The sequence below is a fragment of the Amphiprion ocellaris genome, chromosome 24 (assembly GCF_022539595.1).
Source record: "Amphiprion ocellaris isolate individual 3 ecotype Okinawa chromosome 24, ASM2253959v1, whole genome shotgun sequence".
Classification (NCBI taxonomy): Eukaryota; Metazoa; Chordata; class Actinopteri; family Pomacentridae; genus Amphiprion; species Amphiprion ocellaris.
The window spans coordinates 16,555,991-16,686,326 of record NC_072789.1 but is presented as its reverse complement, the minus strand read 5'-3'; the positions used below and the strand labels follow the sequence as shown (position 1 = coordinate 16,686,326).

Sequence of the window (130,336 nt, the reverse complement as noted above, 5' to 3'; positions counted from 1 at the left end):
CGGCTCATTGGGGCCACAGTTCAGTAAAGTTGGAAAGATATTCACAGATTCAGACTTCCAGCATCAATACCTCATTAGATATGTGTTGTGAAAACATAAACGATGCCTCTTTCCCATCATTATAAGGTAGACAATGTGCCACAAGCCCAGTTTTATCAACAGTAGCTGTCTTTCAAGCTGCAGGAAGAACATTGGTGTCAACAGGAGTCAGCTGAAGGCTGCAGTGATTTTGGTGACACTACAGAGTACAAGATTTAGGTTATTGAATATTTGTGTCTCTCTTTGCTGTTGCAGTGGTTTTGCAGACAGTTCCTGTGCATTCGTCACATAGCCGGCTGCACATAGACATCAATGTTATTTGTGCAGCTTAAAGACAGCTACTGTTGATAAAACTGGGCTTGTAGCACATTGTGTACCTTATAACGACAGGAAAGAGGCATCAGTCATGTTTTGATAACCTATATCTAATGAGTTATTGATGCCAGAAGTCCGAATCTGTGAATATCTTTCCAACTTTACCGAACCCGGGGCCACTACCACCTAAGGAGTGATATATTTAATTTTGAAAAACGCATTTAGCCATACTTAAAGCTTTAAGTGCTTTATTAACACGAAACTAAGAGTTTTGTATTGTTTTATGATCACAAGGTTCTATCTGAACAGAAGTGGCATCATTTTAAACTGTGAAAGCACACCAATGAAATAAAATGTAATGAGCAACCAGTGTACAATACTGTATCCCACAAAAACATAAACAACTGAATGCAGAATACTGGACAAAGAAATTCTCTACAGACATTTTTTTTTCATCTAAATATAAATTTTATCTTAACACAGTTAATGTATTAACTTATTTATGTGTGTATGCATGTATTTATTTAGTACTGTTAGCATATCAGAGTTCTGAGTGAGTTTCTCTTTAGACAGGTGATAGTATGTGTTTTTCTGGGATACGTGCTTTCTATATATTTTCTTTAGCTCAAGAATGTTAAACAGAATGAAACCATATGTTGAAATGTTTACTTTAGCTATCATCCATCACAGGTTGACCTGTGGGTTAACCTACAGGGACTAGAGACCTTCTGGCTCCCTCTTTCTCTCTTTCTCCTTCTCACGCGATGTATCTTAATGTATGCCAGATGTTGAAACCTATAAAGATCTAGTCATTGTAACCCTCTTCATTCATTCACCGCATGATGCTTGAATCACGAGCTCGTCCGTATTAAATGTACTCTTAATTTGATCTACCTGTGTCATCTCTTCATTGATGAACATCCACCTTCAGATCAACATCATTTCAACAGGCAAAGGCCATTTATTGATTACATATAGACTATTAAATAAATGTTTATTTAAAACTAAAAAGCATTAAAAAAATACTAAACAACTTAGGCATTTATTGAGTCACTAAAATACTGTAGAGTCTAGGACCACATCAGCATGATTATAAGCATCCTCTGGTAAATTAACAACCAGATACTGATGTCTCTCACCATATGGACTTCAGGAGATGATTAGATGATGATAAACTGTGACCTGCTGGTTGGGTTCTCTCTGTTCTCATGTTTCTTACATGTTGGTCTCCTGATGCTGCCTTACTTCAGCCAGTCCATGAACAACAGAAAACACAGCTTGTCTTGTTATCATTGCCAGGGGTTCCTCTCTTCCCACTCATGTCGGTACATTTGCAGACGTTTTTGCTTCTGTGGACGTGGTGGAGTTTCAGGTGTAAACATTTTTAAATACGTGGCTGCAGCGTGATCTGCTGGACCTGGCATCAGGTCCTCGCTACATAGGTCCTATGAAGTTTAAATTGGCTGCCCTTCGTATTTCCTGTTTTATTTTGTTCCTTATGCAGTTTTGATGAGTGTGTGACAGACGTGTACGAGGCGTTTATGAAAATACAGAACAATTAGCGTCCTGTATTGATTCAATACGGGACGCTACAATTAATTGTCAAATAAAGGAAGATTCCGTATTTTAAGGGACGGGTGGCAACCCTAATGTAGGCTAACATACAGGCTAACATGTAGGCTAACATGTAGGCTAGCATACAGGCTAACAAGGCTTATATGATCACAGAACTGGAGTTTTGTCCAGTAAAACTATTTCTTGATATTTTAGTGAACTCAGAGTTCTTGCTGTGATCCACCTGGTTCTGTTTTTAATGTCTCTGTGGATGATGTTCATGTTATTAGCATCACTTCTTCAAAACATTTGTTCTGTTTGATGAGGAGCCAATCTGCTACCAAACAAGCAGCTCTGAAACCTTGTTCTGAACATCTTACCCCTCTGCAGCAGGACCTGGTTCTCCTTTAAAGTCAAGAGGATCTTCCTTGGACCAGTCGCTCTTGAAGGACACACAGCTGGATGGAGGTCCAGGTCCAGGTCCAGGTCCATGTCCAGGTCCAGAGGACTCTGGTCTCTGATGGATTCTGGTCAATAGAGAGGAAGATCACCAGGAAGACAAATCGTGTGGCAGAGTTTCAGAGTGATTTAATGATGGAACATATTTGGAACAATGACAGAACATTTGACACAACAGTCAGTAGTTTGATGTCACAGCTTACTTCTCTGCAGCAGGAGGTTGATGATCTTCGAATTCAATGAGGCGATCATTAGACCAGTCACTCTTGAAGGACACACAGCTGGATGCAGGTCCAGGTCCAGGTCCATGTCCAGGTCCAGGTCCAGGTGGATTCCTGTGAATAATGATGCAGCAGTGATGTGATGCTGAGCTCTGACATGCACCAGAGTCCTGGACAGTTAGAGATGCTGGTCTCACCTCTGAGCTTTGCTCTGGTTCTCCTGTTCCCCACACAGAGAGCTTTTAGAGGGAGGGACTCCCTCCTCTCTGTCCTCACACTCATCCATGCTGCTCAACTCACAGCAGCTCACACACACTTTCTACCTTCACCTGCACAGGAAACAAACATCATTGATCCACTCAAATCCTCCTGGAAAAGATCAGCTGCTGCACTTCTACTATCAGTCCAGCAGATGGAGTCATGGAGCTGCAGAGACTCACCCACAAACCCAAAGTCAAAAAGACACCATGCAGTTTGGATTGAGAACAAACAAAGAAACATCAGCAGCTCATCAAACTGACTCAAGTCAATCAATAATCTCATAGAAATATTGACTGATTGCAGTCAATCAATAACCTAATAATCATATTGATCCATGTTTAAACAGCAGTCATCCAAAGTTTGTGCTGAAATAAGAAGTGAACATGTAGAAACATCACAGAGCAGAAACAAACAGCAACATTACTGAAGTTAAAGCAGCAAACAAAGCAAACTTACACTTTATTCAAAGCGCTGAAGAAGAAGAAGAAAGTTTCCAGTCCACTCCTGGACGCTCAGACAGGTGATCTGTTTCCTGGAACCAGTCAGGACTCCACCTATGAGGAAGCAGCAGGCAGACTTTCACAATAAGAGCACATTTTACAGGCTGATTCCCACTCATTTCATGTGACGGATTATTTCAACATTCAACCTTTTTCATGTCTCTCAACATCCAACACAACTTCTACAAACCCTGTGGTTCATGAAAGCAGAAACTCCCATCAGGCTGTAAATCCCTGACAGTTAACTTTCCCTAGAATGGAATCACTGGGACAGAACCAACATCAGCAGAGATCACACTAATGCACATTTCCCTCAACAGTGCAGAAAGAGACATGTCTGCTCTCAATCTAATTTAATGCTACATTGAAGAAACATCTGAATATTTCTAGCATTTGGTTTCTTCAAAGTGTATCAGGTGAACTTTATTTCAGTTTAAATCTTTTCCCCTCTGCTGGACAGATCAGATCACAGGTTGTGATTGACAGCTAATAAGAACAACTCATGTTTAGAACTGCCTGACAAATACAAATTATATTTACTGATAAAACAAATTGATTTCAGCATCAGTTTGATAACTCCTGGTGGTTGGGAACACCCCAACATGTCTGAAGATTTGGTTTTAAGGAATAAAGTTTGATTTAATGTTTTAATTGTTTTTGAGTTAAAATACAACAAATGATTCAGTCAGTTTTATGTTCTATAGATATATAAAAGATAAAAAACAGTTTAAAGTGTCTTTTACTCACATTCAGATGGAGAAAAGAAGCTGCGACACGAAGACGGTAAAAGCAGAACTAACTTGAGGAACAGAAAGTGGCCGTGACGTCACTGTTGTCAGGGCAACGAAGCAGGAAACCCGATGGATCAGTTTGTGGTGAGTTAAAATGCAATTTTGTGAAAATGTGTGTTTGGGAACATTTTCCATTTCTTTCTAATTCTATAAATATGAAGCTTTTAGGACAAAATCCAGAAGGAAGAATAAAGAAGAATCAATCCCAGAACTGATGAGTCCATTTCAACACTAAATGTCCTGAGAAGCTGTTTTCCAGGAACTACAGTCAGAGAGGGAATCTACACTCTACATGTCACCTGAGGAATCCAAACCTTCTCTGGCTTCATCTTCTTCTTTGTCTGCTGCTGTGGACTTTAATCCACTCCTCATTTCAATGTGGAAGCTCAATAGTTTAGTGTTCTGCTCTCCTTTAGTCTCTTCTTGGATTTTATCACATTTTCTGATTTTTTCTGGGTCTTTGCTTTAAACCACTTCCTGTCGTTTTTCCACATTCATGAAAATGTCCTTTAGATGAGATGAATCCAATGAAACTTTGAAGAATTTCACACATTCTTTCCCATCTCATTGCTTCATTCATATTTTTGACTCTCATAATTACACACAGTTTGGTAAATGTCACACTTTGAGCCTCTAGACCCACAACATCACTTTGTAAATTCTGTTTTTCAGGATCATTGTCTTGATTTAAATTCATGCCTCACTGTGAGGAGCATCATCACACCTACAACCCCTGGGAAAAATGAAGGAATTATCAGTCTTGGAGGACGTTCATTCAGTTGTTTAAATTAGTAGAAAAAAAGCCGATCACAGACATGCCAGAAGGCATTTTGTGTTTTCCATCATGTGTTTATCATCTGGACCTCTGATCTGACTGGAGGCTGAACTCCATGAGAAAGTTGAAGAGCTGGATCCTCTGTTGTGCAGTGGTCTCAGATGTTCTTCATGTAATCAGAGAGTTCTCTGTTCAAATCCTGCTGGTTCCCTCAACTTCTAATGAAATAGAAATGTTCAAACCAACAGTTTTTGTTGTTCGTCTCCCGGGGTCCGTTTCACAAAGCAGGTTTAGTGAAAACTCTGAGTCTGTTAACCCTGAAATGAGGGAAACTCAAGGTTTTCCGTTTTCCAAAGGGAGGTAACTCAAACCAGAGACAGAGGGGTAACTCTAGCCTGTTTCACAAAGGGAGGTAACTTAAGCTCTCGGTCAGTTACCATAGTAACAGACTCTCTGACTCTAACCTGGTCGGGACCAGGTTTATCTCAGTAAACCTTGAGTTTCTCTCTGTCTCCGCCCTCTTTCAGTCACACGCTGTTTTGCTTCCTCATTCATTCATTCATTCATCAGGTGAGTTTTGGCGAAGTCTAGTTCTGCCGTCTATAAATGTCATGTCCTTTTATTAACGATCCAGTGGATGAAGGAGCAGCATTACTGCACAGAGAATTAAATATTCATAGATGTTCTCGCATTTCCTGACAGTTATCTTTTTGAATGGTACCGTTTCACGTCACAGTCCATAATCTACATACAACCTAATCCATCCTTACATTTACAACATCACCAACCTCAGTCATTCTCTCACATCCCAGCAGATGTTGTGTGTTGCACTGCGGTTCTTTGCAAATGGAAGTTTTTTATATAATCTGGGAGATGCAGAACACTTCAGTAAGACAACTGTATGCAGGACGGTCAGAAAAGTGTGTCTGGCCCTGAAACGACTTTTACCATCTTTGTGGTTTTCCCTGGAAATAAACCTGTCAGAGCCATCAAGGAGGAGTTCCACAGGATTGCAGGTGAATGATGTAGAGATCTGTTAACTTAATTTAAATCATATTCTGTTAATGACATTGTGCTGCAACCTCAGACTGGGATTAGTAATTTTAATTTCTTTTAGGATTTCTCAGTGTGATTAGCTGCATAGATGGAACACACATCCCCATCACAGCTCCCTCACATAATGAAGCTGATTATGTGAACAGGAAGTCCATTCACAGCATAAATGTGCAGGTAGGTTACAGGTAGATTGACTATGGTTTCAAAATGTTAAAGACTGCATCATAGTTCAACATCAGTCATTCTCTGAACTGTCAAGATCATATGTGATGCTGCATACATCATTTCTAATGTGGAGGCCAAGTGGCCTGGATCTGTTCATGACTGGAGGATTTATCATGAGTCTAACCTGAGCAACAGACTGCAACGTGGTAAACAGCCTAAAGATTTTCACAATATAATTCACTTGTCTCCCTCCTTTAATATACTCTAATGTATCCACTATACATTACAGGAGAGTTTGATGGCCTTCTGCTGGGTGACAGGGGTTACCATGCCAACCCAGGCTGATGACCTCATACCCTGACCCTGAACCAGGCCCCCAACAGAACTTCAACCAGGCTCACTGCAGGATGAGAGCCTGGGTGGAGATGACCATAGACCTGCTGAAAGCCTGTTTCCAGTGTCTACATCACCTCAGGGTGACTCCTGAGAGGCCTGTGATATTATTGTGGCATGTGTTGTTCTTCATAATATTAGCACTATTAGAGGAGAGCAACACTCTGCCCTACAAACTGAAGACCCAGATGATGACCTCATCCACCTGCCAGCTATCCAGGACAGCAGAGCAGTCAGAGACACCATATGCAATAATCACTGCAGAGTTTAAGTCACCATCATCACCACCACAGCAGTCAAATAAAGACATGATACACATTTCATTTGATCTTCTTTATTTCCTACAAATAAAAGAGCTGGTTTAGTTCATGTTCCAGTAGTTAACATAATTCACCTGTGACCTGCACCCACCTCTAACTTGTGCTCCAGTATTTCAATTTCCAGATCTGCCTTCTTAATCTGGTGGTCCAAGTATTGCATTTCTTTATCTGTTTTTTGGATTTTTCTCAGCAAGTGGATTTTGTAAATCTGTTTTACTGATAACTGGGAATACATAGAGGACATTAAATTATACAGTTGCACATGAATTCCACAGAATGAACCTCTGGTGTTTACTGAACATCCATCTCACTGTGTCAATCTGTGCAGTGGAAGTTGAGGAAGCATCCTGCTGCTGTCCAGCCATGTTCTGTTAAAAAGGATGAGAATGTGCAATACTTCAGTGTAGGCTAAATGTCACACTCTATATTCCACCAGAATGTTCAGAAATGTGAATGGGAAGAGAACTATCAGTAACATACCTCTAGATGCCTTTCTGGATCCCCCTCTGTAAAGGCAACAGACACAGTTTCATCCTCTTCATCCTAGATGAGTGATATGTTTCAGTGGACTTAAACTACCATCTGGCTAAATCTTTGGAGTATTGTCTACTTACAGTTAGAAGGTCTGTTGTGGTGTGAAGGGGCTCCACCAGGCAGATAACACCATCTATATATATATATATATATATATATATATATAAATAAAAAAATAAAATAAATATTGTTGGCTGAGCAGAAGTCTGTGTTAGTTTAAATAGGGTTAATTATTTAACAGAACATGATATGGATGCAGACATTTAGGCTATGTGTGGGATAAAACCACTGCACAGTCAAACAGCCACCTAATATTTAGGCTACTTTACAATGTAAAACATGATCAAAATGAGGACGCTCCATGAGATTATGCCGACTTCTTACCTGTTTGAACAATGTTTTTATATTTCATCTTAAGCTGCTGCTACATGCGCTTCTCCCCTGCAGGATTGCACCTAAATGAATGAACTTAATAGTCTACTATTCAAACAGTTTTCCTGTAATATTATTGTGATTTAAACTTACACATTGAACCAGGCAGCAATGTTCTCCCACACCGTCTCCCTCTCTTTTGCAGTTGCAGGTGTTGCACTTCTTTCTAAAAACGTGTTCGAAGTCGCCATATGAACGCATTAAGATGTCCAGTTCAAGTGGTGTAAAAAACGTAGCTCTCCGCTTCCCTGTTGCCATGGTGACTCGTTGACTCAGGGTTCCATTGATGCTGTCTTTTTATAGTTGTGGTGCACGCGCTTAACTCCGGGTGAAACTACTCCGAGTTGATTAAACCAACTCAAATCAGCCGTTGTGAAACCGAAAACTCAGAGTTTTCTATCTCAGAGTAGATCAACTCAGAGTTCAGGGTTAAACTCAGAGTTTGTTGAACCTGCTTCGTGAAACAGACCCCTGATGAATTCCAAACAGAGGACAGAAAAGCCAACAATCCAGAGTTGCCTTTGGACTCCCAATGAGCTCCAGTCAATCAGTGAATGAACCAACTGGCAGATAGTTTGAAAGCATCAAATGTGACAAGAATCACAGAGACACAACAGCTGAGTCATTTCTGGTGCTTTATTCAACCAAATACAAACTAAAGTAGGTTTATTCTGTGTTGTCTCTGCACTCCTTCATGTTGGAGTTGACATCAAATAATGATTCCAGACTTTAAAAGCTTCAAGTTTTAATCTGAGGCTTCAACAGATGCTGCTGCTGGTTTTAAATTCAATTAGTTCAAGATTCTCTCTGAGTGACTTTTTCTTGTGATGTTTGCTGCTGCGTCATTTTAAAAGCAGATGATCCATGTAGACGACATATTTAGTCCCAGTATCATCAGGACCTTTACAATACTGGAGCCAAAGTGTCCTGTTTTACAAATGAAGAGCAAACGATGATATTAGAGAAACACAAAGATTATAAACTCCAAACACAGACTGACAGTAACACAGCTGCAGCATTCAATATTTTGGAGCTGATTTCTTGGGGCACGTTGATCCAGAGCCTCGACTGTCCTCTTCAGTTTTCAGCCCTGGAACAGAACAAAGACCTTCAGCTGGTGTGTTCACAATAAGAGGACACAATCTGGTTCATTTTTGTTGATTTTTTTTAAATGCAGAATAAATTGACTTCAATGAAATATCACGATTTTGAGCTTAGATTTGAATAATTCTACTGATGGAACTGAACATCACAGATGACAAGTTCAAGTCCCATAAGAAGGCTGAAAATCCAACAATTCCTTCTGTTTTTACAGGTTGTGACTCTGGTAAATGGTGTCATTTTTTAAAGACAACAGCTGGTGGGTTTTGGGCTTCAAAGATTGAACCTAAGTGCTTTTCTTAAACAAACTACTGAGCTGCTGCACAGTGAAATCTTTGAGTGGAGCTCAGGATGAAACCATTAGAGCTGTTTTACATATTTTTCTGTTCAGCTAATATCATTTCCTCTGGACAATGTTTGTGGTGTTAGAAGTGAACGTTTGCAGGGAGTTTTCAGTTCTGATGCTTAAATCCAGAAATACATTCTCCAAAATCCGTACCAATTACGGTGATAGCATCACCTGATGCATGACACAAAGTGCCTCCATCCTCCCTCCATACTTCCTCCATCCTCAACCCAGATGATGATGATGCTTACTCTGTCTGGCACAATAAGAGTCAAACATCCATCAGTTCCTCCTCAGTCTCTGACAGAGTTTCAGTTTATGTGGACGTTCCTGCTGGAACTCTGTCCTTCTACAGAGTCTCCTCTGACTCTCTGATCCACCTCCACACCTTCAACACCACATTCACTCAACCTCTCTATCCTGGATTCTGGTTCTGGTCCAGGTCTGGTTCCTCAGTGTTTCTGTGCTGAGTTGAGTCTCCAGAGTCTCCTCCTGGTAGAGAAACAGTGTTGAACAGATAGTTGAGTCTCTCCATGACTCTGTCCCTCAGAAACATGTTTCCACATTCATGGATTAAATGTGTTTCATTGTGAAATCCTTCTAAATGATTCCTTGTAAACTTGTTCCTCTTCAAAGATGGAAGTTGTGATTATTCCAGGAGCCAAATGTGGTGTTTGCGTCTTTTTCCAGTCAAATGTTGAGAGTGAAAATCAGGATGTGGTGTTTCCTCTGATGCTCACTTGAACTAAAAGCATTTGAGCTGCACAAAGTGTGAAATGAGAGAGGAAGCAGTGAATCTACAAACTGCTGACAGACTTTCACACATTATTGTCCAGTGAAAATCAGGTTTTTGTGCAGCCAGACTTGATCCTGATTTGAGTGTTTCAGTCCTGTTCTAGTGATGAAATGAGAACTTCCTTCATCTTGTGTGTGATGGAGAAGAATAAAGGGCTGTGGCTAAAAATCCTGACTCTGAGTTCTTCATTACAAACATACATTATATCAGCTGTTTATTATTCATCTGCTTTCTCCAACATGAACTTTATTAAAAACAAACACACCTCACAGATGACAGCTTAGGATCCTGTGTAAAGATGAAGGTGACGTCATGCAGCCCTGATGTCCAGACGCTGTGAACTGAGGTCCAGGAGCAGAAATCACATCACAATGAAATAGTCCTTTTATTATTCAGGTTAACAGCTGACTGTACGCACCAGTAAAAGGATGACGGCTCACAGAAGAGGACGGCATTTTTGGTTTGCTACCGGTGGATAATTTAAGTTCAGTGTTTTTTTTATAAATTCAAGAAGGACTCGATTAGACAGTGAGTATTTTACTTGAAAGTAACCTTCAACCCAATGTCTTTTTTTTGAAGTTCAAAATGTTTTTGTTGCATGTAGAAATGTCATTTTGTTTTCTCTGCAGGAGTTCAGTGAATTCATACATGCAACACATAGTTTGTTTATATATAGCATAAAGGCAAAAAAAACAAACAAAAAAAGCCCGTTACATGCAGTGTTATTTCACTTTAAATGCCAAAAGGGTTTTGTTGCTCCCAGTGTGTTCTTTTCTGTGGGAAACGGGTCCAAATGGCTCTTTGAGTGGTAAAGGTTCCAACCCCTGCTCTAGACCCACATCATCACTTTGTAAATTCTGTTTTTAAGCATCGTTTTAATGTCTTTACAACTGAGAACCTGCCTCACTAATTCACTTTCATGCTATTTTAATGTGAAATATTCAACGTTTTCCTCCATTTATCTGATATCTTCTAGATGAAATCAGCCAACAGTGTCTAAAATCACTGATTGTAGCTGCTTCACTGTTTACTTGTGTGTTTTCTCTCCATATCTTCAGAATAATTCCTCCTCTGATTCTTCAGGCTGTTTCCAGTCAAGCAGCAGCAGCGTCCTCTGCAGGTTGGACAGATAAAAGCTTCCAGCATCTATCTGCTATTCCCAGGTTCTCCCATCCAGGAACTAGCCAGGCCCCACCCTGCTGACTTCTAGCAAACATTCCAGGAACAAAAAGGGATGTGAGCAGTTTTCTGAGAGTCCCATGTTGAGCAGCAGTGGAGGCTGGATGTGAGGAAGTGGAGGTGGATCAGCTGATGCTGCTTTGTTGGCTTTACATTCAGATCCTGCAGTTCCTGTTATTTACTCATGTGGAACATTTACAACAAGCACACTAACACTGTCAAACATTTGAGGGAGAAAAGAACCCAGTGAGTCTTTCTGCACTCAACTTTATCTGACAAGAAAACAAGCAGAAAAGATAGAAATAGAAACGGCAGAGGAAATCTCTGAGAGAGATTTGTGTAAAAGGCTGTAAAAAGCAGCTTTGTATCCTAAAGAATCCTCAAATAGGCTCATTTCCAGTCTGATGAGGTCAACACTCAGACTGTGGAGCTTTAATTTGAAGGGACTGAACAGGAAAACAGTGAGACTTTTGACTTCTTTCAAAGCTGTTTCACTGGAATCATGTTTTAATATGAGTCATTTTAAATACAGACACGTGAAATGAAAGAAAATACTCATTAAATCAATACTGACCATGTAATGTTGAATGAACTGATCCATCATCTAATGTTTTATCTGAATAAGAATTTACAATAATATAAAATACAACTGTATTCATTAAATCCAGACATTTAAAATGGAAATAAACACATTTTTAATCAATTAAACCTTTAATTCATTGAACTAAGAAAACCGTCCTTTAATATCTTCCCTTAAAATGAGCAACATTTTTTAAAATATAGCTGCAAAGTAAACGTTTCACACTAAAGATGAATCACTGATGAACATTTAATGGCATTAACTCAATTATTATGAGGAAACAGAAATCCATTTCTAATATTTCTATCAAATATGTTTATGTCTATAAAATATACTGGACATGAATAAAAATGTCTGCATAGTGAAATATATGAAGTCCATCTGCATTTATACATCATATTGATGTTTAAATAACAGGAACTGCAGCCAACGTTCAGTCAAGTTAGTGGAATTACGGATAAACAACGTTTCCAGTGTTCAGCATCATGGAGATATGAGATCCCAGAATCAGCCATCAGGGTGAGACTCTGGCAGAATAACAGCTAAATGAGGAAACACACTGTGATATGATAACCTGAGATTTATAACCAAGTTATGCTAAAACCCAATGAATGTGATTAAACTAACTTCAATACTTATTTTTATAATCTTTGTTTAAAAGTAACTAAATCAAAAGAGTAACTCACTGAAGGGTGATGGATGTGGTTCTTATTTTTATAATCTTTGTTTAAAGGCAACTGAATCACAAGCGTATCTCACTGAAAGGTGATGTTTTTGATTATTATCTGAAACTGATGCTTTATAAAAATGAAATGCTTTTAAGGATTTTGATGTTTTAAGGGATTTAATTTCCATAAGAAACTGGGGTATAAGAAGTCAAGAGCTAAAGTGAACTAGGGTTAAATGTTCACTGTAAATGTTATTTAACTGGAAATAGACTTTGGGGATTTTTGTAAGTCTGTGCACATTGTTCAAAAGATTGCACAATGGGATGTCAGTGATAGATGCTGACATCAGCTTCTCCATTTCCTGATCAGAGACCTGCTCTGAGTTGCAGTTAGGAGAGATTGGATGGACTGCTTAGACCGTCCAAAACACATAGTTTTAGTTCCTCAAAAACACAGAGACGTCTTATGATCGATGAGGTGGAGGAGGAGGGAGAACATGAGGTCATTGCTCATGTTAATTAAGAATGATGTCACTGCATATATAAAACCTGAAGAGAGTTCAGTATGGAGTAAAATACACCTGATAAAGAAGCAAGGTGGGAGTTGTTGCATGGTAGAAACATGGAACAAGTGTCCAACAGCGCCACCTAGTGGAATTTCACCCCCAGGAATTCTATTAGAGGGAACCATCGTTCTAACACCAACAAAAAGGTCACACAGGTAAGAACACCTGAGACTGACGTGATTCCAAAGTAAAGTTTACAAAATAGAATTTATTAAACAGTTAAAATGTACAATCTTTCAGTTAAAATCTCTTAGTGGTGATGCCAATCAATAGTCCATTAGTCAGTGGCACAATATTGCACAATCCTCCAGGGTCCCTTTAAGGCTTAGTTCAGTTTACTAGCAGAATATAGACACTAGACACAGAGCCGAGGGTTTAGCAGGCAGAGATGACTAACTGAAGGGGGAGGACAAGAATCCTGATGCTACACACCACACATGAAGAAAACAAAACACCCAAGTGCTCTACTGTACAGGAAGTGAAGGGACCACCACCACAGGGGATCAGTCAGCCACTAGCCACACTGGCCCAACAGCTCCTGTCCAGAGAGAAGAGGCAAACTGTTAGTCACAGCAAAGGGGCAATAATATATAGATATCAAAAGAACTGCCCCGACACCACAGTATGCTGGACTCTGGAGGTCATCACCAAGGTTGATTGTACTTTCATATGTCACTTACACACTCCATCAACACAATAAACCAGAAAAAAAAGAGACAAAGTCTGCAAAACCCCCAAAATAACTGGATAATTAAACACAAGATCACTAGAAGATAATAATGAATGAAAATAATAAATGATCCCAAAGTCTGTAAATAATATAATAATAATAATAATAAACTAGCTATTAATAGGTCAGCTGATGAGGATGAATCTGGTGCAGCTTTAAATCCTACACTGCATTTAATTCCCTTTACAGAGACAGAACCACATATGGTGCAGCAAACACTCAAATCTCATCCAGAAGAATTTACTCCAGGTGTTCCAGACAGCAGGCACGCGCACACACAAAGATTGATTTAAAAACAACAACACAATAACAGTAGAACAACTAGAGACGAGCAGAGATGTTGCCGTGGTGAACCACAGACAGAACAGCAGCAGCAGCGACCCGCTTCACAGATGGAATCACCCGGAAATGACGACACAGCTTCTCAGGCAACAGGTGAGGCAGCCGCAGAAGAACGCAGCTTGATAACTGCCAGCAGCAATCAGAAACCAGTCATATTTCATGTGCAGCCCACAAAAGCGCATAAAAACGCCAGACAGCAGCGAGCCAGCCTCCCTCAGGAATCCAACGCAGCGCGTGGATTATTACACGCGGCTCCGAGGCCACGCGCGCCCGAATCCCAACCTTCAGCAGGATACAGAGCGACTCTGCTAGAAAGCGCAGCAGACACGCCACTAATATCACCCAGAGATGCAGCGACCGTGTCGGAACAAACCTGGCAAAGTGAACGGAGGAAGCTGGACAGCCAGCATCTCAAGACAGCCACGTGGATCCACACATCCACGCCAACCCACGCTGCCGATGCGACACTCAGGTTCCAGGAAGAGGGAAGAGGAGGCACCTGTGAGACCCGCAGCCCTCTCCCAGATATACTTTGGCACGGCAAGGTGCAATAGAATAATTGCTCCCAGCTGAACGGCATCCAATGGGCAGCAGGGAGCAACTGAGAGCGACCCCACTATTCACCTGATCCAATGCACACAAACAGCATGAGTGGAGACGGACTGGGCGTCCTACCACAAGAGGAAAGCTGCCGTTAACAGACGGGACTGCTAGATTCATTGAAGCACTCAAAAGGCTACTCAGTTCAATGAATTATCAGAGGAAGCAGGATAGACGTCTGGATGAAGGCAGTGAGCAGCTAGAGGTGAATTTCCTCCCAGACAGCTTCATTTTTCCTCAGATCCCACCTGGGTTAGACTCCTCTGATCTGCAGGAACCTGACCCGTTAGATGGAGAGCTGCTCCAGTGATTCTCTGACCATTAATTAGAATTCATTTAGGAGATAACTGTCACAGGATGAGACACACGACAGACCACTCTAAATAACCCACATCTGAACTTTTCCCTCTGATATCGATGCATTTGTTCCTCATCACTGCTCAGAAAGACGTTTTAAAAGATGCGTCTCACTCACTGAACAAATCTACCACAATCCTGACTGGCTTTGACTAAAAGAAGAACACAGAACAGAGAAACAAAGACCAGTTCTACTGGATGTTTTAAAGAACAGAAAGAACATTTCATCACTTCTTTTACTGCATGTGGCTCTGGAGACACTGGTGAAGATACGACCACGAATATGTATAAAATGACCAAAATATGAGATAAAACTACCACAAATATGCATAAAATGACCAAAATATGAGATAAAACTACCACAAATATGTATGAAATGACCAAAATATGAGATAAAACTACCACAAATATGTATAAAATGACCAAAATATGAGCTAAAACTACCACGAATATGTATAAAATGACCAAAATATGAGATAAAACTACCACAAATATGTATAAAATGACCAAAATATGAGCTAAAACTACCACAAATATGTATAAAATGACCAAAAAAAGAGATAAAACTACCACAAATATGTATAAAATGACCAAAATATGAGCTAAAACTACCACAAATATGTATAAAATGACCAAAATATGAGACAAAACTACCACAAATATGTATAAAATGACCAAAATATGAGCTAAACCTACCACAAATATGTATAAAATGACCAAAATATGAGATAAAACTACCACAAATATGTATAAAATGACCAAAATATGAGATAAAACTACCACAAATATGTATAAAATGACAAAAATATGAGATAAAACTACCACAAATATGTATAAAATGATCAAAATATGAGATAAAACTACCACAAATATGTATAAAATGACCACAATATGAGACAAAACTACCACAAATACAGAAAAAAAACCAAAATATGAGATAAAACTACGACAAATATGTATAAAATGACCAAAATATGAGATAAAACTACCACAAATATAGAAAAAAATACCAAAATATGAGATAAAACTACCACAAGTATGTATAAAATGACCAAAATATGAGACAAAACTACGACAAATATGAATAAAATGACCAAAATATGAGACAAAACTACCACAAATATAGAAAAAAATACCAAAATATGAGATAAAACTTCCACAAGTATGTATAAAATGACCAAAATATGAGACAAAACTACCACAAATATGTATAAAATGACCAAAATATGAGCTAAAACTACCACAAATATGTATAAAATGACCAAAAAAGATAAAACTACGACAAATATGAATAAAATGACCAAAATGAGACAAAACTACCACAAATATAGAAAAAAAATACCAAAATATGAGATAAAATTACGACAAATATCTATAAAATGACCAAAATATGAGATAAAACTACCACAAGTATGTATAAAATGACCAAAATATGAGACAAAACTACGACAAATATGAATAAAATGACCAAAATATGAGATAAAACTACCACAAATATAGAAAAAACCAAAATATGAGATAAAACTACCACAAGTATGTATAAAATGACCAAAATATGAGACAAAACTACCACAAATATGTATAAAATGACCAAAATATGAGCTAAAACTACCACAAATATGTATAAAATGACCAAAATATGAGATAAAACTATGACAAATATGAATAAAATGACCAAAATATGAGACAAAACTTCCACAAATATAGAAAAAAATACCAAAATATGAGATAAAACTGCCACAAGTATGTATAAAATGACCAAAATATGAGACAAAACTACCACAAATATGTATAAAATGACCAAAATATGAGCTAAAACTACCACAAGTATGTATAAAATGACCAAAATATGAGACAAAACTACCACAAATATGTATAAAATGACCAAAATATGAGCTAAAACTACCAAACATATTGGTAATATTGGTTGATTGCTGGATAATGTATCAGTATTGTTATTGATTATTTATCGGATGCAGGGACAGAGATTTGTGTCTGAGTCTCTGCTGCCATCTAGTGGTCGATCAACATCATGACTTTTCCCAGATTGAATCCACAGAGTCCTGACTTGTTAGTTGGATGAGAGAGACTTCCAGCTAGATGGATCTCTGAGCAGCAACACTTTCCTGAAATCTTCAAACGGTCCCTCATAGTTTGTTTCATCTGAAGTTTAGTCTCCAAAAAATGAAGTCTAGGACTTTTAAAAGAAAGGAGAGTAATTTTCTCTTCCTTTGTGGATGTATGGATCATGACTACTCTGCAACAACGTCAATGAACCAGCCGTCAACATGAACAGCAAAAGAAGCAGCACCAGCTACACCAGACAAGCTGCAAGCCTGGAAAACTATAAATCAGAGGAAGAAAAAGAAAAAGAAGAGCCAGGAGACATTGCTGCTAGTAAGAAAATACTAGAAGCTGTCAATATGCTCACAGACAGGTTTGATATCCAGGAAAAACACATGGAAGAGCTGAGCATCAAAATTCCCCCTGGCTTTTCCCCCTGGAATTTCCCCACCTGGACTCTGTTGTTCTCTGGATTGTCACCTGCCCTGTTTCTAGTCTCCAGCCTGCCATAGCCTCACCTGGACTCTTGTCAACCCCCATCCCTGGATAACTGCTGGTCCTCTCTGTCCCCAGCTGTCTGTCTGTCTGTCTGTCTGTCTGTCTGTCTGTCTGTCTGTCTGTCTGTCTGTCTGTCTGTCTGTCTGTCTGTCTGTCTGTCTGTCTGTCTGTCAGTTTTGTTCTCCTACCAGCTTCTGGATTCCCTGAACCTGCCGACTTTGCTCCCCTTAGTTCTGTTTCGCCCTGGTTTTGTAAGTACATTGTTTTGTGGTCTGGTTTAGTTTATCCCTGTTTGGTTTTTGTAGTTCAGCAGTGGGTTTTTGTAGGTTTAGTAATGTAGTTTATTCTAATATTAGATTTGGTTTAGTTTTTGTCCTGGTTGTTTTCTCTTTTCTGTATTGGTTTATTTTTTGTTTGGTTTCAATAAAGATCTGTTTCTGTTGCCACCTGTCCCTCATATCTGCACCTGGGTTCTCCAACCACCCCGTAACAAAAATCAGTAGAGGAGGAGGTTTGAATGTCATTGATTTAGAAACAATGAATGGTTCAATGAAATGAAGGTGGTTCCAGACTTTTATAAAACATGAACATTATCTGTGCTTTACTTTACCGCCTCATCTTTTTCTAATGCTGGAGGAATTCATTTTCTGTTAAGATGTGATTTTGATCCCTTGAGATTCCCCTTTAAATGATCAGATTTCCACATGCAGCTCTAAATTTTTAGACATTAAATGTAAGAACAACATTTTGAGATTATTAGTAACAGAAGAATGTTTTCCTCTTCCTGTTAAAGGAAAAATTTTATCTCCAACACTTTCAAAGACTGACACTATCAAAGTCAGAACCAGATATTTGTCTTTTCCTTTATTATCTAACATGAAAGAAGTTCATTTCTAAACTCTTTATGATGTTTATCCATGTAGAGAATGTTTCAGAATGAGATTTAATCTGGATAATAACACATGCACATTTAGTCCAGAAGATACTGAAACTCCAGAACATCTTTTCTCCACCTGAACTATTGTGAGGAGGTTTTGGGACAGAATGCATGAATGTTTGCTAACAAAGAATGTTAAAGCTGTCTTTGAATACAATTCTATTAAGTTTGCTCTCTTTATGCAAAACAAAGATTTGGAATTCATGTGTAATAATAGAACAATAATTGATACATTTTATAGACACAAATGTAGATTTTTTTAAGGTTGATCCGAATTTTATTGCTTTTAAAAAATGATTTGAAACTTTTCTTTTACTCCTTAAGAAAAATATGTTAATTTATTTTAAACTATCTTATTTTATATTATTTTATTATTTTTCTTTCTTTCTTTCTTTTCTTGTTCTTGCTGCTTGGACTAGTTGAATTGTACGACATAATCGGTGCCTATTTGTTGTATATTTGTTGGTAAACAATGCTATAATAAAGCAAGACTTGAGTTCTGGTGTTCTTCTAAAACGTCATCAGTCAGAGACCAAGTACTGATCCAGTTCAAAGTAGCATCTGATCAAGAACAGATGAAATACCTGGATGTGTTCTGGCTCCGCCCACATTATGGAGGATCATCAGACCAGACTAGTGTGGACTTGGAGCCAAATAACCCACAATGCATTTAGACCAGCAGCAAAGACCCAGGAGGAAACTTTCAGAGGAAACACAAGTATTTTGGGAATACTACTGTTATTGTGACACAAAATGTAGTTTTCAGATGATTTCAGGTGAGAAAGTCGTTCTAAAAACATCAAATCTGTGGTGAGTTTATCCAGATGAACCTGATTAAAAATGAGCTCCAACGGTTCCAGAGATGTGAGCGTCCAGGTTAGACAGCTATGATGGACGGTCAGCCTCACTGTAGAGCTCCTTATCTGGACCAGACTTTAGAATCTGCTGCTCTGATGGTTCTATAGCAGTTAAACAGGATATTAGTAGTTTATGTTGATCTAACCGTCACACTTTGGAATCACACTTTATTTTTTATTGTTCAGAGAAAAATCAGTTTGACAGAAGTTAAAGTTCATAACTTTATATTGTTCACGTTTTACTCGGTCACTGACTGTAATAATAATAGAATAACAAAATACAGAATATCATTTATTTTCAAGTTTTGTTTCTGAGTCTTTTCACTACTAAAAATATGTAGTTTTTGTTCTAGTCTTTATAGTTCTGTATATTTTTATATTTTTAGGGCTTAATTTATTTAAATACAATTAAAAATAGTGACAGAAAGATAAGAACAAAAATAAAAACATTAGTTTTACTGCTTTACAAAAGATATTTTTTCTATTTTCATTTTTACAATTCATTGTTGCCATGGAAGAGGATAAACCTTGTCTGAAGAAGAAAAAGCTGTGATTATTCAAGATGGAAAACTAAATTACACTTAACAACAAATAAGCAAACAAACATGAAGATCAAAGTGTGTTATTAGTAATTTATTGAATAAAATAGAAAGTTATAATAGTTTAAAACCCACAGGTAGACCAAAGAAAATAGGAGAAAGACGTATTAAAAAAATCATTGATCTTGTTCAGGAAAAATCAACCACTGCAATGAAAATAAAAACTAAGTTAGACATTGATTACAGCACAAGGTCTATTCAAAGAATTTAGACCATCGAAGGGTTAAAATACACCAAAATGTGCAGAAAACCTCCTTTAATGGCCAAGAATAACATTTATAGAATTGAATAGGTTAAAAAATGTTTAATTTCCAGGGTTAAATGTAATCTGGATAGTCCTGGTGGGTTTAAATTCTACTGGCATCATATCGATGCTGAAACCATTTTTTATCCAGAGATAGCTGGAGTTATGGAAGCTTTTTATGGAAAAAATAAAATCTGTTTAGAATTTGTTGATGAAATGACAAATTCAGAATCTTATATAAAACTTGTGAAAAAAACACTGAACCACTTATTTATTGTAAAAATGAAAAATGGATCAATCAATAAGACAACACATCATGCCACAAATCACAGAAGATCACAGAATACTGTGGAAAGAGTGATATAGATGTGATGAACTGGCTGCCAAGTCCTCAGACCTTAATCCCATCAGAAAGTTATGGAGATTTATGGCAAGAAAAGTTCATAATGATGGAAAACATTTCAATAACAAGGATGATCTGAAAAATTAATTATTAAAGCATGGGACAGAATTGATGAGAAATTGCTGCTTTCTCTGATTCAGAGCCTAAAAGGTGCAGAAGTGACTTTGCATTATGGGAGACGATAAATTATTAAGTTCTGATCTTTTTGTTGCCATTTTTAATTATATTTAATCAAATTTGGCCTTCAAAGTAAATATAAAGGACTATATAGACTCTCAAACAAAAAATACATATTTTTAGTTGCGAAAAGACTCAAAAACAGTAAATTTGAAAATATATGATGTTCTATATTTAAATTTATACCTGTTCTTGTTTTTCTGTTCCATGTTGAGTAGAATAAAGCAGATGAATAATAAACAGCTGATATAATGTATGTTTGTAATGAAGAACTCAGAGTCAGGATTTTTAGCCACAGCCCTTTATTCTTCTCCATCACACACAAGATGAAGGAAGTTCTCATTTCATCACTAGAACAGGACTGAAACACTCAAATCAGGATCAAGTCTGGCTGCACAAAAACCTGATTTTCACTGGACAATAATGTGTGAAAGTTTGTCAGCAGTTTGTAGATTCACTTTACAAGGAATCATTTAGAAGGATTTCACAAAGAAACACATTTAATCCATGAATGTGGAAACATGTTTCTGAGGGACAGAGTCATGGAGAGACTCAACTATCTGTTCAACACTGTTTCTCTACCAGGAGGAGACTCTGGAGACTCAACTCAGCACAGAAACACTGAGGAACAAGACCTGGACCAGAACCTAAATCCAGGATAGAGAGGTTGAGTGAATGTGGTGTTGAAGGTGTGGAGGTGGATCAGAGAGTCAGAGGAGACTCTGTAGAAGGACAGAGTTCCAGCAGGAACGTCCACATAAACTGAAACTCTGTGAGAGACTGAGGAGGAACTGATGGATGTTTGACTCTTATTGTGATAGACATAGTAACCATGAAGATCAGAGCACTCCAGACTCCAGGACTGATCATTAGATCCAAACTCACAGTCATTACTGCTACCTTTCCTTCTGATTCTTCTGTAACTCACTGATACATAAACCTCTCCTCTCCACTCCACCTCCCAGTAACAGCGACCAGTCAGACCAGTTGTACACAGCAGCTGCCACCAGTATTTAAACCTGTCTGGATGATCAGGATACGACTGATCCTCCTCCACAAATGTCACCTTCCTGTTGTTGTCAGACAGTTTCAGTTTTCTGTTTACTGTGTTTGTGTCGACTGTGAGTTGACAGGAATCTGATGGAGAGAACAAACACAACACAGCTGCAGTTATTGATGGATCATGTGATCAGTATTAAACCTTTGATGATGACCTCAGAGATGTGACACTTTGAAGATGCTTGAATGTGCTGCTTTGTTTCCATCAATCCATTAAAACACACTTACACTTCCTCAGACCTGGTGTCAACCATCGGACTCCAGCAGGCGTCACCCTGAAAGGAGGAGGACGGTCAGAGCAGCAGCGACTCTTTCAGCAGCACACATGGACGTTACATGGCTCTCACACTGTTCCACTGATAAAGGACCAGTCCAACATGGAGACACAGACACCTGAATGCAGCATCTCTAAAGTCCTGTCCTGTGCTCGTCGTGTTCCAGCTCAGTTTACACTCATTATTCAGCTTTACTCATTTATGCTTCCTCTTTTCATGGAGCTAGGCTAACAATTTACCCTGCTTCCTGTCTTTGAGCTAAGCTAGGCTAACAGTTTACCCTGCTTCCTGTCTTTGAGCTAAGCTATGCTAACAGTTTACCCTGCTTCCTGTCTTTGAGCTAAGCTAGGCTAACAGTTTACCCTGCTTCCTGTCTTTGAGCTAAGCTAGGCTAACAGTTTACCCTGCTTCCTGTCTTTGAGCTAAGCTATGCTAACAGTTTACCCTGCTTCCTGTCTTTGTGCTAAGCTAGGCTAACAGTTTACCCTGCCTCCTGTCTTTGTGCTAAGCTAGGCTAACAGTTTACCCTGCTTCCTGTCTTTGAGCTAAGCTAGGCTAACAGTTTACCCTGCTTTCTGTCTTTGAGCTAAGCTATGCTAATAGTTTACCCTGCTTCCTGTCTTTGAGCTAAGCTAGGCTAACGGTTTACCCTGCTTCCTGTCTTTGAGCTAAGCTAGGCTAACAGTTTACCCTGCTTCCTGTCTTTGAGCTAAGCTAGGCTAACGGTTTACCCTGCTTCCTGTCTTTGAGCTAAGCTAGGCTAACAGTTTACCCTGCTTCCTGTCATTGAGCTAAGCTAGGTTAACAGTTACCCTGCTTCCTGTCTTTGAGCTAAGCTATGCTAACAGTTTACCCTGCTTCCTGTCTTTGAGCTAAGCTAGGCTAACAGTTTACCCTGCTTCCTGTCTTTGAGCTAAGCTAGGGTAACAGTTTACCCTGCTTCCTGTCTTTGAGCTAAGCTAGGCTAACGGTTTACCCTGCTTCCTGTCTTTGAGCTAAGCTAGGCTAACAGGTTCCCCTTCTCATCAGTCATGGTGCGTAGCTGAGCTAACAGTGTTCTTCTGCTTTTAATCTTCATTGTGAGCGAGGCTGATAATTTCCTGAGAGTTTCTGTCTGTCTGTCTGTCTGTCTGTACCTGAGAGTGTCTGTCTGTCTGTACCTGACAGTTTCCAGACTACAGTCTGGATCCTCCACTTTAGCTCTCAGCATCTTCTCTCCTGAGTCTCCTGGATGGTTGTAGCTCAGGTCCAGCTCTCTCAGATTTGAGGTCTTGAAGCTCAGAGCTGAGGCCAGAGAAGCACAGCCTTCCTCTGTGACCAGACAGCCTGACAGCCTGCACACACAAAACAACACAAACCTGACGCACAACACTTGGATGGATGTTTCTCACGCTTTCTTTTCTTCTTTGTCTTTCAGCTACATTTTGCTGCACATTTCATGCGTCTCAAGCAAATCAACAATCTCAACAATGATTAGTGGGATTTAATCATGGAAAAAATAAACCCTGACAAAGTCCTGCACAAGTTCAGTAAAAGCTCATTTGATGAATCCCATCAGCAGAAATGATTCTACTCAGGTTAGCTGTTTATCCACTGATAGAAATCACATCAGTTTCAAAGTGTGAGTCCTGACCTGAGAGCTTCCAGTTTACAGTGTGGACTCTCCAGTCCAGCAGAAAGACTCTCCACTCCTGAATCCTGCAGGTTGTTGTTAGTCAGGTCCAGCTCTGTCACACTGGAGGACTGGGAGCTGAGGACTGAGGACAGAGCTCCACAGCTTCTCTCTGACAGATTACAGTTACTCAGTCTGAAGAGACAAAGACAAGAAAAGAAGTAATACATTAAGTCCAGTATTTTCTGTCCTGTTGAAAAGAGCAGTGAATTTAACAACAAATACATCCCACTATGTCCAGAATACAGCAGTGCTGAGGACAGTCCTCTGCAACATTATTTAAATACGGAAATAATCCAAGTGTAGCACATTACAGTCATCAGATTAGCTCTTTGGTTCCATTTTCTCCTCCTGGTAGGATTCAGAACCACATTCCTAACTAAACTGTCCTCACTCCCAGACAATAAGAGCTCTGTCCTAACCTTGGTGAATTTAAACTCCTCTGTTAGACTGGATACTGGCATCTGAAGTATCCCTTTTCCATACAAAGCTACACTGCTTAAGCACCTGGGAACACCCAACCATTTCCTAATAGAAGAACTAACTAGCTGTTCCATTGTCTCTGCAATGGATAATGGAACTTCATAAATGGACATTGGCCTCATTAATCTAGGATATAAGCCAAACTGCAAGCACCACAACCTCAGTTTTCCTGGGATCCCTGATTTATCTATTCTATCCAGCCCTTCTGAAACATCCTTTTTAAATTGCACAACTTGTTTCTTATCATGGATGTCCACATTATACCACCTTCCTAAGCTCTTGACTGACTTCTCCCTAATAGTAGGAATTTCCTCACCATCTATGGAAAACTTCTTATCACTTAATTTCCCTCTATATATCAAAATACTCCTCGATTTACTCGGCTTGATCCTCATACTAGCGCATTTCAGATTCCTAGTTATTCTATCTAACAACCTCTTTCTTCATGACACTGTTGTAGTTATCAGTTTCATATCATCCATATAAGCTGTAACCGGTGGAAGATGCATTCCATTCTGCCGTCTCTCTCCACCTACGACCCACTTGGAAGCCCTAATAATTAACTCCATAGCCATTGTGAAAGCTAACGGCAAAACTTTACATCCTGCCATAATACCAACCTCCAATCTTTGCCAGCCTGTTGGAAAATCTCCTGTACTTGCACATAATCTGGTGTCCTGGAAATAGGCTTTCACCAGGTTACCAACCATCTCTGGCACTTTAAAGTAGTGAAAGGAACTCCAAATAAGGCTATGCGGCACCTAACCGAACACATTAGCCAGATCTAAAAACACAACATTCAAATCTTTCCTCTCCCTCTTAGCTGTCTGAATCTGATGTCAAATCATGCTATTCTATTCCAAGCATCCACAAAATTCCAGGATCCCTGCCTTCTGCACTGTAGAATCCATCAGACCATTCCTCACTAAGTAACTAACCAACCTCTGTGCTCCAATACTGAAGAAAATCTTTCCCTCTACATTTAGGAGAGAAATCATCCCAAACTGGCTGAGGTCTGATGACTCCTTCTCCATAGGGATGAAAACACCTCCTGCCCTACGCCATGCTCTTGGGATACTTTGTTTCTCCCAGACTATTCTCAGATGTCTCCACAGTATCCTTTAGATGCCAGGTGAACTCTTGTAGACCCTGTAGGGGACTCCATTAGGCCCTGGGGCTGACAAAGCCTTCGCAGGCCTGACCACCTCCACAACTTCTCTCCATCTCAGGAGGCTAACATCCATCTCCTGACCCATTTCGCCCAATGGTGGCATGTCAGATGGAAGACCTATGTTCCTATTCTCCTCTGAATCTGAATACGTCAACCTCAAATACTCTTCAACCTCTGACTGTGCTGCCTTAAGCTGCCCTCCTTCTTCCTGATTGAACATGCCCTTCACAAACTTAAAAGGGTTCCTAAAAAATGATAACATTCATTGCACATTCATTCTTCTTTCTCTTCTCCCCAAGGTGTCCTGCCCTTCTGAGTACTGCTAACCTGCTTCTTGGTTCCTCCTGCAACACATTAATTTCCTCCCTTTCTTCTTCTGATGCCTTCCTCCACTGCTTCCTTAACTGCCTCCTTTCCTTTACCAGTCTGTCTATTTCTCTTTGGCACCTAGACCTTCCTACCTGCACCCTCTCACCTCTGCTTTCAGCAATCACCCCAAATCTCTCTTGACCATAAGAGTAGATTAAGATGGTTTGAACTGAGGATCTCTTTAATCTCAGTGGAGACAGAAGGCAAAACTGCTTCAGTGGCTTTTTGGGCTCCAGTGCTGAAAAGGAATTGGACCTGAACCTCAAATGAGAATGTAAACAACAGTCCAACTGTCCACCAGCTGAACTGCACTGAGTTCATTCATTGAATAACATGAACATTCTACAGTTTCATTTATCAAACGCTTTTGTCTAAATCGATGAACATCTGAGAGGAGAAACAACACAAGCCAGGATCGAGTCAGGAGAAAACAGCCTGGAGAAGAGCCATAAAACAAGTTCAAGTGTGAACATGAGATGTTTGTTCTGGTGTTTTGTTTTGATCAACATCTGTCTGAAACATTCTATTTGTAAAACAGTGGAAACTAAAACAGAACCTGGAACCAAGACTTCACAGGTTCTTACAGGTTCTGCTTCTGTGGTGCAGGTTCCAGGTTGTTCAGTTCCTGTAGTGGAAGAGGCCTCATTAAGAGAAACTAGTGCTAAAGGTCAGTAACACAACTGATCTGAGTCATACAAATACAGAAAACCTCCCACCTCAGCTGTTCTGCTCATCATGAATAAAAACACATTTTAAATGGTCATCAGTTGAACAGGTTGATGAGTCCTGACCTGAGAGCTTCCAATTTACAGTGTGGACTCTCCAGTCCAGCAGAAAGACTCTCCACTCCTGAATCCTGCAGGTTGTTGTTAGTCAGGTCCAGCTCTGTCACACTGGAGGACTGGGAGCTGAGGACTGAGGACAGAGCTCCACAGCTTCTCTCTGACAGATTACAGCCACTCAGTCTGAAGAGACAAAAAGCAGATTATACTCATGAAACAGCAGCAAAATGAAAAAGTATCTTCAGTCTCCAACTACTTACACAACTTTCTTGGAGGCTTTGACCACTGGCAGCAGCCTCAGAAGAACCTCCTCTGAAGCAGAGTATTTCTTCAGGTCAAACACATCCAGAAGTTCTCCTGATGACAGTAAGATGAAGACCAGAGCTGACCACTGAGCAGGAGACAGTTCATCTGTGGACAGACGTCCTGATCTCAAGGACTGTTGGACCTCTTCCACTAGAGAAACATCCTTCAGTTCATTCAGACAGTGGAACAGATTGATGCTTCTCTCTACAGACACATCCTCACTGATCTTCTCCTTGATGTACTTGACTGTTTTCTGATTGGTCTGTGAGCTGCTTGTTGTCTGTGTCAGCAGGCCTGGTAGGAGATTCTGATTGGTCGGCAGTGACAGACCCAGGAGGAAGCGCAGGAACAAGTCCAGGTGTCCGTTTGGACTCTGTAAGGCCTCGTCCACAGCTCTCTGGTGGAGACGTTTTAGTTCAGGTTTCTTCAGAAATACTTTCAGCTTCTTGAAGGTTGTTTGTTGTTCTTCCAGCAGGTTGATTCCAGAGTTGATGAAGGTCAGATGGACATGAAGAGCAGCCAGAAACTCCTGAACACTCAGATGGACGAAGCTGAACATCTTGTCTTCCTGTTTCCGTCTTCGCTCTGCTTTGAAGATCTCTGTGAACACTCCTGAGTACACTGAGGCTTCACTCACATCGATGCCACTTTCTCTCAGATCTTTCTCATAGAAGATCAGGTTGCCCTTTTGCAGCTGTTCAAAAGCCAGTTTAGCTAATGACTTAATGTACTGAATGCACTTCTCTGGACCGTACTTCTCTTTTGTGTGATCAATCTGAAATCTTAGAAACTCTATGTACATCTCAGTCAGGGTTCTGGGCAGATCTCCTCCCTCTCTGGTTTCCAGCAGCTCCTCCAGAACTGTAGCAGTGATCCAGCAGAACACTGGGATGTGGCACATGATGTGGAGGCTTTGTGATGTCTTCATGTGGGAGATGATGATGCTGCTGGTCTGCTCCTTGAATCTCTTCCTGAAGTACTCCTCCTTCTGTGGGTTGGTGAACCCTCTGACCTCTGTTGTAGTGTTCACAAGGTTTTGAGGGATCTGATTGGCTGCTGCAGGTCGTGTGGTTATCCAGAGGCGAGCTGAGCGTAACAGGTTTCCACTGATCAGTTCCCTCAGTAGGACTTCTATTTTAGTTGACTTTGTTACATCCAGGGAGCGAATGTTGTTGACCTCAAAGTCCAGATGAAGGCGACTCTCGTCCAGTCCATCAAACACAAACAGCAGTTTGAATCTGCTCTTCTTGTAGCTGCTGTTTCCTGATGACTGCAGAGCTGTAAAGATGTAATTCAGAGCCTCCACTGTGATGTCTTTAGTTTCAGGGATACAGAAATGAATGAGCTCTGCCAAACCAAACTCTTTTCCCTGCAGTGAATTCAGGGCACGGAAAGTGAACGGGAAAATAAGATGCACATCTTGATTGGTTCTTTCTTCGGCCCAGTCCAACACAAACTTGTGCACGAGGAATGTTTTTCCAATCCCTGCGATCCCATTGGTCAGCACTGTTCTGATGGGTATGTCTTTTCCAGAAGGATGCTTGAAAATGTCTCTGGGTTGGATCTGTGTCTCTGTGTCTGATGGCTTCCACACCTTGTCAATCTGTAGGACCTCATGCTGTGTGTTGACGTGCACGTCCCGGCCAGCTGTGATGTACAGCTCTGTGTAGATATCAACCAGACGCTCCTCATCTACTGCCCACCCCTCTGTTGTAACCTTAAACGTGTCCTGGAAGTTTGACTGAAGCTTCTGTTGGTAATATCTGATGGAACGTGGTTCTGGTACCGGAACAGTCTCATCTGTGTCAAACATGAAGGGAACAGTGTGAGGTGTGTGTCTACAGAAACCTCTGTTGTTGTTGTTGGAAAAACACAAGCAACAAAGCAACTAAAAAGAGATTGGACTTTTAATTAGCCACCTATAACATCTGATGGTAATAAAAAGTTGGGCAAATGCGTGTGTGAGATTTTTCTAAACTTATTCCTGGGAGTTTCATCCTAAACTCTACACATAATGCAGCAACTTACCCTGATCATTTGGAGGAAAGTGACAGAAAAAACTGACTGAAAGGGCAACTCAGCTAAAGGGCTACCCAGATGTTAACTATGGAGGCAGTCAGAAGGTAGGTGGGTTACCTGAAGTCCAGATTAAGCTGTTCTTAGATTTCCTATTAGGGAAAGACCCTTTAGACAATAGAACCTAAAAACAGAGTGCTGGACCAGCAGCCCTGTTCTGGGCTCACTGGGGCCTTTATCAAAGTACATTACCAGTCAAAACTTTTAAAACGCCCCAATTTTTCCAGTTTTTCATTGAAATTCAAGTAGTTCAAGTCCAATGAATAGCTTGAAATTGTACAAAGGTAAGTGGTGAACTGCCAGAGGTTAAAAAAAAAGGTAAGGTTACCCAAAACTGAAAAATAATGTACATTTCAGAATTACACAAAAAGGCCTTTTTCAGGGATCAGAAATGGTTTAACAACTTAAAGCTGTTCTGCAGCAATGGAGGTTGATCAAGCCTTGAAAGTTGGTGCTACCAAATCCTACAGGTGTCCCAACTTTTCTAGATTACTTCCAACCCCCTCTGTCTGCATAAAGTAGTGTTGGAACACACTGTGGAACCCTCCAGAGCATTATTTGAACAGTATTGTACTGCAGAAAATAGCGTGTTGCTATAAAAAAAGGAGAGGAAAAGCAATTAACAATAGAAGAGAGACAGACCATCATAACACTTAAAATGTAGGTCTTTCCTATAGAGAAACTGAAGACAGTCAAGGTGTCAGTGAGTACAGTTTTCTTCACCATCAAAGGCTCTCAGAAATTAGCTTAAAATGAACACCAGTTTAGAAAGTTGGATTTGAGGATCACCAGCCATAAAACTGACCGTTATGCTACAGCTACACTACAACCTGCTGCCTCATGCAACTCCATAGTCAACCACTGTTCTGTGTTGTACAAAACAACCTGCTGGAACTCAGCTTCCATTTCAGGCATGAGGAACTGCTGCCATCTTTCTTTACAGACCAAAGAATCCATCAGTTTTACCTTCAGTGTGAGGAAGAGGAGGCTGAGTCTGAGAGGAGGAAGGTTCTCTGTTCTCTGAAGTCTCCCCAACATCACTGACATGAACTGACAGACAGACAGAGATCACATGTTATATTCTCCACTGCTTACTGCTTTCATTTATTTCAGTTACAACAGACTTAGAACTGACTTCATGTTGACATTTATTGATGAGTTTATGGTGTTGATTAACTCTGGTTTTCTGACACCAAACTGCTCCTTCAAAGTAAAACCTGATGTTCCTCTGACATTAGTCTGGCATATCCAGACCATTCTGAAGAACAGAGTGTTCTGGCTTCACCTCATTATCATTCTGCTATAGAGGGAAGAAGGGCTGTCTTTTTAAAGCAGCCACAGTCATCCAGGGTGGAGCTAAGCCCAGGATGCAGCAACAGTGTCCCCTTAAAACAGTCAGCCAACATGGCTGCCTTATTGCTCCATCCAAACCCTCTGAAGACTTGACATTTCCAGTGTGGTAGGTCACTGGGAGGTTGTTGATGGTTTAAAAGTATAACATAATGTTACATAGTACTACATACTAACATGCCAGATGGTACGCACAGAAAAAGATGTAGTACGTCCCAGTACATATTATGTAAATGTAGTATGTCAGAAATACCCAGATGTCCGACCACATTCAAACTGATTTTATAGAATGCAAACTAACATGTTTTTCTGGCCATTCTGACCCACATTCTGTGAACAGTCATAGTACTTAACAGTGTGTCATGGAAATAGAAATAAGTTTGAGCTGCTGAGAGCTCACAGTCAGATGACACCACATTACTACAGACTGGGATAGTCAGAGTTTAAGGCACCATATTATGAAGTAGTATGTTCTAATTGGATGCACACTGCAGGACACATTGAATACTTTGTGAGGACAACTGTAGCATGTATTTAAATTTAAAGGTTTGTGATTTGGAATGCAGCTGCTTCAACAACATTGTTCTGCCCTTACTGAGAGCTGATTGGTCAGCTTCCCTCTGGTTGTAAACTGCAGGATCACTCCCAGCTAAACAGCATGAATGAAGAATCTTCAGAAACTGTCTGATCGACTCATAATGTGGTGAGGACAGGTGGGACATGCTTTGCTTCCACAGAAGGTCAGCTCATACAGAACTAATTTTGGTGTTCTATCAAAGTTTAAACAGCAGGGGGCAGCATTCAGTCAGTAGGTTGATCAGTAGATTTTACAGAGGAACTGACCTTACATGTGGACTCAGGAAAAACTGACAGAACCTGAACTCTATCAAACTGTAGCAGCACCATCATGCATCTTTCTGACTGTAATGATATCATGTTGTTCTTGTCTTGTGACTGACCTTCTGGTCCTGAGCTGCTGGCAGGAAACCTCTGCAGCAGATCATTCCTGGAGATCTTCTCTAAAACCACCCTGGTCACCTGCACAGCTCTCTGAAGTCCATAAGTCTCCACCATCACATCCACAGTTTTACACCTGTCTAGTGTCTGTAGTCGGCTCTTTGTGATGGCTGGGAGGCCTTGAACATTGTTGGGTTTCTGCAGGAACCACTGGAATTTAGACAGCTGATCATCATCCAGATCATCCAGGATGTTCAAGAGCACCTCTGATGTCATCGTGTCTCCCTGATAAAGTCAAAGAATATGTCAGCAGTTAATGAACAGTTGTGTTGTTGGTGTGGTGGAGGTTGTTGTGTAGCAGCAGGACTGCAGTTAATCCTACAGGATCACTGACAGCAACACTGAGGGGAACCAGCAGGGGGCGCTCACTGCTGTCTGTTAAATATTACTCATGGAAGTCACTCTGCAGTCACTGGACCACAACACAAAGATGATCCCACATTATTACACTTTGACCAACAGAGGCTCCAAATAAACATGAACTCTGATCCTTCACAGAACAAGTCCAGGATCAGAGTCAGACTGGAGTCCAGGATCAGAGCCTCATATCAGGGTTTTATACTTTTATACTGAGTCTGTTCAGAGTCCAGACCAAACACTGACTGCTACTAAACAGCTCATTGCTGCAAGAAATGTCTCTCATGGACTAGTAGAATGAAAAACTTAGCTGGGAGATTTCTAGCCAGGATATAGATCAATAATATCCGGCCTCATTGCCAGTAAATCACCAGGTTCTGATGGATTCCCACCAGAATGCTACAAACTGATGACACAACCTTTGGTTCTATTGCTTCAAACCTGTTTTAATCCTGTTCTGACAGGAGGCTCCCCTCCCTCTAGGAAGGAGGCCTTCATCTCTGGAAGACTAAAAGAAGGAAAAGATCAGCTGGAGTGTAAATCATATCAGCCAATCAGTGTTTTCAACATCCATTATAAACTGTATGCATCAATTCTGTCTGAGAGGTTGGAAAAAATCCTCCTGTTTCTGATAGACGAGGATCAAACTGGGTTTATAGCAAACAGGCAGACGCAGCACAATATTGGTAAAGTCTCCACATCACTGACTCTAGAAACAAAGGCAGAAAGAGTGAAATCCTCTCAGCTGAGATGTTAAGAAGGCGTCCCACTCTGTTGGCTGGAATTTCTCTACCAAGTAAAGGCTGGATTTGGGTTCACTAGTAAATTTATACAACCATTAAAACAATCCACTCATCTCCCACCACCAGGATCTAAATAAAGGGGAATTTGTCCAACTCTAGAGCCCTGCAAAGAGGATGCAGACAGAGCTGCCCACTTAGTCCTGCCCTCTTTAACCCTTTAGAGAACCTCTGGACCAAACCATCAGACAGCAAATGTTATTATTTTATTGAGGTCAGCCTGAGGCACACCTGAGCAATAATCCTGCTGTCTAATCAGCATCTGGATCTGCCTGAAATGTATGTGGATCCATGAGAGACATTTACTGCAGTAATGAGCTGTTTAGTAGCAGTCAGTGTTTGGTCTGGACTCTGAACAGACTCAGTATAAAAGTATAAAACCCTGATATGAGGCTCTGATCCTGGACCAGATAGAAAATCATTAACCTGAAGAAAGACATTCTGGTGGCAGATATTGTTCAGAAAACAAAATGAGTTGACAGTAAAGCTGAAGTTCCCTCCATAAACTCAGATCCTGCTTGGTAGTCCAGACCTCAGAGCTGATTCATGGTTCAGCCTCCATTTTACTCCGAACTAAAATAGAAACTTAACACTTTTGTTTTCGCTCCCATTTTTCATGAGTTGAGCTCAAAGATCTCAGACTTTTTCTATGAACATAAAAGGTCTGTTTCTCTCCAATATTGTCCACAGATGTGTCTAAATGTGTGTCAGTGAGAACTTCTCCTCTGTCCAGATAATCCATCCTCCTCACAGGTGTGGCAGATCCAGATGCTGATTAGACAGCAGGATTATTGCTCAGGTGTGCCTCAGACTGGCCTCAATAAAAGGACACTGTGAAATGTGCACTTTAACTGTACTGGGGGGTCAGAAAACCAGTCAGTATCTGGTGGGACCATTAGCCTCCCAGTGCAACACATCTGCTTGGCATAGAGCTGATCAGGTGATCAGCTGATTGTGGAAAAGCTGGTGTGGTGGGGGGGCAGCGATCGCCTGAAACGGACCAAAAACACCATGAAGTGGTCGAGACACCATGGAGGAAATAAAATAGTGGAAATAAAGTACATTAATGTGTACAGTACCGTTACACACTGGTAATAGTACTGTTTAATGCATGTAATAGTACTACTACATGCAGAGTATAAGGATTCAAAATACTGTACTATTATACTATTATACTGCAGTATAAATATACACACAAACTGTATGCATCTGTTAAAATGTAATGAAAATACTCTCATTATTCATGTACTCTGTATATCCACTAGCAGTCAACAGTTTGGACCTTGAAGATTAACACTGAAGACATCCAAACTATAAAAGAACACATATGGAACTATGTTGTAAACAGAAAAGTGTTAATATTCAGTATTAATCTACAATGTAGAAAATAACACAAATAAATAAAAAGCATTGAATGAGAAGGAGTGTAAGAGTACTGATATACATGTACTCTGTGTACTGATATACATGTACTCTGTGTACTGATATACATGTACTCTGTGTACTGATATACATGTACTCTGTGTACTGACATACATGTACTAATAACACACAGCAGCTCACACACACTTTCTACCTTCACCTGCACAGGAAACAAACATCATTGATCCACTCAAATCCTCCTGGAAAAGATCAGCTGCTGCACTTCTACTATCAGTCCAGCAGATGGAGTCATGGAGCTGCAGAGACTCACCCACAAACCCAAAGTCAAAAAGACACCGTGCAGTTTGGATTGAGAACAAACAAAGAAACATCAGCAGCTCATCAAACTGACTCAAGTCAATCAATAATCTCATAGAAATATTGACTGATTGCAGTCAATCAATAACCTAATAATCATATTGATCCATGTTTAAACAGCAGTCATCCAAAGTTCGTGCTGAAATAAGAAGTGAACATGTAGAAACATCACAGAGCAGAAACAAACAGCAACATTACTGAAGTTAAAGCAGCAAACAAAGCAAACTTACACTTTATTCAAAGCGCTGAAGAAGAAGAAGAAAGTTTCCAGTCCACTCCTGGACGCTCAGACAGGTGATCTGTTTCCTGGAAACAGTCAGGACTCCACCTATGAGGAAGCAGCAGGCAGACTTTCACAATAAGAGCACATTTTACAGGCTGATTCCCACTCATTTCATGTGACGGATTATTTCAACATTCAACCTTTTTCCTGTTAAAGACCAACAAATGCACTGAGTCTAATTAAAACCTGACTGAAGGAGCAGCAGAGTCACAAACTGCAGCTTCTGATCAACACACTGCTTCCTCCAGCAGCCACAAACTGACCGTCCACCACTTTCACTCTGATTTCTAACCACTGATTCAGGATCTGGAATGTTGGACAAGCAGATGGAATCAGTTCTGATTATGGGGGAGTTGGAATATGAAGAAAAACTAAGGAGTCATTTAAAGTTTCATCTCTGAGCCTCAAACCCCCAGTCAGAGCAGGTTTTCATGTTTGAAAACTACATTCTACATGAGACAAACTGAGACAAAACTACAATTAGTCAAACTGAGAGACAAAACTATTAAAATGAGACACACATTTACAGAAATAAAGCTGAAAATGACAAAAAAAAAATAGACATATAAAACACATACTGACAGTAAAGACAGAAATTATGACTCAAAATGGTAAAAAATTACTCAAATTCAGACCATAAAAATGATAGAAATCAGACAAATTGTGATCCAAAACTAAAAAACCTAGACAAATTAAGACACAAAATTACAAAAATAAGAGAAATTATGACTCAAACTGACACAAAGGTGACACAAAATGGCAAAAATGAGAGAAATTAAAGCAGAAAAACTACAAAAATTAGGCAAACTAAGGCCAAAACTATAGAAAAAGACTGAAAATGACAGAAATTGAAAGAATGAGAACATAAAATGACACAAAGGAGACATAGAATGGTAAAAATGAGACAAATTAAGGCACAAAATGAAAAGAAATTAGACAAATTAAGACAAAATGATAAAAAAAAAATTAAGACACAAAACAACATAAATGGGACACAAAACAAAAAAAGTGAGAAATTACAGCACAAAATGCCAAAAACGCGAGAAATCAAGACAGAAAAACCACAACTCTGAACACAACCTGGACCAGGTTAGCTCCACAGCATCAGTTACCATGGAGATATAGCTCCACAGCATCAGTTACCATGGACATATAGCTCCACAGCATCAGTTACCATGGAGATATAGCTCCACAGCATCAGTTACCATGGAGATATAGCTCCACAGCATCAGTTACCATGGAGATGTAGCTCCACAGCATCAGTTACCATGGAGATATAGCTCCACAGCATCAGTTACCATGGAGATATAGCTCCACAGCATCAGTTACCATGGAGATATAGCTCCACAGCATCAGTTACCATGGAGATATAGCTCCACAGCATCAGTTACCATGGAGATATAGCTCCACAGCATCAGTTACCATGGAGATATCGCTCCACAGCATCAGTTACCATGGAGATCTAGCTCCACAGCATCAGTTACCATGGAGATCTAGTCAGGTACAAAGAGACACACCTTCATGATCCTGAAAACTCCGAGTTTGGACTCTACATACCTGCTGAGCCACTAATCTGGCTTCATAGTGCAGAACTCTGGGCTAACTGTGAACAGGAGACCCACCCCTACAGCTATGCTAACTCCAGCTAAAGCTAACTAGCTGTTTCACCCCGAGGCTTCATGCAGTTAGTGGTGGGGTACATATGCAGTCAGAACCAGAGGGAACTAGCTGCCAAGCCTAACAGGAGACAGGTAGAATCCAAAGAGACGTCACCAAACCCCAGACAACGGACACAACAACAAGACAAACAGCTGAACTACTGGAAACACAAACCAGGGACTAAACGGACAACTTTTTAGTCCCATGAAGGAGCGAACATGGAGCTGTGGAGCCTCATTTCTGCTGCTGGAACTAAACTAACAGCAGCTGGAAACAGGGGTCCATCTACTTTTTGACATGTTTCAGATGAAGTTCTAGTCATTTTATTCAGATTTGTAGTCATTTTTTGACCATTTTAACTCTTCATGAACTAATTTTAAGTAAATTTGAACAGTTTAAGTCATTTTTTACACAAATTTTATGTAATTTTGGACAAACTTTGAGAATTTTGGACATATTTTAACTAGTTTTAACTAATTTGAGCTATTTTAAACAAATCTTGAATTATTTTGAGTAATTTTGGATGAATTTTAAACTAATTTCAGGTGACATTCAGTCAGTTTAAAGTCATTTTGGACAAATTTTGAGTAATTTTAGGCAATTTCTTACACATTCCAGATCACGTTCAGACAATTCTAAATATTTTTTGACAAATATCTCTGAAGAACTTTCTAATGTGCTGCTTTATAAAGACACGAAGCACGGAAACTAAAACTGTGTCTTAAAACAATAAAGCAGGACCTTCATTAGTGGATCACTGGAACCAAAATGAGCCGAAACTCAACATTTCTTCTGTATTTTTATGAAACCAATCAGTTTTCAGTTTTTAATGTCTTTTTTAGGATGTGTTTAGTATTCTGGCTGTGACTGAACTAAAAGAAATTCCACTTGAAGACCTCAGAGGGATTCTTAATGCAGTATTTCACAAATGCATGGGGAGTCCCAAAACTTTTCTCCACCTCTGTTTGGTCCACAATATGTTCTAGTTCTATGTGTGTTGTTGAAAAATCACATGTTCAAAGCATTTTCATCCTACAACTGTTGCACTGAAGTTCTGCTGATAAGAACAACTCATGTTTAGAACTGAGAACAAATACAAATGATATTTACTGATAAAACACATTGATTTCAGCATCAGTTTGATAACTGCTGCTGGTTGGAAACACCCCAACATGTCTGAAGATTTGGTTTTAGGGAATAAAGATTGATTTAATGTTTTAATTGTGTCACAACAACGTTGTTTTTGAGTTAAAATACGACGAATGATTCAATCAGTTTTATGTTCTATAGATATAGAAAAGATAAAAACCAGTTTAAAGTGTCTTTTACTCACATTCAGACGGAGAAAACAAGCTGCAACATGAAGACGGTAAAAGACGGAACTAACTTGAGGAACAGGAAGTGGCCGTGACGTCACTGTTGTCAGGGCAACGAAGCAGGAAACATTTCTACATGATCTGACAACAGCACTTCACAGAGGGAACTAGCTGCCAAACCTAACAGGAGACGCTACTCCAATCCAAAGAGACGTCACCAAACCCCAGACAACGGACACAACTACAAGACAAACAGCTGAACTACTGGAAACACAAACCAGGGACTAAACACACCTCTCACAAGCACAATCAACATCATGCACACACCTGACATTTCCTCTCATTCACTGATTGGCTGAAGGATCCAAAAGCAGAAACCCTGCCAGCTAAAGCAGATCAAGCAGTTTTCTAACAAGCGATCCGTCTGGAACATGAAGCAGAGCAAGAAAACAACACAAAACACATCACACACAACATCAGCTCCAGCTGGATCAGTGCTCTGCTCTGATTTTGGGGGAGTTTAATGACTGGAATGATCCATGAACCAGATCCGGGGCTCTTCAGAAAACACTGGGGGCTACAGCTTGGGATGTCCGGCTCTAATGACGCCACTGAGTCCAAACAACAAACTGAGTCTCACTAAACAGCACATTTCAGTCACCAGTTTGGTGTTGAGGATAAAACAGGATCACATGAAATGTCCAGTCCTCAGTCTGATGGGACGTCTGTGTCCTCTGGAAGAAAACTTCTCTCTGTCTGCACACTTGCTTTGAAAGACACTGAGCCTCATATTTGTGTTTGTTGGTGATGAAGGAGGAACCTCAGAGACTGCAATCAATCAAAGTTCTACTTACTCAGCTTCTTCCCACCAGTACAGATCTCTGCTGTCTGGGTTTGAGCAGAAACATAGAAAATCCTGGGCTGCTTCTCCGTCACTGGTCCTCTGTGTCTGCAGGCTGCCGTCACTCTGAAACACATCAGAGAATCTGTTTGAGGTGTGGATCAGAGAATCATTGACAGAGTAACAGAGCTATAAAACATACCAGGAACAGACTGTTGTCAGGTCATGCAGATAAGAAACAGGAACAAAGGTCAGAACACGACGACTGATGGAAAGACAGCTGGTATAGATGCAGATGCATGATGGAGGAACAGGAAACAGGGATGTTCCAGTACCACAACTGCTACATAAAGTTAAGTATATTGACATCAAACAGTGAATATCCAGATTCAAATTCAGATTCCTTATTGTCATTGCATAATACAACGAAATTCAAAACACCAGTAAAACGGGTCTCAAAAAATATATTCCTGCAACTAAGAACTGCTTTACAGAGTGCTGAGTCAGAATATAATCTGTGTGTCAGTGGGTCAAAATCACTATAAAGTACCTTTTGGTGTCCTCATCAGCATCACTAAGTTATCATTAACACATTACAAAAAAATGAAAAGCTTGGCTGTTATTACAAATGTTCATACAATGACACACAAATCAGTACAAGGACAAGTTTCTGAAAATTTCTTTTGCAATTTTATACCATTTTCTACGGTTGTGTATCTGCTTTTGCTACGTTCCACATGCTAATCTGCTAACTTCTAGCAGTGTAATAAGACATTAAATGACAAAACCAAAATACTTTTTAAATGATCTTATTGTTATTTCCAAGCTCTTGGGTAAATGTCATTTTGGCTTTTTTCACTTTTTATAATTCTATTTAATACTTTGTCCATGTCCCTAAAATTGCCGTCCACCCTGTGATGTCAGTGTCCACTCTGTCATTTTTCTGTTTTATGAAAATAAACAAGTTAGTTAAACCTTTTCACATTTTCCTTATAAACCAATCACTGCCAAATAATACTGTTTGAAACACGGGTCAGATTGCTGTTTTTCGAGATTTTATTTTGAAAAGAAAACAGAATTCTCACAGATTCTTTGAAACACAAACTATTTGCAGTTATTTCATTATTTTCAAAAGACTTTTTTATCAGCTGAAATGTATTATTGAGAAAAGGACAAAAGAGCTTTCTGAAAATGTACATAATATAATCACTGTGTTATAAAACTGGATTTATTTGCTTTTGACTTTGTCCTCGACAGATTGGACATATTTTATGATTTGCTCATATCTTATCTGCCTGCAGTAAATTCATAAAAACTGTGGGACCTTGATGAACATGCATTTCCAACAGTCTAAGGTCAACTTTAATCAAGGGATTGAAACTGAGTGAAACATTTTGACTTTTTGGGGCAGAAACCATCATGATGCCTTAAAATCACTTTGTGCTGATACTGACCTCAGTGGTTTTACAGATTCTTCTTTGTGTCACAGTCACACTTTGATGCTGTCTCATGTGGAGACGCTCAATCACATGTTTTTAATCTATTACACAGTGAATAATAAGCTCAAGCTTGACTTGAAACTCTATCACAAATTAAATGACGTCTGCAAGAAAAACTGCAACTTACCAGAAACTGTTCAGCCCTAAGAACAATAAACCAATAAGTTTATCCATCAGAGCTGCTGATGTGATGCAGCAGCATCCAGGACCCTCTACCTCCACTGGATATGAATGAATGAGCATTTAATGAGTTCATTAAAGATATCTCTTGGCCTTGGACATAACAGCAGCTTCCTGTTGCAGCTAATGAGCCAGAAATCCTGCATTACAACACAACAACATGAGCAGCAGCTGAGCTTCAACCTCCAGCCTCTGAGGAGCTGCACAGACGTCCTGGACCTGAGGCCTCCTCTGCAACAAGAAAGTCCAAACTTCTTCCTTCTGGCTTTAAGCTGATTGATCACAGAACATGTTCTTCAGTTTGTCAATGCAACAATCCCTAGAAACAAGCCAGAAGCCTTCACGAAGCCTCATATCTGTCCAGGACATTAAAGCAGCGTTCATGCTCAGAAAACTATCTGTCCTCCTCCATGCAGCAGCACCTGCTACCTGAGAGGAAGTTCCTGCTACACTGTTAGAAACAAAGCACAAAGTCGCCACCTGCTGGAGCAGCTGGTGTCCTGCAGCTTCTTCACCTCAGAAAGACTCTGACAGCGTTCATTCTTTCCACTCTGACAGCTCACACTTCTTCACACAGGAACATGGACATTGATGTGACATAAAGCTGAGCTGAATCTCTACATGTGTTTGATCATTTCTTTGAAAAGACGTTTAAAATGAGTCCCTCACACTGAACACAGTTACAACATTTACACACAGATTACCTGTTCACAGCAACAGGCTGGTCGTCTTTAAAGGAGAGAAGAATATAGTTTGACTTGAATCCCCTAAAGGACACACAGCTGGATTCAGGCCCAGGTCCAGGTCCAGGTCCAGGTCCAGGTCCAGAACCAGGTCCAGGTCCAGGTCCAGGTCCATGTGCAGGTCCAGGTCCAGGTCCATGTTCAGGTCCATGTCCAGGTCTGAGTCTCTGATGGATCCTGATAGAAGTTCATAAAGTCTCACATGTTTAATAAAGGCTCTACATGAAACACACATGATATATTTGTAGACAGTTTAATACTGAAGTCAACTAGAGACAGACCAATTATCAGTTTGACCAGGTGTCAGATCTGATATTCAGCATTTTTCCAATTATCTGTATTGTTCTTCTATAAAAACGGTTCCTGATCAGATCAATGTGTTTAAAATACTTTGTCTCTGCTGCAGCTGCCTCTATCTGTAGTCACTCTGTGATCTCCAGCAGCATCTCACCAAACACCATCTGATCAGTTAAACATCACAACTAACAGCCAATCAGCACTGAAGAATAAATGATAAAAAGTTCCCTTCTGATGAAACATGTCATTATGGTTTTAGGGATTAAAGGATTAACTGCTTGGTCTATAAATGTTCAGATGATCAGTGTTTCTGAATGTAAAAGATGATTTACTGTCAAAGATGAGGAAAGAATGCAGAAAATAATCACATTTAAGACGTTTAATGAGCTGCATATGACGTTTTTTCGGACCAAAGGCTTTACTATGATGTTTTTTGAGCGACATACTATTATTATTTGGCCAATAAATAATCCAGTGTTAAAAATCAGACTGTTTCCATGGTGATGTGGATGATGATTCAGTAATCTCACGTTAAGTCTGACTCTGATGGATGAAAGACACTTTTAGTTTCATTCTTTCAGCTGCTGAAATGATTCTTGAAGCGATCAAAGAAGAAATGTAAAATGATTATTTGAATCGATAAATAGACTCATTTCCAATCTTATGAGGTCAACACTCAGACTGTGAAGATTTAATTTGAAGGGACTGATCAGGAAAACAGTGTGACTTTTATTCATTTCAAGGCTGTTTTACTGTAATCATGTTTTAATATGAGTCATTTTAAATAAAGACACATGAAAGAAAATATTCATTAAATCAATACAGGCAATGTAATTTGAATGAACTGATCCATCATCTAGTGTTTAATCTAAGGATTCACAATAATATAAAATACAACTGTATTAATTCAATCCAGATATTTAACATGGAAATAAGCACAAAATTGAATTAAAGATTTAATTAGTAAAACAAACAACAAAACAAACTTCAATTTGTTTAACTTGGAAAACCATATTTTAGTGTCTTACCTTGAAATCACCAACATTCTTAAAAATATAACGGCAAAGTAAAGATTTCTCACTAAAGATGAATCACTGATGAACATTTAATGGCATTAACTCAGTTAATATGAGGAAACAGAAATCCATGTTCTAATATTTCTATCAAATATGTTTATGTCTATAAAATGTACTGGACATGAATAAAAATGTCTGCATAGTGAAATATATGAAGTCCATCTGCATTTATACATCATATTGATGTTTAAATAACGGGAACTGCAGCCCACGTTCAGTCAAGTTAGTGGAATTATGGATAAACAACGTTTCCAGGCAACTCTTACAAAATAAAAGCCGTGATTTGTTTTACGGAAAAACTACATGTTTTTGTAAATGTAAACAAACTGTAATAAGCGTTAGCTAGCTGCTCCACTTGTTCTGAATAGTTTTGTTCTCGTCTTTGTCAAACCCAAAGGAAAAATTAATCCATATTGTGGCTATTTATGAACCGACAACGGCATCCCTGGAGAGACCGGAAGTGTTAGCCGAGCTAGCGGAAATGCTAACGAGGGTCTGCTCTGGCACGAATTATTACCGCAATACATGTAGCTTTTAAAATAGCTTCTGTCCCAGACCCAGAGCTGTATCTCCGTTTCAGTGTGAGCTCTAATGTTTCTCTGTGTCTGACTTCCTCTAATAAAATCCTCCTGTTCACTGGGAGCTGCAGCTACAACCTCAGCCTCATGTAGATCAGATCAGAGCAGGGGGCGCTGCTGACCTCTGGTGGACACAGGCGGTAACGACACTATTATTATTAAATGCAAAGCTGGAGACATTACAGATGAGCAGCACTTCCTGTTTTGCTTCAAGCGTTTCCTTTTCTGTGGGAATCGGGTCCAAATGGCTCTTTGAGTGGTAAAGGTTGCCGACCTCTGGTCTGGACCTTTATTTTCTTCTAATAGATCTGTAATGTTCTGTCTTCTGTTATTCAAGAAGTCATGCATGAACATTTGTGCTGCTAGCTTCTACGAGCAGCAAGCTATTTATTTTAACCGTCAACAACGTAGTCTCAGCTCCACAACAAAGCATTCTTGTTCGTCTATCTAACTCATAACACACTTAAGGCTATACTGCCAACTAGTGGTCACTTGATAGTACTGCTATCATTACATCTCCCTTCCAAAGTTTTAACAATACATATTTTATAACAATGTTTTAACTCATTCATTTTACTTTGTTTTACATCTTCATGTTTTTCCTTTTTTTTTTTTTTTTTAACAAATAAACACTTTTACCAAAATGCATAACAAATAACAAGGTACCCTTTTTTCATAACAAACATTAAGCATTTTCAATAAGTCTGTCAGGTGGTTTTCTAGCTCTTGTCGACCTCCTAACAGGTTCAGTCATTCGAGAAGTTGCTTGAGGTTCTGTTGGGTGTGCAACTGGTGTATCTTTTTGTTCTTCAGGTTCTTCCTCAGCAGAATGTTTGTCAGTGTCCTCTTGAGTCTTTAACAGACTCCTCCTATTTCTCCTCACTGTCCGTCCATCCTCGGTTTCCACAATGTAAGACCTAGGTCCAACTTCACTGAGCACAGTTGCTTTTCTGCCCCAGCAGTCAGGTCCTTCGATCCTCACAGTGTCCTTTTCACAAAGAGGTTCAAGATATTTTGTAGCTCTGTCATAAGCCATTTTCTGTTTGAGTTTGAGCCTCTTCTTGTTATCCATCCAGATGTTGTTATCATGTCCTTGTTGTACTTGTGGAAGTGTAGTGCGGAGTTTACGACACATGAGTAGCTCAGCAGGTGATGCTCCACACTCCAGAGGTGCAGCTCTGTAACTTAGCAAAGCAAGGTGAGGATCAGTCTTACCATCTTTGGCTTTCTTCAGCAGTCTCTTAACGATTTGTACTCCCTTTTCAGCCTGACCATTTGCTTGTGGGTACAAAGGGCTCGATGTGATGTGCTTGAATCCATATTGCCTTGCAAATTCCTTAAACTCTTCACAGGCATATTGTGGACCGTTGTCACTCACAACACTCTGTGGGATTCCGTGTCTTGCAAAGAATCCTTTCATGTGCACAATAACAGACTGTGCAGAGGTGCTGGAGAGTTGGGCAATCTCAGGATAGTTAGAGTAATAGTCTATAACAAGAAGATAGTCTTTGCCATGCAGATGAAATAAATCTGTGCCCACCTTTTGCCAGGGTGCTGAGGGAAGGTCGGCTACCAGCATTGGCTCTTTGACTTGTTTGTAGTGATGTTTCTGGCAGATTTGGCATTTTTGAATCATTTCCTCAATGTCCTTGTTAATGCCTGGCCAGTAGATGGCTTCTCGCGCTCTTCTCTTGCATTTCTCTACTCCCAGGTGTCCTTCATGAAGACGTTGAAGCATGTCTTTGTGCATAGTTTGTGGAATAACAATCCTGTCCTTTCTCAGCAGGATGCTATTAGACATACATAACTCTGCCCGCACAGGAAAAAACTGTGGGCAGACTCCTTTTGACCAGCCATTGCTTATACACTGTGTCACTTTGTTCAGTACAGGGTCCATTGCTGTCTCTTTGACAATCTTTTGCAGCATATTGTCTGTTGCTGGCAGTGAGGCTGTGATCATGTTGATGTGAGCCTCAGCCTCCTCTGTTGTGATGCACTTAGTCTCACTGACAGGTGCTGGTGCTCGGGAAAGTGTGTCAGCTAGCACTATGTATTTTCCCGGCGTGTATATCAGATCAAAATCATAGCGCTGCAATGTCATCATCATACGCTGGATTCTGGGCGACATGTCGTTGAGATTCTTTTTTCTAATTGAAATGAGTGGTTTATGATCAGTCTCTGCTATGAACGTGGGCAGTCCATAAACATAAGTGTGAAACTTACCACACCCAAACACTAGGCCCAGTGACTCCTTCTCAATCTGAGCATAGCGTTTCTCAGTCTCTGACATTGATCTAGATGCATAGGCTACAGGTTGCCATGTTTCTTTGTTCATTTGCAGCAATACGGCACCTAGCCCGTCTTTTGATGCATCAGTGGAAACTTTGGTCGGTTTTGTTGGATCAAAGTAGGTAAGGACTGGCTCAGCTGTCACAGTTCTCTTTAGTTCTTTCCACTCCTTCTCATGTCTTGTTGTCCACTCGAAAGCTATGTTGTGATGCAGCAACTCTCTCAGGCACTTTGTCTTTGAGGAGAGGTTGGGAATGAACTTGCCCAGAAAGTTTATCATTCCCATGGCTCGCAGAACTCCTTTTTTATCAATTGGAGCTGGCATGTCCAGTATGGCTTGCACTTTGGTTTCATCTGGGACTACTCCGTCTGCTGTGAGCTTGTCTCCCAGGAACGTCATTTCTGTAACTCCAAAAAGACATTTCTCTCTCTTTAGTTTGAGTCCGTACTTTTTCACTCTTCGTAACAGTTTCTCTAGTCTCTCATCATGTTGTTGTTTTGTGTTTCCCCAGACTATTAAGTCATCAATGTAAACACGTGTTCCTTCCAGACCTTCTATGATCGACTCCATGGCTCTGTGAAAGATCTCGGGCGCTGACTTGATGCCAAATGGGAGCCTCAGAAAACAGTAACGTCCAAATGGTGTGTTAAAGGTGGTGTACCTGCTGCTTTCTGGGTCCAATTTCAGCTGCCAAAATCCGTGCGAGGCATCTAGTTTGCTGAAGAACTTTGCGCCTGCCATGTCACTCAGGATCTCTTCACGCTTGGGAATTTGATAATGTTCTCTTTTTATGTTTTCATTTAGATCTTTAGGATCTAGGCAGACACGTAACTCAGGGGAATTTCTCTTTTTAACACATGTGATGGAATTAACCCAGTCTGTGGGCTCTACCACTCTCTCAATGACTCCCATCTGTGTCATTCTGTTTAGTTCCTTTTTTAATCCGGCTTTGAGAGGTGCTGGTACTCTTCTTGGGGCATGCACTACAGGTTTAGCATCATCCTTGAGCTGTATTTTGTAAGTGTAAGGCAGTGTACCATGTCCTTTAAAGACAGACGTGTATTTGTTTAATATACTTGTACTACCTTCACTTTGTGACAGTCTTTTGTTCAATTTGTCCATATTGACGTTGTCACTGTTGATTTGGTAGATTCTTTTCACCAGCCCAAGGTCCTCAGATGCCTTGTCTCCCAGGATTGACTCATGTCCACTTGGCACTATTGTGAACATTATGTTGTGTTGTTTTCCTTTTGCTGTCACAATCAGCCTGCAAACTCCCATAGTTTTTATTGGCTGGTTGTTGTACGCTTTTAATGACATAGCCTTGCCTGCGACTCTTTTTGGTTTCTCTGCAAGTGCTTTCACATCATTTTCATTGATTAGGTTTGCTTTGGCTCCGGTGTCAATTTTGAAGGTTATTATTGTCCCATTGACTATCAGAGGTGCAGTCCATTTATCTTCTTTTACTGCACATATAACATGTTCAGTGTCTCTTGTGTTTTGGGGCTGCTTGAAGTTGTCCTCTCCAGACACCATTTTGATGAAAAATGTCTCACTTAAATCATCACTATCATCTGTGTCTTCCTGCACTGTGTGTACGTTCTTTCTAGTGTGGCACATTTTCGCATAGTGATTTTGCTTTTTACACTTTGCACATGTTCTCCCAAATGCAGGGCACTGTTTCGGCTTGTGCATTTCGCCACACTTTTTGCAGCTAAACTGTGTTTGATCATTGTCTCTGCTTTTGTCTTTATGCTTAAACTTGAATCGTGACTTTCCTTTCATTGCCACTGTTTTCACAGACTCATTTTCTTCTTCACATGGCGTTGCTTTGAATGTAAGAGCGTGTTGCTTTGCTAGCTCATTAGCTTGGCACGTTTTTATTGCACTGTCCAATGTGAGGTCCGCATCTCTCAACAGCTTTTCTCTAAGTTTCTTTTCATTCGTCCCAAATACAATCTGATCCCTTATCATTGAGTTTTTGAGATCACCAAAGTTACAGGACTGAGCTTTTATTTTGAGATCGGTGAGAAAATTATCAAACGACTCACCAGGCTGTTGGAGCCTCGACCGAAACACGTATCGTTCATAAGTTTCATTTTTCTTGGCAAGACAGTGTTCATCAAATTTCTGTAGGACCTTTTCAAACTTGTCTTTGTCCTCGGGTGCTTCATATACAAACGTGTTGAAAACTTCAATAGCCTCCGCTCCGGCGATGGTTAGCAAAAGGGCTATTTTTCTTGCTTCCGCCCTACTATCCACTCCTATGGCGGCAAGGTAGAGCAGGAACTGTTGCTTGAAAGTCCGCCAGTTAGCATCCACATTACCCGTCATTTTCAGCGGAGTTGGTGGCTTTACGGCGTCCATCTTGCTTCAGTTTCTTTTTCTTTCTCGACCCGCGACCTGGTACCATGTAATGTTCTGTCTTCTGTTATTCAAGAAGTCATGCATGAACATTTGTGCTGCTAGCTTCTACGAGCAGCAAGCTATTTATTTTAACCGTCAACAACGTAGTCTCAGCTCCACAACAAAGCATTCTTGTTCGTCTATCTAACTCATAACACACTTAAGGCTATACTGCCAACTAGTGGTCACTTGATAGTACTGCTATCATTACAAGATCAAGTCTACTTTGACTCTCTGAACCCTCTTGGAGGTCAGAGGATCAACAGGCTGATTCTGAGTTTGGCCTCCCAGAGAAGGAAGTGGTCTGAGACTTACTCCAGGACCTGGACTTTGTGCAGATGTGTGATGAGGACCAGCAGCAGCTGGTCTCTGAGCTGACAGTGACTGAGGTCCAGCTCAGTCAGTCCTTCACAGGAGTCCAGCATCTGGACCAGACCTCCACAGACCCTCTGGTCCAGTGTGGTGTGACTGAGGTCCAGCTCTCCACCCAGAGCTCCACACAGGGACTCGGCCCGTCTCACTGTGTCCCTCTCAGAGTGGACAGGAATCAGGGACAGCAGCTGGAGGAGGACACTTTTACTGACTCTGAACAGGACAAACAGAGCAACAACCAACCTGACAAATCACGTTGTAATGCTTATGCTTCATCTGATCGTATGAACGCGATCATGTGAAATGTGAAAAAGGTAAAGTTTCCATCACTACATGTTGACTTTGACTAACAACTAGAACTGGAAGACTGATGAGGACTGCAGATGTGAACTGAGGTGTAATTTGTGTGAGAAAACTTCTCCACTTGGCCTGATTGTGTTTTTTGCTTCTGTGTTTGTAAAGTTCAAATGGAAAATCAGCCACTTACCAGGAGAATCCTCCTCTGCTTGATGAAGTAAAAAAACATCCAGAACAGTGGATTTCTGCCCTCTGGTGGCCAAAGCACAAAACTAGAACATCATGTTTTATCAAAAGCAACACAACTTATAGATATGCAGCACTTCCACCAAGTGATTCAAAATACAATAGAAATTATTGTAGTTGGGATTTTCCCGTGTGAGATAAAACTGAATAAGTCGGTTGAAATTAATGAAAGGAAACAGAGAAACTTTATTTACAGCATAAAGGCCTTTGTTTTTATTTACAAGATGAGTCAGGATTATGGTTTCATAACTATGATTGTAAAAAGTTTGGACTGAATCATTACCAAAGATGAGGTCATGATAAACTAAAAGATAACGGTGGAACATCCCCAGAAACAGATGAAGGACTGAAAACCTGGAACTGAGGCTCCAAGTGGGCAGATATCAGTTGGAGTTCGCCAGGAGACTGAGTGTTTTTTTTTTTTTTTTTAATATATATTTTTATTGAACATTTTGTGCAAAGCAGAGCATTACAAAAACATAAACATTAAATAAATAAAATGAAAATTGGTGAATCCGCAGCGATTTTAACATTCTTTTGGCCAAGCCATTGACAGTAAGCCGGATCGCAGTCTTTGTGCAGAGGAGAAGTCCAAGTAGTCTAAGAAAGGGTCCCAGGTCTTGTAAAATGCATATGGCTTATTCATCAACAGAGTGGAGAAAGCCTCCATTGGTATTATGGCAATAACCGTTTGGAGCCACTGATGATGGGAGGGGGCTTCATCCGAAAACCATTGCATCATTATGCACTTTCGAGCGCAATGTAGCAGTATATGCAACAGCTTTCGCTTACCAAATCGCATAGGCAGTTCGTCCTCCAGACCAAGGAGACAAGTTTGAGCACTCAAGTTCAAATGGAACTTAAAAATTGTACAGAGCTTATCAATAATTGATTCCCAGAACTGCAAAATAGGTGGGCAATCCCACAAACAGTGGAAAAGGGTACCAACAGCGGAATGACATTTGTTACATATTTCAGATAATGAAGAATACATTTTATGCCTTTTCTCAGGAGTTATAAAGAGCCTATGCAGAATCTTAAATTGTCTCTCCCAGATGGAATTGGAGACAAGAGCCTTAAAAGGCCGGTTACAAAGTTCATCCCAGGATTCAGCTGTAATAGGTCCCAAATCCGTTTCCCACCGCTTTTTAACTTTATCTGCATTGTCCTTATTGAGTTTAGATAGGATATTCTAAACTGATTTTGAAAAAGATTTAAGTTTTGTGGTTTTTAGGATCAGAGATTCCATCTGGGAGATAGACATTTGGCCATCACATTCCTTTAGCCTACCAAGAATGAAATGTTTCACCTGCATATATCTGAAAACATCTCCACTACTAATACCGTATTTGTCTTTCACTTGTTGAAATGACAAAATTGCATCTCCGTCGACCAAGTCACCAACTGTTTTAATTCCCCGAAACCACTCAGAAAACCCTGCATTAAGGCCCGGGATAAAATCAGGATTTTGGTGGATTGGGGTGAGTAAAGAAAAATGTTTTTTATAACCTTCTAAACTTCTCACTTTATGGCAGATACTTAGCATATTTTTCAATAATAAATTGTCCTTTGCGAGAAGTGAGGATTTCGGAGGGGAAATGTAAAGTAGATTCCACAAGGGGATATCGTTTAAGGAAGCGGATTCAGCACTTAAATAGATTGAACCCTGATCCGATCTGTACCATTCTAAAAGAAATTTAAATTGAGCAGACCAGAGGTAAAGTGGTAGCGACGGAGCTGCAAGACCACCCATACGTATTGGGAGAGAGAGGTAGCTGTATCTTAACCTGGGTCTTTTTCTGTTCCAAATAAATGAGACTATAGAACTATTTAATTTTGCTAAAACTCTTGAAGAAAGAACAAGGGGCAACATCTGGAATAAATATAAGAGGCGTGGTAGGATGTTCATTTTGACAAGGTGTATACGACCCAGCAGGGATAGTGGTAGACTGCACCATCTGTCCAAGTCCCGGTTAACAGCTTGAATAAGAGGAGTGTAATTAAGATTGTATAAGTCCTTTAAATTAGGAGAGATCTTAAAACCTAAATAGGTGAATCCATTCGGAGACCAACGAAAAGGCCGAGAAATACTAGGGGAGGCTTTGTATGAACTAGAAAGAGGCATAGCCTCGCTCTTAGAAAAATAAATTTTATAACCCGAGAAGCTGCTATATTGGGTGATTAGATTGATCAATTTTGGAATAGACCTGGATGGTGAGTTCAAAAAAATTAGGACATCGTCAGCATAGAGAGATATCCTACGCTGACAATTATTTAAAAGAAGCCCTTCAATACAGGGGTCCATCCTAATAGCAGCAGCTAGGGGTTCCATAGCTAGGGCAAACAACAAGGGGCTTAAAGGGCATCCCTGCCTACTTCCACGTTCAATGCTGAAATTATTGGATTTATGGCCATTAGTGATCACTGCCGAGAGAGGTGATGCGTACAAGATTCGTATCCAATTAATGAACCCATCAGTCATACCAAACTTTTGGAGAGTAAAAAATAGATAAGGCCACTCGAGCCTATCAAAGGCCTTCTCTGCATCAAGAGAAATAATCATAGAATCAGAATTGAACGCGGAAGAGTGCTGGATGAGGTTAAGTAGACGTCTTACGTTGTGTGTAGAGTATCGACCTCGGATGAATCCCGTTTGGTCATTATGAATAATGCTGGGCAAGATTGTTTCCAAGCGTGAGGCCAGTGTCTTTGCAAGAATTTTCAAATCAATGTTTAAGACTGATATGGGTCTATAAGAAGAACACTCCTCTGGGGGTTTATCCTTCTTCAGAACCAGGGAAATATTGGCCTCTAATAGGGAAGGAGGCAGAGCCCCACTTGCAAACGAAGAATCAACCATTTCAGACAGAGGAGAGAGTAGGATTTGACTGAATTTCTTGTAAAATTCCCCATTGAATCCGTCCGGCCCTGGGGCCTTGTTATTTGGTAGTCGCTGAATGATTTTTAGAATTTCACTACGTGTGATCGGTTTAGACAATTCCTCTTTCTGAATTTCCGTAATTTGAGGCAAATCAAGGTTCTGAAAAAAGGAAGACATATCTTGATAATTGGATGATTTAAATTGAGAAGTGTATAATTGCTTATAAAATGTCTTAAATGTATCATTAATCACTATATTATCGCAGTTGAGTATACCTAATGCATCCTTAATGCAAGGAATATTGCGGGATGATCCCTTATTTTTAAGAATATTAGCAAGGTAGCGATTAGGTTTGTTCGCAAATTCATATAGCCTCTGTTTCATAAAAAATATAGATTTCTCGGCCTTTTTTGTCAGCAACCCTTCCAAGGCTGTCTTAGTCACATGGATCTCACCTCTTAGCTGTTCAGAAGGAGAGAGGTTGTGTTTTATTTGTAATTCATGTAATTTCAGTTCTAGTTTTCTTTGTTCCATTTGAGTCCTCTTTTTGAGCCCAGCAGAATATGATATAACCAGACCACGTGTATAGGCTTTTAAAGTGTCCCAGAGTAATCCAGGGGATACATCTGGGGTTTTATTATCTTGTATAAAATTATTCAAATGGTCATTCAGGAACTTTTCAAATTTTGGATCATGAATCAGGAAGTTATTAAATCTCCAATTATAATTTCGAAAATTTGCGTTAAGATTATCTAATTCAACAAAAACCGGTGCGTGGTCTGATATAATTATATCACCAATTCTACAATTAACAATGTTGCCTAGTGACACCTTGGGGGTAAATACAAAGTCAATTCTAGAACTTGTTTTATGTACCCCTGAAAAAAACGTGAATTCCTTGTCTTTAGGGTGTAGCACACGCCATGTATCAACCAATTCAAGCTCTGCACAAGTGTCTAAGAGCGCCTTGGCCCTTTTAGATGTAGGAACCTGAGTTGCAAGAGATTTATCCATAGATGATGAGAAGTAGCAGTTAAAATCACCCGCTATGACCGTATTGTCACAGATCCAATCGGAAAAAGAGGAGAAAGCAAGTGTGATGAGGTCAAGTGATTGAACAGGGGGAAAATAAACATTTAAAAATGAAATGGGTTTACTATGCAATGTGCCCTTGAGTAATAAATATCTACCAGATTTATCACAAACAGATTGTGTATTTGTCAGAGGCAGATGTTTGTGTATCAGAATGGCTACGCCACGACTCCTACTTGTGAAAGACGAGTAAAACACTTGTCCCACCCAGTCGCGTTTCAACTTTAGATGCTCATCAGATGTCAAATGTGTCTCTTGTAACAGGGCTACATGTATATTTTCCTTTTTCAGGTAGTTAAGGATTTTCTTACGTTTTATGGGACTATGAATACCCCCCACATTCCAGCTACACACTTTTAGAGACGTACTAGGATTAGCCATTATAATTTAAAGCAAGTACTAAACCATGCCACAGAAATAAGGATATTCTCAAAATAACAAACCAGGATGCACCAGTTTGGAAAAGTATGAAAAATAAAATATGCTCTGCTTTGCTGAGGGAAGAACAAAAACTATTTACAAAAAACAAAAACACAAAAAAGGAGAAACACAGAAGGGTCAGACGATGGTCGAAAACACCCAATAAGGGGTGCAAGCTAACCTTCCCAACTAAATAGGGAAGGATGCTGGACCAGGCTGTCATTAAATGGAACGAACTACAGCCAGACCTGCAGCTACCTTAGAAAAAAAAAACATGTCAGAGAAAGCTACATTCTGAATTATATGCACACATATTTGCAGGAGATATATAGACACGGATTAACAAAAAATAATGTCCAAAGTCTTACCATGTATACAGCGCATTATCAACTAGAATATCCTGTTCATGTTGTAAATACCACATCTGATGCTTAGGGTGAGCGAGAAGCGGGGGATGAAAATGATCCAGCACCGGGCAATGTATCCAGGAATCCCACGGCGTCCTCCGGATGCTTGAAGATTTTTTCTTCTCCATTGTGCTTAATTCTGAGGAAAGCTGGGTAGAGCAGCGCAAATGGGATGCCTTTCTCTCTGAGACGATTCTTGACTGGGAGGAATGCCTGACGTTTCCTGGACACCGCTGCAGAAAAATCCTCAAATATCATGATCTTAGCGCCCTTGTAATTCAAAGTTTGTTTTTTCCTGGCCTCTTGCATGATCCGGGCTTTGTCCTGGAAGTTGTGAAGTTTGACGATGAAAACTCGTGGCCTCTGTCCCGGGAGGGAGCGATAGCGGGGGGATATGCGATGGCAGCGGTCGACCTTAACTATACCCCCTTTAAAGTCTACGCCAACTAGCTGGGGGAGCCAGGATTTCGTAAAGGAGACAGGGTCGGTACCTTCGCTGTGCTCGGGGAGACCAACAATCCGAATGTTGCAGCGCCGGTTCCTGTTCTCCATGTCGTCAATCTTTTCGAGTGCTGAGTCCATTTTGACTTTCATGTCGGCAAGTTGCACGTCTTGAATGGTGATCGTATCTTCCAGGCTTGATATTCGCTCCTCAGCGGTCGTGAGGCGTGTGTCTAATACAACTATGTCAGAAGAGCATGCCTGTAGTTTCTGAAGAACAGGGTCAACCTTTTTGTCAAAAGATGTCTCCACCGCTTTTAAAACCTCCGCAGTAATCCTCGCCACTAAATTGTCGACATCCCAAGGTTCAGCCGAGAGAATAGAGGGCGGCGTGGCAGCCGCCATTGCGCTTACCCCTTCGGCCTCGGTAGTCGTGGTATGCGTAGACGAGCCAATTTCTCCCGTTTTTGACTGTTTTGCAACAACAGATGTGATTTTCTTTTGTGTCGGCATTCTTGCATGCGTAGATACACTGGTTTAGTCGTGAATTCTTGTAGCAATATAGCTGAATCGGATATCGAGCTGCAGGAGCTGTAGCGAGAAGCTGTTACTCCGCCATTAGCGTCACGTGACCCCCCAGGAGACTGAGTGTTGATGAAGACTTGAAGATTTTCTGGCTCAATTGAAGAATGAACCATTAGAAATCTCATGTGGATGAACTGAGTCAATAAATCAAACTGGACAAAATCTGTCCAAGAGGAAGCAGATGTTTGACAGCAGCAGCTGGTAGAAAATCTGTTTTATTGGTAAAGAGCTGCAGGACCTGATGAAGGAAACAACTAAAGTCTGACAAAACTGAACAACAAGATCTTCATGTGTGGAACAAAGCAGAGTTCTGGGAGTCTGATGGACTGATGAGAATAAAGTGGACTGTTTGGGCAGAACATCTGGAGGCAGAAGGACCAGAAGAACAGCATCAATAGTCCTGTTGGTGGCTTTGAAGCTGCTAAACTAGAGCATGTGAGCAGCAGCATGGATTCTCTCAAACACCAGGATGGTTACAAGAACAATGTGAGGAAACTGAAGCTCACTGGACTTTCAGCAGGACCAGCATCCAAAGCAAACGTCCACCAAAGCCTGCTCCAGGATTCCTTCCTGGAAAGTCCTGGAGGTTCGTCTCAGTCCTGGATTTAATCCCAGTTAAAATCTTTGGAGAGATTTAAAGAAAGCAGCAGCTCAGAAAACAAAGAATATCAGTGATCTGGAAGCTTCTGAACACGAGGAACCAACTGAAGGTGAAGAAGAGAGAAACTAGAACAAACATTTACTGGAGCTCAGAAAGGTCAAAGGATGTTGACATTAAATATGAACTCTGAGCTCAACAAGCTGCTTCTGGACCTTTGAGGACTAAACTGGATTCATCTTCAGAGCTGGTTGTCTCCTCAACATGATGGGATCAAAAACCACTAAAATGTGCTTCATGAAACTCTCTCTGGGCACCAAGGCTTCAGCTGACATGTTTCCAGGACACTTTGTTCTCATCAGCTCAATGTGTTGCAGGTAGAGAAGCTCAACAACTTTGACTGCAGCAGGAAATAGAAAGTCAAATGAAATATGATCCTGCAGTGACAGAAACATCCTGAAACTTACTGCACACTCTGCAACCTGACATCAACCTCCAACGTTTCATGTCAACATTAACTGCAGTTCTCCATCATTCACAGTGTGGAGCTGCAACACTAAACTACACAGTGACAACAACACACTTTACACTGGTTCCCAGTCCACCTCCCAGTAACATGGTCCAGTCAGAGTCTCTACACACCAGCTGCTGCTGCTTCAACCTCTGGATCATCAGGACACACTTCATCCTCTCAGCACAAACACCGTCCTGATCAGCATCACTCCCAGCTGCAGAGAGAAGAAAGAACAGAGGAGATCAATGAGTTTGATCAGCAGATCATCAGGACTTCAGCTGTGTTCAGAGCAGCAGCTTCATGTTAATGTGTTGAAGTGAACACACTGAGCTTCAAGCTCACACACCTGCACACACTGTCAGCATCAGGTGTGTTTCTCTGCACATTTCACAGTGGAAACAAACTGCTGACAGTCATCAAGCTTCATTACTGCACAAACCTCTTCACTCATGGATTTACTGCTGCTCCATTTAAACCAACAGTCTCTGAGTGTCCATCAACATCTCATCTGGCCCTCAAACATCAGCTGACAAACCAACGTGGAGGCTGTCAGTCAACACATTTGGAAGAATCAGACACAAGGACACAGATCCAGATGTGACTGCTGGACCTGAGCAGAGCTTCTGCTCTGTAGAAGCACCTCATGGTTCCTACATGAGATGATGCTGCTGTGAAATAAGAGCTGCTGGTTTGCAGGCTTCAGTCTCACTGATCTTAGAGCTGTGACAAACATCAGACTGATCAGCTGATCACTGTTTAAATGAGATGACAAACAGTGAGATCAGATCTGATGGACACTTTGATGAAGGAGGACCACTGTCTCTGCACATCTGGAAGGCTGTCAGCTGGAATCAGCTTGATTTCCTAAACACATCAACACAACAACAACAGTCGGCTTCACATCCACTCAAACACACCATGACAACAAGCTTGTGGCTCCTCTGATTGGCTGACTGCTGTCTCTGTGTTTCTGTCACTGTTCTGCTCTCAGAGCTTGACTGAGAAGCTGCAGGTTTACAGGAGACTCTGGATCTTTGCTTTGATACTGACTGTGTTTAGTAGAAAACTGCTGAAAGCAGCAGAGACTGATGGAACCTTCTACTGACCTCAGAGTCTTCAGGCTGCAGTCTGGATTCTCCACAAGATCTAACAGATGTTTCACTCCTGAATCCTGCAGTTTGTTTCCTCTCAGGTCCAGATGTTCCAGATGGGAGGGGTTGGACTTCAGAGCTGAGACCAGAGAATCACAGCTGATCTCTGACAAACTACAGACCTCCAATCTGCGTAAAGAATAAAAGATGTAGATAAAATCATTGATGATCCATCAGATGTGTTCAGGTTCTGAATGTGCAGATCAACATTACTTTGTCCTCATCAATCAGCTTTTCTCTAAAAGCAGCAGAGTGACTTTGTCCTTCTGTTATTGTGGATCATCATCATGTCAGCCTTCTACACACATCATCCACATGTCAGCACAACATTCATCCACCTATTCATGTCCACACATCAATAACATGCTGCATCATCAACAGGATCAGGATCAGTCAAAGAAAACTCAACACAAACCAAAGAAATATTTCTACTTCACTCACTAAACTTTGTCACTTCAAACTGATCTGAGTTCAGAAGATCTTCTGGATCCAGATGTGACTCTTCAGCACAAATTACAAACATTTATTTACTTTCACTGCTAAGACTCAACATTTTCTACACTTTCTGCTCCAAACAATCGTCTCTTGTCACAACACACTAAAGAAAACAGAAAATATGAACCAGAGCAGATTTACAGCTTCATGGATGGAAGTTCTGTTGAACATAAATGAGCTTCAGTTGTCATTAAACACATCAGATCTACAACAGTAAAAGACAGACAGTGAACTGACCTCAGATCCTTCAGGATGCAGCCTGGATTCTCCAGAAAACCACTCAGATGTTTCACTCCTGAATCCTGCAGCTTGTTCCAGCTCAGGTTGAGATGTTCCAGATGGGAGGGGTTGGACTTCAGAGCTGAGACCAGAGAATCACAGCTGATCTCTGACAACCTGCAGCCCTCCAATCTGAATAAAGAATAAAAGATGTGAGTTGAGGAGACAAAGTTCCTGATTGAAATCATTCAGAGTTTCATCATGAGTTCAGAGCTGAAGAAGCTTCAGAACGTCCAAGTTTAGAAAATGGAAACTCCAAACAGCTGAAGCCAACAGGATGCAGCTTCAAACAGTCCAACAGAAGCAGTGAAGAAGAGCTTCATTAATATTAATGACAACATGCTGCTGCTTCAATAAAGACGGAGTGACTTCAGCTCTGAAACTCTGCAGCTCCACCACTGGCTCCATCCACACAAACTCATGCTGAGCAACAAACACCAGGAAAAACACTCGGACATTTATTTCACTTTCTGCTCAGAGTCACACAAACACACAAGAAGGAAACGTGGACAAAATGAGGCTCCAGACCCTAAAATATCTTCATGTTCTGGAACCATGGAGACGTTTCAATCAGGACTCTACATTCAGATGATTTCATTATTGATCCATCTGTCATTGATAGTGGAAAGTGTCCATCACAGTTTTCAGAGGACCAGGTGACGTCTTCAAACTCTTTTCTCAAACACAAACATCTTCATTTTCAAATGACACAAAGCAGAGAAAAGAAGAAAATCAGCAGAAACTGAAGCAGAAAATGTTCCCATTGTTCCTGATAAATGACTTCAACTGTTCATCAACTGTCACAACTTTTGCTGCCAATTGAGGTATCTTGGATTTGAACATTTCACTTTCTAAAACATCACATGGCTTCATCCAAGAGTAACATGAAAACAACAATTTTATAATTCGTTCATGTATTTATACCAGAACATTTGGACACATCAGTGGTTCAGCTGATCTTCTCTGTATTTGACATGAAACTGAATTCTCATCAGCTTCTCTCACACCTGCACACTCTGAATCTGGAATAATTTTATGGAAATACAGTTGAAACCAGAAGTTTACATACATTGTATAAAAAGACACATTGTCACACTGTCTGACAAAATCAAAATTTTTTATTTATTTTATTTTTTTTTTTCACCATTTCAGCTTAGTGGAACTGAGTCAGGTTTGTAGGCAGCCTTGCTCGCACATGCATTTTTTGCATCAAACTTTCAGTCTGATGTGCACCAATGAACAAAACATCAGAAACATTTCCATCATGGTTTCACTCATTTATCCAGTAAAACATCAAACTGGTTCTACTTTGTTCACTATCAACACTTTATCTTTTCTACCACATTAAACTGAATATTTGTGGTTTTAAAATGTTGCTGGAACAAAACCAGACATTTCAAGACGTCACCTTCAACTCTGACAAACTGGGATCAACATTTTTCAGTTTTTAACATCTGATGAACTAAACTACTGAAATAACTGACAGCTCCATCAATAATAAAAACAACTGTTAGTTGCTGCTGTCAGTTTGAATTGAAGAGAAACATGAGGTCAGATATGAGCTGAAGTTGTTCTGAAATGTGCAGCTCAACATTTCTCTGCCACAGTCAAAGGACGAAAGCAGAGAAGAAGAAAACAGACGTTACCATGAAGATCCTCAGTGAGGATCAGTAGAACATCAGCCTGATGGCTGCAGTTTAGAGTCACCTCAACTTTACATCACATTCATCTCAGCACACAAAGAAAACATGATGTCTGACCTCAGATCCTTCAGGATGCAGTCTGGACTCTCCAGAAAGCCACACAGATGTTTCACTCCTGAATCTTGCAGGTTGTTCTCACTCAGGTCCAGATGTTCCAGATGGGAGGGGTTGGACTTCAGAGCTGAGACCAGAGAATCACAGCTGATCTCTGACAAACTGCAGCTCTCCAATCTGAATAAAGAATAAAAGATGCAGATAAAATCATTGATGATCCATCAGATGTGTTCAGGTTCTGAATGTGCAGCTCAACATTACTTTGTCCTCATCAATCAGCTTTTCTCTAAAAGCAGCAGAGTGACTTTGTCCTTCTGTTATTGTGGATCATCATCATGTCAGCCTTCTACACACATCATCCACATGTCAGCACAACATTCATCCACCTATTCATGTCCACACATCAATAACATTTGCTGACCTCAGTCCACTCTCTCATTACAGGATCAACATCAAATCTCTACATTCTTTCATTTATTCCATCACCTTCTTCTTCTGTGGAAATCAGCTTCATAGCTTTGTCTCATTCAAATCTTCCACTGAAAATTTACGAACCACAAACCAGGATTTCATTTGAATATATTGAAAACAGTGAGTGAACTGACCTGAGAGTCTCCAGTTTACAGTTTGGACTCTGCAGTCCATCAGAAAGATGCTTCACTCCTGAATCCTGCAGGTTCTGGTTCCAGCTCAGGTCCAGTTCTATCAGATGGGAGGGGTTGGACTTCAGAGCTGAGGCCACGACTTCACAGTGACTCTCTGAGAGTTCACAGTGAGAAAGTCTGTAATGATACATAAATGACAAAACATATTAACATGAAATCAAACATTTTATATTTCGTTCGTGAGTTTGATAGCAGAACATTTGGACACATCAGTGGTTCAGCTGATCTTCTCTGTATTTGACATGAAACTGAATTCTCATCAGCTTCTCTCACACCTGCACACTCTGAATCTGGAATAATTTTATAGAAATATAAATAATCTAAATGTTGAATCTGCAGATGGAGGACAGAAGATGGACTTCCATTCAGGCTTCCATACTGTCCACACTCTGTCAGTGTGATCTGATCCATGTCTGACTCCACAAAGTTCTCAGGAGAACATCTGGATCAGAAGAACATTTTCTGTCCACTGTTTTTACTGGGACTTTACAGTTCCAACTGAAAGATGATGATGTCTCTGCTGTGGATCTGCTGCTGTCAGCTTCACCTCCATCACTCAACATTTACAGTCTGCTGTCAAACGCTACACAAATCAAACTGATCACTGGACAACATCACACCTGAACATCATTAATATGAACATCAGGAAATATTCTCATGTGACGACAGACGACTGAGTCAACTTTTCTCCTCAATATTCTTCTCCAGATTCTGAGAAACTTGTTCAGCAGAAACACAAAGAACAAACCAATATAGCTGAATTATTTCCACCATAACGTCTCACAAACATGTCATCAGGGTTTGTAGCTTTAAAACACAACTCTGACCTTTGAGTGAATCAGATCTCTGGAAACAGTCTGACTTCTACCATTCTGCTCTGATAACCTGAGTTTCTTTCTGTGAGAAACTGAAGATGAGTAAAGACATAAACACTGGACAATAAAATGCATCAGTCTTTGTATGATCAGTACTTTATGGAGTCTCATGTCCAAGTTAACAAGTTTTAGATAGAAACTGTTGGACAAGTGACTGAATCACTTCACTGATCTCTGGATTATTCTCCACCTGAGAAACCAAATCATTGTTTCAGCATCAATATTATCTCATCATTGTCACGTGTGACCAAAGCAGCTGCTTCAGGTAAACTTAGATACTAGTTTAAATTAGAGGAATTATCTGTTTAACTATCTAGTGCTGCAAAACAACTTCTAAATCTTTTAGATGAATGAAACCTTATACAAAAAGAATAAATAAAGAGCAACTCAAGAAAAATACTGAAAATCCATTCAAGTTGTTCTCCCAGACTTTAGAAAATGATTCAGATCATATTTTTAACTCCACAGAGGAGTGAATAAAATCTGCTTTCAGAAGATCCTCATGTCATAATAACTTGAGTGTTTTCACTGAAAACTGTCTGAACCTCCAACATGTTGTGATAAAGTGATGCTGTGATAAAACCTGGACAAGAACATCTACAGTTCTTCATGTGTTTCAGTAGATCTGCATGTTTCCTCCATCAGTCAAAGGAAGAAACACAAAAGAAAAAACTATCAGATGAACAATTATTAGAATGAAACAGAAAACAGTTCTTAATTTAACTACTTTAAATACAATCAACTAAAATAAATCTACATTTTCACAGCATTAGAAACATCTCAAGAACATCTGAGACTAAACACAGATGACATGTGATGTTTGAAATAAACAAGTGGAACACTGAGAATAATGAGAATGTTCTGGTGAGAACATCTGAAGAACTGAACTACTGATCTACACTGACTGATCATGTTCATCACATCTGGACTCACCGAGCCTTTCTGCAGTTCCTCACAGCTGGAATCAGTCTACACTGTCCCTCCCTTGTTGTTCTGTACTTCTTCAGGTCCAACTCATCCAGAACCTCCTCTGACATCTGCAGCATGTAGGCCAGAGCTGAGCAGTGGATCTCAGAGAGTTCCTTTTCTGATCTGTTCTCTGACTGCAGGAACTCTTCAATCTCCTGATGTATTGAGAGATCCTTCATCTCCATCAGACAGTGGAAGATGTTGATGCTTCTCTCTGGAGACATTCCATAACTGTTCATCTCCTTCAGGTTGTTGATGACTCTCTGGATCATTTCTGGATGATTCTCTGTCCGACCCAGCAGACCTCCTAAGAGTCTCTGGTTGGACTCCAGACAGAGGCCATGAAGGAAGCGAACAAACCAGGTCCAGGTAACCATTTTTACTGCTGAGGGATTTCTCCATGACTCTCTTCAGGAACACATCCAGAGTGTCTCTGTTCTTGTCTTTCCAGTCTTCTCCCAGGAAGTCCTCCAGAACCTTCTGGTTCCTGTTGGTGTAACAGTGGAACATGTAGACTGCAGCCAGAAACTCCTGAACACTCAGATGGACGAAGCAGAACACCTTGTCCTGGTACAGTCCACTCTCCTCTTTAAAGATCTGTGTGAACACTCCTGAGTACACTGAGGCTGCTTCCAGATCGATGCCACACTCTGTCAGGTCGGACTCATAGAAGATCAGGTTTCCTCTCTGAAGCTGCTCAAAAGCCAGTTTTCCCAGAGACTCAATCATCCTCCTGCTGTCTAGATCTGTCTCAGCTCCTCCATCGTACTTGATCTTCTTGACTTTGGCCTGAACCACCAGGTGGTGGATGAACATCTCAGTCAGGGTTCTGGGCAGATCTCCTCCCTCTCTGGATCTCAGCAGCTTCTCCAGAACTGTAGCAGTGATCCAGCAGAACACTGGGATGTGGCACATGATGTGGAGGATTCGTGACTTCTTCATGTGGGAGATGATGCTGCTGGCCTGCTTCTTATCTCTGAATCTCTTCCTGAAGTACTCCTCCTTCTGTGGGTCAGTGAACCCTCTGACCTCCGTCACCATGTCCACACAGTCAGGAGGGATCTGATTGGCTGCTGCAGGTCGTGTGGTTATCCAGAGGCAAGCAGAGGGAAGCAGCTTCCCCCTGATCAGGTTTGTCAGCAGCACATCCACTGAGGTGGACTCTGTAACATCAGTCAGGATCTCATTGTTGTGGAAGTCCAGAGGAAGGCGACACTCATCCAGACCGTCAAAGATCAACACAACCTGGAAGTCTTCAAAGCTGCAGATTTCTGCTGCTTTGGTTTCAATGAAACAGTGATGAACAAGTTCCACCAAGCTGAACTTTCTCTTTGTCAGTAAATTCAACTCTCTGAAAGTCAATGGAAACATGAAGTGGATGTCCTGGTTGCTTTTGTCTTCAGCCCAGTCCAGAGTGAACTTCTGTGTTAACACTGTTTTCCCGATGCCAGCCACTCCCAGTGTCATCACAGTTCTGATTGGTCTGTCTCTTCCAGATGAGTCTTTAAAGATGTCTTCTGGTCTGATGGTTGTTTCTGCTCTGTCTGCTTTCCTGGATGCTGCTTCAATCAGTCTGACCTCATGTTCATCATTGACCTCTGCAGTCCCTCCCTCTGTGATGTACAGCTCTGTGTAGATCTCATTCAGGAAGGTTTTCTGTCCTGCTTTAGCTATGCCCTCAAATACACACTGGAACCTCTTCTTTAGGTTAGAATTGAGTTTGTCTTGACACCCAGACAGAATCTCTGAATCAAAAACAACAAATTACACAAATGAGAAACTGCACAAAATGAGCAAATCACGTGTCACCTACTTCTGTCAACAGGTTGCTATCATGTAGAACTATGAAAAATCTAAATCTTTTTACTGCAAATAATTCCAGATAGTAATTTTGGTAGAAAATCGTTCATGCTGTGAGCTATTGTATGTATTTTCCCACTCAGTGACTTTCAGTGCAGCCAATTATTTTTAACTTACAGCCACACGCTGGAGCTGTTAAACTTTAAACTTCACTCATTTAGACACGATATTCAATGTTTAAGTCTGTAATGACTTCCGGTTTGCATCTGATGGAGTAGGGTGCAGTCAAGGGGAGCTTCAACAAAATATATTCGTAACATAGGCATTTGAACCCCTGGCGACTGGGAAACTGGATATGCACCGACTTTATGTCACTGTATAACAAGCTCCTGTATATATGATAAAGAATCTCAGCAAAGAGAGAAGAAAACAACTTCAGAAAACTATTTCTTACTTTGTGACTGGTAGCTCGATGATGGCGGATGACGCTATGGAGACTACACCTGAGAACACATCTGAATCCACACGCTCTCTGCAGGTGTTGCGTAAAGAACTGCAGACTTCCAGAGAAGTGGGACTGGCCGAGATTAAATCTGAGATTGCGATGTCATTTAAGGAACTAAAGGCTGATATGTCCTCTCTTCGCAAAGAAACAACATCAGACATTCACGCCATGCATGATGAGCTAGCCGGCTAGCTAGCACGGCTTCAATCGGCGCAGCCAGCAACGACGAAGAAATGGGGACCACACTCAGTGTAACGATAGGTAGAGTAACAGTGCTGGAGCAAACCCAACAAACACTCACAAAAGAATACAAGAAACTACAAGACAGGTACCTTGATCTGGAAAATAGAAGCAGAAGACAGAACCTCCAGCTGTTGGTGTTAAAGAGGGAGCTGAGGAGGGTAACATGACGAGGTTCCTGTCAGAGTTTTTCCCCACTGTGCTGGGTGCTTCCAACTTCAATTCCCCGGTCAAGATGGACCGAGCACATCATATACTAGCCCAAGAGCCGATTGCAAAGGAGAGACCCCGTGCTATACTTGTTCACCTGCATCACTATGCAGACAAACAGAAGATACTGGATCTTGGCAGAGCGAAAGGCCAACTCACATACAAGCAGTCCCAGATACACATCTTTCCAGACATGAACCCTGAGGTCAGCAGACGGCGCACCGCTTTCAACCCAGTGAAAAGAAAACTCTGAGACGCTAACGGTACCTACAGCTTGTTTTATCCAGCTAGACTTGTCATCACCACAGATGGGAATAGACACTCTTTTGACTCTCCCCAAGCTGCCGAAGATTTCTACAATCAGAAGATTGCCAAGACGAACTAAGCTTCGGGCAGACAGTGTTACTTGTCACAGTTTGATCTAAACTTTTCCACACAACACAATGAAGAACCTGTGGCAGCTGTTAATAACAGGTCATAACAAATGTGAGCTCAATTAACAGTTTGAAATTAGTTTTTTTGAAATTAAAACTAAGTAAAATCTGAAGGTTAAAAGCGAAGTTATAAAAAACATGTCAATGTGTTAATTCAGATCACACAATCTCAGCAGATGATGATGAACATTCTGAACATTATGCAGGCATGGATAATTTTATCCCAGCAGAGACTGATTTCGCTAATCATGTGAATGTATGAGTGACTTAATTTTCAGTACTTTAGATTAACTACTCTGTTTGTAAGGAAACTAATCTAACATAAACTGAGGGTCAGATGCCTTAACATACTATAGGTTAATTAGGAGCCCAGGAATCAAGAGAAGCCTGTTCCTCTTTTTTCTTCTTGTTTTTTGTTTGGTCGATCTTCATGCTGTGTGAATCAGCAAGGCGCTGTGGCATAAGTTTTCTTTTCCACTTCTACTTAGTTGGGAAGTGGAAGGTGTAAGGTGGGTAAATGTATTTTTCTGAAGAGTTAAAGGTTCTGTGTTGTTCGAAGGTTGACACGTGTGTACGGTTTTACATGCTTTTCCTCAATTTGATTTTCATTTACTTCCTCTTTAGTTCTTTCACTCCCCATGTCTTCCTTGATGTGTGTTCACATTCACTCTCGTCTTAACTCAAAACCATGGGGGGGCAGTCATTATAATCAACAAGAATATACCTTTCACCCTGTCAGATGTAATGTCAGAAGTTAATGGTCGGTAAATAACAGTGACGGGGAAGATCTACAATACACCAGTGATATTGGCAAACATCTATGCCCCCAACTATGATGATGAGAGGTTCATCTGCTCAGTTCTCACTTCTTTATCCAACCTTCATGCCAACCACCTCATACTAGCCGGAGACTTTAATTTTGTCATAGATCCGATATTGGAAAGATCCTCAAATAAACCTCAATCTCTCACTAAATCACCAGAGCGGCTCAGGAACTTCATGAGCACTGCCGGTGTAATAAACCCTTGGAGACACTTGTATCCAGATCAACAAAAATACTCCTTTTTTCTCAGCCTCACAATTCCTTCTCCAGGATCGATTACTTTCTCATAGATTCTAAATTGCTTCCAGCAGTGAAATATAGGAAGATTCTTTCTATTAGGATTCTTTCCATTAATTGCTGTTGAACTCATTTTGTGTATGTGTGTATTGAGAAATGTGTGTGTCTGTGTGTTTGTGCGTATTTAGAGGTATAGAAAGTATAATGTACTTTTAAAATACACAACCACGTGAAGTTTGATGATATACTTCTTGGAAAATGTCCACATAGGCTTTATTTAAAACCTTAAACTAAGAGACTAGAGACACCAACTGCAGTGTGTTTGCTTTGGTTGTCCAAATGGACAAAGTGTGTTTGGGATAAATCTCGGGGCTATTTTCTGCAGTTCCTGAACTCATTTTGACTTTAATTGTAAGCATGTGCTGATAGCTGTTTTATGTTTTTGTCAAATTTTGGGAGGCAGTTTTAGTGTGGTTTAGTTTTCTACTGGTTTTTGATCAGTAATGTGTCTCCTGTGTGTGGAGACATGAAGAATTAGGTCAGAAAATATTGGCAGATTCAAGCCAGTGATTCCCAGGTGGATAATATGTTTTATGTTCTCCCCAGATTTTGTCAGATCTGATTTGTCGATCACATTTCCCCAGGAAACTTTGTATTCATGGTTTGTGCTGCTGTGCTGACATTTTTGATCCTATTATTGCCTGTCCCAGATGTATCATGTTAATGAATCATTCTAACATCTATGTGTTCTACTTGGTATCTCTGGAACATCCCTTACCTGTAGGTTCTTTGATGGTTCCTGAGATTTTCCGCACCAGATCAATTTTATTCATCTTCATTAAAACCTTCTCAGTAACTTTAATGGCATTTGTAGTCCCATAGATCTGGACCATTTGATCCACAGTGTTGACCCTGTTTGTCTTCTCCAAGTGAGACTTTGGGATTGATTTGAAGTCTCCTAGGACTCCTTCCTGGTTCAAGTACCATTTGAAGTTTTCAAAGTCCTCATCTCCCAACTCTTTCAAAGTCCTCAGAAGGACTTCTTGAGGCGTCGTCATCTTTCACCCTGTAAAAATCAAACAGATATGACAAAAAATAAATCATTGCTGTGAAAACAGCTGCACAGTTTACGATTCACCACCAGCCTACATGCTTGAAGCAGCTGTTGTAGATATTTTCAGTAACAAGTGAAACTGCTTCATTTTTTTGATTTAAGAGATATCTGGGGATCACAATAGCACTTGTCACAAGCTGCTCACAACCAGTGGCAAAGAGGAGAAAAGTCTAAGATGCCACATCTATGTTTCATTTCAAAAGGAATATGAGGACAAACAATGATAAGCTTGAGGTGTGAGGAATCCAAGTGTCAGTAGTGTTGGTGGTGGGTGGATGAATGAGGCATGAGTGTGAATGTTACCAGCGACAAACAAGTGAGGAAACAAACTACAGACAAGAGGTGTGGATCCTAGAGGAGAGAGAGACGATGTTTAGACCAAAGTAACCTGAGTGGAGGCCTACAGAGGTAGAACCAGTTCAGTCTAATGATCCTCCCCAACACCTGAATATAGTCAACATCTTAACTGGATGGTTGGAGAAATAAAGTCCAGTCAGTCTCTGGTTTGGGTTTTACACTGACTATGTGATTATGGGCAGTAAAAACCACCAGGGGCAACACTTCACAATCAATGGAAACATTGAAGTGCTGCAAAGTCCACACCAGAACCATCGTCTGCTTTTCAGTGACCCAGTAGTTTAGTTCATGTTTATTAATCTTCTTTGAAAAGAAACTCTCAGGACAATCCATGCTCAGGGAATTCTACTGCAAAACAATAACAACAACAACAACAATAACACCCTAGCATCCACTTGGTTGGCATCTCTGTAGTCTGAATGGCTGGTCAAGGTGTGCTGTCAATAACACTGGAGATAAAAACAACAGAGCTTTTACTCCTTGAAATCCCTCCTGACATTGTGGAGTCCAGATAAACTCAGTTCTCTCCTTTAACAGGTCTGTCAGCAGGGAAACTAACGTTGCAAAGTTTTAACAAAACCAAACATTCCCAAGAGACGTCTCAGCTCCTTTCTGATTTCTGGTTGGAGAAACTGCTGCACAGCTGAGATCTTGGCTCTGGGTGGACTTGGTCTTGGTCCACCATCTTCCTAAGGAATGTTACAGTGGCCTTGGAAAAGTCACACTTTGTCAAGTTGATAGTTACTGTGTCCAGACCAGCTATCAAACAGAATGCGGTTAATAAACAGGTTCACTCATAGAAAACTCTGTTCATAGAAAACAGATTATGTAGATAAAATGACTTGGTGCCAACTTGGGTAAATCTGACATTAGAACACCTTACAGCAGGATTTTTTTCCATCATCGTTTATCATACATCAGTCTGCATGTGAGACATTCAGGGAACATGAGGAAATTGTACAGTCCATTGATGCACAAATGTTCCACAAATTTTCTCATTGAAATATTTTATATATATCAAGACACTGTCAACCTTTACATCAATGCAAAACTGGTATTTAATGAGGTAAAAATCCTAAAAGTGAATGAATATTTGGTTGTGATCATCAGGACTGATGTTGGTTTAAAAATCTAACTTAGTGAAAGTTGAAAATAATATTAATGGAGGATATTTTTATGGCAGATTCTGGACGAGGTCCTTCAGAAAGTAAAGCTCCAAATGCTGCTGCTGCTCCTCACGATTTTCCTCTTGACTTCTCTGTTTCATGGTTTCTAGTCTTTCCTCTATTTCAAGCCTCAGTCGCTGCAGCTCCAACTGCTGCTTTAACTAGAACTGCAATAACTCCCTCTGCTGTCCACAAGTTAAATTACCGTCTAAGTCTCACACTGACTCCTGGCCGACTAACAGGCTGCTTCCAAAGCTCACCAGCCTCAATCAGGTCCAGCTTCCAACTAACCTTTACACTCACTTCAGGCTTCCTATCAGCAGTTTCTATCCCATAATGCTCTGTATTTGTAGAAGCTGCTCCTTGGTGCACTGATCCAGAGAGACTCTGAAGGAGCCTGAAAGAAGCTCTTCACAACTGAAGACATGCTCTCAATGATCAACCAGAATAGTTCAGAACAAACACCAGACCAGAGGGAAGAACTACAAAGCAAGTTCAACATAGCCGGACTTTCTTTGTGGAAGTCGGATCAACAAAAACTAAAACCTCAGTCAGAGTTAACAAACCAGGGACTAAACACACCTCTAACAAGCACAATCAACATCATGCACACACCTGAGATTTCCTCTCACTCACTGATTGGCTGAAGGATCCAAAAGCAGAAACCCTGCCAGCTAAAGCAGATCAAGCAGTTTTCTAACAAGCGATCCGTCTGGAACATAAAGCAGTTGAAGAATAAAACCACGGTAGGATGCGTCTGCAGAGCAAGAGGCTACACACTTCTTCTAAGGCTGCACGTTTAGAGCACTTTTTTTTAGACAACTAGATCACTAAAGTGCATAACTTAGGGTTTTAAATGATGATTTCACTCAAAATATACTGAGAATTTAAAAGGTTTATTCAAGGAGTTTTCCACTTTCCCAATAAGTTTGTCTATTTTTTTGGTGATTACAACTTGTGGTTCTGAAAACAGACTGTAAGTCAAAAGAAATCACACATTTACAAAAACGTTACCAGATATTAAAGTGGAACTAAACCCTCAGTGAAACCAGGTTTTCATGCACTGTTTGAAAACTACATTCTGTTTGTTTAATGCCGGTTTTTATAAATTTGGTGTCATAATAACATCAGCATTGATGTGTTTCATCATAGTACAGTCATATCATTTATTTTACAGCTCAAAAAACATGTTTAAGTGTTAAGTACCTCTTTAAGTTTTTAATTGGACACATCAGATTGATCATAGTTAATAATGAAGATTATCAAAGGAAAAACAGAGTTCAGTCAGTGTGAATCTGGTAGGAGACAGTAAAGAATGAAGAGGAAGGGAAGCATCAGCAGCTTTTTACAGCCTAAAAGAAGAGAGGAGGAAGAACATCCCAGAGAGGAGATGGAGGAGGAAGAGTTCAGAGAGAGAGAAATGAAGGCATGCAGAGATCAGACAGAGAAAAGGAAATCAGAGACTATCTCTGGTCCAGCTGCTCCTCATGGGATGAATATTACTTTAGTATTATATATCTGAGGAAGAATAATTACCTTTTAGGGCTAAATATGATCTGATGGAGTTCATCTTTTCATTTGAAGATCATAAGTAGACCCTTAATTCTTCAGAATATCCAGATATTGGAATTCTAGAGTGAAAAATGTCAGAAATGTCCCAAATAAAGAGCATGAATCCTAAAAGCTGCTAGTGTCTGTATTCAGCTCTTGTAGATCCATGTCGTCTTTATGCTGCACTGGCTTTGATCACTGATGGAAGTCATGAGTGTGAATGGAGATCCTTGTTCTACTTCTGTTCTACCACAAACATATGGTCCACACTATGTTCTAGTTCTATGTGTGTTGTTGAAAAATCACATGTTCAAAGCATTTCCATCCTACAACTGTTGCACTGAAGTTCTGCTGATAAGAACAACTCATGTTTAGAACTGAGAACAAATACAAATGATATTTACTGATAAAACACATTGATTTCAGCATCAGTTTGATAACTGCTGCTGGTTGGGAACAACATGTCTGAAGATTTGGTTTTAGGAAAAAAAAAAATTCATTTCATGTTTTAATTGTGTCACAACAATGTTGTTTTTGAGTTAAAATATGACGAATGATTCAATCAGTTTTATGTTCTATAGATATATAAAGATAAAAACCAGTTTAAAGTGTCTTTTACTCACATTCAGACGGAGAAAACAAGCTGCAACACGAAGATGGTAAAAGCAGAACTAACTTGAGGAACAGGCAGTGGCCGTGACATCACTGTTGTCAGGGCAACGAAGCAGGAAACAGATTTCAACATGATCTGACAACATCACTTCACAGAGGGAACTAGCTGCCAAACCTAACAGGAGACGCTACTCCAATCCAAAGAGACGTCACCAAACCCCAGACAACGGACACAACAACAAGACAAACACCTGAACTACTGGAAACACAAACCAGGGACTAAACACACCTGTCACAAGCACAATCAACATCATGCACACACCTGACATTTCCTCTCATTCACTGATTGGCTGAAGGATCCAAAAGCAGAAACCCTGCCAGCTAAAGCAGATCAAGCAGTTTTCTAACAAACGCTCCGTCTGGAACATGAAGCAGAGCAAGAAAACAACACAAAACACATGACACACAACATCAGCTCCAGCTGGATCAGTGCTCTGCTCTGATTTTGGGGGAGTTTAATGACTGGAATGATCCATGAACCAGATCCGGGGCTCTTCAGAAAACACTGGGGGCTACAGCTTGGGATGTCCGGCTCTAATGACGCCACTGAGTCCAAACAACAAACTGAGTCTCACTAAACAGCACATTTCAGTCACCAGTTTGGTGTTGAGGATAAAACAGGATCACATGAAATGTCCAGTCCTCAGTCTGATGGGACGTCTGTGTCCTCTGGAAGAAAACTTCTCTCTGTCTGCACACTTGCTTTGAAAGACACTGAGCCTCATGTTTGTGTTTGTTGGTGATGAAGGAGGAACCTCAGAGACTGCAATCAATCAAAGTTCTACTGACAGATCTTGCTTCAACTCCCTTACAAATAACTAAAAACTTTTAAATCTCCTGACCTGTGAATGTTTTATTTATTTGGAATATGGACATTAATGCTGCCAAATTAAATATTATCACTAATACATGTGATGGTTCGCATTTTTTGTCCAAATGGATCAACAAGACGCATCCTGATAGACAATAAAAGACACACACACACACACACACACACACACACACACACACACACACACACACACACACACACACACACACACACACACACACACACACACACACACACACGTCCTCTTCAGTTTAATTCATGTCCTCGCTATAATTAATTCCCACCAACACAGAGCTGTCTATGGCTTCCTGACAGAGATGAGCTAACAAGCTAACAAGCTAACAAGCTAACAGTTGGTTTAGCAGCAGCCTCCATTAGCTAAATGTGGCAGTTTGTGGTCTTTAACGACGACTTAAAACATCGTTTGTTTCTCACACTTTGGCAGGTTAACGATAACTGATCTGTACAGCTGAAGACATCTGAACTACATCAGTTTAGGGACGTTTCTCCTCAAACTTCACACACATTCACAGATTTTAGCCGCTAACGGACAACTTTTTAGTCCCATGAAGGAGCGAACACGGAGCTGTGGAGCCTCATTTCTGCTGCTGCAACTAAACTAACAGCTAGAAAACACTTTAAAGTGTCTTTTACTCACCTTCACACGGAGAAAACAAGCTGCGACACCAGGACTGACCAGGTAAAACTCACCTCAGGAACAGGAAGGACTCACATACTTGTCAAGAACAGACTTGTGTACTTGTTACTGAGAAACAGCCTGAGCTTCATGTTTGTGCTTGTTGGTGATGAAGGCAACAGTCTGCATCTGCAGAGCTGCAGGCACTGAGAGAACTGCATATTTGGAGCATTTTTATGGACAGTTACCACAATAGATGATCACTAAAATGCACAACTTATGATGTAAATGCACAACTTACGGTTTTAAAGGATAATTTCATTCAAAATATACTGAGAATTTAAAAGGTTTTTTCAAGGAGTTTTCCACTTTCATTTTGGCCCCAATAAGTTTGTCTACAGAGACAGAGGCTGTACTTTGAAGACCACACAGATTATTCCACACAAAGTACTACTTCATATCCTACCTAAGATTTTAAAGGTTTAATTCACCCAAATAGTCCTTACTATAATATCATAACTTGGTTGCTGAGACTTGTGTTAAGCAACATGAAATTTATACGCCTTTACCCATTATGTTTTGAGCCATGCTTTTATTCTGAAGGAGGTGTGCACCTCCTATGACTTTGTGTATATATATATATATATATATATATATACATGCACACATATATATGACCTGTTTTTACATAAGTATGTAAAAAAGTTTATATATTTTATATATGTATATATTTTTTTAATATATATATATATATATATATATATATATATATATATATATATATATATATATATATATATATATATATATATATATATATATTTTATATATATATATATATATATATATATATATATATATATATATATATACACACATACGTGTGTGTGTGTGTGTGTGTGTGTGTAAACAGTTTTTTCATTTAAACAAGAATATGCAGTGCTGCATAATTTCATCTGATTCCATTTCGTTGTTTTTCACAGAAAGATCAAGGATGTCAAACTCATTTTAGTTCAGGGGCCACATAAAGCCCAATTTGATTTCCAGTGACCCGAACCACTAAAATCACAGCATAACATAAACATAAATAACCAAACTCCAATTTTTTTCTATTGTTTTAGTTCAAAAAGGTACATTCTGAAAATGTTCACATTTAAGGAATTATCTTTTTACAAGACATCATGAACAATCTGAAATTTTTTAAGAAAAACACGTTCAGTTTCAACAACATTATGCCTCAATTTTTCATTTATTTACACATTACAACCTATAGATCACAGTGTGTCTGCAAAGCCACAAAACATTTAGTCACAGGTATCTGGAGCTGAGCAATCTACTATTTTACTTTATGATCAAAACAACTTGTCATGGTCTAGAACTCATTTAAAATACACAGTTTTATAAATGCACAATTTGCAGTGAATGTCTTCTCTGTAATTTTTACCCTCTACAAAGTCGTCCCGCCGGCCGGATCGGACCCTCTGGCGGGCCGGTTTTGGCTCACGGGCCGCATGTTAGACACCCTTGATGTTAAAACAATAGTTCAGCTCAATAGTTCTGCGTAGACGAACCTTTTCCTCCCAGTCGCTCGCTCCCTCCTTGTCATGCCTCTGACCCACTATTTGAGAAACACTGTGATAGAGACACAGAGACAGACATTAACATGCATCAATAGATATAGCACTGATATATCTGATCAATTTTACACATTTCACTTTTTACTTTGGTGAAACTTATTTTATTTTTTACATTTAATACTAATACATCGACATTTGAAGTGAGCACCACCTCCTGTCTGAATTCTTTCTTCAAATCTTTTTCCAGGCCTCTACAAAATTCCTCCACTTCACTGAAATATTAGACAGACGACATGATCACTGCAGGGTCCACAGAAATACTGATAACACCTAGAAAGGATACATTCACTGACACTGGTGCTCCTTAATTAAAGTGACAACTGCTTCTATTAGTAAATCGTTGAAAAAAAAAAAAAAAAGATTTTCATGTCCTGAGAAGCTGTTTTCCAGGAACTACAGTCAGAGAGGGAATCTACACTCTACATGTCACCTGAGGAATCCAAACCTTCTCTGGCTTCATCTTCTTCTTTGTCTGCTGCTGTGGACTTTAATCCACTCCTCATTTCAATGTGGAAGCTCAATAGTTTAGTGTTCTGCTCTCCTTTCGTCTCTTCTTGGATTTTATCACACTTTATGAGTTTTTCTGGATCTTTGCTTTAAACTACTTCCTGTTGTTTTTACACATTCATGAAAATGTCCTTTAGATGAGATGAATCCAATGAAACTTTGAAGAATTTCACACATTCTTTTCCATTTCATTGCTTCATTCATATATTTGACTCTCATAATTACACACAGTTTGGTAAATGTCACACTTTGAGCCTCTCGACCCACATCACTTTGTAAATTCTGTTTTTAAGGATCATTTAATGTCCTTACGCCTCACTAATTCACTTTCATGCTGTTTTAATGTGAAATATTGAACGTTTTCCTCCATTTATCTGATATCTTCTAGATGAAATCAGCCAACAGTGTCTAAAATCACTGATTGTAGCTGCTTCACTGTTTACTTGTGTGTTTTCTCTCCATATCTTCAGAATAATTCCTCCTCTGATTCTTCAGGCTGTTTCCAGTCAAGCAGCAGCAGCGTCCTCTGCAGGTTGGACAGATAAAAGCTTCCAGCATCTATCTGCTATTCCCAGGTTCTCCCATCCAGGAACTAGCCAGATCCCATCCTGCTGACTTCTAGCAAACATTCCAGGAACAACAAGGGATTTTACTAGTTTTCAGAGAGTCCCATGTTGAGCAGCAGTGGAGGCTGGATGTGAGGAAGTGGAGGTGGATCAGCTGATGCTGCTTTGTTGGCTTTACATTCAGATCCAGGATCAGTTGAGCTCAATCAGTCCATGAAGCAACTGGCAGATAGTTTGAAAGCATCAAATGTGACAAGAATCCCAGAAGAGCTGAGTCATTTCTGCTGCTTTAGAAGCCAAATCCAAAGTGATGCAGGTTTGTTCTGTGTCGTCTCTGCACTCCTTCATGTTGGAGTTGAGATCAAATGAGAATGAAAAAGCTGCAAGTTTTCATGTGAGGCTGAAACAGACGCTGCTGATGCTGCTTTTAAAGTGAGGTTGGCTCCATGAACTAGTTGAAGATTCTCTCTGAGGGACTTTTAGTTGAGATGTTTGCTGCTGCTGCATCATTTTAAAAGCAGATGATCCATGTAGAGCACATCTTTAGTCCAGCATCATGAGGACCATTACAGAAGGAAACATGGATTCATGTGGAACATTTACAACAAGCACACTAACACTGTCAAACATTTGAGGGAGAAAAGAACCCAGTGAGTCTTTCTGTACTCAACTTTATCTGACAAGAAAACAAGCAGAAAAGATAGAAATAGAAACAACAGAGGAAATCTCTGAGAGATTTGTGTAAAAAGCTGTAAAAAGCAGCTTTGTATCCTAAAGAATCCTCAAATAGGCTCATTTCCAGTCTGATGAGGTCAACACTCAGACTGTGGAGCTTTAATTTGAAGGGACTGAACAGGAAAACAGTGAGACTTTTGACTTCTTTCAAAGCTGTTTCACTGGAATCATGTTTTAATACGAGTCATTTTAAATACAGACACGTGAAATGAAAGAAAATACTCATTAAATCAATACTGAGTGTGTAATGTTGAACGAACTGATCCATCATCTGGTGTTTTATCTGGATAAGAATTCACAATAATATAAAATATAACTGTATTCATTAAATCCAGACATTTAAAATGGAAATAAACACATTTTTAATCAATTAAACCTTTAATTCATCTCAGAAAGGTTTTGACACATGAAGCTAAAACTCCACAAAAATCTTTATCAATATTCAAAGATTATGACAGCAGAAGGGTCCTGATGATTTGAGATGGAATAACCAAACTACATTTAGAGTTGAGCTGATCTGCTTCAGGTACAAATTTAAATAAAAGACTAAAACTGACACCTGTGCTTCCAGAAACAGTAGATCAAGTTCATGAAAAATCAACCACTGCAATGAAAATAAAAACTCAGTTCGACATTGATTACAGCACAAGGTCTATTCAAAGAATTTAGACCATCGAAGGGTTAAAAAACACCAAAATGTGCAGAAAACCTCCTTTAACAGCCAAGAATAACATTTATAGAATTGAATAGGCAAAAAATGTTTAATTTCCAGGGTTAAATGTAATCTGGATCGTCCTGGTGGGTTTAAATTCTACTGGCATCATATCGATGCTGAAACCATTTTTTATCCAGAGATAGCTGGAGTTATGGAAGCTTTTTATGGAAAAAATAAAATCTGTTAGAATTTGTTGATGAAACAGCAAATTCAGAATCTTATATAAAACTTATGAAAAAAACATTGAACCACTTATTTATTCTAAAAATGAGAAATGGATCAATCAATGAGACAATGCTCCATGTCACAAATCACAGAAGACCACAGAATACTTTGGAAAGAGTGATATAGATGTGATGAACTGGCTGCCAAGTCCTCAGACCTTTTTTTTTTTTTTTTTTTTTTTGTCTGCATTTGTTCTCATTGTTTAACTCCACAAGAAGGGAGTCAACATTGTATGAGGTCGATGCATATTTTAGTCTTGCAGCCAAATATTTTAATATTTAGTGCATGTGTGTGACCATCACCGGCCCTCCCTGAAAGCTAAGCAGACCTTATTTATTCGAATTCCCTATTATAAGCCAGGGAGGGCAGTGCTACACCTCAGTGATGTGTGGGGGAAACAAAGACTGGACAGGATGAACAGGACGAACAGGATGAACAGGGATAGAAATTAACAGGCGGTGCTATTGCAATTACAGATAGTAAGGTGGTGTGTTATTCCCAACTACTAACTGTCAATCAATTAAAAAAAAAAAAAAAAAAATAATAATAATAATAATAATAAAAAAAATTTGAAAAAAGAAAAGAAATCCAAACCAGCAGAAAAGAAAAAGAGATACAATAAATAAATAATTAAACAAACGGTACTGAGCACCATAATTGTGGATGTCTTGATAGTGTAGAATAGAATAGAACAGGCCAGAAGAGGATACTAGTGCAAGAGAGAATGAGTTTAGGGTAGAGACTCTGGAGAGATTCTCAGCACATTCTGATGGGTCCCATCATTCACTGAAATGGGACTCGGCAGTAGCTGGCGAGACCTGATCAAACATGCAAGTGTGAAGGACCCGGAAGCCCAGAACAGCAATCAAGGCAAGGCAGGGCCAAGCCAACAGGGCAACCCTCCCCCCGGGCCGTAGGAGCCACAGGGTGGCGCCCCCAGAGAGCCTCCGGGGCCACCGTGAACGACGCGGACCCGGAGAACAAGAGGGAGCAGCTACCGACACCCCCAGCGCGCCCAGACCGCCCCAGGCAGCCCGGGGCACGAGGACCCACCCGCCACCCAAACCCCAACCCCGCCCACCCCAGCCCCCACCAAACCCCCCACCCCACCACCCGACCCGCCCAACCCCACCCCCTCTCCCTCCCCTGAGGGGGCCAACGGCCCCACACAGCCAGGAAGCCAGACACAGGGGCCGAGCGGCCCGCCGAAGGGATGGCAACCAGCCCATCACAAGGCAGGCCGCCACCGGGAGCCGGTCAGAGGAAATCGGAGCCGGGACCCGATGCGAGTCCAGAGGGTAAAAATGGACAGTGTGGTGGGACCCGGTGATGCCGACAGGGAGGCACCCCACATACCCCCCGCACCAGGCCCCAGGTGAGCGCAGTACACCCAGGGCCCCCACTCCCCGCAATGCGCCCTGACAACCCACCAGGACAGAGCCACCACATGCCGCCAGCCCGCAGTACAGCTACAGCGCCCACCAGGACGGCCAGTCCAGCCCCCGCAGCCCACCAAGAGCCATCGCACCAGCCTGGACCCGTCGGGCACGCAGGAGAACCCCCCCCGACCACAGCCCCCAGGTCCCGGGGACCCCCCAGCCACAGCAACACGGATGATGGTCCACCCCCGCCACCCCATAGCCATAAGGGGGCCGGGTCCCACCAGCGAGGCCATATTAGTGAAATCCCCCAATTACTCCCTATTAATATGTCTCCTAAGTCCTCAGACCTTAATCCCATCAGAAAGTTATGGAGATTTATGGCAAGAAAAGTTCATAATGATGGAAAACAGTTCAATAACAAGGATGATCTGAAAAATTAATTATTAAAGCATGGGACAGAATTGATGAGAAATTGCTGCTTTCTCTGATTCAGAGCCTAAAAGGTGCAGAAGTGACTTTGCATTATGGGAGACGATAAATTATTAAGTTCTGAACTTTTTCTCATCATTTTTAATTATATTTAAGCTTTAGCCCTCAAAGGAATATAGAGAACTATAAAGATTCAAACAAAAAAGTGAAAGCAACTCAAAACAGCACTAAAGTTGAAAATATATGATATTCTATATTTAAATTTGTATCTGTTCTTATCGTTCTGTTCCATGTTGAGTAGAATAAAGCAGATGAATAATAAACAGCTGATATAATGTATGTTTGTAATGAAGAACTCAGAGTCAGGATTTTTAGCCACAGCCCTTTATTCTTCTCCATCACACACAAGATGAAGGAAGTTCTCATTTCATCACTAGAACAGGACTGAAACACTCAAATCAGGATCAAGTCTGGCTGCACAAAAACCTGATTTTCACTGGACAATAATGTGTGAAAGTCTGTCAGCAGTTTGTAGATTCACTGCTTCCTCTCTCATTTCACACTTTGTGCAGCTCAAATGCTTTTAGTTCAGGTGAGCATCAGAGGAAACACCACATCCTGATTTTCACTCTCAACATTTGACTGGAAAAAGATGCAAACACCACATTTGGCTCCTGGAATAATCACAACTTCCATCTTTGAAGAGGAACAAGTTTACAAGGAATCATTTACAAGGATTTCACAAAGAAACACATTTAATCCATGAATGTGGAAACATGTTTCTGAGGGACAGAGTCATGGAGAGACTCAACTATCTGTTCAACACTGTTTCTCTACCAGGAGGAGACTCTGGAGACTCAACTCAGCACAGAAACACTGAGGAACCAGAATCAACCCAGAATCCAGGATAGAGAGGTTGAGTGAATGTGGTGTTGAAGGTGTGGAGGTGGATCAGAGAGTCAGAGGAGACTCTGTAGAAGGACAGAGTTCCAGCAGGAACATCCACATAAACTGAAACTCTGGGAGAGACTGAGGAGGACCTGATGGATGTTGAACTGTTATTGTGTCTGACATCATAACCACCACCATCAGAGCAGATCAGACTCCAGGACTGATCATTATATCCAAACAGACACTCACTGTCTCCTTTCCTTCTGATTCCTCTGTAACTCACTGATACATCAACCAGTCCTCTCCACTCCACCTCCCAGTAACAGCGACCAGTCAGACCAGTTGTACACAGCAACTGTTTCCAGTAGTCAAACCTGTCTGGATGATCAGGATACGACTGATCCTCCCCCACATGTGTCACCTTCCTGTTGTTGTCAGACAGTTTGAGGAATCTGTTTACTGTGTTTGTGTCGACTGTGAGTTGACAGGAATCTGATGGAGAGAACAAACACAACACAGCTGCAGCTATTGATGGATCATGTGATTAGTATTAAACCTTTGATGATGACCTCAGAGATGTGACACTTTGAAGATGCTTGAATGTGCTGCTTTGTTTCCATCAATCCATTAAAACACACTTACACTTCCTCAGACCTGGTGTCAACCATCGGACTCCAGCAGGCGTCACCCTGAAAGGAGGAGGACGGTCAGAGCAGCAGCAACTCTTTCAGCAGCACACATGGACGTTACATGGTTCTCACACTGTTCCACTGATAAAGGACCAGTCCAACATGGAGAGACAGACACCTGAATGCAGCATCTCTAAAGTCCTGTCCTGTGCTCGTCACCTTCCAGCTCAGTTTACACTCATTATTCAGCTTTACTCATTTATGCTTCCTCTGTTCATGGAGCAAGGCTAACAGTTTACCTGCTTCCTGTCTTTGAGCTAAGCTAGGCTAACAGTTTACCCTGCGTCCTGTCTTTGAGCTAAGCTAGGCTAACAGTTTACCCTGCTTCCTGTCTTTGAGCTAAGCTAGGCTAACAGTTTACCCTGCTTCCAGTCTTTGAGCTAAGCTAGGCTAACAGTTTACTCTGCTTCCAGTCATTGAGCTAAGGTAGGCTAACAGTTTACTCTGCTTCCTGTCTTTGAGCTAAGCTAGGCTAACAGTTTACCCTGCTTCCTGTCTTTGATAAGGATGGAAAGGAGCAGACTTGGCCTGCAACACTAGGATGATAGTTTCCTGAGAGTGTCTGTCTGTCTGTACCTGAGAGTGTCTGTCTGTCTGTACCTGAGAGTGTCTGTCTGTCTGTACCTGAGAGTTTCCAGTCTACAGTCTGGATCCTCCACTTTAGCTCTCAGCATCTTCTCTCCTGAGTCTCCTGGATGGTTGTAGCTCAGGTCCAGCTCTCTCAGATTTGAGGTCTTGAAGCTCAGAGCTGAGGCCAGAGAAGCACAACCTTCCTCTGTGACCAGACAGCCTGACAGCCTGCACACACAAAACAACACAAACCTGACAGACAACACTTGGCTGGATGTTTCTCACTCTGTCTTTTCTTCTTTGTCTTTCACCTACATTTTGCTGCACATTTCATGCGTCTCAAGCAAATCAACAATCTCAACAATGATTAGTGGGATTTAATCATGTCAAAAATAAACCCTGACAAAGTCCTGCACAAGTTCAGTAAAAGCTCATTTGATGAATCCCATCAGCAGAAATGATTCTACTCAGGTTAGCTGTTTCTCCACTGATAGAAATCACATCAGTTTCAAAGTGTGAGTCCTGACCTGAGAGCTTCCAGTTTACAGTGTGGACTCTCCAGTCCAGCAGAAAGACTCTCCACTCCTGAATCCTGCAGGTTGTTGTTAGTCAGGTCCAGCTCTGTCACACTGGAGGACTGGGAGCTGAGGACTGAGGACAGAGCTCCACAGCTTCTCTCTGACAGATTACAGTTACTCAGTCTGAAGAGACAAAGAGAAGAAAAGAAGTTATACATTAAGTACAGTATTTTCTGTCCTGTTGAAAAGACAGCAGTGAATTTAACAACAAATACATCCCACTATGTCCAGAATACAGCAGCAGTGAGGACAGTCCTCTGCATTATTATTTAAATGTGAAAATAATCCAACGTGTAGCACATTACAGTAATCGGATTACTTTGAAGCTCAGCAGTAAAGTATTTTATCTGATTAAAAAACAAACTGACAGTTTAGATTTACTAAATGAAGAATACAGGCCAAACAACAAGAAATGAATCCAATAAAGGTCAGTACATCTTTCATTACTGTCATTAGAATGTTGGATTTTTTCACTACTTTCTATGTCCACCTTTATTTTTGATGACACATTTAATCCTCCTCAGCATGAAGAAACCACATTTCTGCAGAGATGTTCCACCATCTTCAGAGACCATGTCTTCATCTGCTCTTTGTTGGAGGGTTTGTGTTGCTCTACCTTTGTCTTTAAAATACCCCGAAGTTGGTCTGTTGGATTCAAATCAGGACACACATTTGGACAAGTCACAGTTTGGACTTTTTCCTTTTTACAATCTGAAAAATAGTCAACTTCATGCTGATGGCAGCGATTAAATCACTGTCAGACTCAGTTACATCTCTGATGTTGTTACAGAACAAATGTCTTCTGATCTCCAGTCCTTGTTCTTCAGGTTCCTTTACTTCTACTTCTGCTGTTGAGACTCATGCTTTGGTTTTCACTGACACATGAATCCCACTGGAACCAAACTAAGGATCTCCAAACTCATGTGTTTAAACTGTTTATCTCCACTCTTGATGAAGTCTGGACTCCTCATAGTGTCAGTGAGCTGGACTCTTCATTCTTTCTCAGTCTCAGGAGACACTCTGCTGCCCAGTGATTGGCTCTCAGTCCCTACAGTCTGAAAGGAACCAACAACCTTTTAACAGCCTCACATCTGAAAAGGGTCATAGGGTCCCTATGAGGGTGTTGCTCCTCTTCAGGGAGAGCAGAGAGACCATGAACCTCACCACAGGTGGGATGGATGTTCTATCCTTCACCAACACTTCAGTTGATGGGACTCAGCCATCAGCAGCAGGAAGACTGGACTGACCTTACCCACAGACCAGAGGACATGAGGACACTGCTTATCAACAGTCATGATGACTGTCCTCACCTGCAGGGCTGCTGCTGCTTCACTCCATCATTTCTGACAGACCTGGAGTCCTGGAAGCTGCTGTTCCAGGAAGTCTTTCCAAAAATCTTCAGCCAGTATCTGAGTATGTTGTCATGTTCTTCAACCCAAAATCTCAGTTTCTCATAAACCACCTGAGGTAAGGACGTGTCCTGTCGCTCAATGAAGACAGAGTTGGGAGTGATGGGATCAGGATCCACAACATCTGAGGAGGTGAACCCAAGAGGATTTGAACTGAGGAGCCCTTTGATCTCAGTGGAGACAGAAGGCAGCACTGCTTCAGTGGCTGTTTGGGCTCCAGTAGTGAGAAGGAATTGGACCTGAACCTCAAATAAGAATGGAAACAACAGTCCAACTGTCCACCAGCTGAACTGCACTGAGTTCAGTCATTGAACAAACTGAACATTCTACAGTTTCTTTTATCAGATGCTTTTATCCAAAGTGACAAACATCTGAGAGTAGAAACAACACAAGCAAGGATCTAGTCAGGAGAAAACAACCTGGAGAAGATCCATAAAATAAGTTCAATTGTGAACATGAGATGTTTGTTCGGGTGTTTCCTTTTCATCAACGTCTATCTGAAATATTCTATTTAGTAAAACAGTGGAAACTAAAACAGTGGAAACTAAAACAGAAGCTGGAACCAAGACTTCACAGGTTCTTACAGGTTCTGGTTCTGTGATGCAGGTTCCAGGTTGTTCAGTTCCTATACTGGAAGAGGCCTCATTAAGAGAAACTAGTGCTAAAGGTCAGTAACACAACTGATCTGAGTCATACAAATACAGAAAACCTCCCACCTCAGCTGTTCTGCTCATCATGAAAAAAACACATTTCAAATGGTCATCAGTTGAATAGGTTGATGAGTCCTGACCTGAGAGCTTCCAGTTTACAGTGTGGACTCTCCAGTCCAGCAGAAAGACTCTCCACTCCTGAATCCTGCAGGTTGTTGTTAGTCAGGTCCAGCTCTGTCACACTGGAGGACTGGGAGCTGAGGACTGAGGACAGAGCTCCACAGCTTCTCTCTGACAGATTACAGTCACTCAGTCTGAAGAGACAAAAAGCAGATTATATTGATGAAACAGTAGCAAAATGAAAAAGTATCTTCAGTCTCCAACTACTTACACAACTTTCTTGGAGGCTTTGACCACTGGCAGCAGCCTCAGAAGAACCTCCTCTGAAGCAGAGTATTTCTTCAGGTCAAACACATCCAGATGTTCTCCTGATGACAGTAAGATGAAGCCCAGAGCTGACCACTGAGCAGGAGACAGTTCATCTGTGGACAGACGTCCTGATCTCAGGGACTGTTGGATCTCCTCCACTAGAGAAACATCATTCAGTTCATTCAGACAGTGGAACAGATTGATGTTTCTCTCTGCAGACACATTCTCACTGATCTTCTCCTTGATATACTTGATTGTTTTCTGATTGGTCTGTGAGCTACTTTCTGTCTGTGTCAGCAGGTCTTGTAGGAGATTCTGATTGGTCGGCAGTGACAGACCCAGGAGGAAGCGCAGGAACAAGTCCAGGTGTCCGTTTGGACTCTGTAAGGCCTCGTCCACAGCTGTCTGGTAGAAACCTGCTGAGTAACTTTGGAACATTTCAGACCAACAGGATGTTGTTTGTTGTTCTTTTTCCAGCAGGCTGATTCCAGAGTTGATGAAGGTCAGATGGGCATAAAGAGCAGCCAGAAACTCCTGAACACTCAGATGGACGAAGCTGAACATCTTGTCTTTCTGTTTCCGTCTTCGCTCTTCTTTGAAGATCTCTGTGAACACTCCTGAGTACACTGAGGCTTCACTCACATTGATGCCACTTTCTCTCAGATCTTTCTCATAGAAGATCAGGTTGCCCTTTTGCAGCTGTTCAAAAGCCAGTTTAGCTAATGACTTAATGTACTGAATGCCTTTCTTTGCACCGTACTTTTTTTGTGTGTGATCAATCTGAAATCTTAGAAACTCTGCGTACATCTCACTCAGGGTTCTGGGCAGATCTCCTCCCTCTCTGGTTTCCAGCAGCTCTTCCAGAACTGTAGCAGTGATCCAGCAGAACACTGGGATGTGGCACATGATGTGGAGGCTTCGTGACGTCTTCATGTGGGAGATGATGGTACTGGTTTGCTTCTCATCTCTAGATCTCTTCCTGAAGTACTCCTCCTTCTGTGGGTCGGTGAACCCTCTGACCTCTGTTGTAGTGTTGACAAGGTTTTGAGGGATCTGATTGGCTGCTGCAGGTCGTGTGGTTATCCAGAGGCGAGCTGAGCGCAACAGTTTTCCACTGATTAGTCCGCTCAGCAGGACTTCTATTTTAGTTGACTTTGTTACATCCACGGAGCGAATGTTGTTGACATCAAAGTCCAGATGAAGGCGACTCTCGTCCAGTCCATCAAACACAAACAGCAGTTTGAATCTGCTCTTCTTGTAGCTGCTGTTTCCTGATGACTGCAGAGCTGTAAAGATGGAATTCAGAGCCTCCACTGTGATGTCGTTAGTTTCTGGGATACAGTCATGAATGAGCTCTGCCAAACCAAACTTTTGTCCCTTCAGTAAATTCAAGTCACGGAAAGTGAACGGGAAAATAAGATGCACGTCTTGATTGGTTCTTTCTTCAGACCAGTCCAACACAAACTTGCGCACGAGGAATGTTTTTCCAATCCCTGCAATCCCATTGGTCAGCACTGTTCTGATGGGTATGTCTTTTCCAGAAGGATGCTTGAAAATGTCTCTGGGTTGGATCTGTGTCTCTGTGTCTGATGGCTTCCACACCTTGTCAATCTGTAGGACCTCATGCTGTGTGTTGACGTGCACGTCCCGGCCAGCTGTGATGTACAGCTCTGTGTAGATATCAACCAGAAGCTGCTCATCTGCTGCCCACCCCTCTGTTGTAACCTTAAATGTGTCCTGGAAGTTTGACTGAAGCTTCTGTTGGTAATATCTGATGGGACGTGGTTCTGGTACCGGAACAGTCTCATCTGTCAAACATGAAGGGAACAGTGTGAGGTGTGTGTCTACAGAAACCTCATGCAACTCCATAACCAACCACTGTTCTGTGTTGTACAAAACAACTTGCTGAAACTCAGCTTCCATTTCAGGCATGATGAACTGCTGCCATCTTTCTTTACAGACCAAAGAATCCATCAGTTTTACCTTCAGTCTGAGGAAGAGGAGGCTGAGTCTGAGAGGAGGAAGGTTCTCTGTTCTCTGAAGTCTCCCCAACATCACTGACATGAACTGACAGACAGACAGAAATCACGTTATATTCTCCACTGCTTACTGCTTTCATTTATTTCAGTTACAACAGACTTAGAAGGGACTTTATGTTGACATTTATTGATGAGTTTATGGTGTTGATGAACTCTGGTTCTCTGACACCAAACTGCTCCTTTAAAGTAAAACCTGATGTTCCTCTGACATTAGTCTGGCATATCCAGACCATTCTGAAGAACAGAGTGTTCTGGCTTCACCTCATCATCATTCTGCTATAGAGGGAAGAAGGGCTGTCTTTTTAAAGCAGCCACAGTCATCCAGGGTGGAGCTAAGCCCAGGATGCAGCAACAGTGTCCCCTTAAAATAGTCAGCCAACATGGCTGCCTTATTGCTCCATCCAAACCCTCTGAAGACTTGACATTTTCAGTGTGGTAGGTCACTGGGAGGTTGTTGATAGTTTAAAAGTATAACGTAATGTTACATAGTACTACATACTAACATGCCAGATGGTACGCACAGAAAAAGATGTAGTACGTCCCAGTACATATTATGTTAAATGTAGTATGTCAGAAATACCCAGATGTCCGACCACATTCAAACTGATTTTATAGAATGCAAACTAACATGTTTTTCTGGCCGTTCTGACCCACATTCTATGAACAGTCATAGCACTTAACAGTGTGTCGTGGAAAGAGAAAAAAGTTTGAGCTGCTGAGAGCTCACAGTCAGATGACACCACATTACTACAGACTGGGATAGTCAGAGTTTAAGGCACCATATTATGAAATAGTATGTTCTAATTGGATGCACACTGCAGGACACAGTGAATACTTTGTGAGGTCAACTGTAGCATGTATTTAAATTTAAAAGGTTTGTGATTTGGAATGGGGCTGCACAGTGGCGTAGTGGTTAGCACTTTCGCCTTGCAGCGAGAAGGTCCCTGGTTCGCGTCCCGGCTTTCCCGGGATCTTTCTGCATGGAGTTTGCATGTTCTCCCTGTGCATGCGTGGGTTTTCTCCAGGTACTCCGGCTTCCTCCCACAGTCCAAAAATATGCTGAGGTTAATTGATTACTCTAAATTGCCCATAGGTGTGAATGTGAGAGTGCTTGTTTGTCTTTGTATGTGGCCCTGCGACAGACTGGCGACCTGTCTAGGGTGTCCCCTGCCTTCGCCCGAGTCAGCTGGGATAGACTCCAGCCTCCCCGCGACCCTAGTGAGGATTAAGCGGTGTATAGATAATGGATGGATGGATGGATGATTTGGAATGCAGCTGCTTCAACAACATTGTTCTGCCCTTACTGAGAGCTGATTGGTCAGCTTCCCTCTGGTTGTAAACTGCAGGATCACTCCCAGCTAAACAGTATGAATGAAGAATCTTCAGAAACTGTCTGATCGACTCATAATTTGGTGAGGACAGGTGGGACATGCTTTGCTTCCACAGAAGGTCAGCTCATACAGAACTAATTTTGGTGTTCTATCAAGGTTTAAACAGCAGGGGGCAGCATTCAGTCAGTAGGTTGTTCAGTAGATTTTACAGAGGAACTGATTTTACATGTGGACTCGAAAAACTGACAGAACCTGAACTCTATCAAACTGTAGCAGCACCATCATGCATCTTTCTGACTGTAATGATATCATGTTGTTCTTGTCTTGTGACTGACCTTCTGGTCCTGAGCTGCTGGCAGGAAACCTCTGCAGCAGATCATTCCTGGAGATCTTCTCTAAAACCACCCTGGTCACCTGCACAGCTCTCTGAAGTCCATAAGTCTCCACCATCACATCCACAGTTTTACACCTGTCTAGTGTCTGTAGTCGGCTCTTTGTGATGGCTGGGAGGCCTTGAACATTGTTGGGTTTCTGCAGGAACCACTGGAATTTAGACAGCTGATCATCATCCAGATCATCCAGGATGTTCAAGAGCACCTCTGATGTCATCGTGTCTCCCTGATAAAGTCAAAGAAAATGTCAGCAGTTAATGAACAGTTGTGTTGTTGGTGTGGTGGAGGTTGTTGTGTAGCAGCAGGACTACAGTTAATCCTACAGGATCACTGACAGCAACACTGAGGGGAACCAGCAGGGGGCGCTCACTGCTGTCTGTTAAATATTACTCATGGAAGTCACTCTGCAGTCACTGGACCACAACACAAAGATGATCCCACATTATTACACTTTGACCAACAGAGGCTCCAAATAAACATGAACTCTGATCCTTCACAGAACAAGTCCAGGATCAGAGTCAGACTGGAGTCCAGGATCAGAGCCTCATATCGGGGTTTTATACTTTTATACTGAGTCTGTTCAGAGTCCAGACCAAACACTGACTGCTACTAAACAGCTCATTACTGCAAGAAATGTCTCTCATGGATCTACATACATTTCATTCTTCAACTTTTCAACAAAACACAAACTTCTGTGAGGATTCTTCTCACAACATTTCTCCTGACAGTAATAAAAGCTGTTCTCTTGGATTTCTTTCTGCTCTATTTGACTATTTATCAGTGTTTTCAGTCTGTTTCTGTCCTTTTAGACGGACTCTTGTGATCAGCTGATTTCTACACAGCAGCAGCAAACTGATGCTGATTTCCATGAGACTTGATGTCAAATGGAGGCTGAAGCATGAAAACAGCTCTGAGGTCTGGACTACCAAGCAGGATCTGAGCTCATGGAGGCAACTTCAGCTTTAACTCTGGTTTTCAGGACTTTTCAGGATGCTGGTTCACATCTTAGCAGGTCCATCACCATGGTAACTGATGCTGAACCAGATAACAGATCAACTAAAACACCTCCTATTGACCAATCAGCTCTCTGGAAACATCTCCATCCTTCCTGAAGATGCTGCAGAGCTCAGTGTGCAGATAGTGAGACGGGAAGATCAGAGTTTTTACAGCTGCAAGTGATTTCAGAGACATTTCATAGTTCTGTATGTCTTTGTAGAGGCATAGAATCCTAAAACAGGAAGTGATGAAACACCAAAACCTTCCAGCTGATTGTTGATTGATCAGATTTACAGTCAGTCTACTGATCAGATCAATGATGGCTTTCATTGGCTCTTTGCTCCAATGACTGTGTAACATTAGATTTGTGTATATTTATATTCATTTGCTTAATTTAGTTGATTATTTTGGTATTAATTTATGGTGTGTCTTATGTAACTCGTGTGGTTTTCACTCACTGTGTTGTGTTTTGTTACATAAAGTGATTCTCAGGACCAGGTCTGTTCTCTGGATCACTTTTATTTTCTGACCATGCAGGTTACGACTCTGTTAGAATAAAAAAATCACACATGAGCTGGTGGCTCTCAGTGGTGAATCTCCTCTTTCTGGCCATATAAAAATATACATGTACAAAAATATAAAAAATAACCAATATCTAACAAAAGAAACAATTATACAACATATTGATCAAAATAAATTAAGACAAACAAATATCCATGCAAATATAATACTTAGAAAAATAATCTCAAATAAATAAAATATTTTTAAAGCAAAATAAATAAAAAGCATCCAGAAACTTCTCTGTTTTATCTAACACGTTACAGAACAAAACAAGTAACATAAGAACAGATATTCTCGTACCTGTTTGACGTTAAAAGAAAATTTCCATGTGGATCAGGATGAGGTCATTTCTTGCTGAAGAAACTCTTGGACGTCCAGATGTTGGTTTGTCTTCCAGCTGTTGGTTGGTCTGTATTTCTGCAGTGAATCCAACTGCTGAAGGACTGCATCTGCACTTCCTGTTCATGTGGTTACAGCTGCACTTCCTGTCCGAGAATCTGTGTCTTCACTCATGTTTCCTGTGTTAGGTTCTCTGTTTTAGTCATTTTTATCTCTGAAGAACTTTCTGATGTGCTGCTTTATAAAGACATGAAGCACGGCAACAAAAATTGTGCCTTTTAATAAAAAGCAGGACCTTCATTAGTGGATCAGTGGAACCAAAATGACCCAAAACTCAATATTTCTTCAGTATTTTTATGGAACCAATCAGTTTTCAGGGTTTAATGTCTTTTTTAGGATGTGTTTAATATTCTGGCTGTGACTGAACTAAAAGAAATTACACTTGAAGACCTCAGAGGGATTCTTAATGCAGTATTTCACAAATACATGGGGAGTCCCAAAACTTTTTTCCACCACTGTTTGTTCCACACAATGTTCTTGTTCTATATGTGTTGTTGAAAATTCAAATGTTCAAAGCATTTCCATCCTACAACTGTTGCACTGAAGTTCTGCTGATAAGAACAACTCATGTTTAGAACTGAGAACAAATACAAATGATATTTACTGATAAAACACATTGATTTCAGCATCAGTTTGATAACTGCTGCTGGTTGGAAACACCCCAACATGTCTGAAGATTTGGTTTTAGGGGAAAAAACTTCATTTAATGTTTTAATTGTGTCACAAAAATGTTGTTTTTGAGTTAAAATATGATGAATGATTCAAACAGTTTTATGTTCTATAGATAAATAAAAGATAAAAAACTGTTTAAAGTGTCTTTTACTCACATTCAGACGGAGAAAAGAAGCTGCGACACGAAGACGGTAAAAGACGGAACTGACTTAAGGAACTGGAAGTGGCCGTGACGTCACTGTTGTCAGGGCAACGAAGCAGGAAACCCGATGCATCAGTTTGTGGTGAGTTAAAATGTAACTTTGTGAAAATGTGTGTTTGGGAACATTTTCCATTTCTTTCTAATTCTATAAATATGCAGCTTTTAGGACAATGTCCAGAAGGAAGAATAAAGAAGAATCAATCCCAGAACTGATGAGTCCATTTCAACACTAAATGTCCTGAGAAGCTGTTTTCCAGGAACTACAGTCAGAGAGGGAATCTACACTCTACATGTCACCTGAGGAATCCAAACCTTCTCTGGCTTCTTCTTCTTCTTTGTCTGCTGCTGTGGACTTTAATCCACTCCTCATTTCAATGTGGAAGCTCAATAGTTTAGTGTTCTGCTCTCCTTTAGTCTCTTCTTGGATTTTATCACATTTTCTGAGTTTTTCTGGGTCTTTGCTTTAAACCACTTCCTGTCGTTTTTCCACATTCATGAAAATGTCCTTTAGATGAGATGAATCCAATGAAACTTGGAAGAATTTCACACATTCTTTCCCATTTCATTGCTTCATTCATAGATCTGACTCTCATAATTACAGAGTTTGGTAAATGTCACACTTTGAGCCTCTAGACCCACAACATCACTTTGTAAATTCTGTTTTTAAGGATCATTTAATGTCCTTACGCCTCACTAATTGACTTTCATGCTGTTTTAATGTGAAATATTGAACGTTTTCCTCCATTTATCTGATATCTTCTAGATGAAATCAGCCAACAGTGTCTAAAATCACTGATTGTAGCTGCTTCACTGTTTACTTGTGTGTTTTCTCTCCATATCTTCAGAATAATTCCTCCTCTGATTCTTCAGGCTGTTTCCAGTCAAGCAGCAGCAGCGTCCTCTGCAGGTTGGACAGATAAAAGTTTCCAGCATCTATCTGCTATTCCCAGGTTCTCCCATCCAGGAACTAGCCAGATCCCATCCTGCTGACTTCTAGCAAACATTCCAGGAACAACAAGGGATTTTACTAGTTTTCAGAGAGTCCCATGTTGAGCAGCAGTGGAGGCTGGATGTGAGGAAGTGGAGGTGGATCAGCTGATGCTGCTTTGTTGGCTTTACATTCAGATCCAGGATCAGTTGAGCTCAATCAGTCCATGAAGCAACTGGCAGATAGTTTGAAAGCATCAAATGTGACAAGAATCCCAGAAGAGCTGAGTCATTTCTGCTGCTTTAGAAGCCAAATCCAAAGTGATGCAGGTTTGTTCTGTGTCGTCTCTGCACTCCTTCATGTTGGAGTTGAGATCAAATGAGAATGAAAAAGCTGCAAGTTTTCATGTGAGGCTGAAACAGACGCTGCTGATGCTGCTTTTAAAGTGAGCTTGGCTCCATGAACTAGTTGAAGATTCTCTCTGAGGGACTTTTAGTTGAGATGTTTGCTGCTGCTGCATCATTTTAAAAGCAGATGATCCATGTAGAGCACATCTTTAGTCCAGCATCATGAGGACCATTAAAGAAGGAAACATGGATTCATGTGGAACATTTACAACAAGCACACTAACACTGTCAAACATTTGAGGGAGAAAAGAACCCAGTGAGTCTTTCTGTACTCAACTTTATCTGACAAGAAAACAAGCAGAAAAGATAGAAATAGAAACAACAGAGGAAATCTCTGAGAGAGATTTGTGTAAAAAGCTGTAAAAAGCAGCTTTATATCCTAAAGAATCCTCAAATAGGCTCATTTCCAGTCTGATGAGGTCAACACTCAGACTGTGGAGCTTTAATTTGAAGGGATTGAACAGGAAAACAGTGAGACTTTTGACTTCTTTCAAAGCTGTTTCACTGGAATCATGTTTTAATATGAGTCATTTTAAATACAGACACGTGAAATGAAAGAAAATACTCATTAAATCAATACTGAGTGTGTAATGTTGAATGAACTGATCCATCATCTGGTGTTTTATCTGGATAAGAATTCACAATAATATAAAATACAACTGTATTCATTAAATCCAGACATTTAAAATGGAAATAAAAACATTTGTAGTCAATTAAACCTTTAATTCATTTAACTAAGAAAACCGTCCTTTAATATCTTCCCTTAAAATGAGCAACATTTTTTAAAATATAGCTGCAAAGTAAAAGTTTTACACTAAAGATGAATCACTGATGAACATTTAATGGCATTAACTCAATTATTATGAGGAAACAGAAATCCATTTCTAATATTTCTATCAAATATGTTTATGTCTATAAAATATACTGGACATGAATAAAAATGTCTGCATAGTGAAATATATGAAGTCCATCTGCATTTATACATCATATTGATGTTTAAATAACAGGAACTGCAGCCAACGTTCAGTCAAGTTAGTGGAATTACGGATAAACAACGTTTCCAGTGTTCAGCATCATGGAGATATGAGATCCCAGAATCAGCCATCAGGGTGAGACTCTGGCAGAATAACAGCTAAATGAGGAAACACACTGTGATATGATAACCTGAGATTTATAACCAAGTTATGCTGAAACCCAATGAATGTGATTAAACTAACTTCAATACTTATTTTTATAATCTTTGTTTAAAAGTAACTAAATCAAAAGAGTAACTCACTGAAGGGTGATGGATGTGGTTCTTACTTTTATCATCTTTGTTTAAAGGCAACTGAATCACAAGCGTATCTCACTGAAAGGTGATGTTTTTGATTATTATCTGAAACTGATGCTTTATAAAAATGAAATGCTTTTAAGGATTTTGATGTTTTAAGGGATTTAATTTCCATAAGAAACTGGGGTATAAGAAGTCAAGAGCTAAAGTGAACTAGAGTTAAATGTTCACTGTAAATGTTATTTAAACTCAAACAGACTTTGGGGATTTTTGTAAGTCTGTGCACATTGTTCAAAAGATTGCACAATGGGATGTCAGTGATAGATGCTGACATCAGCTTCTCCATTTCCTGATCAGAGACCTGCTCTGAGTTGCAGTTAGGAGAGATTGGATGGACTGCTTAGACCGTCCTAAACACATAGTTTTAGTTCCTCAAAAACACAGAGACGTCTTATGATCGATGAGGTGGAGGAGGAGGGAGAACATGAGGTCATTGCTCATGTTAATTAAGAATGATGTCACTGCATATATAAAACCTGAAGAGAGTTCAGTATGGAGTAAAATACACCTGATAAAGAAGCAAGGTGGGAGTTGTTGCATGGTAGAAACATGGAACAAGTGTCCGACAGCGCCACCTAGTGGAATTTCACCCCCAGGAATTCTATTAGAAGGAACCATCGTTCTAACACCAACAAAAAGGTCACACAGGTAAGAACACCTGAGACTGACGTGATTCCAAAGTAAAGTTTACAAAATAGAATTTATTAAACAGTTAAAATGTACAATCTTTCAGTTAAAATCTCTTAGTGGTGATGCCAATCAATAGTCATTAGTCAGTGGCACAATATTGCACAATCCTCCAGGGTCCCTTTAAGGCTTAGTTCAGTTTACTAGCAGAATATAGACACTAGACACAGAGCCGAGGGTTTAGCAGGCAGAGATGACTAACTGAAGGGGGAGGACAAGAATCCTGATGCTACACACCACACATGAAGAAAACAAAACACCCAAGTGCTCTACTGTACAGGAAGTGAAGGGACCACCACCACAGGGGATCAGTCAGCCACTAGCCACACTGGCCCAACAGCTCCTGTCCAGAGAGAAGAGGCAAACTGTTAGTCACAGCAAAGGGGCAATAATATATAGATATCAAAAGAACTGCCCCGACACCACAGTATGCTGGACTCTGGAGGTCATCACCAAGGTTGATTGTACTTTCATATGTCACTTACACACTCCATCAACACAATAAACCAGAAAAAAAAGAGACAAAGTCTGCAAAACCCCCAAATAACTGGATAATTAAACACAAGATCACTAGAAGATAATAATGAATGAAAATAATGAATGATACCAAGATCTGTAAACAATAATAACAATAATAATAAACTAGCTATTAATAGGTCAGCTGATGAGGATGAATCTGGTGCAGCTTTAAATCCTACACTGCATTTAACTCACCACCACTTAAGATAGTAGCAAAAATCATTAGAAAAACAGCAAAGGTCTTAACAGGATTCTTTGCAGCTCTAAAATGTGCATATTTTTGATGTTACACATGCAAATAATGAATTAAACTGCAAAAGAAACAAACGTGATCTCCTCGTATGCAAGCAGGGAGGCTGAAGCTGTGCAGTTTACTGTATGTCAGTCCCGGTAATGGTTTTGTTTTTCAGTGCAAATGAGCTGCTGGTGACGATGGATGTAATTGTTGACTCGTGTTTTTGTTCTAGCTGATTGGATCCTTGTTAGATAATATAAGACCCCAGGCCTGAGAAAAGGTCAGCGCTTCCTCCCAGCTCACTTATAGGTCAGTCTTTGCATGCAATTAAGGTCCACGGATGATAAAAGGCGAGCTGGAAGCGCTGGCTGCTGTGTGTGGCTGGTTTCAGGTATTTTTTTCCTCGTTCAGGTGTCATGGCAGAGCGGGTGCTGGTGGTCGGTGGCGTTGGACGGGAACATGCTCTGGCCTGGAAACTGGCTCAGTCGCCGCAGGTTCAGCAGGTTCTGGTGGCTCCGGGAAACGCCGGCACGGCCAGCTGTGGCAAGATCAGCAACTCTGGTAACACAACAATGTAGAAAGGCTCCTTATTAGACTCTTTTATTGCTGTTTTAATTAGAAAAATTATACATCCGATCATTTGGGAGCCCAAGTTCATATTTTCAGATTTATTTTATGTCTCACCAGCACTCAAAGGACTTGAGATTTTTTATTTTTTTTTAAGCTGTTGAAGACTAGGAAAACCACAAATCAGAGCGGTTCATTGAAAATAAGAGGGCTTGTGAGACAAATGTGCATTTATATTAGCACATTTGATGTCAACAGTGTAGCTTGTGCAGATTTTGTCAACATTTTGTATAAAAGTTTAAAAATGCGTATCTGTTTGCTACTTAATTTTTACAGTTGTCCTGGAACTGTAATGTTGGGGATTTAAGTGATGATGTTATCAAAAATCCGAAAAAATCTAACCAAAGCCTTTATTGTCATTGCATGACAGTGAGAGCACTGCTCCAACTGTTGCATTGCAAAAACAGTTTAAAGAATAAAAAAGAAGCAAGAATGTATCAACATTAATATAGTATTTAATAAAATATAAAATAGAAGAAATTTAGTGGTAGTGTAGTGGAAAATACATACAGTAATTACAGTGAGTAACCAGTTCTTGCATGAATTAAGTTATTTATTCCTGAGAGTAGAAGGGAAATACTTAAATAACATTATGTTGGAAGAAAGACACATATTTATAGCTGCAGGGACTCAACAATTAGGCAAAGAACACTTCAAAATGTTATTGAAGTGTTGGTGGGCTTCTTGAAAGGATTTTGAGAGAAATGTCAGAAAAGCACTCAGAGAGCACAGTACTCCACCAAGGCTGCTCAGTCGTATGATTTCCAACGGATAAGTCTGCAGCGGTCGATTTGTAGTCGGATCGCAATCATGCCGCTATCTTGCAATGATAGAAAAATTTTTACCAACTCCTTGGATCCAGACTATGTATCGCATCGCGCCCAAAATCAAGTCAGTTGGTCCTTGTTTCATTTCTGACCTTCCCTGAAAGTTTCATCCAAATCTGTTCATCCATTTTTGAGTAATGTTGCTAACAGACAGACGAACAGACGGACAAACATACACCGGTCGTCACATAACTCCGCGTGTTCCTTGGCAGAATAAAAAACAGAAGGTAATTTTTGAGCATAGTATTTATAACATATTTTTTCTTCTTGGTTTGTATAAACAAATAACCACATAGGAGTGTGAGTGAGTAAAGTCCATGAGATAATTTGGAACTAATGTCTGTGTTTTTGGACAGTCATTCTATTAATAATTAGAAATTCTTCAAACATTCGTATGTGGAGCCTTTCGCAAAATATTATGGTGTTAAAGCAAAGCCTGTTTTTTCTGTACAATGTGTGTTTATCTGTTTTAATTATCTGTTTTCACTAAGAAAGTAAGTGGACTAACTTATTCCTTGTAGTAGTAATTATTGATTTTTATTTTTATATTTCTTAATAACTAATCTGAGCTCATAATTATTCATACCAATGCCAGATTTTAACTGCTGGTGAATTTTTATTTGGCCAGCCATTTCCTCTGACTGGAAATGACATAAATAAATGACTAAAGACAATAATGCTGTGTTTGAGATATTAATGGTGAATTTTAACAACTTGTATGGTTTATATTTTTATTTAGGTCATTTCCAGCGAGAATAAACCATAAGTGTAACTGTAAGTCAAACTTTTATCGTGGCGATTAGAGCTGAAGAGTGTTTCCTGAGTGATTGTGTCCCTGCAGAGGTTTCGTTGAGTAACCACAGCATCCTGGCTCAGTTCTGTAAGGATCACCATGTGGGGCTGGTTGTGGTTGGACCTGAGGTTCCACTGGCAGCAGATGAGTGTCTCCATCCTTTTCCTGCCTCGTACATCTTATTTTTTGCTCACGTGCACCATTTCTTCCAGGTATTGTGGACGACCTGACGGCTGCTGGAGTTCCGTGTTTTGGTTCTTCAGCCAAAGCAGCTCAGCTGGAGGCCAGTAAGAGTTTTTCCAAGGCCTTCATGGAGCGTCACGGCATCCCCACGGCTCGCTACGCTTCCTTCAGGCCTGCAGCTACATCCAGTACAGTAGATAAAGGCAAAGTAACTCCAACAGACACACTTCAGTAGAGTCAGAGTTTAACACTGTTGTCCTGCTCACTTTTTGTAGAAACTTTTGTATTCAGAGCCATTAAACACCCAGAACTGAAATCTTCACTGAAGTTTTGTTTCTCAGATGGTTTCATGAGTTAATGATCTAAGATGTAAGAACTGCTTCTCCTATGAGAGCACCCTGAAAGACACAGATCCAACATAAACAGCCAGAACTTTTGCAGGCCTGACAGAGAAAGTTCTTTGTACTCGCTGAAAGTCATTTTTGGGCAGAACGGCAGCTGCCATATTCTGACAGCCTTCATCCATATGGATCCCAAACCCATTCCCAAACACCAGTCTGCACTGCCAATGTTAAACGGTCCACAAAAGAAACATTTCATGCTCTGTACCAGCATTGCAGCATCTGCTCCAGATGTGTTTGTCTGTGAAAAGATGTTTGTTCTTCCTGCAAATATTTGAGTTTATTTCTTTATTTTGGGTTCATCAGGGCCGACTTCCCAGCTCTGGTGGTGAAGGCCAGCGGTCTGGCAGCGGGGAAGGGAGTCATTGTGGCCCGAGATCAAGACGAGGCCTGTCGGGCTGTGATGGACATTATGAAGGTACGAGGTTATTAAACATTTCTCTGGTTAATCATTAATCTTGGGCTGAACATTGGCAAGGAATGGGGTAAAGGTCCAACAGTACTTGGCCAAAATTTTATTGAAAATAGATAAATGACCGGCATCCTTCATGAATATTCAGTTACAGCTGCCCACTGAGCGGCTCTGCTAGTACAATGATAAATGTTGCAGTCAGTGCTGATGTCCCAGTTTGTTTCTGGGCTGCTTAGAGCTGCTGTAATCATTATGTTGATATTAAACCTCATATACAGAGCCAAAAAAAAGGATTAACCCTCCTCTCACACTATTGCTTTTTGACATTGAATCAAGGTCAATTTAGTTGTTCTTTTTTTTGACTGGAATTTACAAAAAAAGACTCTTATGTCAAAATGAAAACAGATTTCTCCAAAGAAAAGGTAATTTAAAATGTAAAATAAGGGATTGCATAAGTATTAACTCCATTTAAAGTGACGCTAATTCAGCAGTCGTCAGTTGGTGCTAGAAGCTCCACAGTTAGTTAAATGTAGATCTTCTGAGGTCAGTGAATGTGTCTCAGTGATCGTCATATTAAGACTCCTGTATCTGGAAAGTCCAGTCACTGAATCAGTCCTCCTGGATAGAACTCCATTATTATGAAGACTAAAGAACTCTCCAAGAAACTCTGAGAGAAGGTTCATACAAGTGTCGTCTGTTCTTCACCAGTCACAGCTTTGTGAGAGACAAAGAGAAAGACACCGTTAATAAACTCATATTAAATCTGGACTAGAGTTCACCAGAAGGCATGTAGGAGACTCTGAAGTCAACTCAGTTCAGCTGAGAATTTGTGGCTGGCTTTAAAAAGAGCTGTTCATCCACAACCCAAGTGTAACCTGATGAGTTTGAACAGTTTTGCAAAGACAAATGAAGGTACAGTTTCACCATTCATATTTTCAGGCTGGTTAGGTAATTTGGTAAGTCATCATTTTGACACAAACATCTTCTTTTTGTAAATTCTTTAAAAAAAAAAAAAAAAAAAAAAAACCTAAATTGACTGTGACTGAACATTGAAGAACAACTAAAACAAAAAACAGGGAAAACTTCCAAGTGTTGTGAAAACTTTTTCCAGACACTGTATAAGTGAAAGGGGTCATAGTGATGAACTGGAAGGGCCTTGTTATCGACTCTGTGCTTCCCCTCAGCTTTATGGAGCATTTTAGCACCTTTCACTTCATTGTTGTGCTTTTAGCAGCTGCACTGTTTGGCTGCACTCTCTCCAACACTGGAGATGTTTTCAGAAGCAGTGTTGAGCTGTAAACTGGATGGAACTAGTGATTTTGATACTGAAATGATACCACAGCAAAAACCTAAAACATCCAGAATAGTAATGAAATAATACATGACAGAAGATCTTTTATTTATTTATATATTGACTGAACATGTTCACTTTAACCTTTCACACTTAGAGGAACTGCAGCTTTGGCTTCAGTTTTCAGTCACAGAAGTTGCTGCTTGTTCACACATTCCATTTTATTCCATAAATGAATCCTGCTGTGAATTCTACTTTCTTTCTTCTCTTATTAATTTTTCTAATCTTTAGTCTGCCTTGCTCATGTAAAACTCTTTCTCCTCTCTGGATCTTCCCAGAAGAAACAGTCGCTGCAGAGGCATTTAAACGCTGTTCTTCTCTCACTCACACAGTCTGACTTTAAAGCTCCTCTGCTGCCTCAGGCGCTGAGTCACCTGGTTATTCAGCAGAATAATATCTGGTTGTGATATATTCATCTCTTGAAGGATGTTCCGGAGGTAATTACATTCTTCAGTGTCAACAGTTTGCGGTGTTTGTGCGTTGCAGGACCGAGCGTTTGGATCTGCAGGGGAGGAGGTGGTGGTGGAGGAGCTTCTGGAGGGAGAGGAGGTGTCTGTGACTGGAACTTTTTCACTGAAGTGCTCCAGGATCACTTTCAAGGGTGATTTTTCATGCAAACGGATTATTTATTCTGGTTTTGTAGTGTCTGTGCTTCAGTGACGGCCACTCGGTGGCGCCGATGCCTCCAGCACAGGATCACAAGCGGCTCCAGGATGGTGATCAGGGGCCAAACACCGGCGGTATGGGAGCCTACTGCCCCACCCCACAGCTACCAGAGTCAAGGGAAAAGGTTTTTAGTGCTCAGTAATGAACACAAAGTGATGCTTGTGTTGGTCTTTAATGCTGTTCAGGTGAGTCAGGAGCTGCTGCAGCAGATCAGAGAGTCGGTTCTTCACAAGACTGTGGACGGGATGAGGGAGGAGGGGACTTCTTATGGGGGCAAGTGTTGCCTTTCTTTTGTTTTGAGTCTTTCAGAATCTGTAATTAAGGTGCTCATTTTCCACATCTTTCTGTTGTTGTTGTTGTTCAGGTGTGCTGTATGCAGGGCTGATGCTGACCAATCAGGGACCAAAGGTTCTGGACTTCAACTGTCGCTTTGGAGATCCAGAGTGTCAGGTGAGTTTCACTTCCTGTCTGCTGCCTCTGAATCTCCTTCATGTCACATTAAACGCTGCTCCTCACTGCTGCTGCTTCCCAGGTGCTGCTGCCGCTGCTGCAGAGCGACCTGTACGAGGCCATCCTGAACACCATGAGTGGTAAACTGGCCTCCAGCGCCCCCGTGTGGCACCAGGACAGCTCTGCAGTTACTGTGCTGATGGCCAGCGCCGGTTACCCCGGTTCCTCCCAGAAAGGAGTCCAGATCACAGGTACAGTCATTCTTTACTATCAGAAACAGAAACAGTAAAAACAGAAACAATCGTCAGACTGTCAACTCATCTGTGATGTGCAGCTCTGTCATGATAAAGAACCAGATCTAACCTTCAAACCATGATACTGTGATGAAGTCACTCTATTTTGTATGTCTTCTTTAGGAATTGGACAAATATAAACCTTTTACACTCTTCAAAAAATTTATGGAGGTGGACCTAGATCACCCAGGGATGACCAGGAATGGTGGCTCCTGGTGTCTGAAAAACAGTTTATTGGAGGATGAAAAGTTTATGAGAAGAGCAAGGAGTTTCTTAGCAAACATAGTGGAGGAAATTGACTTTACAGAGGACAAATTATGGTGGTGGGAAGGAGTAAAAGAAAGGATAAAGAAGATGTGCATAAACTACAGCAAGCAAAAAAGATGGGAGGAAAACAAGGAGGAATTTAAAATAAGGCAGCAAATAAAAATAGAGCTGGAAAAAAGGAGAAGGTCAAACACATGATTTAACAAAATATTTGTGCTTTAAAAAACAACTGGCAGTAATAGAAATAAAAAATGCAAAGGTGCAATAACAAGGAGTCAGGCAAAGCATGCAGTGGAGGGAGAGAGGTGCACAGCCTGTTTTTGGGATTAGAAAAAAGAAAACTGGAAAAGTGCTTCATTAAAGAATTAATAACTGAGGAAGGAAAGAAACTTGACAAAACAGGAAATATTGGATGAGGTGGAGCACTTTTATCAGGAGTTTTTTCCAGTGAAGGTGTGGAAGGAGAGGCTCTTGAGAGAGCGCTGGGGACCCTGAACAGCCGACTTCCTCCTGAGGAGGCTGAATGGTGTGACTCACCCCTGGTTTTAGGAGAGGTGGAGGCAGCCATCGGTGGACTTGGGAGGAACAAAAGCCCTGGCTCGGACGGTATTACTGCTGACTTCTACATCTCTTTCAGAGACCTGCTGGCCCCAGTCCTCCTCTCCCTCTACCAAAGTATGGAGGAGCAGAGGTCAACCCCCAGAACCTTGACGCTAGGATTGGTAAGTCTGGTGTACAAACAGAGGGGGGACAGATCCTGCCTGAAGAACTACAGACCAATCAGTCTACTCAACACAGACTACAAAATACTAGCAAAAATATTAGCAAACAGGTTGAAAAATGTCATACATCACATAGTAGGAGACACACAGTCATACAGCATACCAGGAAGAGAAATTTCAGACACAATACTAACAGTTAAACACGGGGTGCAGCAGTTACAACAGGAGGGGGGGATTTACATCACTGTAGATTTCAACAAAGCATTCGACAGAGTAGAACACAATTTTTTATGGAGGTTAATGAGGACACTGGGGTTTAGGAGCAGGTACATGGGCTGGTTACAATTATTATACAACAACGCACACAGTCAAATAAAATGCAATGGGTTCTTAACAAAACCAATCCAACTCCAACACTCAATCAGGCAGGGCTGTCCTCTCTCTGTGCTTTTGTACAGTTTGGTGGCCGAGCCACTGGCCCAGCTGATTATCACAGACAGGCACATAACGGGGATCATAACACCAGCACAAAGACACATTAAAATAGTACAATTTGCAGATGACACAAACTTATTTCTCAAGAACTCAGAACAGGTGGACAGTGTAATCACACACCTGGACACTTTTTGTAGAGCATCGGGAGCACGGGTGAACACAGAAAAGTCACAAATCATGTTTTGTGGCTCGGTGGCTCGGCCGCCAAACATTTGGGGATTTGAAGAGGCCCAGGAGAGCGTCAAGGTTCTGGGGGTTTACATTGGCAGCGATGCTGCGGCAGCGAGGGACAAATCCTGGGAGGGGCTGCTGGCCAAACTCCCAGGTCAGTTCGGGTTGTGGAAGATGTGGGGGCTGACCCTGAGGGGCAAGGTGGTCGTGACCAACTCCCTCATTTTGTCAAAGTTAACACACACATTGGCTGTCCATGACCTCCCCAACGCAGTACTTGCAAAAATCAATAATCTAATAACTACATTTCTTTGGAAAGGCAAAAGTAACCTGGTAGCACACAGAACAATAATAGACGACTACAAGAAAGGAGGCTTAAACTTAATAGACATTCACACAAAAAAATTAGCATTTAGAAACAAAATCATTATTAAGCATTTGGACAAAAACAACAAGCGCTGTGGAAAGATTTTTCACACAACAGCTTAAAGAAATCAGCAGCTTAGGGAATTTTCAACTGTGTCAGATAGCTCCACATACTCACTATGCCCAGCTGGACAGTTTTTACAGGGAGGTCATGGAGGCGTGGGGGTTGGCACGACCACTGGTGAAGGCCCAAGTCAACACCAAGGCTCAGGTGCTGGCACAGCCGATCTTCCACAACCCGGACATTATGCACCAGGTGAGGCCCCTCCTAGGTGGTTCCCTCGAGGCTGCAGACCTGATTACCATCAGCCACCTGCTGGATCAGATGGGGAGGATCGACCGGGAGCAGATTTGGAGCATCGCGAAGGCAAGAAAAACAGTCAGAGTCAGGAGGAGGGATGTGGAGATCAGATGCTCCACAATCGAGGGGGGGATGCCGTCCGGGTGGAGGGCCACCATCGCCAGTGGGGTGGGTGACCTGGTGCAGGACGACGCCCCAACATTCTGTCTGGAACACAATAACACAAGTAAGAGCATCACAGAAACAACAACAAAATACTGGTATAAAACATTCAGAAATAAGGTTACACAGCGTCCCACGGCAGAATCGGCCTGGGCAAAGCTATTTCCACATAAACCTATACACACAATTTGGCAAAACATTTTCGCAAAACATTGCAGCACGCAAGCAGCGCAAACGGACTTTAAAATAAGACATAGAGGGATTTTTACAGGCGTCGTACTGCACCAGGTCCATAAAGCTAAATTCGGGAGGAACTGCTCGGTGTGCAGGGACATGCCGGAGGACCTGGAGCACCTGCTGTGGGGATGTCCGGTCGTGGCCCTGTTCATCGAGCAGGTCAGATGCTTTCTGGCAGAGTTTTTGTCTTGGGAGGCCAAAAAAGGAGGGGACTGGCGATGGCACTGGCTGTTCGGGGTCTCAGAGAAAAAGAAGGAGGTGAACAAAAACCTGCTCAACATTGTCCTTGGATTGGCCAGACATGTGACTGTCGTGGTAAAGGAACTATGCCTTATTTGAGGACAAAGAAATCAATAGGTGGAGCTTATTTAAAAATATGCTCAAGTCACACATCAGAATATTTCAGGATGAAAGTGATTTTGAAGAGGTGTTTATGAACCATGCAAAGCTTTTGCTTAATGGGGAGGGGGAAAAAATGTCTTTCAGTTTTAAAGAGAGTATGTTAAAAAAGGAATCATGGGTTTTTTTGACAGTGTTTTTTATTTTTGATTTATGGGTTTTTGTTTGTGTATAGAAGACAATTTTAAAAGTCAAATGAGTTACTTTGTAAGGGAACCTTGTTTTTTTTTGAGGGGTGGGGGGGTTTCTTTGAAATGTTTGAGCGGGTGTCAAATGTTTATAAACTGTTTGGGCTGTGGATGAGAGGGTGTGACACCTAAGTGGGAGGGTGAGGTGTTTTTTTTTTGTTTAAGGAATTGTCCGTTTTATGAAATCGTCAGGTTTGTGTTTTTGTTTTTTTGTGTGTGTGAAAGGTATGTAAATATTGTTTGAAGCTTTTTTAGGATGATGTGTAAAATAATGTGAAATGAAATCTTTTGTCAGAATTTTGTACTTTTGATAATAAAAGATAAAAAAAATAAAAATACTGTCATGAGGAGACGTAAAAAGGCTTACAGCACCTGGTATTCCCAGGCGGTCTCCCATCCCAAGTACTAACCAGGCCCCGACCCTGCTTAGCTTCCGAGATCAGACGAGATCGGGCGTATTCAGGCTGGTATGGCCGTAAGCGACAGCAGTATTCGCTTACGGGCCTTTTCTACGTGTCCGTCTTCACCATCCCCTGAGTCCTGATGTCCATGTGAACGTGACAAGAAGCTCTCAACACACTTTGTCCACCATGGCAGTAAAGAGCCGCCGTTACACAACAAGGTATTGATTGTAGCATCACCTTCAGCCCAACATGAAAACGTTTGTGACACAGAAACACGTCAGCGACGATAAATCACCTCACATCACACCATGTACAACAGTGTCGCAGAGACAGGCTCCTGCAAAGGACATTTTCACTCAATTTTAGTGTTTGTTTAAGAAGCTCTACAAGGGACAAAAAAAAGAAAAGAAAAAGACGTAACTAAAAAACAAAATATATACCGCCATGTCTTGTCACAGCATCTATAAAACTGTGGTTAGTTACCAAGTCCTTCGCTTACGGCCATACCAGCCTGAATACGCCCGATCTCGTCTGATCTCGGAAGCTAAGCAGGGTCGGGCCTGGTTAGTACTTGGATGGGAGACCGCCTGGGAATACCAGGTACTGTAAGCTTTTTACATCTCCTCACAACCTGCACAGGACGCTGTTGTTCATTCTCTGGAGACAGCTGGCAACTAAAACCTCTCTGGGTTATTAAAAGCCAACAAGTGAACTGATTCTGCCTCCACGTCTGCAGGAGACCTTCTCTGTTTCTTGGTTCCTCCTCCGACCACCAGGTGGCGCCTCCTGCTTTGGATTGAGGCTGTATGTGAGAAAGTTGAGGTGGATCAGCTGCAGCTGATGCTGCTTTGTTGTTGCTTCTGTTGTGGCTGTACAGTGGCTCCAGATACAGGATGCAGGACACTGAATCCAGGTGAGCTCAATCAATTCACTTTGATTTGTTGAGCAACATTTGTCATCTCACAGCGCAGAACATAGTAAGGTACAGACCTGATGAATTCCAAACAGAGGACAGAAAAGCCAACAATCCAGAGTTGCCTTTGGACTCCCAATGAGCTCCAGTCAATCAGTGAATGAACCAACTGGCAGATAGTTTGAAAGCATCAAATGTGACAAGAATCACAGAGACACAACAGCTGAGTCATTTCTGGTGCTTTATTCAACCAAATACAAACTAAAGTAGGTTTATTCTGTGTTGTCTCTGCACTCCTTCATGTTGGAGTTGACATCAAATAATGATTCCAGACTTTAAAAGCTTCAAGTTTTAATCTGAGGCTTCAACAGATGCTGCTGCTGGTTTTAAAGTGAATTAGTTCAAGATTCTCTCTGAGTGACTTTTTCTTGTGATGTTTGCTGCTGCGTCATTTTAAAAGCAGATGATCCATGTAGACGACATATTTAGTCCCAGTATCATCAGGACCGTTACAATACTGGAGCCAAAGTGTCCTGTTTTACAAATGAAGAGCAAACGATGATATTAGAGAAACACAAAGATTATAAACTCCAAACACAGACTGACAGTAACACAGCTGCAGCAGCTGAAGGAGGGAAAGCTGCAAAAACTGCAGACTGTGTGAAAGTTAACAGGATTAACAATATTACTACCAAATTATCACCTCACAAGTAGATCAGACTCTAATTCCAACTGGATGTTGTGTTTAATGAACATGTTCTCAGCTGTATTCTTCTGGCTGCAAGACATCAAACTATGATTCAAAGCGATAAGTAAGCTGACTCTCATGTGGTATGGAACACTACAGGTCAGTGGATACAACTTCAAATATTTCTCACAGGAACAATCTAGAATCATAAATCGTATTGTAATACAAAGGAGGTAGAACAATGAAATGACTTTGCTTGCAGCTCTAAAAACTCCGATCTTCCTCTCCCTCTATCGGTGCTCTGAGCTCCACTGGATCTTCTAATGCTGATGACAGTTTTCAAGAGAACTGATTGGTCAGTAGGAGGAGCTTTTATACACATGGAGTTAGAGCAACACTCTCAACAGTTTTCTACTGATTTAAGAACAGGACAAACTAAACAAGCTGTTGTATAGATTTGTCCACAATCTCCTCTCAAGTGTCCATTTTAGGGAGTTTGCAGTCAACCAAGGCAAACTGAGAATCACTCCCACTGGGAAGATCAGTGAAGGAAGGTCCACCCGGCTGGTCCAGAAGCTCTGGTCCAGCAGAGCAGCATCAGGATGGAGACGTAACCAGGTGAGTTAACTAGGGAACCGACACATTCACACTGACAACTTCCCTCCAGATCACACTTTATGTCTTCAACTTGGACTGGAGATCATTTGTTTGGAACTAAACTCTGCGGGGTTCTTCTGTAGTTGATCCTTTTAATGGAATCAGAGCTCAGCCTCCTGACGTCCACATCAGTCTCCTTCAGTATCCCAGCATCACCAACTCCCAGAACAATACAAGAATAATTCTCTTCATTTATGAATGGGGCAGTTTTCAAAATCCAAGTGACAAAGTCCTTCACAAGATCAGCAAAAGGAAACAGAACAATCACAAAATCATTAGAATTAGAAAAAAGATAAAAACTATTTGGTTCAATATGGTTCATTTATGTTGGTTCTTTTAAAAAGGAAGAATAAATTGATTTAGATGAAATATCACGATGTTCAGTTTAGATTTGAATAATTCTCCTGATGGAACTGAACATCACAGATGACAAGTTCAAGTCCCATAAGAAGGCTGAAAATCCAACAATTCCTTCTGTTTTTACAGGTTGTGACTCTGGTAAATGGTGTCATTTTTTAAAGACAACAGCTGGTGGGTTTTGGATTTCAAAGATTGAACCTAAGTGCTTTTCTTAAACAAACTACTGAGCTGCTGCACAGTGAAATCTTTGAGTGGAGCTCAGGATGAAGTTTTCACTTCTCATGCTTAAATGCAGAAATATTTGCAGTGGTGGTTTTACTGCAAGCATCTACTGATGTCACCAGTAAAGTGAATAAAAACAGTCAGTCTGTGAAAACAGGATTTATTTCACTTTACACCTCTAAGTGTCTGCAGTTAGTTTAGCTGAATCCATGCAAAGATGTTTCTATTTTTCTACATGACAGGAATTTCAGTGAAATATAAATAATAATAAACAACTGATCTGCCTCGTCACAGATCCCACTTTAACCCATGAAGAGCAAATAATATTAATATTTTATAAACAAAATATAAAGCGACGAAATAAACAATTAGTATGCAAAAAATAAACAGCCAGTTCAAAAAAATACAACTTGTTTGAAAAAAATAAACAACCAGCGCGATAAAATAAACAGCCAGTGTGACGAAATAAACAGCCAGTGTGACGAAATAAACAGCCAGTGTGACGAAATAAACAGCCAGTGTGACGAAATAAACAGCCAGTGTGACGAAATAAATAGCCAGTGCGACGAAATAAACTGCCAGTACCATAAAATAAACAGCCAGTGCGATAAAATATACAACCAGTACCATAAAATAAACAGCCAGTACCATAACATAAACAGCCAGTGCGATAAAATAAACAGCCAGTGTGATAAAATAAACAGCCAGTGTGATAAAATAAACAGCCAGTGCGACGGAATAAACAGCCAGTGTGATGAAATAAACGGCCAGTGCGACGTAATAAACAACCAGTGTGACGAAATAAACAGCCAGTGCGACGAAATAAACTGCCAGTACCATAAAATAAACAGCCAGTGCGATAAAATATACAACCAGTACCATAAAATAAACAGCCAGTGCGATAAAATAAACAGCCAGTGTGATAAAATAAACAACCAGTGTGATAAAATAAACAGCCAGTGCGATAAAATAAACAGCCAGTGCGACAAAATAAACAGCCAGTGCGACGAAATACACAGCCAGTGCGATAAAATAAACAACCAGTGTGATAAAATAAACAGCCAGTGTGATAAAATAAACAACCAGTGCTACTGGGTTAAAGAGCAAATAAAAACATGAAAAATATTTTGTAAAAGTGAGAGGTCGGTAGCAGCTTTAATTTTTTCTTACAACTTTTCAGTGACCCTCCCAAAATATCTGTTGTGCCCCCCCAACTAAAATTAATCTGGATCCGCCCCTGTCTATAGCATCAGATTATTTGTTTCTAAAAAATATTTCTCCACCGATATGCACAGTATTAAAAACATACGGAGCCAAAACTTACGTTAAACAACCAGTAAATGAACTGTATCCTATAAGATCAGCCTCTGATTGAAGGCTAGTAGAGCCTATATCTAGAGTTCAGCGAGAGTCTCTCGTGTAAGCTTGATTTTTTTTCTTCTTAATTCTTATTTTCATAACCAAGAAAAACCCAGTTCCAGGAAATTACTAGCTTTTGCTTAGTATTTTCTGACATGAAACATTTCTGCTTCAAACAGGAACCAAACCTCTCATGTTTTGTAAAAAGCTGTACACAACCACATTACAAGTGCTTCTTCATATCTTACCAGCAAACTGTCTGATTTGCGGCGGCCGGCGAACACGGACCCACAACCTCCTTCTCTGAGCTGATGCTGCTGCTCGTATTTGCTGTCGAATTGGGCTGAACAGACACAGATTTAGTTTTACTACAACTGTGAGGGATATAAATGACACAAATCTTCATTTTTCCACCACATCTATTCCTGCTGACCTCTTTGTTCCTCTTCTGACAGCTCTACTCTGTCCTCCACCAGTTGAAGACTCCTCTTTTTAGTTGGAGCTTCAGCAGCATCAGCAGCTTTCCTCTTCTCTCCTCGCTGACTGCAGCCCTCTAAAGGGTCGCTGATGGTCTCTCACAGGACAAAGTTACAGGACAAGTGCTTGATTTGTTTGTGAGATTTGTTTCCACAAGTGTGGAGACACAGGGAGGCACAAAATCACCCATATGGGACAAGAACAATCACATAAAACCATATAAAATGACTGAAGTGGGTAAAATGTCCAACATGGAAAATTAGAATCCATGAACACATGCAAAATGACCAAAATGGAACTAAAAACAACATGAAAAGATAGAAAAGGATCAAACTGAGAAACAACATGGCCAAAATTAAACACAAAATGATCAAAATGGGATAAAAAATAAACAAAATATACAACAAAAGTAACAAAGTAGAACAAAAAAGGTAATTAAGAGGTGCGAAATGGCCAAATATGAGCCACAAAATTATTAAAATGGACAAAAAAAATCAAGAGGTAAATTAGCAGAATGAAACATGAATAGGCCAAAATGAAATACAGAGATGTTAAATGAGACAGAAATAGCCAATAAGTGAAACAAAATTAACTAAATAAAACAATAAACAACATAAATAGATGGAAAATAAAATAAACCACAAAATGACTCAAATAAAAACATCCTTAAAGACATACAATACAACACACTGAAGCTTCATCCAATCAGCCTGACACTGTGGTGGGAGCCCAGTGATACTCAACAGCGGGCCACCCACAGGTCCGCAGGACGTCTAGCCACATTTTCTGGCCACTTCACTGAACTCAACTGAGTCAAGAAAGAACGTTTCAAATGTAGCTTTCACACAGGATAACTGCCGTGAGCAACGCTGTCCTCAAGGAACAACCACTGCTAGGGTACGGACAAGGAATTTGCAAGAATGATGCTTGCTTTGTTGTGCGCAACGTGACACCAGGCTGCCTTGTCCTGTACTGTGCTGCATTTGAGGAGCCATTTTTCACTTTCACCGGTCTCACCATTGTGTTTCCAGAATTGTGTGGCTGTGTGTGTTCTCAGTGCTGATGGTGGAACGGCCACGAGCCACCAAGCAGCTACTTTTGCACTTCCACCCATTGTGAGACCATAGTGTGACTGAAAGCTCACCGTTCGACCCTTCTGTTCTTTCTCCAACTCGCTGAAACCCGTGCGGAAAGATCTGACTTGGATAGTGTGACTGAAGGCCTTTGCCGTCCACTGCCAAGAGGAAAACCACTCTCTCTTCAAACTGAGTTGCGTAAGCATGACGACGCCACAGAAGCAGCTGGTGCTGCTGGCTTTGTTTGACAGCTTTGGGGGTCACTGCCCAATCTGCCAGAGCGTTGTTATTAGCTTGTTTTACTTCCATTCTACAAGGCCAGAGAAGGATGCACCGTTCCTGGCAGCACTGCAGTACCAGGTCGATGCGTGGAGTGAAAGGAGCAAACCCCTCTTTCAGCTCCCAGTGCTAAAAATCCATTTAATATATAGTCCTCACATTGGAGGACGTATCAGATATTAAACTGATAAGAACAGATCCTACATTTGATCTTAGCCAAAAGGCCGAGAAGCGATGACCCCTGACCTTTTGCTGCCCGGGCCCAACCCCCTGGCGCAGTCCTCACTGACTCCGCCCACAAGCTCCACCGAGCACCACCCAAACCCCCGTCAAGCACAGATCCTCTGCTTTCAACCAATAGATACGACTCTGCCAGACGGCAAAGCCTGACAAAAATAGGCTAAACTCGTTGGAGTCACTCTCCACGGAAGTCTGAACAGACTGAAGATTGAAGTTACTTCAATTTGAATTTAGTTTTAAATCAACTCCAGCAAAAAATCCAATTTTAAATTATTCACAATATTAAGTTGGTGAAACGTTATTATGTCAAAACAATATAAACATAGATAAATGTTTGCAACTTAAAAGGTTTAGCTAAATCAGTACCTTGGGCTTGTAATCTTGCAACCATGCATTTAACTAATTTAATTAACTTGTAAAAGTGTATTTTATATAACGGGGTTACACCTTTTAAATGCATTAGCGTGTAGATAACTTTAATTTTGCAGCTGGTAAAGCCGAGGCTGGCTTTAATTTATATTTATTTTACATCTTGTGAATTTCCACTAGGGGAAAAAATGCATCTAATAATACACCAGAACTTATATTTTGAATTATTAATCTTAATCTGTAAAGTAGCTCTTTAATACGTTATATAATAAACGTACAATGTCCTCTAAAATGTGCAGCTCAACTTGGTTTTGTGTAAACAACTTATTAACCAGGATGTAACTCTAAATGTAATCCGGGAATTATCTATCATGATGTGTTATTTTATTATAATGAAGTTTTATTTCTGAGGAGGTCTTTATCCAGCCCAAGCTCTCTATGAAGACGAGAAAAAACTCCCCATGGAAGATGGGAAGAAAACCTCGGAAAGGCAATTCAAAGAGAGATCCCCTTTCCACGGACGGCTGGATGGGAGGCTGCAGGAGAGAAGGAAGAAAAACAACATGAGTTCTTGTGGTTTGACAGAAAAACAGCATCAGCGCAGCATTAAGTGGAAAATGATGACAGTTGCTCTGACAACTTTCAAGAAGTTTGGGAAGATGATGGTACGGACACATACGTTCAACGTCGCGCGTATGTTAGGTTTGGAATGTTTCGTCAACTTCTCAAGTCTACCAGAGTCTGTGCAGACTTCAGAAGATGGAAATAATCTTGTATTTTTTTGAGAAAGCAAGTATGAGTCAGTGTGAAGTAAATTTGAATGAAGGGAAATTTTATCACTTAAAAAATGCCGAAAGTTATGTTACATGGATTTCCTCGTACTCAGTGATGCAGACAACTGAAGTCGTACCGTCCTCTTCCAAAGATTTTAAGAGTTTGTACAGACTTTGGGAGAGGACGATAGGATGTAGACTTCCTGCGTCTACGAGTACAAATGAGTCCATGTAATGTAACGTTCGGCATTTTCCAAAGTCTACCAGAGTTTGTGCAGACTTGGTAAGATGACAGTACGACGTATACCTTCAACATCAGTGCGTACTTAAGAACTCATAAATTTCATCACCTGCAAAGTGTACAAGACTTTGAACAGACTTGGGAAGAAGACTTGTTCTTTCTGCATTAGCGAATACATGAGGGTCCAACTGAAACTTCGTGATCTCCTCAAGTCTGTGAGAGTTAATGCAGCCTTGGAGAGATGCGAGTCCCTAAATGTAGTCATTTTGAAGTCACCAGACTCTGTGCAGACTTGGGTCGATGACAGGTCGACGTGTATTTTAAAACTTTACTTTATACAAGTGAGTCTGCTTAACGTAAGTTCCTTCATTTTTCAAAGCCTGCATGAGTGGCTCAGACTTAGGAAGATGATGGTACCATGTATACTTCTAACATTCGTGAGGACGTGAGGTTTTGTAAACTTGTGATAAACAGTTCAGAATGTTCTACTGTGAGGTAAACTAAAACCTCAGAAACAGGATTCTCCCAACAGCCTACCTTGGCCTCCGCCTCCTCCAGCAAACCTCCGCTGCCCTCCGGAGGGAACCGGTCTCTCCAGAACCAGGATCAGCCTGAATCCACTTCCTGCCACTTCTATAAAGGCGCTTCCCATTCTGAAACATGAAACATAGTGGAGGGTGAAGTTCTGAAGCTCCACAGGAGAACGTTCCCACCACTCTGGCTAACATTAGCTGCAGGTTCTAATCATGTTTTAGTCTAATGTTTAAACTACGTTTTACAAATATTTTCATTTCCAGAAATGTTCCTGTAAAGTTAATATGATTCTTTTAGCGTCAACATTCAGAAGATGTAGTCAGGAACACAGATTATGTTCTATGATTACAAAGTAGGAACGTTCTGAAAACAACATTTAAAGAGTGTTTTCCAATTGTGAGTGAGGCCTCTGGTGATTTTTATAAAATGTTTATCTAATATGATATATTAACAAAGGTGGAACGTTCTGGCCACAATGTGTTTCAGTCATGGAGATGTTGTTGAGGAAAAACATTATTGAGTTAATTTTTATTGTATAATAAATTTTAATTTCTTTTATTAATTTTTATTATATTGTTAATTTCTGTTTATTTTATTTGTTTTTAATTGAATTGTTAATTTCTGTTTATTTTATTTGTTTTTATTGAATTGTTAATTTCTGTTTATTTTATTCATTTTTATTGTACTGTTAATTTATATTTTATTTCTTTTTATTGTATTGCTAATTTTTATTTATTTGGTTCCTTTTAATTGTAGGGGTTGAAAGCCTTTGACGGATGAAAATTTTCACATTTTTACTTAATACTTTATACCTTGCGAATCAGCAAGTACGCCGTGGTTTGAGATATAATTTCCTCCATCTACAAGTTTGAGACGGTTCGTGTCACGTAAATTCCAACACTCTTTTATTAATTTCTATTGTATTCTTAATTTTTACTTATTTATTTAATTTTTATTGTAATGTCAATTTTTATTGATTTTATTCATTTTTATTGTACTGTTAATTTTTATTATTTCATGAATTTTTATTGTATTGTCAATTTCTATTTATTTTAATGATTTTTATTGTATTGTAAATTTTTATTGACTTTATTCATTTTTGTTGTATTGATAATTTTCATTATTTTTGTCATTTTTATTGTATTGTCAATTTGTGTTGATTTAAACAATTTTTTTTGTAGTGTTAATTTTCATTACTTCATTAATTTTTATTTATTTTATTTATTTTTATTGTGTTATTAATTTTTTCATTTAATTTTATTGTATTGGTAATTTTTTTATTTTATTCATTTTTATTGTTTTGGTAATTTCCATTATTTCATTAATTTTTATTGTATTGGTAATTTTATGTATTTTAGTCGTTTTTATTGTATTGTCAATTATTATTGATTTTAACAATTTTTATTTTATTGGTAATTTTTATTTATTTTATTCATTTTCATTGTATAAAAAAGAATAAAAATGAATGAAATAATGAAAATTAACATTTCATTATTTCATTCATTTTTTTTTTTTCATTTTTATTGTAATGTTAGTTTTCATTATTTGATAAATTTTTATTATATTGTCAAATTTTATGGATTTTAATCATTTTTGTATTGTTAATTTTTTATTGATTTTAATAATTTTTATTGTATTGCTAATTTTAATTATTTCAGTAATTTTTATTGTATTGTCAATTTTTTTAATTGATTTTAAAAATTTTTTTGTATTGTTCATTTTTCTTGATTTAATGATTTTTATTGTGTTGGTAATTTTATTATTTTTCGGAATTTTTATTGTATTTTCAAATTTTATTGGTTTTAACAATTTTTATTGTATTGTCAATGTTTATTGATTTTAATAATTTTTTATTGTATTGTTAATTTTGATTAATCATGACTTTTTCTTGTATTTTTATTTTTTCTATTTCATTAATTTTTATTGTATTGTTAATTGTCATTATTTGATGAATTGTTATTGTATTGTCAATTTTTATTGATTTTAATAATTTTTATTGTATTGTTAATTTTAATTATTTCATTCATTTTTATTGTATTGCTAATTTTCATTATTTCATTCATTTTTATTGTATTAGGTTTTATTTATTTTATTCATTTTTGTTTTGTTGTTAATTTCTAATTATTTTATTTATTTGTATTGTATTGATCATTTTTTGTTTAATTCATTTTTATTTTATTAAGTTTTATTTTATTGTATTATTAATTTTTAATAATTTCTTTTATTATATTGTCAATTTTATTTTTTATTTTATTTAGTCATTTTTATTGTATTGTTAATTTTTTATTTTATTCATTTATATTTTATTATGTTTTATTTTTTATTGTATTATTAATTTCTAATTATTACATTTATTTGTTATTGTTTTGGTAGTTTCATTTATTTTAGTCATTTTTTTGTATTGTCAATTTTTTTATTTTAATCATTTTTAGTGCATTGTTAATTTTTATTTATTTATTTCATTTTTATTGTATTGTTAATTTCTAATCATTTTATTTATTTGTATTGTATTTACAATTTCTTTATTTAATTCATTTTTATTTCATTAATTTTATTTATTTGTATTGTATCAATAATTTCTAATTATTTAAATTATTTTATTATCTGGTTTATTTCATTTTTTAATTTGATTTTATTGTATTGATAATTTTATTTATTTTAATAATTTTTATTGTATTGTCAATTTTTATTGATTTTAATAATTTTTATTGTATTGTTAACTTTCATTATTTCATTAATTTTTATTGTATTAACAATTTTTATTTATTGTAATCATTTTTAGTGTATCGTTAATTTTTATTTATTTCATTAATTTTTATTGTATTGCTAATTTTCGTCATTTCATTAATTCTTTATTGTTTCCTTTTTTGTATTGTTAATTTCAAGTTATTTTATTGATTTTAATTGTATTGATAATTTTTAGTTTTATCCATTTTTATTTTGTTAAGTTTTATTTTATTGTATTATTAATTTAAATTTTTATTTTATTATATTGTTTATTTGTATTGTATCAATAATTTCTAATTATTTAATTTATTTTATTATCTGGTTAATTTCATTTTTTAATTTGATTTTATTGTATTGATAATTTTAATTGTTTTAATAATTTTTATTGTATTGTCAATTTTTTATTGATTTTAATAATTTTTATTGTATTGTTAACTTTGATTATTTCACTAATTTTTATCGTATTATTTTTTTCTATTTTATTACTTTTTATTGTATTGTTAATTTTCATTATTTGATGAATTTTTATTGTATTAACAATTTTTAATTTATTTTAATCATTTTTTAGTGTATTGATTATTTTATTTATTTCAATTCATTTTTATTGTATTGGTTAATTTCTAAGCATTTTATTTATTTGTATTGTATTTACCAATTTTCTTTATTTTACATTCATTTTCATTTTATTACGCTTTATTTTATTTATTTTTATTGTATTATTAATTTCTAATTATTACATTTCTTTTGTAATTTTTGGTAATTTGATTTATTTTAGTCATTTTTATTGTATTGTCATCTTTCATAGAATTTAATCATTTTATTGTATGGTTAATTTTCATTTATTTCATTCATTTTATACTGTCGGTTAATTTTTATTATTTCATTAATTTTTATTGTATTGTTAATTTTCATTCTTTCATAAATTTTTATTGTATTGTTAATTTGTACTTATTTTATTCATTTTCATTGTATTGATAATGTTTTTATTTCATTCATTTTTATTGTATTAAGTTTTTATTTATTTTTATTTTGTATGATTAATTTCTAATTATTTCATTTATTTTTCATTATATTGTTAATGTTATTTTCTTAATGTAATTTTATTGTATTGCTAATTTTTCTTTAGTCATTCTTATTGTATTGTCAGTTTTTATTGATTTTATTATTTTTTATTTCATTGTTTAATTTTCAATATTTCATTCATTTATCGTATTGTTTCTCATTTACTAATTATTTTATTATTTTTGTGGTATCGATAAATTTTTTTAATTTATTCATTTTTATTTTATTAAGTTTTATTTATTTCAGTTATTTTTATTGCATTAATTTCTAATTATTACGTTTATTTTTATTGTTTGGTAATTTGATTTTTTTTTTAGTCATTTTTATTGTATTGTCTTTTTTTTTGATAATTTTTATTGGAATTTTAGTTTTTTATTGATTTCATTCATTTTTATTGTATTGTTAATTTTCATTATTTCATTAATTTTTATTGTATTTTTATTTTTTCCTATTTAATTCATTTTTATTGTATTAGGTTTTATTTTTTTATTCATTTTTACTGTATTGCTAATTTCTAATTATTTTATTTGTTTTTATTGTATTGATAATTCTTAAAAACTTATTCATTTTTATTGTAGGTTTTATGTATTTTTTGTTTATTTTTATTGCATTATTAACTTCTAATTGATTTATTTAATTTCATTGTTTTTGTAATTTTTATTTTCAGTCATTTTTATTGTATTATTAATTTTCATTATTTCATTAATTTTATTGTATTACGTTTTATTTATTTTATTTCTGTTGCATGTTTAATTTATAATTATTTCATTTTTTTACTGTATTGGTAATTTTTATTTATTTTAATCATTTTTATTGCATTGTCAATGTTTATTTATTTTAATCATTTTGATTGTATTGTCAATTTTTCTGTATTTTTTAATCATTTTTATTGTACTGTTAGTTTTCATTTATTTTATTCATTTTATTGGAACATCAGTTTTTATTTATTTTCATCATTTTCATTGTATTGTTAATTTTGATGTATTTTAGTTATTTTCATTGTATTGGTAATTTCTAGTTATTTTTTATTGTATTGTTCATTTTAATTTATTTTATTAATTCTGATTTCCGTCGAGTACGAACAAGTCTGCATGTTTTACTCATTTTCTGAAGTCTGTGAGACTCTGTGCAGACTTGGGAAATAACGGTGTATTTCCTGTAACAGCGAGTTTGTGAAGTTTCGTGTTTAGTAAGTTTTATCATCTTTGTATTCTGTACAGCTGCCAGTACGCGGTGGTTTGATTGAGATTTTGTCATCTCTCCTTGAAGAGATGAGGACACGTTTTCTACTTTTTAAAAAAAAAAAATATGAAGGATAATTAAGGCTTTATGTGTCATGTGACGTTTGTGTTGTGTCTGAGTGGTGTTTCTATCTCAGCCATGGATGATGCAGAAGCTCCATCAGTTTGGGTCGACGTTCAGGGACCATCGTGAGGCACTTCTTTAAGAAATCCTGGCAATCTGCAGAGAAAGAAGCAGAGAAAGATGAATGATGGAAATGAGACTAAATGAAAAAAGAAACCTTAAACTGATGCAAAATGACTAAAATTAAGACAAAAAAATGACCAAAATGGTACAAAAAAACAACATAAAGAGATGCAACATTACCTGAATTAGACATCAAATGACTAAAATTTTATGAAAATAACACCAAGAGATGCAAAATAACTAAAATTAAGACAATGAAAACGACCAAAATGGTACAAAAAATTACATAGAGATGCGACATTACCTGAATTAGACATCAAATGACTAAAATTTTATGAAAATAACACCAAGAGATGCAAAAATAACTAAAATTAAGACAAAGAAAACGACCAAAATGGTACAAAAAACAACATGAAAAGATGCAAAATGTTTAAAAACAGACCAAAAGATGTAAACTGACCAAAATTAAACACATAATGACACAAAATGAGCAAAATGAGTCTCAAAATGACCAAACTTATCCAGAAATCTTCACTTAAATTCACCAAGCTGTCTACATTTATTCTATTTAATATCATTTACAGTCTGATTTAAACATTTTTTTCTTAAAAACATGCTGAAATGAACAAAATTATCAAAATTTCTAGTAAGAACAACCCTAAAGACATAAACTGACCAAAATTAGTGACAAAATGAACCACAAACTGAACAATTTTAAACAAAAACAACCTTAAAAACAAACAACATCCAAAATAAACAACACAATAACCAAGATGGTACAAAAAACAACATAAAGAGATGAAAAATGACCTGAATTAGATTAAAAAATGACCAAAATTAGCCTCGAAATGAAAAAACTGATCTAGAAATCTTCACTTACATTCACCACTGTCCAAATTTATTCTATTCCATATTCTGAAGGTTTTACAGAGAGATTTGTTCATATATCATTTAAACTCTGATTTATACAACTTTATTTCTCTAAAAACATACTGAAATGCACAAAATAAGACACAAAATGGAACAGAAAAACCTTAAACGGATGCAAAATGTCCAAAATGACGCACAAAATGATCTAAATGAGACACAAAATGATCTAAATGAGACACAAAATGATCTAAATGGAACAAAAAACGTTTTAAAGGCAGAAAAATGACAAGTAAAAACAATCCTAAAAACAAAAACGGAGCAAGTTTAGAGACAAAATGATTAAAATGAGCCACAATGAGACACAAAATGAGCAAATGTTGGTTGTCAGTGTTGTGAAAACTTCAATGTAACATGTCAGTGTGTAGTTTGCTGATATTTGGGGCTGAGTTGCAGCTCGTTGTCTGGACTTCTGTCTTACCTGAATGTTTCCTATCTGGCTGAGGAGGCTTCATTTTTCTCTCACAGTCTTTCTTCATAATGTCTTCACAAGTTTCACACTTGAAATCTTGACCACAACTCTCCAATATCTCCAAGGTTTGTGTGTTCAACTGACTTTCTCAAGTCTTTCAATGTTTTTCTTCAGAATATGGAATGTGGTAACAGTTGTTAGGAGTTCTTCTCACTGACATCACAATGGACTTTTAAAAAATGCATTTACTGTCTTAGTACTTGTTCTCTGTGCAATGACAGCAAAGTTGAATCTAATCTAATCTAGAAAATGACCAAAAGGAGACACCAAATGTCCAAAATTTTACAAAAAACTGCCTTGAAGACAAAAATTAGCCAAAAATAACAAAGTGGAACACAAAGTGTCCATAAAGACTTGTAAAATGAGCACCAGAAAAGCACAAACTTGCAAAACAAAACAACAATAAAGAAATGCAAAATGAGACAGGAGTGGCAAATCTCAGACACAAAGATGTCAAAAATGTAACAAAAACAACCATAAATAGGTGCAACATCAACAAAGAGACGGGCTGCACAGTGGCGTAGTGGTTAGCACTTTCGCCTTGCAGCGAGAAGATCCCTGGTTCGCGTCCCGGCTTTCCCGGGATCTTTCTGCATGGAGTTTGCATGTTCTCCCTGTGCATGCGTGGGTTTTCTCCGGGTACTCCGGCTTCCTCCCACAGTCCAAAAAATATGCTGAGGTTAATTGATTACTCTAAATTGCCCGTAGGTGTGAATGTGTGAGTGATTGTTTGTCTATATATGTAGCCCTGCGACAGACTGGCGACCTGTCCAGGGTGTCCCCTGCCTTCGCCCGAGTCAGCTGGGATAGACTCCAGCCCCCCCATGACCCTAGTGAGGAATAAGCGGTGTATAGATAATGGATGGATGGATAAACAAAGAGACACCAAATGACCAAAATGAGACACAAAATGTCCTAAGTGAGACAGAAAATGACATAAAATTATGAAAATGAGACACTAATGACCAACATAAGACACAAAAGCTACAAAATGAGACACAAAATGAGACTGAAAATGACCAAAAGGAGACAATAAATGACCAAAATGAGACAGGAAATGACCAAAATGAGACAGGAAATGACCATAATGAGAGAGAAAGTGACCAGTATGAGACAGGAAATGGCTGAAATCAGACGTTTCCATGACGTTTCCTGGACAGTTCTTCATGCTTATGGCTCCTCCCACACATCTGCTAGTTCCTTGGAGAAACTAAACTGTGTTTCCTCATTGTTTGCTCCAAAATATTAAATCCTCTTCAGTGACATGAGTCTCTTGTAACAAAAACACATTGTGCCTGTAGTCCTTTGTAAAATAAAAATACAGCCTTTCTCTTAGTGCTGTCTTTAAGTCTCCTGGTATTGAAGGACATAAAAGACAACTTTGAACATGTGAACATAATATTCAGTAACAATAAGTCACTTCACTAAGGCTGTGAGTTTGGATGAAGAAAGTAACTGTTATGTTGATCCCTGGAAATAAACTCTGAGTCTCATTTGGCTCTATTCAGTAACCAGAACACATATTTCCATGTCTTTTCATTTTCTATGGGAATATGTGGACTCCTTCTATGAAAGTTTGCTCTCTTCCCCTGATCTCTGGCTTCTTTTATCTTCGTCCACATCAGCTCCAGCGTTGCTCTGTCTTCTTTTCTTCAATCTTCTTCATCTTTTTTCCACATCTCACAGCCTTTTGACAGCATCCACATTTCATTTGTGCATCACGCTTCCCAAACTGAACCATGAGCTTCCTGCTGTGATTTTGCTCTTTCTTCCTGATGTGATGAACGCTGTCCACCATGTTTTGCTGTTCATGTTGACGGCTGGTTCATTGACGTTGTTGCAGAGTAGTCATGATCCATACATCCACAAAGGAAGAGAAAATTACTCTCCTTTCTTTTAAAAGTCCTAGACTTCATTTTTTGGAGACTAAACTTCAGATGAAACAAACTATGAGGGATCGTTTGAAGATTTCAGGAAAGTGTTGCTGCTCAGAGATCCATCTAGCTGGAAGTCTCTCTCATCCAACTAACAAGTCAGGACTCTGTGGATTCAATCTGGGAAAAGTCATGATGTTGATCGACCATTAGATGGCAGCAGAGACTCAGACACAAATCTCTGTCCCTGCATCTGATCAACAATCAATAATAATAATGATAATTATCAACCAATCAACCAATCATATTTTGGTCATTTTATACATATTTGTGGTAATTTTATTGAATATTTTGGTCATTTTATACATATTTGTGTTAGTTTTATTGAATATTTTGGTCATTTTATACATATTTGTGTTAGTTTTATTGAATATTTTGGTCATTTTATACATATGTGTGGTAGTTTTATTGAATATTTTGGTCAATTTATACATAGTTGTGACAGTTTTATCTCATATTTTACTCATTTTTTACATATTTGTGTTAGTTTTATTGAATATTTTGCTCATTTTATACATAGTTGTGACAGTTTTATCTCATATTTTACTCATTTTTTACATATTTGTGTTAGTTTTATTGAATATTTTGGTCATTTTATACATAGTTGTGACAGTTTTATCTCATATTTTACTCATTTTTTTACATATTTGTGTTAGTTTTATTGAATATTTTGGTCATTTTATACATATGTGTGGTAGTTTTATTGAATATTTTGGTCATTTTATACATATGTGTGGTAGTTTTATTGAATATTTTGGTCATTTTATACATATGTGTGGTAGTTTTATTGAATATTTTGGTCATTTTATACATATTTGTGGTAGTTTTATTGAATATTTTGGTCATTTTATACATATGTGTGGTAGTGCAAGGCCAACTCCAGGAAGCAAATGGAGGATTAGCTGCAGAATAACAACACTCCTCTCCAGATCTTTCTTCAGAGCAGGACAGAGACATAAAGGTGGAGCCTGAACCTGGAACAGAGACTGAACCAACAACTTAAACCTGTTTTTGTGTGTTAGGTTTGGCAGCTAGTTCCCTCTGTGAAGTGATGTTGTCAGATCAGGTAGAAATCTGTTTCCTGCTTCGTTGCCCTGACAACAGTGATGTCACGGTTCTACCTGTTCCTCAGGTTAGTTCTGCTTTTACCGTCTTTGTGTCGCAGCTTCTTTTCTCCGTCTGAATGTGAGTAAAAGACATTTTAAACTGGTTTTTATCTTTTATATATCTATAGAACATAAAACTGATTGAATCATTCATCATGTTTTAACTCAAAAACAACGTTGTTGTGACACAACTAAAACATTAAATAAATCTTTTTCCCCTAAAACCAAATCTTCAGAGATGTTGTTCCCAACCAGCAGCAGTTATCAAACTGATGCTGAAATCAATGTGTTTTATCAGTAAATATCATTTGTATTTGTTCTCAGTTCTAAACATGAGTTGTTCTTATCAGCAGAACTTCAGTGCAACAGTTGTAGGATGGAAATGCTTTGAACATGTGATTTTTCAACAACACACATAGAACTAGAACATAGTGTGGACCATATGTTTGTGGTAGAACAGAAGTAGAACAAGGATCTCCATTCACACTCATGACTTCCATCAGTGATCAAAGCCAGTGCAGCATAAAGACGACATGGATCTACAAGAGCTGAATACAGACACTAGCAGCTTTTAGGATTCATGATCTTTATTTGGGACATTTCTGACATTTTTCACTCTAGAATTCCAATATCTGGATATTGTGAAGAATTAAGGGTCTACTTATGATCTTCAAATGAAAAGATGAACTCCATCAGATCATATTTAGTCCTAAAAGGTAATTATTCTTCCTCAGATATAAAATACTAAAGTAATATTCATCCCATGAGGAGCAGCTGGACCAGAGATAGTCTCTGATTTCCTTTTCTCTGTCTGGGATCTGCATTTTGTGTCTTAATTTGTCTCATTTTTGTAGTTTTTCTGTCTTGAGTCCTCGCATTTTTGCCCTTTCGTGTCATCATTTGTCTCATTTTTACCATTTTGTGTTTAAATTTGTCAAATTCTTATCGTTCTGTGTCTCCTTTGTGTCATTTTATGTCCTAATTCTTTCAATTTCTGACATTTTCAGTCTTTTTTTTCTGTAATTGTGGTCTCATTTATATCATTTTGTGTCTTAATTTGTGTCATTTTTATCATTTTGTTTCATAATTTGTCTCATTTTTGCTCTTTCATGTCATCATTTGTCTCATTTTTACCATTTTGTGTTTAAATTTGTCAAATTCTTACAGCGCTATGTCTCCTTTGTGTCATTTTATTCTTTCAATGTCTGACATTTTCAGTCTTTTTTTCTGTAATTGTGGACTCAGTCTGTCTCATTTTTGTAGTTTGGGGTCCTAATTTGTCTCATTTTTGCCATTGTGTTTCACCTTTGTGTCATTTTGAGTCATAATTTGTCTAAGATTTGTCGTTTTGGATGACAATTTGTCTCATTTTTATAGTTTGGGGTCTGAATTTGAATCATTTTTGTCATTTTGTGTCTAATTTGTCTCACTTTATAGGTTTGTATGCCATTTATGTTGCTTTGTGTCTTAATTTGTTTAATGTTTTATCATTTTGTGTCTTAACTTGTCTCATTTTTATCATTTTGTGTTTAAATTTGTCAATTTTTACCATTCTATATCTCTTTTGTGTCGTTTTATGTCCTAATTCTTTAAATTTCCATCATTTTCAGTCTTTTTTTCTGTAATTTTGGCCTCAGTTTGTCTCATTTTTGTCATTTTGTGTCGTAATTTGTCTCATATTAATCATTTTATGTCTTAATTTGTCTCATTTTTACCATTTTGTGTCTTAATTTTTCTAGTTTTTGTCATTTTGTGTCTTAATTTGTCTCATTTTTTACCATTCTATCTCCTTTGTGTCGTTTTATGTCCTAATTCTTTCAATTTCTGTCATTTTCAGTCTTTTTTCTGTAGTTTTGGCCTCAATTTGTCTCATTTTTGTAGTTTTTCTGTTTTAATTTGTCTCATTTTTGCCATTTTATGTCACCTTTGTGTCATTTTGAGTCTTAAATTGTCTGAGTTTTGTAGTTTTGAGTCATAATTTCTCTATTTACTGTCAGTTTGTGTTTTATATGTCTGTTTTTTTGTCATTTTCAGCTTTATTTCTGTAAATGTGTGTCTCATTTTAATAGTTGTGTCTCTCAGTTTGACTAATTGTTGTAGTTTTGTCTCAGTTTGTCTCATGTAGAATGTAGTTTTCAAACATGAAAACCTGCTCTGACTGGGGGTTTGAGGCTCAGAGATGAAACTTTAAATGACTCCTTAGTTTTTCTTCATATTCCAACTCCCCCATAATCAGAACTGATTCCATCTGCTTGTCCAACATTCCAGATCCTGAATCAGTGGTTAGAAATCAGAGTGAAAGTGGTGGACGGTCAGTTTGTGGCTGCTGGAGGAAGCAGTGTGTTGATCAGAAGCTGCAGTTTGTGACTCTGCTGCTCCTTCAGTCAGGTTTTAATTAGACTCAGTCCATTTGTTGGTCTTTAACAGGAAAAAGGTTGAATGTTGAAATAATCCGTCACATGAAATGAGTGGGAATCAGCCTGTAAAATGTGCTCTTATTGTGAAAGTCTGCCTGCTGCTTCCTCATAGGTGGAGTCCTGACTGGTTCCAGGAAACAGATCACCTGTCTGAGCGTCCAGGAGTGGACTGGAAACTTTCTTCTTCTTCTTCAGCGCTTTGAATAAAGTGTAAGTTTGCTTTGTTTGCTGCTTTAACTTCAGTAATGTTGCTGTTTGTTTCTGCTCTGTGATGTTTCTACATGTTCACTTCTTATTTCAGCACAAACTTTGGATGACTGCTGTTTAAACATGGATCAATATGATTATTAGGTCATTGATTGACTGCAATCAGTCAATATTTCTATGAGATTATTGATTGACTTGAGTCAGTTTGATGAGCTGCTGATGTTTCTTTGTTTGTTCTCAATCCAAACTGCATGGTGTCTTTTTGACTTTGGGTTTGTGGGTGAGTCTCTGCAGCTCCATGACTCCATCTGCTGGACTGATAGTAGAAGTGCAGCAGCTGATCTTTTCCAGGAGGATTTGAGTGGATCAATGATGTTTGTTTCCTGTGCAGGTGAAGGTAGAAAGTGTGTGTGAGCTGCTGTGTGTTATTAGTACATGTATGTCAGTACACAGAGTACATGTATATCAGTACACAGAGTACATGTATATCAGTACACAGAGTACATGTATATCAGTACACAGAGTACATGTATATCAGTACACAGAGTACATGTATATCAGTACTCTTACACTCCTTCTCATTCAATGCTTTTTATTTATTTGTGTTATTTTCTACATTGTAGATTAATACTGAATATTAACACTTTTCTGTTTACAACATAGTTCCATATGTGTTCTTTTATAGTTTGGATGTCTTCAGTGTTAATCTTCAAGGTCCAAACTGTTGACTGCTAGTGGATATACAGAGTACATGAATAATGAGAGTATTTTCATTACATTTTAACAGATGCATACAGTTTGTGTGTATATTTATACTGCAGTATAATAGTATAATAGTACAGTATTTTGAATCCTTATACTCTGCATGTAGTAGTACTATTACATGCATTAAACAGTACTATTACCAGTGTGTAACGGTACTGTACACATTAATGTACTTTATTTCCACTATTTTATTTCCTCCATGGTGTCTCGACCACTTCATGGTGTTTTTGGTCCATTTCAGGCGATCGCTGCCCCCCCCACCACACCAGCTTTTCCACAATCAGCTGATCACCTGATCAGCTCTATGCCAAGCAGATGTGTTGCACTGGGAGGCTAATGGTCCCACCAGATACTGACTGGTTTTCTGACCCCCCAGTACAGTTAAAGTGCACATTTCACAGTGTCCTTTTATTGAGGCCAGTCTGAGGAACACCTGAGCAATAATCCTGCTGTCTAATCAGCATCTGGATCTGCCTGAAATCTATGTGGATCCATGAGAGACATTTATTGCAGTAATGAGCTGTTTAGTAGCAGTCAGTGTTTGGTCTGGACTCTGAACAGACTCAGTATAAAAGTATAAAACCCTGATATGAGGCTCTGATCCTGGACCAGATAGAAAATCATTAACCTGAAGAAAGACATTCTGGTGGCAGATATTGTTCAGAAAACAAAATGAGTCGACAGTAAAGCTGAAGTTTCCTCCATAAACTCAGATCCTGCTTGGTAGTCCAGACCTCAGAGCTGATTCATGGTTCAGCCTCCATTTTACTCTGAACTAAAATAGAAACTTAACACTTTTGTTTTCGCTCCCATTTTTCATGAGTTGAGCTCAAAGATCTCAGACTTTTTCTATGAACATAAAAGGTCTGTTTCTCTCCAATATTGTCCACAGATGTGTCTAAATGTGTGTCAGTGAGAACTTCTCCTCTGTCCAGATAATCCATCCTCCTCACAGGTGTGGCAGATCCAGATGCTGATTAGACAGCAGGATTATTGCTCAGGTGTGCCTCAGGCTGGCCTCAATAAAATAATAACATTTGCTGTCTGATGGTTTGGTCCAGAGGTTCTCTAAAGGGTTAAAGAGGGCAGGACTAAGTGGGCAGCTCTGTCTGCATCCTCTTTGCAGGGCTCTAGAGTTGGACAAATTCCCCTTTATTTAGATCCTGGTGGTGGGAGATGAGTGGATTGTTTTAATGGTTGTATAAATTTACTAGTGAACCCAAATCCAGCCTTTACTTGGTAGAGAAATTCCAGCCAACAGAGTGGGACGCCTCATTGGCCGGATATTATTGATCTATATCCTGGCAAGAAATCTCCCAGCTAAGTTTTTCATTCTACTAGTCCATGAGAGACATTTCTTGCAGTAATGAGCTGTTTAGCAGCAGTCAGTGTTTGGTCTGGACTCTGAACAGACTCAGTATAAAAGTATAAAACCCTGATATGAGGCTCTGATCCTGGACTCCAGTCTGACTCTGATCCTGGACTTGTTCTGTGAAGGATCAGAGTTCATGTTTATTTGGAGCCTCTGTTGGTCAAAGTGTAATAATGTGGGATCATCTTTGTGTTGTGGTCCAGTGACTGCAGAGTGACTTCCATGAGTAATATTTAACAGACAGCAGTGAGCGCCCCCTGCTGGTTCCCCTCAGTGTTGCTGTCAGTGATCCTGTAGGATTAACTGCAGTCCTGCTGCTACACAACAACCTCCACCACACCAACAACACAACTGTTCATTAACTGCTGACATATTCTTTGACTTTATCAGGGAGACACGATGACATCAGAGGTGCTCTTGAACATCCTGGATGATCTGGATGATGATCAGTTGTCTAAATTCCAGTGGTTCCTGCAGAAACCCAACAATGTTCAAGGCCTCCCAGCCATCACAAAGAGCCGACTACAGACACTAGACAGGTGTAAAACTGTGGATGTGATGGTGGAGACTTATGGACTTCAGAGAGCTGTGCAGGTGACCAGGGTGGTTTTAGAGAAGATCTCCAGGAATGATCTGCTGCAGAGGTTTCCTGCCAGCAGCTCAGGACCAGAAGGTCAGTCACAAGACAAGAACAACATGATATCATTACAGTCAGAAAGATGCATGATGGTGCTGCTACAGTTTGATAGAGTTCAGGTTCTGTCAGTTTTTCCTGAGTCCACATGTAAGGTCAGTTCCTCTGTAAAATCTACTGATCAACCTACTGACTGAATGCTGCCCCCTGCTGTTTAAACCTTGATAGAACACCAAAATTAGTTCTGTATGAGCTGACCTTCTGTGGAAGCAAAGCATGTCCCACCTGTCCTCACCAAATTATGAGTCGATCAGACAGTTTCTGAAGATTCTTCATTCATACTGTTTAGCTGGGAGTGATCCTGCAGTTTACAACCAGAGGGAAGCTGACCAATCAGCTCTCAGTAAGGGCAGAACAATGTTGTTGAAGCAGCTGCATTCCAAATCACAAACCTTTTCATTTAAATACATGCTACAGTTGACCTCACAAAGTATTCACTGTGTCCTGCAGTGTGCATCCAATTAGAACATACTACTTCATAATATGGAGCCTTAAACTCTGACTATCCCAGTCTGTAGTAATGTGGTGTCATCTGACTGTGAGCTCTCAGCAGCTCAAACTTATTTCTATTTCCATGACACACTGTTAAGTGCTATGACTGTTCATAGAATGTGGGTCAGAACGGCCAGAAAAACATGTTAGTTTGCATTCTACAAAATCAGTTTGAATGTGGTCGGACATCTGGGTATTTCTGACATACTACATTTAACATAATATGTACTGGGACGTACTACATCTTTTTCTGTGCGTACCATCTGGCATGTTAGTATGTAGTACTATGTAACATTACGTTATACTTTTAAACCATCAACAACCTCCCAGCAACCTACCACACTGGAAATGTCAAGTCTTCAGAGGGTTTGGATGGAGCAATAAGGCAGCCATGTTGGCTGACTATTTTAAGGGGACACTGTTGCTGCATCCTGGGCTTAGCTCCACCCTGGATGACTGTGGCTGCTTTAAAAAGACAGCCCTTCTTCCCTCTATAGCAGAATGATAATGAGGTGAAGCCAGAACACTCTGTTCTTCAGAATGGTCTGGATATTCCAGACTAATGTCAGAGGAACATCAGGTTTTACTTTGAAGGAGCAGTTTGGTGTCAGAAAACCAGAGTTAATCAACACCATAAACTCATCAATAAATGTCAACATAAAGTCCCTTCTAAGTCTGTTGTAGCTGAAATAAATGAAAGCAGTAAGCAGTGGAGAATATAACATGTGATCTCTGTCTGTCTGTCAGTTCATGTCAGTGATGTTGGGGAGACTTCAGAGAACAGAGAACCTTCCTCCTCTCAGACTCAGCCTCCTCTTCCTCACACTGAAGGTAAAACTGATGGATTCTTTGGTCTGTAAAGAAAGATGGCAGCAGTTCCTCATGCCTGAAATGGAAGCTGAGTTTCAGCAGGTTGTTTTGTACAACACAGAACAGTGGTTGTCTATGGAGTTGCATGAGGCAGCAGGTTGTAGTGTAGCTGTAGCATAACGGTCAGTTTTATGGCTGGTGATCCTTAAATCCAATTTTCTAAACTGGTGTCCATTTTAAGCTAATTTCTGAGAGTCTTTGATTGTGAAGAAAACTGTACTCACTGACACCTTGACTGTCTTCAGTTTCTCTGTAGGAAAGACCTACATTTTAAGTGTTATGATGGTCTGTCTCTCTTCTATTGTTAATTTCCTTTCCTCTCTTTTTTTTAGAGCAACACACCACTTTCTGCAGTACAATACTGTTCAAATAATGCTCTGGAGGGTTCGACAGTGTGTTCCAACACTACTTTATGCAGACAGAGGGCGTTGGAAGGAATCTAGAAAAGTTGGGACACCTGTAAGATTTGGTAGCACCAACTTTCAAGGCTTGATCAATCTCCATTGCTGCAGAACAGCTTTCAGTTGTTAAACCATTTCTGATCCCTGACAAAGGCCTTTTTGTGTAATACTGAAATGTACATTATTTTTCAGTTTTGGATAACCTTATCTTTTTTTATAATCCTTTGGCAGTTCACCACTTACCTTTGTACCATTTCAAGCTATTCACTGGACTTGAACTACTTGAATTTCAATGAGAAACTGGAAAAATTGTGGCGTTCTAAAAATGTTGACTGGTAGTGTACTGATAAGGGTCCCAGTGAGCCCAGAACAGGACTGCTGGTCCAGCTTTCTGTTTTTAGGTTCTATAGTCTAAAGGGTCTTTCCCTAATAGGAACTCTAAGAACAACTTAAACTCGACACTTGAAATAACCCACCTACCTTCTGACTGCCTCCATAGTTAACCATCTGGGTAGCCATTTAGCTGAGTTTTCCTTTCAGTCAGTTTTTTCAGTCACTTTCCTCCAAATGATCAGGTTAAGTTGCTGCATTATGTGTAGAGATTAGGATGAAACCCCCAGGAATAAATTTAGAAAAATCTCACACACACAATAACCCAACTTTTTATTACCATCAGATGTTATAGGTGGCTAATTAAAAGTCCAATCTCTTTTTAGTTGCTTTGTTGCTTGTATTTTTCCAACAACAACAACAACAGAGGATTCTGTAGACACACACCTCACACTGTTCCCTTCATGTTTGACACAGATGAGACTGTTCCGGTACCAGAACCATGTCCCATCAGATATTACCAACAGAAGCTTCAGTCAAACTTCCAGGACACGTTTAAGGTTACAACAGAGGGGTGGGCAGCAGATGAGCAGCTTCTGGTTGATATCTACACAGAGGTGTACATCACAGCTGGCCGGGACGTGCACGTCAACACACAGCATGAGGTCCTACAGATTGACAAGGTGTGGAAGCCATCAGACACAGAGACACAGATCCAACCCAGAGACATTTTCAAGCATCCTTCTGGAAAAGACATACCCATCAGAACAGTTCTGACCAATGGAATTGCAGGGATTGGAAAAACATTCCTCGTGCACAAGTTTGTGTTGGACTGGGCCGAAGAAAGAACCAATCAAGACGTCCATCTTATTTTCCCGTTCACTTTCCGTGCCCTGAATTCACTGCAGGGAAAAGAGTTTGGTTTGGCAGAGCTCATTCATTTCTGTATCCCAG

General features: G+C 39.5%; 6 protein-coding genes, 2 long non-coding RNA genes and 3 other non-coding genes across 13 annotated transcripts; 3 read left to right on the top strand and 8 right to left on the bottom strand.

Annotated features, from left to right (window-relative positions):
• Positions 1 to 2,017: 2,017 nt before the first annotated feature.
• On the bottom strand, positions 2,018 to 40,765 carry LOC129348273 (transcription activator BRG1-like). 2 transcript variants are annotated; one of them, XR_008600768.1, is made up of 4 exons: positions 40,041 to 40,765; positions 38,428 to 38,540; positions 34,546 to 34,643; positions 31,192 to 31,643 (listed from the first exon to the last, which is right to left on the bottom strand). XR_008600768.1 is itself a non-coding variant. In XM_055008357.1 (3 exons), the coding sequence occupies exons 1-3, from the start codon at positions 2,872 to 2,874 to the stop codon at positions 2,285 to 2,287; spliced, it is 372 nt and encodes a 123-aa protein (XP_054864332.1). In that variant the 5' UTR covers positions 2,875 to 3,299; the 3' UTR covers positions 2,018 to 2,284. The 2 variants fall into 2 exon arrangements, 1 of the variants encoding a protein (XP_054864332.1); XM_055008357.1 differs by lacking the exons at positions 31,192 to 31,643; positions 34,546 to 34,643; positions 38,428 to 38,540; positions 40,041 to 40,765 and adding exons at positions 2,018 to 2,435; positions 2,571 to 2,702; positions 2,786 to 3,299.
• On the top strand, positions 5,385 to 6,924 carry LOC129348269 (putative nuclease HARBI1). Of its 2 annotated transcripts, XM_055008352.1 has the most exons (4): positions 5,415 to 5,931; positions 6,033 to 6,145; positions 6,231 to 6,342; positions 6,426 to 6,850. In XM_055008352.1, the coding sequence occupies exons 1-4, from the start codon at positions 5,817 to 5,819 to the stop codon at positions 6,479 to 6,481; spliced, it is 396 nt and encodes a 131-aa protein (XP_054864327.1). In that variant the 5' UTR covers positions 5,415 to 5,816; the 3' UTR covers positions 6,482 to 6,850. The 2 variants fall into 2 exon arrangements, with proteins under 2 accessions (XP_054864328.1, XP_054864327.1); XM_055008353.1 differs by lacking the exon at positions 6,231 to 6,342 and having other exon boundaries at positions 5,385 to 5,931; positions 6,426 to 6,924.
• Positions 21,144 to 29,888, bottom strand: LOC118469091 (protein NLRC3-like). Its single transcript, XM_055008370.1, is given in 8 exon segments — positions 21,144 to 21,995; positions 22,146 to 22,192; positions 23,353 to 23,526; positions 23,826 to 24,049; positions 26,171 to 26,229; positions 26,433 to 26,476; positions 26,661 to 26,852; positions 26,930 to 29,888. Coding segments are annotated over 8 exon segments (3,129 nt in total). The 5' UTR covers positions 28,789 to 29,888; the 3' UTR covers positions 21,144 to 21,465.
• Positions 40,766 to 47,529: 6,764 nt separating the features above from the next.
• Positions 47,530 to 72,247, bottom strand: LOC129348256 (NACHT, LRR and PYD domains-containing protein 12-like). The gene is given in 9 exon segments (XM_055008283.1): positions 47,530 to 55,550; positions 56,443 to 56,616; positions 57,220 to 57,393; positions 59,022 to 59,195; positions 59,624 to 59,800; positions 61,492 to 61,886; positions 61,888 to 63,272; positions 66,555 to 66,842; positions 72,127 to 72,247. Coding segments are annotated over 8 exon segments (2,769 nt in total). The 5' UTR covers positions 66,835 to 66,842; positions 72,127 to 72,247; the 3' UTR covers positions 47,530 to 55,540.
• A 6,422-nt stretch (positions 72,248 to 78,669) lies between these two features.
• On the bottom strand, positions 78,670 to 86,987 carry LOC111575759 (NACHT, LRR and PYD domains-containing protein 3-like). The gene is made up of 7 exons (XM_055008090.1): positions 86,861 to 86,987; positions 85,501 to 85,584; positions 83,480 to 85,325; positions 83,229 to 83,402; positions 80,979 to 81,152; positions 80,506 to 80,679; positions 78,670 to 79,737 (listed from the first exon to the last, which is right to left on the bottom strand). Exons 1-7 carry the CDS (start codon positions 86,985 to 86,987, stop codon positions 79,164 to 79,166), a joined length of 3,153 nt encoding a protein of 1,050 aa, XP_054864065.1. The 3' UTR covers positions 78,670 to 79,163.
• Positions 86,988 to 87,120: 133 nt separating this feature from the next.
• On the bottom strand, positions 87,121 to 90,109 carry LOC129348295 (uncharacterized). The gene is made up of 4 exons (XR_008600808.1): positions 90,063 to 90,109; positions 89,137 to 89,354; positions 88,734 to 88,821; positions 87,121 to 87,505 (listed from the first exon to the last, which is right to left on the bottom strand). It is a non-coding gene; the product is annotated as an uncharacterized LOC129348295 (long non-coding RNA).
• A 4,522-nt stretch (positions 90,110 to 94,631) lies between these two features.
• Positions 94,632 to 101,255, top strand: LOC111587996 (trifunctional purine biosynthetic protein adenosine-3-like). Its single transcript, XM_055008327.1, has 10 exons — positions 94,632 to 94,776; positions 96,511 to 96,612; positions 96,675 to 96,876; positions 97,353 to 97,464; positions 99,296 to 99,364; positions 99,453 to 99,599; positions 99,661 to 99,748; positions 99,840 to 99,925; positions 100,008 to 100,176; positions 101,123 to 101,255. The coding sequence occupies exons 1-10, from the start codon at positions 94,632 to 94,634 to the stop codon at positions 101,194 to 101,196; spliced, it is 1,194 nt and encodes a 397-aa protein (XP_054864302.1). The 3' UTR covers positions 101,197 to 101,255.
• A 2,691-nt stretch (positions 101,256 to 103,946) lies between these two features.
• On the bottom strand, positions 103,947 to 104,067 carry LOC129348346 (5S ribosomal RNA). The gene has a single exon (XR_008600883.1). It is a non-coding gene; the product is annotated as a 5S ribosomal RNA (ribosomal RNA).
• Positions 104,068 to 104,483: 416 nt separating this feature from the next.
• On the top strand, positions 104,484 to 104,602 carry LOC129348373 (5S ribosomal RNA). Its single transcript, XR_008600909.1, has one exon. It is a non-coding gene; the product is annotated as a 5S ribosomal RNA (ribosomal RNA).
• A 525-nt stretch (positions 104,603 to 105,127) lies between these two features.
• Positions 105,128 to 109,377, bottom strand: LOC118470440 (uncharacterized). Its single transcript, XR_008600786.1, has 2 exons — positions 108,438 to 109,377; positions 105,128 to 106,480 (listed from the first exon to the last, which is right to left on the bottom strand). It is a non-coding gene; the product is annotated as an uncharacterized LOC118470440 (long non-coding RNA).
• Positions 109,378 to 110,065: 688 nt separating this feature from the next.
• On the bottom strand, positions 110,066 to 110,257 carry LOC129348351 (U2 spliceosomal RNA). Its single transcript, XR_008600888.1, has one exon. It is a non-coding gene; the product is annotated as a U2 spliceosomal RNA (small nuclear RNA).
• Between the last annotated feature and the right edge of the window lie 20,079 nt (positions 110,258 to 130,336).

Excerpts from the sequence above, each read along its gene's own strand:
- LOC129348273 (XM_055008357.1), bottom strand. The coding sequence starts at position 2,874 with ATGGATGAGTGTGAGGACAGAGAGGAGGGAGTCCCTCCCTCTAAAAGC. Across the intron at positions 2,703-2,785 it reads AACCAGAGCAAAGCTCAGAG|GAATCCACCTGGACCTGGAC; the intron begins GTGAGACCAGCA and ends CATTATTCACAG. Across the intron at positions 2,436-2,570 it reads CAACCTCCTGCTGCAGAGAA|AATCCATCAGAGACCAGAGT; the intron begins GTAAGCTGTGAC and ends TCTATTGACCAG.
- LOC129348269 (XM_055008352.1), top strand. The coding sequence starts at position 5,817 with ATGCAGGACGGTCAGAAAAGTGTGTCTGGCCCTGAAACGACTTTTACC. Across the intron at positions 5,932-6,032 it reads GGAGTTCCACAGGATTGCAG|GATTTCTCAGTGTGATTAGC; the intron begins GTGAATGATGTA and ends AATTTCTTTTAG. Across the intron at positions 6,146-6,230 it reads TTCACAGCATAAATGTGCAG|ATCATATGTGATGCTGCATA; the intron begins GTAGGTTACAGG and ends TGAACTGTCAAG.
- LOC111587996 (XM_055008327.1), top strand. The coding sequence starts at position 94,632 with ATGGCAGAGCGGGTGCTGGTGGTCGGTGGCGTTGGACGGGAACATGCT. Across the intron at positions 96,613-96,674 it reads TCCACTGGCAGCAGATGAGT|GTATTGTGGACGACCTGACG; the intron begins GTCTCCATCCTT and ends CATTTCTTCCAG. Across the intron at positions 99,749-99,839 it reads GGAGGGGACTTCTTATGGGG|GTGTGCTGTATGCAGGGCTG; the intron begins GCAAGTGTTGCC and ends GTTGTTGTTCAG.
- LOC111575759 (XM_055008090.1), bottom strand. The coding sequence starts at position 86,987 with ATGTCCCACCTGTCCTCACCAAATTATGAGTCGATCAGACAGTTTCTG. Across the intron at positions 81,153-83,228 it reads TGTAAACTGGAAGCTCTCAG|ACTGAGTAACTGTAATCTGT; the intron begins GTCAGGACTCAT and ends TTGTCTCTTCAG. Across the intron at positions 79,738-80,505 it reads TGTAGACTGGAAACTCTCAG|ATCACATGATCCATCAATAG; the intron begins GTACAGACAGAC and ends GGTTTAATACTA.